General features: G+C 35.7%; 3 protein-coding genes and 1 long non-coding RNA gene across 7 annotated transcripts in view; 1 reads left to right on the top strand and 3 right to left on the bottom strand.

The window, feature by feature from the left end:
* Positions 1 to 26,812: 26,812 nt before the first annotated feature.
* On the bottom strand, positions 26,813 to 75,845 carry ltc4s (leukotriene C4 synthase). Its single transcript, XM_067456753.1, has 5 exons — positions 75,703 to 75,845; positions 74,606 to 74,705; positions 74,282 to 74,352; positions 27,897 to 27,978; positions 26,813 to 27,220 (listed from the first exon to the last, which is right to left on the bottom strand). Exons 1-5 carry the CDS (start codon positions 75,773 to 75,775, stop codon positions 27,070 to 27,072), a joined length of 477 nt encoding a protein of 158 aa, XP_067312854.1. The 5' UTR covers positions 75,776 to 75,845; the 3' UTR covers positions 26,813 to 27,069.
* On the top strand, positions 27,117 to 91,569 carry LOC137092494 (uncharacterized). 2 transcript variants are annotated; one of them, XR_010908301.1, is made up of 4 exons: positions 27,117 to 27,240; positions 75,713 to 75,778; positions 90,989 to 91,071; positions 91,244 to 91,569. It is a non-coding gene; the product is annotated as an uncharacterized lncRNA (long non-coding RNA). The 2 variants fall into 2 exon arrangements; XR_010908300.1 differs by lacking the exon at positions 91,244 to 91,569 and having other exon boundaries at positions 90,989 to 91,212.
* On the bottom strand, positions 80,645 to 118,820 carry maml1 (mastermind-like transcriptional coactivator 1). Of its 2 annotated transcripts, none has more exons than XM_067456752.1 (5): positions 117,499 to 118,820; positions 105,464 to 106,741; positions 97,509 to 97,670; positions 92,851 to 93,013; positions 80,645 to 82,946 (listed from the first exon to the last, which is right to left on the bottom strand). In XM_067456752.1, exons 1-5 carry the CDS (start codon positions 117,823 to 117,825, stop codon positions 82,051 to 82,053), a joined length of 2,826 nt encoding a protein of 941 aa, XP_067312853.1. In that variant the 5' UTR covers positions 117,826 to 118,820; the 3' UTR covers positions 80,645 to 82,050. The 2 variants fall into 2 exon arrangements, with proteins under 2 accessions (XP_067312853.1, XP_067312852.1); XM_067456751.1 differs by having other exon boundaries at positions 92,851 to 93,019; positions 117,499 to 118,819.
* A 13,562-nt stretch (positions 118,821 to 132,382) lies between these two features.
* The window catches only part of canx (calnexin), a 35,609-nt gene continuing 27,487 nt past the window's right edge, over positions 132,383 to 140,504 (bottom strand). For both annotated transcript variants that reach the window (XM_067456749.1, XM_067456750.1), the window contains exon 15: positions 132,383 to 132,593. In XM_067456749.1, coding sequence (XP_067312850.1) covers positions 132,534 to 132,593 — 60 coding nt within the window. In that variant the 3' untranslated portion in view covers positions 132,383 to 132,533. The remainder of the gene's footprint in view (positions 132,594 to 140,504) is intronic.

The raw sequence follows: 140,504 nt of genomic DNA, 5'->3' as shown, positions 1-140,504 counted from the left end.
AAAACACCTGGGGCCTGTACTATGAAGCTGGTTTAGCTGGCTAGCCAGATTTGTTTAAGCTTAGTTTGTGCCAATCCTGGGTTTTAGGTACCATTAAAGTGGTTTGGCTTTTAGCTGTGTTCATCGCTATAGTAACTTACTCTCCACAGCTAACCTGATCTGGGGCAGGTTATGTTCTGGATAAGAGATCTCAAACTGACACTGGGCCAATCAGCTGTGAGTAAAGGGACACACCTCTGATGCAATAAAGTCACTCCCCCTGTTTCTGCTCCAAATTAAAGGTCACTGCATAGCAAATGGTTTTAAAAGACTAAAGCGTCTGGCTTTTAACAATGCTTATTTATAAAAAAAATTATAATTTTGAATGATTTAGATATAATTTATGTAATTATTATACCTCTAATCAATTACACATTTATCATTTTAGTTGATCAATCATTAATACTTTGTTTAAATTAATACATAAGTCATATAAATAACATCACCTGCATAAAGTCATATGAATAAGCTTTAAAAAAAGAAGCTTACTGAGCTTAAATGTTCAATTTTCTCTATATCAACTAAACTAACTTCATAACTTTTACTTGCATTGACGTATACTATTTTTCTTAAAGTTGTCCTCTTTCATAGACAGCTTTTCTTCTTGCTGTGTATTTGTTTTATTTTAACTCTCAATATTTTTCAATCATGCAATATTCTGCAGAATAGAGAAATTAATCTCACTGATTGTCTCGCGAGAAGTTCATCTCAGTTCCACAGCGTGTGATTGGCTGTTCACTACTGATGTCACAGCTAAACTCCTGAACTCAGGATCAAAGCCTGAGTTGAGAAAGAAAGTGGATGATCAGCATCATGGGACCAACAAAGCCTTAATACAATGGTTTGGTTTTGTCAACTCAAAACTAATCCTTTAACCCTGAGTTTGTTAAACTACCATCATGGTACAGGCCCCTGATTCGCCTCGTTTACTGAAGTCACGTGACTTTGGCAGCGCTTCTTTGAGTCCGAACCACTGAGTCGAAACAAAAGATTCGATTCACTAGAGCGGATCATATGACACAGAACGACAGACTTGGTGGTAACTTTGACCTGATGTATAGAAAAGCGCAATTTATTCTTCAGAATTAACGGTGTATATCAAGTGATATTGCACAATACATCATCATCTGTACAAAGACATTTTTTTTTTATGTCGCTGTTGTGTAAACACACCCTCGGTCCTGGAGAGTTCAGCTGTAACCCGGATGATCAAACACACCTGACCCAGCTCATCAGGGCCCTGAGGATCAAGCAGGTGAGTCGAGCTGTGGCGCTCAAATAAACTTCATAATCAAACTATCATAAGTTAACAGTGTGATTTTCATGAGCTCATCTGTCGACATGAATCTCAGAGCTGGAGCAAACACATAAACATCACCGTGATCAGATGCTTTCTGAACTGCTGTTTGCTCCTACTCAGGGTTGGGAAGGCTACTTTTAAAATGTATTTCACTACAGATTACAAAACTCATGCTTTTAAAAGTAATTTGTATTGCATTTTGTTAGATTACACAAGTTTTGTCATTTAAAGGCACAACATGTAAGTTTTTAGGATTCAAATATCCAAAAGCCACTAGATCAGTGTGTTGGCTTGTGTACATTATCCCAAATGTTTCCAAGAATTTTTAACTCCAGAGAAATCAGTGGTTTTTACCAGGACACGGCTGTGTGTGTGTGTGTGTGTGTCTGTGTGTGTGTGTGTGTGTGTGTGTGTGTGTGTGTGTGTGTGTGTGTGTGTGTGTGTGTGTGTGTGTGTGTTAGGGGTGTTAGAAAATATCGACACACGTGAATATTGTGATATTATGTTTGGTGATACTGTAAAATACTGTATACTGATGTGAATAAGATAGTTGGCGATTCTCAAAAACACTGTATCGATATTTATATATTCATTTATTTAAATCTAAGATTCGTGGCTTTGTGTTGGGTTTAAACCACAGACTGTATAACACCCAACCGCTAGATGGCAGTGTTAGATCTCAGAACGTATCTGACGCGGAGCCGGAGAAGCGCAAAGTGAAGGTGTGTGCATTAGCAAACCCAGCTCCGCTCCTGTGGTGTACAGAGCTGAAGTGTGGACTCATTTTAGTTTCACCTACAAAGAAGCCACTAAGGAAATCGACAAGAGTCATTTTGTTTGCAAAATAGGCCAAGTTAAAATCTAATACTCTGGAAATATTGAATCTGAGAGCTCGCTTAATATCGTCGTCATCCGTACTGCTGAGAAGCGTTTCGATAGAATATAGCACATTTTCCTCAGTACTAAAATAAACACACACCAAAACTGACAGCGGTGGCAGCAGAACGAAAGCTTCTAAACATAGCGATGTGGATATGAAGGCCAGCTCTGCAGTTCAGTAGCCGACTTGAAATGGCACTTTATAAAGAAAACCGCTTTACAGTATTAAATATAAAACACTCAGTCATTCAGTCATGGAATGGACTGCACTTTCCGTGGCTAAAGTCACTGCTGTACTGTGAACCTTTAAAACATGGACACATGAAGAATCCTGCAGTCACTTTACTATTTCCCTTTACTTAGATTACACAAAATAGTGACTGGTGATATAAATTATACTGTATTAATTAAATAAAATACTTAATTAATAAAAAAAAGAGATATCGCAATATATTACAATATATCGTATCATAACGACTGTATCGTGAAACGTATTGTATCGCCATATTCTTGGCAATACACAGCCCTAGTGTGTGTGTGTGTGTGTGTGTCGCCGATCAGTGCCTCACAATTCTGACTTTATATCTCTCAATTCTGACTTTATATCACACAATTATGACTTTATATCTCACAATTCTGACTTTATATCACTCAATTATGACTTTATATCTCACAATTCTGACTTTATATCACACAATTCTGACTTTATATCTCTCAATTCTGACTTTATATCTCTCAATTCTGACTTTATATCACACAATTATGACTTTATATCTCACAATTCTGACTTTATATCTCTCAATTCTGACTTTATATCTCACAATTCTGACTTTATATCTCACAATTCTGACTTTATATCTCACAATCCTGACTTTATATCTCTCAATTCTGACTTTATATCACACAATTATGACTTTATATCTCACAATTCTGACTTTATATCTCTCAATTCTGACTTTATATCTCACAATTCTGACTTTATATCTCACAATTCTGACTTTATATCTCACAATTATGACTTTATATCTCACAATTCTGACTTTATATCACAGAATTCTGACTTTATATCACAGAATTCTGACTTTATATCTCACAATTCTGACTTTATATCTCACAATTCTGACTTTATATCACTCAATTCTGACTTTATATCTCACAATTCTGACTTTATATCCCACAATTCTGACTTTATATCTCTCAATTATGACTTTATATCACACAATTCTGACTTTATATCTCACAATTCTGACTTTATATCTCACAATTCTGACTTTATATCTCACAATTCTGACTTTATATCTCTCAATTCTGACTTTATATCACTCAATTCTGACTTTATATCTCACAATTCTGACTTTATATCACACAATTCTGACTTTATATCACTCAATTCTGACTTTATATCTCACAATTCTGACTTTATATCTCACAATTCTGACTTTATATCACTCAATTATGACTTTATATCTCACAATTCTGACTTTATATCTCACAATTCTGACTTTATATCTCACAATTCTGACTTTATATCTCTCAATTCTGACTTTATATCTCTCAATTCTGACTTTATATCTCACAATTCTGACTTTATATCTCACAATTCTGACTTTATATCACACAATTCTGACTTTATATCTCACAATTCTGACTTTATATCTCACAATTCTGACTTTATATCTCACAATTCTGACTTTATATCACACAATTCTGACTTTATATCACTCAATTATGACTTTATATCTCACAATTCTGACTTTATATCCCGCAATCCTGACTTTATATCACTCAATTCTGACTTTATATCTCACAATTCTGACTTTATATCCCACAATTCTGACTTTATATCTCTCAATTATGACTTTATATCACACAATTCTGACTTTATATCTCACAATTCTGACTTTATATCTCACAATTCTGACTTTATATCTCACAATTCTGACTTTATATCTCTCAATTCTGACTTTATATCACTCAATTCTGACTTTATATCTCACAATTCTGACTTTATATCACACAATTCTGACTTTATATCTCACAATTCTGACTTTATATCACACAATTCTGACTTTATATCACACAATTCTGACTTTATATCTCACAATTATGACTTTATATCTCACAATTCTGACTTTATATCACACAATTCTGACTTTATATCTCTCAATTATGACTTTATATCACAGAATTCTGACTTTATATCTCACAATTCTGACTTTATATCTCACAATTCTGACTTTATATCTCTCAATTCTGACTTTATATCTCACAATTCTGACTTTATATCTCACAATTCTGACTTTATATCTCTCAATTCTGACTTTATATCTCACAATTCTGACTTTATATCCCACAATTCTGACTTTATATCACAGAATTCTGACTTTATATCTCACAATTCTGACTTTATATCTCACAATCCTGACTTTATATCTCACAATTCTGACTTTATATCACTCAATTATGACTTTTTATCTCACAATTCTGACTTTATATCTCTCAATTCTGACTTTATATCTCACAATTCTGACTTTATATCACTCAATTCTGACTTTATATCTCACAATTCTGACTTTATATCTCACAATTCTGACTTTATATCTCTCAATTCTGACTTTATATCTCACAATTCTGACTTTATATCTCACAATCCTGACTTTATATCACACAATTCTGACTTTATATCTCTCAATTCTGACTTTATATCACACAATTATGACTTTATATCTCACAATTATGACTTTATATCTCACAATTCTGACTTTATATCTCTCAATTCTGACTTTATATCTCACAATTCTGACTTTATATCTCACAATTCTGACTTTATATCACTCAATTCTGACTTTATATCTCACAATTCTGACTTTATATCTCACAATTCTGACTTTATATCTCACAATCCTGACTTTATATCTCACAATTCTGACTTTATATCACACAATTCTGACTTTATATCTCACAATTCTGACTTTATATCTCACAATTCTGACTTTATATCATACAATTCTGACTTTATATCACACAATTCTCACTTTATATCTCACAATTATGACTTTATATCACAGAATTATGACTTTATATCACTCAATTCTGACTTTATATCTCACAATTATGACTTTATATCTCACAATTCTGACTTTATATCTCACAATTATGACTTTATATCACACAATTCTGACTTTATATCTCTCAATTATGACTTTATATCTCACAATTCTGACTTTATATCACTCAATTCTGACTTTATATCTCACAATTCTGACTTTATATCTCACAATTCTGACTTTATATCTCACAATTCTGACTTTATATCCCGCAATCCTGACTTTATATCTCGCAATTCTGACTTTATATCTCTCAATTCTGACTTTATATCTCACAATTCTGACTTTATATCTCACAATTCTGACTTTATATCACACAATTCTGACTTTATATCACACAATTCTGACTTTATATCTCACAATTCTGACTTTATATCTCTCAATTATGACTTTATATCTCACAATTATGACTTTATATCTAACAATTCTGACTTTATATCTCACAATTATGACTTTATATCTAACAATCCTGACTTTATATCTCTCAATTCTGACTTTATATCTCTCAATTATGACTTTATATCTCACAATTATGACTTTATATCTAACAATTCTGACTTTATATCTCACAATTATGACTTTATATCTAACAATCCTGACTTTATATCTCTCAATTCTGACTTTATATCTCACAATTCTGACTTTATATCTCTCAATTATGACTTTATATCTCACAATTATGACTTTATATCTAACAATCCTGACTTTATATCTCGCAATTCTGACTTTATATCTCTCAATTCTGACTTTATATCTCACAATTCTGACTTTATATCTCACAATTCTGACTTTATATCTCACAATTCTGACTTTATATCACACAATTCTGACTTTATATCACACAATTCTGACTTTATATCTCACAATTCTGACTTTATATCTCTCAATTATGACTTTATATCTCACAATTATGACTTTATATCTAACAATTCTGACTTTATATCTCACAATTATGACTTTATATCACAGAATTCTGACTTTATATCTCACAATTATGACTTTATATCTCACAATTATGACTTTATATCTCACAATTCTGACTTTATATCTCACAATCCTGACTTTATATCTCACAATTCTGACTTTATATCACACAATTCTGACTTTATATCTCACAATTCTGACTTTATATCTCACAATTCTGACTTTATATCTCACAATTATGACTTTATATCTCACAATCCTGACTTTATATCTCACAATTCTGACTTTATATCACACAATTCTGACTTTATATCTCACAATTCTGACTTTATATCTCACAATTCTGACTTTATATCTCACAATTCTGACTTTATATCTCACAATTATGACTTTATATCTCACAATTCTGACTTTATATCTCGCAATTCTGACTTTATATCCCGCAATCCTGACTTTATATCTCGCAATTCTGACTTTATATCTCTCAATTCTGACTTTATATCTCACAATTCTGACTTTATATCTCACAATTCTGACTTTATATCTCACAATTCTGACTTTATATCACTCAATTATGACTTTATATCTCACAATTCTGACTTTATATCACACAATTCTGACTTTATATCTCACAATTCTGACTTTATATCTCACAATTCTGACTTTATATCTCACAATTCTGACTTTATATCACTCAATTCTGACTTTATATCTCACAATTCTGACTTTATATCTCACAATTCTGACTTTATATCTCACAATTCTGACTTTATATCCCGCAATCCTGACTTTATATCTCACAATTCTGACTTTATATCTTACAATTCTGACTTTATATCTCACAATTCTGACTTTATATCTCACAATTCTGACTTTATATCTCACAATTCTGACTTTATATCTCACAATTCTGACTTTATATCTCACAATTCTGACTTTATATCTCACAATTCTGACTTTATATCTCACAATTCTGACTTTATATCTCACAATTATGACTTTATATCTCACAATTCTGACTTTATATCTCTCAATTCTGACTTTATATCTCACAATTCTGACTTTATATCACTCAATTCTGACTTTATATCTCACAATTCTGACTTTATATCTCACAATCCCGACTTTATATCTCACAATTCTGACTTTATATCTCACAATTCTGACTTTATATCACACAATTCTGACTTTATATCTCACAATTCTGACTTTATATCTCACAATTCTGACTTTATATCCCGCAATTCGGACTTTATATCTCACAATTCTGACTTTATATCTCTCAATTCTGACTTTATATCACACAATTCTGACTTTATATCTCACAATCCCGACTTTATATCTCACAATTCTGACTTTATATCTCACAATTCTGACTTTATATCACACAATTCTGACTTTATATCTCACAATTCTGACTTTATATCTCACAATTCTGACTTTATATCCCGCAATTCGGACTTTATATCTCACAATTCTGACTTTATATCTCTCAATTCTGACTTTATATCTCTCAATTCTGACTTTATATCACACAATTCTGACTTTATATCTCACAATTCTGACTTTATATCTCACAATTCTGACTTTATATCCCGCAATTCGGACTTTATATCTCACAATTCTGACTTTATATCACTCAATTATGACTTTATATCTCACAATTCTGACTTTATATCTCACAATTCTGACTTTATATCTCTCAATTCTGACTTTATATCTCACAATTCTGACTTTATATCACACAATTCTGACTTTATATCTCTCAATTCTGACTTTATATCTCTCAATTCCGACTTTATATCTCTCAATTCTGACTTTATATCACACAATTCTGACTTTATATCTCACAATTCTGACTTTATATCTCACAATTCTGACTTTATATCTCACAATTCTGACTTTATATCTCACAATTCTGACTTTATATCTCACAATTCTGACTTTATATCCCGCAATTCGGACTTTATATCTCGCAATTCTGACTTTATATCTCTCAATTCGGACTTTATATCTCACAATTCTGACTTTATATCTCTCAATTCTGACTTTATATCTCACAATTCTGACTTTATATCTCACAATTCTGACTTTATATCCCGCAATTCGGACTTTATATCTCACAATTCTGACTTTATATCACTCAATTATGACTTTATATCTCACAATTCTGACTTTATATCTCACAATTCTGACTTTATATCACACAATTCTGACTTTATATCTCACAATTCTGACTTTATATCACACAATTCTGACTTTATATCTCTCAATTCTGACTTTATATCTCTCAATTCCGACTTTATATCTCTCAATTCTGACTTTATATCTCACAATTCTGACTTTATATCACTCAATTCTGACTTTATATCACACAATCCTGACTTTATATCTCACAATTCTGACTTTATATCACACAATTCTGACTTTATATCTCACAATTCTGACTTTATATCTCACAATTCTGACTTTATATCTCTCAATTCTGACTTTATATCTCTCAATTCTGACTTTATATCTCACAATTCTGACTTTATATCACTCAATTCTGACTTTATATCTCACAATTCTGACTTTATATCTCACAATTCTGACTTTATATCTCACAATTCTGACTTTATATCTCACAATTCTGACTTTATATCACTCAATTCTGACTTTATATCACTCAATTCTGACTTTATATCACTCAATTCTGACTTTATATCACTCAATTCTGACTTTATATCTCACAATTCTGACTTTATATCTCACAATTCTGACTTTATATCTCACAATTCTGACTTTATATCTCTCAATTCTGACTTTATATCTCTCAATTCTGACTTTATATCACACAATTCTGACTTTATATCACTCAATTCTGACTTTATATCACTCAATTCTGACTTTATATCTCACAATTCTGACTTTATATCTCACAATTCTGACTTTATATCACACAATTCTGACTTTATATCTCACAATTCTGACTTTATATCTCGCAATTCTGACTTTATATCACACAATTCTGACTTTATATCTCACAATTATGTGTTATGTGTATATTAACCACTTTTCTGTCATCCAACCACTTTTCTGTCATCCAACCACTTTTCTGTCATCCAACCACTTTTCCGTCATTCAACCACTTTTCTATCGTTCAACCACTTTTCCGTCGTTCAACCACTTTTCCGTCATTCAACCACTTTTCCGTCATTCAACCACTTTTCCGTCATTCAACCACTTTTCCGTCATTCAAACACTTTTCTGTCATCCAACCACTTTTCCGTCATTCAACCACTTTTCCGTCATTCAACCACTTTTCCGTCATCCAACCACTTTTCTGTCATCCAACCACTTTTCCGTCATTCAACCACTTTTCCGTCATCCAACCACTTTTCTGTCATCCAACCACTTTTCCGTCATTCAACCACTTTTCCATCATTCAACCACTTTTCTGTCATCCAACCACTTTTCCGTCATTCAACCACTTTTCCGTCATTCAACCACTTTTCTGTCATCCAACCACTTTTCTGTCATCCAACCACTTTTCCGTCATTCAACCACTTTTCCGTCATTCAACCACTTTTCCGTCATCCAACCACTTTTCCGTCATTCAACCACTTTTCCGTCATTCAACCACTTTTCTGTCATTCAACCACTTTTCCGTCATTCAACCACTTTTCCGTCATTCAACCACTTTTCCGTCATTCAACCACTTTTCCGTCATCCAACCACTTTTCCGTCATTCAACCACTTTTCCGTCATTCAACCACTTTTCTGTCATTCAACCACTTTTCCGTCATCCAACCACTTTTCTGTCATTCAACCACTTTTCCATCATCCAACCACTTTTCCATCATCCAACCACTTTTCTGTCATTCAACCACTTTTCCGTCATTCAACCACTTTTCCGTCATTCAACCACTTTTCTGTCATTCAACCACTTTTCCGTCATTCAACCACTTTTCTGTCGTTCAACCACTTTTCCGTCGTTCAACCACTTTTCTATCATCCAACCACTTTTCCGTCATCCAACCACTTTTCCATCATCCAACCACTTTTCCATCATTCAACCACTTTTCCATCATTCAACCACTTTTCTATCGTTCAACCACTTTTCTATCATCCAACCACTTTTCCGTCATTCAACCACTTTTCTGTCATTCAACCACTTTTCCGTCATCCAACCACTTTTCTATCATCCAACCACTTTTCTATCATCCAACCACTTTTCTGTCATTCAACCACTTTTTTGTCATTCAACCACTTTTCCGTCATTCAACCACTTTTCTGTCATCCAACCACTTTTTTGTCATTCAACCACTTTTCCGTCATTCAACCACTTTTCTGTCGTTCAACCACTTTTCCGTCATTCAACCACTTTTCTATCGTTCAACCACTTTTCCGTCGTTCAACCACTTTTCTGTCATTCAACCACTTTTCCGTCATTCAACCACTTTTCTGTCATTCAACCACTTTTCTGTCATTCAACCACTTTTTTGTCATTCAAACACTTTTTTGTCATTCAACCACTTTTCCGTCATTCAACCACTTTTCTATCGTTCAACCACTTTTCCGTCATTCAACCACTTTTCTGTCATTCAACCACTTTTCCGTCATTCAACCACTTTTCCGTCATTCAACCACTTTTCTGTCATTCAACCACTTTTCCGTCATTCAACCACTTTTCTGTCATTCAACCACTTTTCTGTCATCCAACCACTTTTCCGTCATTCAACCACTTTTCTGTCATTCAACCACTTTTCTGTCATTCAACCACTTTTCTGTCATTCAACCACTTTTCCGTCATTCAACCACTTTTCCGTCATTCAACCACTTTTCCGTCATTCAACCACTTTTTTGTCATTCAACCACTTTTTTGTCATTCAACCACTTTTCCGTCATCCAACCACTTTTCTGTCATTCAACCACTTTTTTGTCATTCAACCACTTTTCCGTCATTCAACCACTTTTCCGTCATTCAACCACTTTTCCATCATTCAACCACTTTTCCATCATTCAACCACTTTTCCGTCATTCAACCACTTTTCCATCATTCAACCACTTTTCCGTCATTCAACCACTTTTCTATCGTTCAACCACTTTTCTATCATTCAACCACTTTTCCATCATTCAACCACTTTTCCATCATTCAACCACTTTTCCGTCATTCAACCACTTTTCTATCGTTCAACCACTTTTCCGTCATTCAACCACTTTTCTGTCATTCAACCACTTTTCCGTCATTCAACCACTTTTCTGTCATTCAACCACTTTTCTGTCATCCAACCACTTTTCCGTCATTCAACCACTTTTCTGTCATTCAACCACTTTTCTGTCATCCAACCACTTTTCCGTCATTCAACCACTTTTCTGTCATTCAACCACTTTTCTGTCATTCAACCACTTTTCCGTCATTCAACCACTTTTCCGTCATTCAACCACTTTTCCGTCATTCAACCACTTTTTTGTCATTCAACCACTTTTTTGTCATTCAACCACTTTTCCATCATCCAACCACTTTTCTGTCATTCAACCACTTTTTTGTCATTCAACCACTTTTCCGTCATTCAACCACTTTTCCGTCATTCAACCACTTTTCCATCATTCAACCACTTTTCCGTCATTCAACCACTTTTCCATCATTCAACCACTTTTCCGTCATTCAACCACTTTTCTATCGTTCAACCACTTTTCTATCATTCAACCACTTTTCCATCATTCAACCACTTTTCCATCATTCAACCACTTTTCCGTCATTCAACCACTTTTCCATCATTCAACCACTTTTCCGTCATTCAACCACTTTTCCGTCATTCAACCACTTTTCTGTCATTCAACCACTTTTCTGTCATTCAACCACTTTTCCGTCATTCAACCACTTTTCCGTCATTCAACCACTTTTCCGTCATTCAACCACTTTTTTGTCATTCAACCACTTTTTTGTCATTCAACCACTTTTCCATCATCCAACCACTTTTCTGTCATTCAACCACTTTTTTGTCATTCAACCACTTTTCCGTCATTCAACCACTTTTCCGTCATTCAACCACTTTTCCATCATTCAACCACTTTTCCGTCATTCAACCACTTTTCCATCATTCAACCACTTTTCCGTCATTCAACCACTTTTCTATCGTTCAACCACTTTTCTATCATTCAACCACTTTTCCATCATTCAACCACTTTTCCATCATTCAACCACTTTTCCGTCATTCAACCACTTTTCCATCATTCAACCACTTTTCCGTCATTCAACCACTTTTCTATCGTTCAACCACTTTTCTATCATTCAACCACTTTTCCATCATTCAGCCACTTTTCCATCATCCAACCACTTTTCTATCGTTCAACCACTTTTCCATCATTCAACCACTTTTCCATCATTCAACCACTTTTCCATCATCCAACCACTTTTCCATCATTCAACCACTTTTCCATCATCCAACCACTTTTCCATCATTCAACCACTTTTCCATCATTCAACCACTTTTCCATCATTCAACCACTTTTCCATCATTCAACCACTTTTCCATCATTCAACCACTTTTCCATCATTCAACCACTTTTCCATCATTCAACCACTTTTCCATCATCCAACCACTTTTCCATCATTCAACCACTTTTCCGTCATTCAACCACTTTTCCGTCATTCAACCACTTTTCCACCATTCAACCACTTTTCTGTCATCCAACCACTTTTCCGTCATCCAACCAATTTTCTATCATCCAACCACTTTTCCGTCATCCAACCACTTTTCCATCATCCAACCACTTTTCCGTCATCCAACCACTTTTCCATCATCCAACCACTTTTCCATCATTCAACCACTTTTCCATCATCCAACCACTTTTCCATCATTCAACCACTTTTCCGTCGTTCAACCACTTTTCTATCGTTCAACCACTTTTCTATCATCCAACCACTTTTCCGTCATTCAACCACTTTTCTGTCATTCAACCACTTTTCTATCATCCAACCACTTTTCTGTCATTCAACCACTTTTTTGTCATTCAACCACTTTTCCGTCATTCAACCACTTTTCCGTCATTCAACCACTTTTCTGTTATTCAACCACTTTTCTATCATCCAACCACTTTTCTGTCATTCAACCACTTTTCCGTCATTCAACCACTTTTCTGTCATTCAACCACTTTTCCGTCATTCAACCACTTTTCCGTCATTCAACCACTTTTCCGTCGTTCAACCACTTTTCCGTCGTTCAACCACTTTTCTATCGTTCAACCACTTTTCCGTCATTCAACCACTTTTCTGTCATTCAACCACTTTTCTATCATCCAACCACTTTTCTGTCATTCAACCACTTTTTTGTCATTCAACCACTTTTCCGTCATTCAACCACTTTTCCGTCATTCAACCACTTTTCCGTCATTCAACCACTTTTCCGTCGTTCAACCACTTTTCCGTCGTTCAACCACTTTTCTGTCGTTCAACCACTTTTCTGTCATTCAACCACTTTTCTATCATCCAACCACTTTTCTGTCATTCAACCACTTTTCTATCATCCAACCACTTTTCCGTCATTCAACCACTTTTCTGTCATTCAACCACTTTTCTATCATCCAACCACTTTTCTGTCATTCAACCACTTTTTTGTCATTCAACCACTTTTCCGTCATTCAAACACTTTTCCGTCATTCAACCACTTTTATGTCATTCAACCACTTTTCCGTCATTCAACCACTTTTCCGTCATTCAAACACTTTTCCGTCATTCAACCACTTTTCTGTCATTCAACCACTTTTCCGTCATTCAACCACTTTTCTGTCATTCAACTAGGGCTGGGCGATATGACGATATTATCATATATCGACGATGTCTCGCAAATATGTCGATATCGATAACAGTCAGTGTTATCAGACGATAATCGACATCATAAAAATGACGACTGATAAACTCACAGGACATTGCGTTGCCAAATACATTATAAATAGTAGTTACCATACACTCACCTTTTTAGTGTTTTTGATGCATAACTACAGTAGCCTATATGTGTTAAAGCAAAACATTGAATTATGGATAAGACGTTGGTTGTGTTTTCATTATACACGCGCAAAGAGAAGCACATTGGCTTGGCTAAATGTTTTAAAACGCTCTAAAAATATTATTGCCTATTAGGCTAAATTATAAATATAATAGCCTATTAATAATACAAACATTAATCAAACATGGAAACCTGGAAAACATTTAAAATAGTCTACTAACGCTAAAAATAAAACGAGAGAGAAACCTTTGGGGGGAAAAATAGCTCAACGGGGGAAAAAAATAGCTCAACCTTAAACGGTTGAAAATGTCTATAAAACCTAACCATAGGCCTGTATTTTAAATACTATAAAATAAAGGTGTCAGAATAAAATTATTATAATATAAAAAATGAAAGAAAAATATATTAAAGTGAAGTAAAAATGCGCGTTAAACTCACAGTTCGTGCAGTGATGGAGCGCAGTTCTGAACAGAAACGCATGAGCTGCTCGCGTCAACACTGCACTTTGCTTAATTACATATTTTCGTTTCGAATGCTTCGTTTAAAAGTGGACATTTTAAGCTTTCTATGCGCATATTTCTGTGAGGCAAGTAGCCTGCTGCGTTTCGGTTTATTTATGAGACACGCGCTCAAGTTCATTAGATATTAAAGCGATCACTCCCGCGACTTCAACACGATTCATGTCTTCCATTTCCATATTATTTATTAAACCCAAGCAATTGGCCAAAGAAACCTTTATTAAAATTAAGATACAATTTAAACAAAACGAAAGAATGCTTTCTACAAAACAAAACTTAATATTAAACTAAATATAACCACCAAAATAATTTCTGACTCACTCGCATCTTTGCACTTATCATAATCAGATGAAATGTAAAAATACTATTATAATAGGCCTATTCAAACATAATATGCAAAAAGAAAGAAGACAAACATTGTTTAATGGCTACAACAAAGTGAGCTACAGATAAATGTCTGAGCTGGATTTAATTATTTTACAGGTGAGCGGTTCACGAGCGCGCCTGCGGATTATTGAGCTAAGTCAAGCCAAGTCATCTTTATTTATTATATAGTTCTTTTACAATGACGATTGTTTCAAAGCAGCTTCACCGTGTTAAACAGGACAATATTGCAGCAAAATTTGATTTCCAGTCGTTCTGGGAAAACAGTGATGTTATCAGCTTATTTCGTTAATTTTAGTTTTAACATGAGTCACACCGGTCCGCTTCGCTCATTACAGGCTCGTTCTCATAATTACAGTTAATGTGCCGGGCCGGGCAAGGCTCGGACACAACGAGCACAAGCTCGGGCTTGATCTTTTAGGGTCGGGCTTGATTTTTTGAGCACGATCTAAGCTCCAATTGACATTTACGGTGTCATTGCTGCTCGACCACATATCCGTCGTCTTTGAGAAGCGGCTGCAGAGCGGGGCTCAAACGAGACCGCTAATGCTGGGTAGTGTACGTGGATATGGCTGCAGAGGTTAGTGGTTCACTTTCTTTCTTTTTTTTCTTCTTCTTTTTTTTGCAAAGCCTGCAGATAGCTTCTGTTGAATCCACTGGTTCACCATTTGCATTTGGTACTTTAAATCCATAATACTGCCAAATTACTGATGTACATCTTTTCTTGGATATTAAGCGTTGTCCTCCATTTTATGCCTGGAAAATTTTGTGGCGCGCAGGGGAGTGGGCGGGATCAGTGCGGAGTAGATGATATTATCGGATATCGCGATATTTTTCAAGGCGATTATCGCCCCCCAAAAATTAACATATCGCCCAGCCCTACATTCAACCACTTTTCCGTCATTCAACCACTTTTCCATCATTCAACCACTTTTCCGTCATTCAACCACTTTTCCGTCATTCAACCACTTTTCCATCATTCAACCACTTTTCCATCATTCAACCACTTTTCTGTCATTCAACCACTTTTTTGTCATTCAACCACTTTTCCGTCATTCAACCACTTTTCCGTCATTCAACCACTTTTCTGTCATTCAACCACTTTTCTATCATCCAACCACTTTTCTGTCATTCAACCACTTTTCCGTCATTCAACCACTTTTCCGTCATTCAACCACTTTTCCATCATTCAACCACTTTTCCATCATTCAACCACTTTTCTATCATTCAACCACTTTTCCGTCATTCAACCACTTTTCCGTCATTCAACCACTTTTCTGTCATTCAACCACTTTTCTGTCATTCAACCACTTTTCTGTCATTCAACCACTTTTCTGTCATTCAACCACTTTTCTATCATCCAACCACTTTTCTGTCATTCAACCACTTTTCCGTCATTCAACCACTTTTCTGTCATTCAACCACTTTTCCGTCATTCAACCACTTTTCTGTCATTCAACCACTTTTCCATCATTCAACCACTTTTCCATCATTCAACCACTTTTCCATCATTCAACCACTTTTCCGTCGTTCAACCACTTTTCTATCGTTGAACCACTTTTCCGTCGTTCAACCACTTTTCCGTCGTTCAACCACTTTTCTATCGTTGAACCTCTTTTCTGTCATTCAACCACTTTTCTTTCGTTGAACCTCTTTTCCGTCGTTCAACCACTTTTCTTTCGTTGAACCTCTTTTCCGTCGTTCAACCACTTTTCTTTCGTTGAACCTCTTCTGTCATTCAACCACTTTTCTATCGTTGAACCTCTTTTCCGTCGTTCAACCACTTTTCTATCGTTGAACCTCTTTTCTATCATTCAACCACTTTTCTATCATCCAACCACTTTTCTTTTGTTCAACCACTTTTCTATCATCCAACCACTTTTCCATCATTCAACCACTTTTCTGTCATTCAACCACTTTTCCATCATTCAACCACTTTTCCATCATTCAACCACTTTTCCGTCATTCAACCACTTTTCCATCATTCAACCACTTTTCCATCATTCAACCACTTTTCCGTCATCCAACCACTTTTCCGTCATTCAACCACTTTTCCGTCGTTCAACCACTTTACCGTCATTCAACCACTTTTCCATCATTCAACCACTTTTCCATCATCCAACCACTTTTCCATCATTCAACCACTTTTCCGTCGTTCAACCACTTTTCCATCATTCAACCACTTTTCTATCATTCAACCACTTTTCTATCGTTCAACCACTTTTCTATCGTTCAACCACTTTTCCATCATCCAACCACTTTTCCATCATTCAACCACTTTTCCGTCGTTCAACCACTTTTCCATCATTCAACCACTTTTCTATCATTCAACCACTTTTCTATCATTCAACCACTTTTCTATCGTTCAACCACTTTTCCGTCGTTCAACCACTTTTCCGTCGTTCAACCACTTTTCCATCATTCAACCACTTTTCTTTTGTTCAACCACTTTTCTATCGTTCAACCACTTTTCCATCATTCAACCACTTTTCCGTCGTTCAACCACTTTTCCATCATTCAACCACTTTTCTATCATTCAACCACTTTTCTATCGTTCAACCACTTTTCTATCGTTCAACCACTTTTCCATCATCCAACCACTTTTCCATCATTCAACCACTTTTCCGTCGTTCAACCACTTTTCCATCATTCAACCACTTTTCTATCATTCAACCACTTTTCTATCATTCAACCACTTTTCCATCATTCAACCACTTTTCCGTCATTCAACCACTTTTCCATCATCCAACCACTTTTCCATCATTCAACCACTTTTCTATCATCCAACCACTTTTCCATCATTCAACCACTTTTCTGTCATTCAACCACTTTTCCATCATTCAACCACTTTTCTATCATCCAACCACTTTTCCATCATTCAACCACTTTTCTATCATTCAACCACTTTTCCATCATCCAACCACTTTTCCATCATTCAACCACTTTTCTATCGTTCAACCACTTTTCTATCGTTCAACCACTTTTCCGTCGTTCAACCACTTTTCCGTCATTCAATCACTTTTCTATCGTTGAACCTCTTTTCTGTCATTCAACCTCTTTTCTGTCATTCAACCACTTTTCTATCGTTCAACCACTTTTCCATCATCCAACCACTTTTCTATCGTTCAACCTCTTTTCTATCATTCAACCACTTTTCCATCATTCAGCCACTTTTCTATCATTCAACCACTTTTCCATCATTCAACCACTTTTCCATCATTCAACCACTTTTCTATCGTTCAACCACTTTTCTGTCATTCAACCACTTTTCTTTCGTTCAACCACTTTTCTTTTGTTCAACCACTTTACCGTCATTCAACCACTTTTCCATCATTCAACCACTTTTCCATCATTCAACCACTTTTCTATCGTTCAACCACTTTTCCGTCGTTCAACCACTTTTCCGTCGTTCAATCACTTTTCTATCGTTGAACCTCTTTTCTGTCATTCAACCACTTTTCTTTCGTTCAACCACTTTTCTTTCGTTCAACCACTTTTCTATCGTTCAACCACTTTTCCATCATTCAACCACTTTTCCATCATTCAACCACTTTTCTATCATCCAACCACTTTTCCATCATTCAACCACTTTTCCATCTTTCAACCACTTTTCCGTCGTTCAACCACTTTTCCGTCGTTCAATCACTTTTCTATCGTTGAACCTCTTTTCTGTCATTCAACCACTTTTCTTTCGTTCAACCACTTTTCTTTCGTTCAACCACTTTTCTTTCGTTCAACCACTTTTCTATCATCCAACCACTTTTCCATCATTCAACCACTTTTCCGTCGTTCAATCACTTTTCTATCGTTGAACCTCTTTTCTGTCATTCAACCTCTTTTCTGTCATTCAACCACTTTTCTATCGTTCAACCACTTTTCCATCATCCAACCACTTTTCTATCGTTCAACCTCTTTTCTATCATTCAACCACTTTTCCATCATTCAGCCACTTTTCTATCATTCAACCACTTTTCCATCATTCAACCACTTTTCCATCATTCAACCACTTTTCTATCGTTCAACCACTTTTCTGTCATTCAACCACTTTTCTTTCGTTCAACCACTTTTCTTTTGTTCAACCACTTTACCGTCACTCAACCACTTTTCCATCATTCAACCACTTTTCCATCATTCAACCACTTTTCTATCGTTCAACCACTTTTCCGTCGTTCAACCACTTTTCCGTCGTTCAATCACTTTTCTATCGTTGAACCTCTTTTCTGTCATTCAACCACTTTTCTTTCGTTCAACCACTTTTCTTTCGTTCAACCACTTTTCTATCGTTCAACCACTTTTCCATCATTCAACCACTTTTCCATCATTCAACCACTTTTCTATCATCCAACCACTTTTCCATCATTCAACCACTTTTCCATCTTTCAACCACTTTTCCGTCGTTCAACCACTTTTCCGTCGTTCAATCACTTTTCTATCGTTGAACCTCTTTTCTGTCATTCAACCACTTTTCTTTCGTTCAACCACTTTTCTTTCGTTCAACCACTTTTCTTTCGTTCAACCACTTTTCTATCATCCAACCACTTTTCTATCATCCAACCACTTTTCCATCATTCAACCACTTTTCCGTCGTTCAACCACTTTTCCGTCGTTCAATCACTTTTCTATCGTTGAACCTCTTTTCTGTCATTCAACCTCTTTTCTGTCATTCAACCACTTTTCTTTCGTTCAACCACTTTTCTATCGTTCAACCACTTTTCCGTCGTTCAACCTCTTTTCTGTCATTCAACCACTTTTCTTTCGTTCAACCACTTTTCTTTCGTTCAACCACTTTTCTTTCGTTCAACCACTTTTCTATCATCCAACCACTTTTCCATCTTTCAACCACTTTTCCGTCGTTCAACCACTTTTCCGTCGTTCAATCACTTTTCTATCGTTGAACCTCTTTTCTGTCATTCAACCTCTTTTCTGTCATTCAACCACTTTTCTTTCGTTCAACCACTTTTCTATCGTTCAACCACTTTTCCGTCGTTCAACCACTTTTCCGTCGTTCAATCACTTTTCTATCGTTGAACCTCTTTTCTGTCATTCAACCACTTTTCTTTCGTTCAACCACTTTTCTTTCGTTCAACCACTTTTCTATCATCCAACCACTTTTCCATCATTCAACCACTTTTCTATCATCCAACCACTTTTCCATCATTCAACCACTTTTCCATCTTTCAACCTCTTTTCTGTCATTCAACCTCTTTTCTGTCATTCAACCACTTTTCTTTCGTTCAACCACTTTTCTATCGTTCAACCACTTTTCCGTCGTTCAACCTCTTTTCTGTCATTCAACCACTTTTCTTTCGTTCAACCACTTTTCTTTCGTTCAACCACTTTTCTTTCGTTCAACCACTTTTCTATCATCCAACCACTTTTCCATCTTTCAACCACTTTTCCGTCGTTCAACCACTTTTCCGTCGTTCAATCACTTTTCTATCGTTGAACCTCTTTTCTGTCATTCAACCTCTTTTCTGTCATTCAACCACTTTTCTTTCGTTCAACCACTTTTCTATCGTTCAACCACTTTTCCGTCGTTCAACCACTTTTCCGTCGTTCAATCACTTTTCTATCGTTGAACCTCTTTTCTGTCATTCAACCACTTTTCTTTCGTTCAACCACTTTTCTTTCGTTCAACCACTTTTCTATCATCCAACCACTTTTCCATCATCCAACCACTTTTCTATCATCCAACCACTTTTCCATCATTCAACCACTTTTCCATCTTTCAACCACTTTTCTATCGTTCAACCACTTTTCCGTCGTTCAACCACTTTTCCGTCGTTCAATCACTTTTCTATCGTTGAACCTCTTTTCTGTCATTCAACCTCTTTTCTGTCATTCAACCACTTTTCTTTCGTTCAACCACTTTTCTATCGTTCAACCACTTTTCCGTCGTTCAACCACTTTTCCGTCGTTCAACCACTTTTCTATCGTTGAACCTCTTTTCTGTCATTCAACCACTTTTCTTTCGTTCAACCACTTTTCTTTCGTTCAACCACTTTTCTATCATCCAACCACTTTTCCATCATTCAACCACTTTTCCATCTTTCAACCACTTTTCCATCATTCAACCACTTTTCCATCTTTCAACCACTTTTCTATCGTTCAACCACTTTTCCGTCGTTCAACCACTTTTCCGTCATTCAATCACTTTTCTATCGTTGAACCTCTTTTCTGTCATTCAACCACTTTTCTTTCGTTCAACCACTTTTCTTTCGTTCAACCACTTTTCTATCGTTCAAACACTTTTCCATCATTCAACCACTTTTCCATCATCCAACCACTTTTCCATCATTCAACCACTTTTCTATCATCCAACAGCTTTTCCATCATTCAACCACTTTTCCATCATTCAACCACTTTTCCATCATCCAACCACTTTTCTTTTGTTCAACCACTTTTCTATCATCCAACCACTTTTCCGTCATTCAACCACTTTTCCATCATTCAGCCACTTTTCCATCATTCAACCACTTTTCTATCATCCAACCACTTTTACATCATTCAGCCACTTTTCCATCATTCAACCACTTTTCCATCATTCAACCACTTTTCTTTTGTTCAACCACTTTTCTATCATCCAACCACTTTTCCGTCATTCAACCACTTTTCCGTCATTCAACCACTTTTCCATCATTCAGCCACTTTTCCGTCATTCAACCACTTTTCCATCATCCAACCACTTTTCTTTTGTTCAACCACTTTTCTATCATCCAACCACTTTTCCGTCATTCAACCACTTTTCCGTCATTCAACCACTTTTCTATCATTCAACCACTTTTCCATCATTCAACCACTTTTCTTTTGTTCAACCACTTTTCTATCATCCAACCACTTTTCCGTCATTCAACCACTTTTCCATCATTCAACCACTTTTCTATCATTCAACCACTTTTCCATCATTCAGCCACTTTTCTATCATTCAACCACTTTTCCATCATTCAACCACTTTTCCATCATCCAACCACTTTTCCATCATCCAACCACTTTTCCATCATCCAACCACTTTTCCGTCATTCAACCACTTTTCCGTCATTCAACCACTTTTCCGTCATTCAACCACTTTTCCGTCATTCAACCACTTTTCCGTCGTTCAACCACTTTTCCGTCATCCAGCCACTTTTCCATCATTCAACCACTTTTCCATCATTCAACCACTTTTCCATCGTTCAACCACTTTTCCATCGTTCAACCACTTTTCCATCATTCAACCACTTTTCCATCATTCAACCACTTTTCCATCATTCAACCACTTTTCCATCGTTCAACCACTTTTCCATCGTTCAACCACTTTTCCATCATTCAACCACTTTTCCATCGTTCAACCACTTTTCCATCGTTCAACCACTTTTCCATCGTTCAACCACTTTTCCATCGTTCAACCACTTTTCCGTCATCCAGCCACTTTTCCATCGTTCAACCACTTTTCCATCATTCAACCACTTTTCCATCATTCAACCACTTTTCCATCATCCAACCACTTTTCTATCATCCAACCACTTTTCCATCATTCAACCACTTTTCCATCGTTCAACCACTTTTCCATCGTTCAACCACTTTTCCATCGTTCAACCACTTTTCCATCATTCAACCACTTTTCCATCATTCAACCACTTTTCCATCATCCAACCACTTTTCTATCATCCAACCACTTTTCCATCATTCAACCACTTTTCCATCGTTCAACCACTTTTCCATCGTTCAACCACTTTTCCATCGTTCAACCACTTTTCCATCGTTCAACCACTTTTCCATCGTCCAACCACTTTTCTGTCATTCAACCACTTTTCCATCATCCAACCACTTTTCCATCGTTCAACCACTTTTCCATCATCCAGCCACTTTTCCATCGTTCAACCACTTTTCCATCGTCCAACCACTTTTCTGTCATTCAACCACTTTTCCATCATCCAACCACTTTTCTATCATTCAACCACTTTTCCATCATTCAACCACTTTTCCATCATCCAACCACTTTTCCGTCATTCAACCACTTTTCCATCATTCAACCACTTTTCTATCATTCAACCACTTTTCCATCATCCAACCACTTTTCCATCATTCAACCACTTTTCCATCATCCAACCACTTTTCCATCATCCAACCACTTTTCCATCTTTCAACCACTTTTCCATCATCCAACCACTTTTCCATCATCCAACCACTTTTCCATCATCCAACCACTTTTCCATCATTCAACCACTTTTCCATCATTCAACCACTTTTCCATCATCCAACCACTTTTCTTTTGTTCAAACACTTTTCTATCATCCAACCACTTTTCCGTCATTCAACCACTTTTCCGTCATTCAACCACTTTTCCATCATTCAACCACTTTACATCATTCAGCCACTTTTCCATCATCCAACCACTTTTCCGTCATTCAACCACTTTTCCATCATTCAACCACTTTTCTATCATCCAACCACTTTTCCATCATTCAACCACTTTTACATCATTCAGCCACTTTTCTATCATCCAACCACTTTTCCGTCATTCAACCACTTTTCCATCATTCAACCACTTTTCTATCATCCAACCACTTTTCCATCATTCAACCACTTTTACATCATTCAGCCACTTTTCCATCATTCAACCACTTTTCCATCATTCAACCACTTTTCTTTTGTTCAACCACTTTTCTATCATCCAACCACTTTTCCGTCATTCAACCACTTTTCCATCATCCAACCACTTTTCCATCATTCAACCACTTTTCTATCGTTCAACCACTTTTCCATCGTCCAACCACTTTTCCATCGTCCAACCACTTTTCCATCATCCAACCACTTTTCCATCATCCAACCACTTTTCTGTCATTCAACCACTTTTCTGTCATTCAACCACTTTTCCATCATCCAACCACTTTTCTGTCATTCAACCACTTTTCTGTCATTCAACCACTTTTCTGTCATTCAACCACTTTTCCATCATCCAACCACTTTTCTGTCATTCAACCACTTTTCTGTCATTCAACCACTTTTCCGTTATTCAACCACTTTTCTATCATCCAACCACTTTTCCATCGTCCAACCACTTTTCTATCATCCAACCACTTTTCCATCGTCCAACCACTTTTCCATCATCCAACCACTTTTCCATCATCCAACCACTTTTCTGTCATTCAACCACTTTTCCGTCATTCAACCACTTTTACATCATCCAACCACTTTTCTGTCATCCAACCACTTTTCCGTCATTCAACCACTTTTCCGTCGTTCAACCACTTTTCCATCGTTCAACCACTTTTCCATCGTTCAACCACTTTTCCATCATCCAACCACTTTTCCATCATCCAGCCACTTTTCCATCATCCAACCACTTTTCTGTCATCCAACCACTTTTCCGTCATTCAACCACTTTTCCATCGTTCAACCACTTTTCCATCATTCAACCACTTTTCCATCGTTCAACCACTTTTCCATCGTTCAACCACTTTTCCATCATCCAACCACTTTTCCATCATCCAGCCACTTTTCCATCATTCAACCACTTTTCCATCGTCCAACCACTTTTCTGTCATTCAACCACTTTTCCATCATCCAACCACTTTTCCATCATCCAACCACTTTTCTATCATTCAACCACTTTTCCATCATTCAACCACTTTTCAGTCATTCAACCACTTTTCTATCATCCAACCACTTTTCAGTCATTCAACCACTTTTCTATCATCCAACCACTTTTCCATCATTCAACCACTTTTCCATCATCCAACCACTTTTCCATCATTCAACCACTTTTCCATCATCCAACCACTTTTCCATCATTCAACCACTTTTCCATCATCCAACCACTTTTCCATCATTCAACCACTTTTCCATCGTTCAACCACTTTTCCATCATTCAACCACTTTTCCATCATCCAACCACTTTTCCATCATTCAACCACTTTTCCATCGTTCAACCACTTTTCCATCATTCAACCACTTTTCCATCATTCAACCACTTTTCCATCATTCAACCACTTTTCCATCATCCAGCCACTTTTCTGTCATTCAACCACTTTTACATCATCCAACCACTTTTCTGTCATTCAACCACTTTTCCGTCATTCAACCACTTTTCTGTCATTTAACCACTTTTCTGTCATTTAACCACTTTTCCATCATCCAGCCACTTTTCTGTCATTCAACCACTTTTACATCATCCAACCACTTTTCTGTCATTCAACCACTTTTCCGTCATTCAACCACTTTTCCGTCATTCAACCACTTTTCCGTCGTTCAACCACTTTTCCATCGTTCAACCACTTTTCCATCATTCAGCCACTTTTCCATCATTCAACCACTTTTCCATCATTCAACCACTTTTCCATCATTCAGCCACTTTTCTATCATTCAACCACTTTTCCATCATCCAACCACTTTTCCATCATTCAACCACTTTTCCATCATCCAACCACTTTTCCATCATCCAACCACTTTTCCATCATTCAACCACTTTTCTATCATTCAACCACTTTTCCATCATCCAACCACTTTTCCATCATTCAACCACTTTTCCATCATCCAACCACTTTTCCATCATCCAACCACTTTTCCATCATCCAACCACTTTTCCATCATCCAACCACTTTTCCATCATCCAACCACTTTTCCATCATCCAACCACTTTTCCATCATTCAGCCACTTTTCCATCATTCAGCCACTTTTCCATCATCCAACCACTTTTCCATCATTCAGCCACTTTTCCATCATTCAACCACTTTTCCATCATTCAGCCACTTTTCCATCATCCAGCCACTTTTCCATCATTCAACCACTTTTCCATCATTCAACCACTTTTCCATCATTCAGCCACTTTTCCATCATTCAACCACTTTTCCATCATTCAACCACTTTTCCATCATTCAGCCACTTTTCCATCATTCAACCACTTTTCCATCATTCAGCCACTTTTCCATCATTCAACCACTTTTCCATCATTCAACCACTTTTCCATCATTCAGCCACTTTTCCATCATTCAACCACTTTTCCATCATTCAACCACTTTTCCATCATTCAGCCACTTTTCCATCATTCAACCACTTTTCCATCATTCAGCCACTTTTCCATCATTCAACCACTTTTCCATCATCCAACCACTTTTCCATCATTCAACCACTTTTCCATCATCCAACCACTTTTCCATCATCCAACCACTTTTCCATCATCCAACCACTTTTCCATCATCCAACCACTTTTCCATCATCCAACCACTTTTCCATCATCCAACCACTTTTCCATCATCCAACCACTTTTCCATCATTCAGCCACTTTTCCATCATTCAGCCACTTTTCCATCATCCAACCACTTTTCCATCATTCAGCCACTTTTCCATCATTCAACCACTTTTCCATCATTCAGCCACTTTTCCATCATCCAGCCACTTTTCCATCATTCAACCACTTTTCCATCATTCAGCCACTTTTCCATCATTCAACCACTTTTCCATCATTCAACCACTTTTCCATCATTCAACCACTTTTCCATCATTCAACCACTTTTCCATCATTCAACCACTTTCATTCTATACCTTTAGAAATTAAATTAATAGGAGAAAATGATGTAATGTATTCATTTTTTATTAGATGGCATGTTAGTGAAAAACTTGAGTAAATAGACAAAAATATAGAGTAAATATGTAATAAGAAAACACAACATACCACTGATTATCACTTGAAAGCAAAATATTTTTATTGTGCATCATTTCTGTACAAGATGTAATTTTAGTAAAATCATACAAAATGATCATACAATCATAAAAAATGGGGAAAAAGAGAAAGAAATAGATACAAAAAAGAGACAGAATTCCCACTGTTGGACATTCTTAGTAGCAAAAACAGAATTGACCGTCCTATGTGCTCTGTGAATGTGCTGATGGTGAGGCTGTGTGTGTGTGTGCTCTGTGAATGCGCTGATTGTGAGGTTGTGTGTGTTCATGTGTTTTCGTTCAGGCCCAGGATGTGTGTGAAGGAGTGCAGCAGGTCCAGTCCCAGATACACCTGTGTGCCGACACACACCACGCCCAGTCCGGACAGACCAATCAGAGCCCAAAGCATCTTAGCACTGAAGTACAGCGGCTCCAGCCTGAGGGAGGACAGACACAGGTGAGCGTGCGCACACAGACACACACCTCTAAATTTGCCTCACCGGCACATCATCCTCAGTAAACCCGTCTCTAGTGCAATAACTCTGATCTTTCAAGTATACATACTCTTGTGTAATTGACGTGCCATCCTCAATAAATGCGTGATACCCAGAAATTTCGACTATTCCGATCTAATATGATTTCTGATCTGTGCGGTGTCCAGAATAATAATCCTCCTCTGTGTGTTAATAGGCCAGAGGAGAACTGAGTCGGGTTTCTCTAAGGTTTATTTTTCTCCATCATGCCCTGATGGAGTTTCGGTTCCTTTGGTCGCCTTTGGCTTGGCTTGCTCAGTTGGAGACACTAACATTATGATCAGAGTTATTCAACTAAATATACAAATAACATTATTAATTAGGTCTTATTTAATTCTATAAACTATAATACTGATCTGCCAACATTGTCTCTCTCTGATAAATTAAAATAAGCTGATAACATCACTGTTTACTCCAGAACGACTGTACAGCCAAATCTAATTCTGCTGCAGTATTGTCCTGTTTAACACTGAAGCTGCTCTGACACAATCGACACTGGAGAAGAGCGATATAAATAAACATGATTGATTGATTGACATCACTAACACACACACACACACACACACACACAGTGCCTTACCTGCCCTGAGCCGACTCCGCATAGCCATGGAAGTACAGGTACCGGCCATACAGGTACAGGATCCCGAAAAACACCGCCAACGCTACAGACAGAGAGAGAGAGACAGAGAGTGTGTGTGTGAGAGAATGTCAGGAATAAACTGAAGCACACAACAAGTGTATTACAAAGGTTTACAAAGAATGGTGTGAAAAGGGAAGAGCATCCAGTCTGCAGCAGTCCTGTGGGAGAAAATGCCTTGTTGATGCTCGAGGTCAGAGGAGAATGGGCCGACTGATTCAAGCTGATAGAAGAGCAACTTTGACTGAAATAACCACTCGTTACAACCGAGGTATGCAGCAAAGCATTTGTGAAGCCACAACACACAACCTTGCGGCGGATGGGCTACACCAGCAGAAGACCCCACCCCACGTTCTCCGTGGAGACGATCCCATCAGGAAGCTTCATTTTAAGAGTGTGACAGTAAACGTGATGCTTAATGTAACCTAACATTGATCCCCAGCTTCATTTAGGCCGTTTGACTGGCGTGTGAAATGTGTGTTTGTTAAAGAGCACAAAGCAACAGGACTGCACTGTTTTGCATGAAAAAGTATTTTTGTTTATATGCAAATCTGAGGCGTGAGGGCGGTTAGACCGACTTGATGTAGTAATATCTGTACACAAGCTCCTCTTTGTAGAGCAGAATAAGACACCTCCCCATGAAACAGAACACACCAAACGTCTCCGCACTCTCAAGCTTAGTAATGACACACGATTGGCTCTGTTTCGGAGTGAGATAAACCGACACACGCCAGGCTAACTACAGCTTAGTTCCCCACAGTAAAAAGCAGACTATCTGATATCTGTAAGCACGATGAGCTTATCTTATTATTAATACCACAACATATTACAGATCCATTTCATCACTATTAATTATGGAAGCTTGTTTCCGCCACGGGATAAAACATTTAAAAGGTAATACAACTCTGACTTTATAATTCGAATTATGACTTTATATTTTCCGAGTTATAGAGTTGATAAGATATAAACTCGTAATTCCGAGTTAATGACAGTGTATACTATTACGCAAAAGTGAATTCATTCAATTATCACACAAATTGAATTTGAAAAAAAAACTTAAAATACGACAGTGTATACTATTACGCAAAAGTGAATTCATTCAATTATCACAAAAATTAAAAATGGACAAAAAACTCAAAATACGACAGTGTATACTATTACGCAAAAGTGAATTCATTCAATTATCACAAAAATTCAAAATGGACAAAAAACTCAAAATACGACAGTGTATACTATTACGCAAAAGTGAATTTATTCAATTATCACAAAAATTCAAAATGGGTAAAAAACTCAAAATACGACAGTGTATACTATTACGCAAAAGTGAATTCATTCAATTATCACAAAAATTCAAAATGGATAAAAAAACTCAAAATACGACAGTGTATACTATTACGCAAAAGTTAATTTATTCAATTATCACAAATTCAAAATGGACAAAACTCAAAATACGACAGTGTATACTATTACGCAAAAGTGAATTTATTCAATTATCACAAATTCAAAATGGACAAAACTCAAAATACGACAGTGTATACTATTACGCAAAAGTGAATTTATTCAATTATCACAAAAATTGAATTTGAAAAAAAACTAAAAATACGACAGTGTATACTATTACGCAAAAGTGAATTTATTCAATTATCACAAAAATTGAATTTGAAAAAAAAACTCAAAATACGACAGTGTATACTATTACGCAAAAGTGAATTCATTCAATTATTACAAAAATTCAAAATGGACAAAACTCAATATACGACAGTGTATACTATTACGCAAAAGTGAATTCATTCAATTATCACACAAATTCAAAATGGACAAAAAACTCAAAATACGACAGTGTATACTATTACGCAAAAGTGAATTCATTCAATTATCACAAAAATTGAATTTGAAAAAAAAACTCAAAATACGACAGTGTATACTATTACGCAAAAGTGAATTCATTCAATTATTACAAAAATTCAAAATGGACAAAACTCAATATACGACAGTGTATACTATTACGCAAAAGTGAATTCATTCAATTAGCACACAAATTCAAAATGGACAAAAAACTCAAAATACGACAGTGTATACTATTACGCAAAAGTGAATTTATTCAGTTATCACAAAAATTCAAAATGGACAAAAAAACTCAAAATACGACAGTGTATACTATTACGCAAAAGTGAATTCATTCAATTATCACAAAAATTCAAAATGGGTAAAAAACTCAAAATACGACAGTGTATACTATTACGCAAAAGTGAATTCATTCAATTATCACAAAAATTCAAAATGGATAAAAAAACTCAAAATACGACAGTGTATACTATTACGCAAAAGTGAATTCATTCAATTATCACAAAAATTCAAAATGCGTAAAAAACTCAAAATACAACAGTGTATACTATTACGCAAAAGTGAATTCATTCAATTATCACAAAAATTGAATTTGAAAAAAAAACTCAAAATACGACAGTGTATACTATTACGCAAAAGTGAATTTATTCAATTATCACAAAAATTGAATTTGAAAAAAAAACTCAAAATACGACAGTGTATACTATTACGCAAAAGTGAATTCATTCAATTATCACACAAATTCAAAATGGACAAAAAACTCAAAATACGACAGTGTATACTATTACGCAAAAGTGAATTTATTCAATTATCACAAAAATTGAATTTGAAAAAAAAACTCAAAATACGACAGTGTATACTATTACGCAAAAGTGAATTCATTCAATTATTACAAAAATTCAAAATGGACAAAACTCAAAATACGACAGTGTATACTATTACGCAAAAGTGAATTTATTCAATTATCAAAAAAATTCAAAATGGACAAAAAACTCAATATACGACAGTGTATACTATTACGCAAAAGTGAATTTATTCAATTATCACAAAAATTAAAAATGGACAAAAAACTCAATATACGACAGTGTATACTATTACGCAAAAGTGAATTCATTCAATTATCACACAAATTCAAAATGGACAAAAAACTCAAAATACGACAGTGTATACTATTACGCAAAAGTGAATTCATTCAATTATCACAAATTCAAAATGGACAAAACTCAAAATACGACAGTGTATACTATTACGCAAAAGTGAATTCATTCAATTATCACAAAAATTCAAAATGGATAAAAAAACTCAAAATACGACAGTGTATACTATTACGCAAAAGTGAATTCATTCAATTATCACAAAAATTCAAAATGCGTAAAAAACTCAAAATACGACAGTGTATACTATTACGCAAAAGTGAATTCATTCAATTATCACAAAAATTCAAAATGCGTAAAAAACTCAAAATACGACAGTGTATACTATTACGCAAAAGTGAATTCATTCAATTATCACAAAAATTCAAAATGGGTAAAAAACTCAAAATACGACAGTGTATACTATTACGCAAAAGTGAATTCATTCAATTATCACACAAATTCAAAATGGACAAAAAACTCAAAATACGACAGTGTATACTATTACGCAAAAGTGAATTTATTCAATTATCACAAAAATTCAAAATGGACAAAAAACTCAATATACGACAGTGTATACTATTACGCAAAAGTGAATTCATTCAATTATCACACAAATTCAAAATGGACAAAAAACTCAAAATACGACAGTGTATACTATTACGCAAAAGTGAATTTATTCAATTATCACAAAAATTGAATTTGAAAAAAAAACTCAAAATACGACAGTGTATACTATTACGCAAAAGTGAATTCATTCAATTATCACACAAATTCAAAATGGGTAAAAAACTCAAAATACGACAGTGTATACTATTACGCAAAAGTGAATTCATTCAATTATCACAAAAATTCAAAATGGATAAAAAAACTCAAAATACGACAGTGTATACTATTACGCAAAAGTTAATTTATTCAATTATCACAAATTCAAAATGGACAAAACTCAAAATACGACAGTGTATACTATTACGCAAAAGTGAATTTATTCAATTATCACAAAAATTGAATTTGAAAAAAAACTAAAAATACGACAGTGTATACTATTACGCAAAAGTGAATTCATTCAATTATCACAAAAATTCAAAATGGATAAAAAAACTCAAAATACGACAGTGTATACTATTACGCAAAAGTGAATTTATTCAATTATCACAAAAATTGAATTTGAAAAAAAACTAAAAATACGACAGTGTATACTATTACGCAAAAGTGAATTTATTCAATTATCACAAAAATTGAATTTGAAAAAAAAACTCAAAATACGACAGTGTATACTATTACGCAAAAGTGAATTCATTCAATTATTACAAAAATTCAAAATGGACAAAACTCAATATACGACAGTGTATACTATTACGCAAAAGTGAATTCATTCAATTATCACACAAATTAAAATGGACAAAAAACTCAAAATACGACAGTGTATACTATTACGCAAAAGTGAATTTATTCAATTATCACAAAAATTGAATTTGAAAAAAAAACTCAAAATACGACAGTATACTATTACGCAAAAGTGAATACATTCAATTATTACAAAAATTCAAAATGGACAAAACTCAATATACGACAGTGTATACTATTACGCAAAAGTGAATTCATTCAATTAGCACACAAATTCAAAATGGACAAACTCAAAATACGACAGTGTATACTATTACGCAAAAGTGAATTTATTCAGTTATCACAAAAATTCAAAATGGACAAAAAAACTCAAAATACGACAGTGTATACTATTACGCAAAAGTGAATTCATTCAATTATTACAAAAATTCAAAATGGACAAAACTCAATATACGACAGTGTATACTATTACGCAAAAGTGAATTCATTCAATTATCACACAAATTCAAAATGGATAAAAAAACTCAAAATACGACAGTGTATACTATTACGCAAAAGTGAATTCATTCAATTATCACAAAAATTCAAAATGCGTAAAAAACTCAAAATACAACAGTGTATACTATTACGCAAAAGTGAATTTATTCAATTATCACAAAAATTGAATTTGAAAAAAAAACTCAAAATACGACAGTGTATACTATTACGCAAAAGTGAATTTATTCAATTATCACAAAAATTGAATTTGAAAAAAAAACTCAAAATACGACAGTGTATACTATTACGCAAAAGTGAATTCATTCAATTATCACAAAAATTCAAAATGGATAAAAAAACTCAAAATACGACAGTGTATACTATTACGCAAAAGTGAATTCATTCAATTATCACAAAAATTCAAAATGGATAAAAAAACTCAAAATACGACAGTGTGTACTATTACGTAAAAGTGAATTTATTCAATTATCACAAATTCAAAATGGACAAAACTCAAAATACGACAGTGTATACTATTACGCAAAAGTGAATTTATTCAATTATCACAAAAATTGAATTTGAAAAAAAAAACTCAAAATACGACAGTGTATACTATTACGCAAAAGTGAATTCATTCAATTATCACAAAAATTCAAAATGGGTAAAAAACTCAATACGACAGTGTATACTATTACGCAAAAGTGAATTCATTCAATTATCACAAAAATTCAAAATGGGTAAAAAACTCCAAATACGACAGTGTATACTATTACGCAAAAGTGAATTCATTCAATTATCACAAAAATTCAAAATGGATAAAAAAACTCAAAATACGACAGTGTATACTATTACGTAAAAGTGAATTTATTCAATTATCACAAATTCAAAATGGACAAAACTCAAAATACGACAGTGTATACTATTACGCAAAAGTGAATTTATTCAATTATCACAAAAATTGAATTTGAAAAAAAACTAAAAATACGACAGTGTATACTATTACGCAAAAGTGAATTTATTCAATTATCACAAAAATTGAATTTGAAAAAAAAACTCAAAATACGACAGTGTATACTATTACGCAAAAGTGAATTCATTCAATTATCACACAAATTCAAAATGGACAAAAAACTCAAAATACGACAGTGTATACTATTACGCAAAAGTGAATTTATTCAATTATCACAAAAATTCAAAATGGACAAAACTCAAAATACGACAGTGTATACTATTACGCAAAAGTGAATTCATTCAATTAGCACAAAAATTAAAAATGGACAAAAAACTCAAAATACGACAGTGTATACTATTACGCAAAAGTGAATTCATTCAATTAGCACAAAAATTCAAAATGGACAAAACTCAATATACGACAGTGTATACTATTACGCAAAAGTGAATTCATTCAATTAGCACAAAAATTCAAAATGGACAAAACTCAATATACGACAGTGTATACTATTACGCAAAAGTGAATTCATTCAATTAGCACAAAAATTAAAAATGGACAAAAAACTCAAAATACGACAGTGTATACTATTACGCAAAAGTGAATTCATTCAATTAGCACAAAAATTAAAAATGGACAAAAAACTCAAAATACGACAGTGTATACTATTACGCAAAAGTGAATTCATTCAATTAGCACAAAAATTAAAAATGGACAAAAAACTCAAAATACGACAGTGTATACTATTACGCAAAAGTGAATTCATTCAATTAGCACAAAAATTAAAAATGGACAAAAAACTTAAAATACGACAGTGTATACTATTACGCAAAAGTGAATTCATTCAATTATCACAAAAATTGAATTTGAAAAAAAATTTAAAATACGACAGTGTATACTATTACGCAAAAGTGAATTTATTCAATTATCACAAAAATTTTAAATGGACAAAAAACTCAAAATACGACAGTGTATACTATTACGCAAAAGTGAATTCATTCAATAATCACAAATTCAAAATGGACAAAAAACTCAAAATACGACAGTGTATACTATTACGCAAAAGTGAATTCATTCAATTAGCACAAAAATTAAAAATGGACAAAAAACTCAAAATACGACAGTGTATACTATTACGCAAAAGTGAATTCATTCAATTATCACAAAAATTGAATTTGAAAAAAAACTCAAAATACGACAGTGTATACTATTACGCAAAAGTGAATTCATTCAATTATCACAAAAATTGAATTTGAAAAAAAACTCAAAATACGACAGTGTATACTATTACGCAAAAGTGAATTCATTCAATTATCACAAAAATTCAAAATGGACAAAAAACTCAAAATACGACAGTGTATACTATTACGCAAAAAAGTGAATTCATTGAATTATCACAAATTCAAAATGAACAAAAACTCAATATACGACAGTGTATACTATTACGCAAAAGTGAATTCATTCAATAATCACAAAAATTTTAAATGGACAAAAAACTCAAAATACGACAGTGTATACTATTACGCAAAAGTGAATTTATTCAATTATCACAAAAATTTTAAATGGACAAAAAACTCAAAATACGACAGTGTATACTATTACGCAAAAGTGAATTCATTCAATTATCACAAAAATTCAAAATGGACAAAAAACTCAATATACGACAGTGTATACTATTACGCAAAAGTGAATTCATTCAATTATCACAAAAATTCAAAATGGACAAAAAACTCAAAATACGACAGTGTATACTATTACGCAAAAGTGAATTCATTCAATTATCACAAAAATTCAAAATGGACAAAAAACTCAAAATACGACAGTGTATACTATTACGCAAAAGTGAATTCATTCAATTAGCACAAAAATTCAAAATGAACAAAAAACTCAATATACGAAAGTGTATACTATTACGCAAAAAAGTGAATTCATTCAATTATCACACAAATTCAAAATGGACAAAAAACTCAAAATACGACAGTGTATACTATTACGCAAAAGTGAATTCATTAAATTATCACAAATTCAAAATGGACAAAAAACTCAAAATACGAAAGTGTATACTATTACGCAAAAGTGAATTCATTCAATTATCACAAAAATTCAAAATGGGTAAAAAACTCAAAATACGACAGTGTATACTATTACGCAAAAGTGAATTCATTCAATTATCACAAAAATTCAAAATGGACAAAAAACTCAATATACGACAGTGTATACTATAACGCAAAAGTGAATTTATTCAATTATCACAAATTCAAAATGGACAAAAAACTCAAAATACGAAAGTGTATACTATTACGCAAAAGTGAATTCATTCAATTATCACAAAATTTCAAAATGGGTAAAAAACTCAAAATACGACAGTGTATACTATTACGCAAAAGTGAATTTATTCAATTATCACAAAAATTCAAAATGGACAAAACTCAATATACGACAGTGTATACTATTACGCAAAAGTGAATTTATTCAATTATCACAAATTCAAAATGGACAAACTCAAAATACGACAGTGTATACTATTACGCAAAATTGAATTTATTCAATTATCACACAAATTAAAAATGGACAAAAAACTCAAAATACGACAGTGTATACTATTACACAAAAGTGAATTTATTCAATTATCACAAAAATTTAAAATGGACAAAAAACTCAATATACGACAGTGTATACTATTACGCAAAAGTGAATTCATTCAATTATCACAAAAATTCAAAATGGACAAAAAACTCAAAATACGACAGTGTATACTATTACGCAAAAGTGAATTTATTCAATTATCACAAAAATTCAAAATGGACAAAAAACTCAAAATACGACAGTGTATACTATTACGCAAAAGTGAATTCATTCAATTATCACAAAAATTCAAAATGGACAAAAAACTCAATACGACAGTGTATACTATTACGCAAAAGTGAATTCATTCAATTATCACAAAAATTTAAAATGGACAAAAAACTCAAAATACGACAATGTATACTATTACGCAAAAGTGAATTTATTCAATTATCACAAATTCAAAATGGACAAACTCAAAATACGACAGTGTATACTATTACGCAAAAGTGAATTTATTCAATTATCACAAAAATTCAAAATGGACAAAAAACTCAAAATACGACAGTGTATACTATTACGCAAAAGTGAATTTATTCAATTATCACAAAAATTCAAAATGGACAAAAAACTCAAAATACGACAGTGTATACTATTACGCAAAAGTGAATTCATTCAATTATCACAAAAATTCAAAATGGACAAAAAACTCAAAATACGACAGTGTATACTATTACGCAAAAGTGAATTCATTCAATTATCACAAAAATTCAAAATGGACAAAAAACTCAATACGACAGTGTATACTATTACGCAAAAGTGAATTCATTCAATTATCACAAAAATTTAAAATGGACAAAAAACTCAAAATACGACAATGTATACTATTACGCAAAAGTGAATTCATTCAATTATCACAAAAATTCAAAATGGACAAAAAACTCAAAATACGACAGTGTATACTATTACGCAAAAGTGAATTCATTCAATTATCACAAAAATTGAATTAGAAAAAAAAACTCAAAATACGACAGTGTATACTATTACGCAAAAGTGAATTCATTCAATTATCACAAAAATTCAAAATGGACAAAACTCAATATACGACAGTGTATACTATTACGCAAAAGTGAATTCATTCAATTATCACAAAAATTCAAAATGGACAACTCAATATACGACAGTGTATACTATTACGCAAAAGTGAATTCATTCAATTATCACAAAAATTCAAAATGGACAAAACTCAATATACGACAGTGTATACTATTACGCAAAAGTGAATTCATTCAATTATCACAAAAATTCAAAATGGACAAAAAACTCAAAATACGACAGTGTATACTATTACGCAAAAGTGAATTCATTCAATTATCACAAAAATTCAAAATGGACAAAACTCAAAATACGACAGTGTATACTATTACGCAAAAGTGAATTTATTCAATTATCACAAAAATTCAAAATGGACAAAAAACTCAATATACGACAGTGTATACTATTACGCAAAAGTGAATTCATTCAATTATCACAAAAATTCAAAATGGACAAAACTCAAAATACGACAGTGTATACTATTACGCAAAAGTGAATTTATTCAATTATCACAAAAATTCAAAATGGACAAAAAACTCAAAATACGACAGTGTATACTATTACGCAAAAGTGAATTCATTCAATTATCACAAAAATTCAAAATGGACAAAAAACTCAAAATACGACAGTGTATACTATTACGCAAAAGTGAATTCATTCAATTAGCACAAAAATTGAATTAGAAAAAAAAACTCAAAATACGACAGTGTATACTATTACGCAAAAGTGAATTCATTCAATTATCACAAAAATTCAAAATGGACAAAACTCAATATACGACAGTGTATACTATTACGCAAAAGTGAATTCATTCAATTATCACAAAAATTCAAAATGGACAAAAAACTCAAAATACGACAGTGTATACTATTACGCAAAAGTGAATTCATTCAATTAGCACAAAAATTAAAAATGGACAAAAAACTCAAAATACGACAGTGTATACTATTACGCAAAAGTGAATTCATTCAATTATCACAAAAATTCAAAATGGACAAAAAACTCAAAATACGACAGTGTATACTATTACGCAAAAGTGAATTCATTGAATTATCACAAATTCAAAATGAACAAAAACTCAATATACGAAAGTGTATACTATTACGCAAAAGTGAATTCATTCAATTATCACAAAAATTGAATTTGAAAAAAAATTTAAAATACGACAGTGTATACTATTACGCAAAAGTGAATTCATTCAATTATCACAAAAATTGAATTTGAAAAAAAAACTCAATATACGACAGTGTATACTATTACGCAAAAGTGAATTCATTCAATTATCACAAAAATTCAAAATGGACAAAAAACTCAAAATACGACAGTGTATACTATTACGCAAAAGTGAATTCATTCAATTATCACAAAAATTCAAAATGGACAAAAAACTCAATATACGAAAGTGTATACTATTACGCAAAAGTGAATTCATTCAATTATCACAAAAATTCAAAATGAACAAAAAACTCAATATACGAAAGTGTATACTATTACGCAAAAGTGAATTCATTAAATTATCACAAAAATTCAAAATGGACAAAAAACTCAAAATACGAAAGTGTATACTATAACGCAAAAGTGAATTTATTCAATTATCACAAAAATTAAAAATGGACAAAAAACTCAAAATACGACAGTGTATACTATTACGCAAAAGTGAATTCATTCAATTATCACAAAAATTCAAAATGGACAAAAAACTCAATATACGACAGTGTGTACTATTACGCAAAAGTGAATTCATTCAATTATCACAAAAATTCAAAATGGACAAAAAACTCAAAATACGAAAGTGTATACTATTACGCAAAAGTGAATTCATTCAATTATCACAAAAATTCAAAATGGACAAAAAACTCAAAATACGACAGTGTATACTATTACGCAAAAAAGTGAATTCATTGAATTATCACAAAAATTCAAAATGGACAAAAAACTCAATATACGACAGTGTATACTATTACGCAAAAGTGAATTCATTCAATTATCACAAAAATTCAAAATGGACAAAAAACTCAAAATACGACAGTGTATACTATTACGCAAAAGTGAATTCATTCAATTATCACAAAAATTCAAAATGGACAAAAAACTCAATACGACAGTGTATACTATTACGCAAAAGTGAATTCATTCAATTATCACAAAAATTCAAAATGGACAAAAAACTCAATACGACAGTGTATACTATTACGCAAAAGTGAATTCATTCAATTATCACAAAAATTTAAAATGGACAAAAAACTCAAAATACGAAAGTGTATACTATTACGCAAAAGTGAATTCATTCAATTATCACAAAAATTTAAAATGGACAAAAAACTCAAAATACGACAATGTATACTATTACGCAAAAGTGAATTCATTCAATTATCACAAAAATTCAAAATGGACAAAAAACTCAAAATACGACAGTGTATACTATTACGCAAAAGTGAATTCATTCAATTATCACAAAAATTTAAAATGGACAAAAAACTCAAAATACGAAAGTGTATACTATTACGCAAAAGTGAATTCATTCAATTATCACAAAAATTTAAAATGGACAAAAAACTCAAAATACGACAATGTATACTATTACGCAAAAGTGAATTCATTCAATTATCACAAAAATTCAAAATGGACAAAAAACTCAAAATACGACAGTGTATACTATTACGCAAAAGTGAATTCATTCAATTAGCACAAAAATTGAATTAGAAAAAAAAACTCAAAATACGACAGTGTATACTATTACGCAAAAGTGAATTCATTCAATTATCACAAAAATTCAAAATGGACAAAACTCAATATACGACAGTGTATACTATTACGCAAAAGTGAATTCATTCAATTATCACAAAAATTCAAAATGGACAACTCAATATACGACAGTGTATACTATTACGCAAAAGTGAATTCATTCAATTATCACAAAAATTCAAAATGGACAAAACTCAATATACGACAGTGTATACTATTACGCAAAAGTGAATTCATTCAATTATCACAAAAATTCAAAATGGACAAAACTCAATATACGACAGTGTATACTATTACGCAAAAGTGAATTTATTCAATTATCACAAAAATTCAAAATGGACAAAAAACTCAAAATACGACAGTGTATACTATTACGCAAAAGTGAATTCATTCAATTATCACAAAAATTCAAAATGGACAAAAAACTCAATACGACAGTGTATACTATTACGCAAAAGTGAATTCATTCAATTATCACAAAAATTTAAAATGGACAAAAAACTCAAAATACGACAATGTATACTATTACGCAAAAGTGAATTCATTCAATTATCACAAAAATTCAAAATGGACAAAAAACTCAAAATACGACAGTGTATACTATTACGCAAAAGTGAATTCATTCAATTAGCACAAAAATTGAATTAGAAAAAAAAACTCAAAATACGACAGTGTATACTATTACGCAAAAGTGAATTCATTCAATTATCACAAAAATTCAAAATGGACAAAACTCAATATACGACAGTGTATACTATTACGCAAAAGTGAATTCATTCAATTATCACAAAAATTCAAAATGGACAAAAAACTCAAAATACGACAGTGTATACTATTACGCAAAAGTGAATTCATTCAATTAGCACAAAAATTAAAAATGGACAAAAAACTCAAAATACGACAGTGTATACTATTACGCAAAAGTGAATTCATTCAATTATCACAAAAATTCAAAATGGACAAAAAACTCAAAATACGACAGTGTATACTATTACGCAAAAGTGAATTCATTGAATTATCACAAATTCAAAATGAACAAAAACTCAATATACGAAAGTGTATACTATTACGCAAAAGTGAATTCATTCAATTATCACAAAAATTGAATTTGAAAAAAAATTTAAAATACGACAGTGTATACTATTACGCAAAAGTGAATTCATTCAATTATCACAAAAATTGAATTTGAAAAAAAAACTCAATATACGACAGTGTATACTATTACGCAAAAGTGAATTCATTCAATTATCACAAAAATTCAAAATGGACAAAAAACTCAAAATACGACAGTGTATACTATTACGCAAAAGTGAATTCATTCAATTATCACAAAAATTCAAAATGGACAAAAAACTCAATATACGAAAGTGTATACTATTACGCAAAAGTGAATTCATTCAATTATCACAAAAATTCAAAATGAACAAAAAACTCAATATACGAAAGTGTATACTATTACGCAAAAGTGAATTCATTAAATTATCACAAAAATTCAAAATGGACAAAAAACTCAAAATACGAAAGTGTATACTATAACGCAAAAGTGAATTTATTCAATTATCACAAAAATTAAAAATGGACAAAAAACTCAAAATACAACAGTGTATACTATTACGCAAAAGTGAATTCATTCAATTATCACAAAAATTCAAAATGGACAAAAAACTCAATATACGACAGTGTGTACTATTACGCAAAAGTGAATTCATTCAATTATCACAAAAATTCAAAATGGACAAAAAACTCAAAATACGAAAGTGTATACTATTACGCAAAAGTGAATTCATTCAATTATCACAAAAATTCAAAATGGACAAAAAACTCAAAATACGACAGTGTATACTATTACGCAAAAAAGTGAATTCATTGAATTATCACAAAAATTCAAAATGGACAAAAAACTCAATATACGACAGTGTATACTATTACGCAAAAGTGAATTCATTCAATTATCACAAAAATTCAAAATGGACAAAAAACTCAAAATACGACAGTGTATACTATTACGCAAAAGTGAATTCATTCAATTATCACAAAAATTCAAAATGGACAAAAAACTCAATACGACAGTGTATACTATTACGCAAAAGTGAATTCATTCAATTATCACAAAAATTTAAAATGGACAAAAAACTCAAAATACGACAATGTATACTATTACGCAAAAGTGAATTCATTCAATTATCACAAAAATTCAAAATGGACAAAAAACTCAAAATACGACAGTGTATACTATTACGCAAAAGTGAATTCATTCAATTAGCACAAAAATTGAATTAGAAAAAAAAACTCAAAATACGACAGTGTATACTATTACGCAAAAGTGAATTCATTCAATTATCACAAAAATTCAAAATGGACAAAACTCAATATACGACAGTGTATACTATTACGCAAAAGTGAATTCATTCAATTATCACAAAAATTCAAAATGGACAACTCAATATACGACAGTGTATACTATTACGCAAAAGTGAATTCATTCAATTATCACAAAAATTCAAAATGGACAAAACTCAATATACGACAGTGTATACTATTACGCAAAAGTGAATTCATTCAATTATCACAAAAATTCAAAATGGACAAAACTCAATATACGACAGTGTATACTATTACGCAAAAGTGAATTTATTCAATTATCACAAAAATTCAAAATGGACAAAAAACTCAAAATACGACAGTGTATACTATTACGCAAAAGTGAATTCATTCAATTATCACAAAAATTCAAAATGGACAAAAAACTCAATACGACAGTGTATACTATTACGCAAAAGTGAATTCATTCAATTATCACAAAAATTTAAAATGGACAAAAAACTCAAAATACGACAATGTATACTATTACGCAAAAGTGAATTCATTCAATTATCACAAAAATTCAAAATGGACAAAAAACTCAAAATACGACAGTGTATACTATTACGCAAAAGTGAATTCATTCAATTAGCACAAAAATTGAATTAGAAAAAAAAACTCAAAATACGACAGTGTATACTATTACGCAAAAGTGAATTCATTCAATTATCACAAAAATTCAAAATGGACAAAACTCAATATACGACAGTGTATACTATTACGCAAAAGTGAATTCATTCAATTATCACAAAAATTCAAAATGGACAAAAAACTCAAAATACGACAGTGTATACTATTACGCAAAAGTGAATTCATTCAATTAGCACAAAAATTAAAAATGGACAAAAAACTCAAAATACGACAGTGTATACTATTACGCAAAAGTGAATTCATTCAATTATCACAAAAATTCAAAATGGACAAAAAACTCAAAATACGACAGTGTATACTATTACGCAAAAGTGAATTCATTCAATTATAACAAAAATTCAAAATGGACAAAACTCAATATACGACAGTGTATACTATTACGCAAAAGTGAATTCATTCAATTATCACAAAAATTCAAAATGGACAAAACTCAATATACGACAGTGTATACTATTACGCAAAAGTGAATTTATTCAATTATCACAAAAATTCAAAATGGACAAAAAACTCAAAATACGACAGTGTATACTATTACGCAAAAGTGAATTCATTCAATTATCACAAAAATTCAAAATGGACAAAAAACTCAATACGACAGTGTATACTATTACGCAAAAGTGAATTCATTCAATTATCACAAAAATTTAAAATGGACAAAAAACTCAAAATACGACAATGTATACTATTACGCAAAAGTGAATTCATTCAATTATCACAAAAATTCAAAATGGACAAAAAACTCAAAATACGACAGTGTATACTATTACGCAAAAGTGAATTCATTCAATTAGCACAAAAATTGAATTAGAAAAAAAAACTCAAAATACGACAGTGTATACTATTACGCAAAAGTGAATTCATTCAATTATCACAAAAATTCAAAATGGACAAAACTCAATATACGACAGTGTATACTATTACGCAAAAGTGAATTCATTCAATTATCACAAAAATTCAAAATGGACAAAAAACTCAAAATACGACAGTGTATACTATTACGCAAAAGTGAATTCATTCAATTAGCACAAAAATTAAAAATGGACAAAAAACTCAAAATACGACAGTGTATACTATTACGCAAAAGTGAATTCATTCAATTATCACAAAAATTCAAAATGGACAAAAAACTCAAAATACGACAGTGTATACTATTACGCAAAAGTGAATTCATTGAATTATCACAAATTCAAAATGAACAAAAACTCAATATACGAAAGTGTATACTATTACGCAAAAGTGAATTCATTCAATTATCACAAAAATTGAATTTGAAAAAAAATTTAAAATACGACAGTGTATACTATTACGCAAAAGTGAATTCATTCAATTATCACAAAAATTGAATTTGAAAAAAAAACTCAATATACGACAGTGTATACTATTACGCAAAAGTGAATTCATTCAATTATCACAAAAATTCAAAATGGACAAAAAACTCAAAATACGACAGTGTATACTATTACGCAAAAGTGAATTCATTCAATTATCACAAAAATTCAAAATGGACAAAAAACTCAAAATACGACAGTGTATACTATTACGCAAAAGTGAATTCATTCAATTATCACAAAAATTCAAAATGGACAAAAAACTCAATATACGAAAGTGTATACTATTACGCAAAAGTGAATTCATTCAATTATCACAAAAATTCAAAATGAACAAAAAACTCAATATACGAAAGTGTATACTATTACGCAAAAGTGAATTCATTAAATTATCACAAAAATTCAAAATGGACAAAAAACTCAAAATACGAAAGTGTATACTATAACGCAAAAGTGAATTCATTCAATTAGCACAAAAATTGAATTAGAAAAAAAAACTCAAAATACGACAGTGTATACTATTACGCAAAAGTGAATTCATTCAATTATCACAAAAATTCAAAATGGACAAAACTCAATATACGACAGTGTATACTATTACGCAAAAGTGAATTCATTCAATTATCACAAAAATTCAAAATGGACAAAAAACTCAAAATACGACAGTGTATACTATTACGCAAAAGTGAATTCATTCAATTAGCACAAAAATTAAAAATGGACAAAAAACTCAAAATACGACAGTGTATACTATTACGCAAAAGTGAATTCATTCAATTATCACAAAAATTCAAAATGGACAAAAAACTCAAAATACGACAGTGTATACTATTACGCAAAAGTGAATTCATTGAATTATCACAAATTCAAAATGAACAAAAACTCAATATACGAAAGTGTATACTATTACGCAAAAGTGAATTCATTCAATTATCACAAAAATTGAATTTGAAAAAAAATTTAAAATACGACAGTGTATACTATTACGCAAAAGTGAATTCATTCAATTATCACAAAAATTGAATTTGAAAAAAAAACTCAATATACGACAGTGTATACTATTACGCAAAAGTGAATTCATTCAATTATCACAAAAATTCAAAATGGACAAAAAACTCAAAATACGACAGTGTATACTATTACGCAAAAGTGAATTCATTCAATTATCACAAAAATTCAAAATGGACAAAAAACTCAATATACGAAAGTGTATACTATTACGCAAAAGTGAATTCATTCAATTATCACAAAAATTCAAAATGAACAAAAAACTCAATATACGAAAGTGTATACTATTACGCAAAATTGAATTCATTAAATTATCACAAAAATTCAAAATGGACAAAAAACTCAAAATACGAAAGTGTATACTATAACGCAAAAGTGAATTTATTCAATTATCACAAAAATTAAAAATGGACAAAAAACTCAAAATACAACAGTGTATACTATTACGCAAAAGTGAATTCATTCAATTATCACAAAAATTCAAAATGGACAAAAAACTCAATATACGACAGTGTGTACTATTACGCAAAAGTGAATTCATTCAATTATCACAAAAATTCAAAATGGACAAAAAACTCAAAATACGAAAGTGTATACTATTACGCAAAAGTGAATTCATTCAATTATCACAAAAATTCAAAATGGACAAAAAACTCAAAATACGACAGTGTATACTATTACGCAAAAAAGTGAATTCATTGAATTATCACAAAAATTCAAAATGGACAAAAAACTCAATATACGACAGTGTATACTATTACGCAAAAGTGAATTCATTCAATTATCACAAAAATTCAAAATGGACAAAAAACTCAAAATACGACAGTGTATACTATTACGCAAAAGTGAATTCATTCAATTATCACAAAAATTCAAAATGGACAAAAAACTCAATACGACAGTGTATACTATTACGCAAAAGTGAATTCATTCAATTATCACAAAAATTTAAAATGGACAAAAAACTCAAAATACGACAATGTATACTATTACGCAAAAGTGAATTCATTCAATTATCACAAAAATTCAAAATGGACAAAAAACTCAAAATACGACAGTGTATACTATTACGCAAAAGTGAATTCATTCAATTAGCACAAAAATTGAATTAGAAAAAAAAACTCAAAATACGACAGTGTATACTATTACGCAAAAGTGAATTCATTCAATTATCACAAAAATTCAAAATGGACAAAACTCAATATACGACAGTGTATACTATTACGCAAAAGTGAATTCATTCAATTATCACAAAAATTCAAAATGGACAACTCAATATACGACAGTGTATACTATTACGCAAAAGTGAATTCATTCAATTATCACAAAAATTCAAAATGGACAAAACTCAATATACGACAGTGTATACTATTACGCAAAAGTGAATTCATTCAATTATCACAAAAATTCAAAATGGACAAAACTCAATATACGACAGTGTATACTATTACGCAAAAGTGAATTTATTCAATTATCACAAAAATTCAAAATGGACAAAAAACTCAAAATACGACAGTGTATACTATTACGCAAAAGTGAATTCATTCAATTATCACAAAAATTCAAAATGGACAAAAAACTCAATACGACAGTGTATACTATTACGCAAAAGTGAATTCATTCAATTATCACAAAAATTTAAAATGGACAAAAAACTCAAAATACGACAATGTATACTATTACGCAAAAGTGAATTCATTCAATTATCACAAAAATTCAAAATGGACAAAAAACTCAAAATACGACAGTGTATACTATTACGCAAAAGTGAATTCATTCAATTAGCACAAAAATTGAATTAGAAAAAAAAACTCAAAATACGACAGTGTATACTATTACGCAAAAGTGAATTCATTCAATTATCACAAAAATTCAAAATGGACAAAACTCAATATACGACAGTGTATACTATTACGCAAAAGTGAATTCATTCAATTATCACAAAAATTCAAAATGGACAAAAAACTCAAAATACGACAGTGTATACTATTACGCAAAAGTGAATTCATTCAATTAGCACAAAAATTAAAAATGGACAAAAAACTCAAAATACGACAGTGTATACTATTACGCAAAAGTGAATTCATTCAATTATCACAAAAATTCAAAATGGACAAAAAACTCAAAATACGACAGTGTATACTATTACGCAAAAGTGAATTCATTGAATTATCACAAATTCAAAATGAACAAAAACTCAATATACGAAAGTGTATACTATTACGCAAAAGTGAATTCATTCAATTATCACAAAAATTGAATTTGAAAAAAAATTTAAAATACGACAGTGTATACTATTACGCAAAAGTGAATTCATTCAATTATCACAAAAATTGAATTTGAAAAAAAAACTCAATATACGACAGTGTATACTATTACGCAAAAGTGAATTCATTCAATTATCACAAAAATTCAAAATGGACAAAAAACTCAAAATACGACAGTGTATACTATTACGCAAAAGTGAATTCATTCAATTATCACAAAAATTCAAAATGGACAAAAAACTCAATATACGAAAGTGTATACTATTACGCAAAAGTGAATTCATTCAATTATCACAAAAATTCAAAATGAACAAAAAACTCAATATACGAAAGTGTATACTATTACGCAAAAGTGAATTCATTAAATTATCACAAAAATTCAAAATGGACAAAAAACTCAAAATACGAAAGTGTATACTATAACGCAAAAGTGAATTTATTCAATTATCACAAAAATTAAAAATGGACAAAAAACTCAAAATACAACAGTGTATACTATTACGCAAAAGTGAATTCATTCAATTATCACAAAAATTCAAAATGGACAAAAAACTCAATATACGACAGTGTGTACTATTACGCAAAAGTGAATTCATTCAATTATCACAAAAATTCAAAATGGACAAAAAACTCAAAATACGAAAGTGTATACTATTACGCAAAAGTGAATTCATTCAATTATCACAAAAATTCAAAATGGACAAAAAACTCAAAATACGACAGTGTATACTATTACGCAAAAAAGTGAATTCATTGAATTATCACAAAAATTCAAAATGGACAAAAAACTCAATATACGACAGTGTATACTATTACGCAAAAGTGAATTCATTCAATTATCACAAAAATTCAAAATGGACAAAAAACTCAAAATACGACAGTGTATACTATTACGCAAAAGTGAATTCATTCAATTATCACAAAAATTCAAAATGGACAAAAAACTCAATACGACAGTGTATACTATTACGCAAAAGTGAATTCATTCAATTATCACAAAAATTTAAAATGGACAAAAAACTCAAAATACGACAATGTATACTATTACGCAAAAGTGAATTCATTCAATTATCACAAAAATTCAAAATGGACAAAAAACTCAAAATACGACAGTGTATACTATTACGCAAAAGTGAATTCATTCAATTAGCACAAAAATTGAATTAGAAAAAAAAACTCAAAATACGACAGTGTATACTATTACGCAAAAGTGAATTCATTCAATTATCACAAAAATTCAAAATGGACAAAACTCAATATACGACAGTGTATACTATTACGCAAAAGTGAATTCATTCAATTATCACAAAAATTCAAAATGGACAACTCAATATACGACAGTGTATACTATTACGCAAAAGTGAATTCATTCAATTATCACAAAAATTCAAAATGGACAAAACTCAATATACGACAGTGTATACTATTACGCAAAAGTGAATTCATTCAATTATCACAAAAATTCAAAATGGACAAAACTCAATATACGACAGTGTATACTATTACGCAAAAGTGAATTTATTCAATTATCACAAAAATTCAAAATGGACAAAAAACTCAAAATACGACAGTGTATACTATTACGCAAAAGTGAATTCATTCAATTATCACAAAAATTCAAAATGGACAAAAAACTCAATACGACAGTGTATACTATTACGCAAAAGTGAATTCATTCAATTATCACAAAAATTTAAAATGGACAAAAAACTCAAAATACGACAATGTATACTATTACGCAAAAGTGAATTCATTCAATTATCACAAAAATTCAAAATGGACAAAAAACTCAAAATACGACAGTGTATACTATTACGCAAAAGTGAATTCATTCAATTAGCACAAAAATTGAATTAGAAAAAAAAACTCAAAATACGACAGTGTATACTATTACGCAAAAGTGAATTCATTCAATTATCACAAAAATTCAAAATGGACAAAACTCAATATACGACAGTGTATACTATTACGCAAAAGTGAATTCATTCAATTATCACAAAAATTCAAAATGGACAAAAAACTCAAAATACGACAGTGTATACTATTACGCAAAAGTGAATTCATTCAATTAGCACAAAAATTAAAAATGGACAAAAAACTCAAAATACGACAGTGTATACTATTACGCAAAAGTGAATTCATTCAATTATCACAAAAATTCAAAATGGACAAAAAATTCAAAATACGACAGTGTATACTATTACGCAAAAAAGTGAATTCATTGAATTATCACAAATTCAAAATGAACAAAAACTCAATATACGAAAGTGTATACTATTACGCAAAAGTGAATTCATTCAATTATCACAAAAATTGAATTTGAAAAAAAATTTAAAATACGACAGTGTATACTATTACGCAAAAGTGAATTCATTCAATTATCACAAAAATTGAATTTGAAAAAAAAACTCAATATACGACAGTGTATACTATTACGCAAAAGTGAATTCATTCAATTATCACAAAAATTCAAAATGGACAAAAAACTCAAAATACGACAGTGTATACTATTACGCAAAAGTGAATTCATTCAATTATCACAAAAATTCAAAATGGACAAAAAACTCAATATACGAAAGTGTATACTATTACGCAAAAGTGAATTCATTCAATTATCACAAAAATTCAAAATGGACAAAAAACTCAAAATACGACAGTGTATACTATTACGCAAAAAAGTGAATTCATTGAATTATCACAAATTCAAAATGAACAAAAACTCAATATACGAAAGTGTATACTATTACGCAAAAGTGAATTCATTCAATTATCACAAAAATTGAATTTGAAAAAAAATTTAAAATACGACAGTGTATACTATTACGCAAAAGTGAATTCATTCAATTATCACAAAAATTGAATTTGAAAAAAAAACTCAATATACGACAGTGTATACTATTACGCAAAAGTGAATTCATTCAATTATCACAAAAATTCAAAATGGACAAAAAACTCAAAATACGACAGTGTATACTATTACGCAAAAGTGAATTCATTCAATTATCACAAAAATTCAAAATGGACAAAAAACTCAATATACGAAAGTGTATACTATTACGCAAAAGTGAATTCATTCAATTATCACAAATTCAAAATGAACAAAAAACTCAATATACGAAAGTGTATACTATTACGCAAAAGTGAATTCATTAAATTATCACAAAAATTCAAAATGGACAAAAAACTCAAAATACGAAAGTGTATACTATAACGCAAAAGTGAATTTATTCAATTATCACAAAAATTAAAAATGGACAAAAAACTCAAAATACGACAGTGTATACTATTACGCAAAAAAGTGAATTCATTGAATTATCACAAAAATTCAAAATGGACAAAAAACTCAATATACGACAGTGTATACTATTACGCAAAAGTGAATTCATTCAATTATCACAATTTTAAATGGACAAAACTCAATATACGACAGTGTATACTATTACGCAAAAGTGAATTCATTCAATTATCACAAATTCAAAATGGACAAAACTCAAAATACGACAGTGTATACTATTACGCAAAAGTGAATTCATTCAATTATCACAAAAATTTTAAATGGACAAAAAACTCAATATACGACAGTGTATACTATTACGTAAAAGTGAATTCATTCAATTATTACAAAAATTCAAAATGGACAAAACTCAATATACGACAGTGTATACTATTACGCAAAAGTGAATTCATTCAATTATCACAAAAATTGAATTTGAAAAAAAAACTCAATATACGACAGTGTATACTATTACGCAAAAGTGAATTTATTCAATTATCACAAAAATTGAATTTGAAAAAAAAACTCCAAATACGACAGTGTATACTATTACGCAAAAGTGAATTCATTCAATTATCACAAAAATTAAAAATGGACAAAAAACTCAAAATACGAAAGTGTATACTATTACGCAAAAGTGAATTTATTCAATTATCAAAAAAATTCAAAATGGACAAAAAACTCAAAATACGACAGTGTATACTATTACGCAAAAGTGAATTCATTCAATTATCACAAAAATTCAAAATGGACAAAAAACTCAATATACGACAGTGTATACTATTACGCAAAAGTGAATTTATTCAATTATCACAAAAATTCAAAATGGACAAAAAACTCAAAATACGACAGTGTATACTATTACGCAAAATTGAATTCATTCAATTATCACAAAAATTGAATTTGAAAAAAAAACTCAATATACGACAGTGTATACTATTACGCAAAAGTGAATTTATTCAATTATCACAAAAATTGAATTTGAAAAAAAAACTCAATATACTACAGTGTATACTATTACGCAAAAGTGAATTCATTCAATTATCACAAAAATTAAAAATGGACAAAAAACTCAAAATACGACAGTGTATACTATTACGCAAAAGTGAATTTATTCAATTATCAAAAAAATTCAAAATGGACAAAAAACTCAAAATACGACAGTGTATACTATTACGCAAAAGTGAATTCATTCAATTATCACAAAAATTCAAAATGGACAAAAAACTCAAAATACGACAGTGTATACTATTACGCAAAATTGAATTTATTCAATTATCACACAAATTAAAAATGGACAAAAAACTCAAAATACGACAGTGTGTACTATTACGCAAAAGTGAATTTATTCAATTATCACAAAAATTTAAAATGGACAAAAAACTCAATATACGACAGTGTATACTATTACGCAAAAGTGAATTCATTCAATTATCACAAAAATTCAAAATGGACAAAAAACTCAAAATACGACAGTGTATACTATTACGCAAAAGTGAATTCATTCAATTATCACAAAAATTCAAAATGGACAAAAAACTCAAAATACGACAGTGTATACTATTACGCAAAATTGAATTTATTCAATTATCACACAAATTAAAAATGGACAAAAAACTCAAAATACGACAGTGTGTACTATTACGCAAAAGTGAATTTATTCAATTATCACAAAAATTTAAAATGGACAAAAAACTCAATATACGACAGTGTATACTATTACGCAAAAGTGAATTCATTCAATTATCACAAAAATTCAAAATGGACAAAAAACTCAAAATACGACAGTGTATACTATTACGAAAAATTGAATTTATTCAATTATCACACAAATTAAAAATGGACAAAAAACTCAAAATACGACAGTGTGTACTATTACGCAAAAGTGAATTTATTCAATTATCACAAAAATTTAAAATGGACAAAAAACTCAATATACGACAGTGTATACTATTACGCAAAAGTGAATTCATTCAATTATCACAAAAATTCAAAATGGACAAAAAACTCAAAATACGACAGTGTATACTATTACGCAAAAGTGAATTTATTCAATTATCACAAAAATTTAAAATGGACAAAAAACTCAATATACGACAGTGTATACTATTACGTAAAATTGAATTTATTCAATTATCACAAAAATTCAAAATGGACAAAAAACTCAAAATACGACAGTGTATACTATTACGTAAAATTGAATTTATTCAATTATCACAAAAATTCAAAATGGACAAAAAACTCAATATACGACAGTGTATACTATTACGCAAAAGTGAATTCATTCAATTATCACAAAAATTCAAAATGGGTAAAAAACTCAAAATACGACAGTGTATACTATTACGCAAAAGTGAATTCATCCAATTAGCACAAAAATTCAAAATGGACAAAAAACTCAAAATACGACAGTGTATACTATTACGCAAAAGTGAATTCATTCAATTATCACAAAAATTCAAAATGGACAAAAAACTCAAAATACGACAGTGTATACTATTACGTAAAATTGAATTTATTCAATTATCACAAAAATTCAAAATGGACAAAAAACTCAAAATACGACAGTGTATACTATTACGCAAAAGTGAATTCATTCAATTATCACAAAAATTCAAAATGGACAAAAAACTCTAAATACGACAGTGTATACTATTACGCAAAAGTGAATTCATTCAATTATCACAAAAATTGAATTTGAAAAAAACCTCAATATACGACAGTGTATACTATTACGCAAAAGTGAATTCATTCAATTATCACAAAAATTCAAAATGGACAAAAAACTCAAAATACGACAGTGTATACTATTACGTAAAATTGAATTTATTCAATTATCACAAAAATTCAAAATGGACAAAAAACTCAAAATACGACAGTGTATACTATTACGCAAAAGTGAATTCATTCAATTATCACAAAAATTCAAAATGGACAAAAAACTCTAAATACGACAGTGTATACTATTACGCAAAAGTGAATTCATTCAATTATCACAAAAATTCAAAATGGACAAAAAACTCAAAATACGACAGTGTATACTATTACGCAAAAAAGTGAATTCATTGAATTATCACAAATTCAAAATGAACAAAAACTCAATATACGAAAGTGTATACTATTACGCAAAAGTGAATTAATTCAATTATCACAAAAATTCAAAATGGACAAAAAACTCAAAATACGACAGTGTATACTATTACGCAAAAAAGTGAATTCATTGAATTATCACAAATTCAAAATGAACAAAAACTCAATATACGAAAGTGTATACTATTACGCAAAAGTGAATTCATTCAATTATCACAAAAATTCAAAATGGACAAAAAACTCTAAATACGACAGTGGTTACTATTACGCAAAAAAGTGAATTCATTGAATTATCACAAATTCAAAATGAACAAAAACTCAATATACGAAAGTGTATACTATTACGCAAAAGTGAATTCATTCAATTATCACAAAAATTCAAAATGGACAAAAAACTCAAAATACGACAGTGTATACTATTACGCAAAAGTGAATTCATTCAATTATCACAAAAATTCAAAATGGACAAAAAACTCTAAATACGACAGTGTATACTATTACGCAAAAAAGTGAATTCATTGAATTATCACAAATTCAAAATGAACAAAAACTCAATATACGAAAGTGTATACTATTACGCAAAAGTGAATTCATTCAATTATCACAAAAATTCAAAATGGACAAAAAACTCAGAATACGACAGTGTATACTATTACGCAAAAGTGAATTCATTCAATTAGCACAAAAATTGAATTTGAAAAAAAAACTCAAAATACGACAGTGTATACTATTACGCAAAAGTGAATTCATTCAATAATCACAAAAATTTTAAATGGACAAAAAACTCAAAATACGACAGTGTATACTATTACGCAAAAGTGAATTTATTCAATTATCACAAAAATTTTAAATGGACAAAAAACTCAAAATACGACAGTGTATACTATTACGCAAAAGTGAATTCATTCAATAATCACAAAAATTTTAAATGGACAAAAAACTCAAAATACGACAGTGTATACTATTACGCAAAAGTGAATTTATTCAATTATCACAAAAATTCAAAATGGACAAAAAACTCAAAATACGACAGTGTATACTATTACGCAAAAGTGAATTCATTCAATTATCACAAAAATTCAAAATGAACAAAAAACTCAAAATACGACAGTGTATACTATTACGCAAAAGTGAATTTATTCAATTAGCACAAAAATTCAAAATGAACAAAAAACTCAATATACGACAGTGTATACTATTACGCAAAAGTGAATTCATTCAATTAGCACAAAAATTGAATTTGAAAAAAAAACTCAAAATACGACAGTGTATACTATTACGCAAAAGTGAATTCATTCAATTATCACAAAAATTCAAAATGAACAAAAAACTCAATATACGACAGTGTATACTATTACGCAAAAGTGAATTCATTCAATTAGCACAAAAATTGAATTTGAAAAAAAAACTCAAAATACGACAGTGTATACTATTACGCAAAAGTGAATTCATTCAATAATCACAAAAATTTTAAATGGACAAAAAACTCAAAATACGACAGTGTATACTATTACGCAAAAGTGAATTTATTCAATTATCACAAAAATTTTAAATGGACAAAAAACTCAAAATACGACAGTGTATACTATTACGCAAAAGTGAATTCATTCAATAATCACAAAAATTTTAAATGGACAAAAAACTCAAAATACGACAGTGTATACTATTACGCAAAAGTGAATTTATTCAATTATCACAAAAATTCAAAATGGACAAAAAACTCAAAATACGACAGTGTATACTATTACGCAAAAGTGAATTCATTCAATTATCACAAAAATTCAAAATGGACAAAAAACTCAAAATACGACAGTGTATACTATTACGCAAAAGTGAATTTATTCAATTAGCACAAAAATTCAAAATGAACAAAAAACTCAATATACGAAAGTGTATACTATTACGCAAAAGTGAATTCATTAAATTATCACAAAAATTCAAAATGGACAAAAAACTCAAAATACGAAAGTGTATACTATAACGCAAAAGTGAATTTATTCAATTATCACAAATTCAAAATGGACAAAAAACTCAAAATACGAAAGTGTATACTATTACGCAAAAGTGAATTCATTCAATTATCACAAAAATTCAAAATGGGTAAAAAACTCAAAATACGACAGTGTATACTATTACGCAAAAGTGAATTCATTCAATTATCACAAAAATTCAAAATGGACAAAAAACTCAATATACGACAGTGTATACTATAACGCAAAAGTGAATTTATTCAATTATCACAAATTCAAAATGGACAAAAAACTCAAAATACGAAAGTGTATACTATTACGCAAAAGTGAATTCATTCAATTATCACAAAATTTCAAAATGGGTAAAAAACTCAAAATACGACAGTGTATACTATTACGCAAAATTGAATTCATTCAATTATCACAAAAATTCAAAATGGACAAAAAACTCAAAATACGACAGTGTATACTATTACGCAAAAAAGTGAATTCATTGAATTATCACAAAAATTCAAAATGGACAAAAAACTCAATATACGACAGTGTATACTATTACGCAAAAGTGAATTCATTCAATTATCACAAAAATTTTAAATGGACAAAACTCAATATACGACAGTGTATACTATTACGCAAAAGTGAATTCATTCAATTATCACAAAAATTTTAAATGGACAAAAAACTCAAAATACGACAGTGTATACTATTACGCAAAAGTGAATTCATTCAATTATTACAAAAATTCAAAATGGACAAAACTCAATATACGACAGTGTATACTATTACGCAAAAGTGAATTCATTCAATTATTACAAAAATTCAAAATGGACAAAACTCAATATACGACAGTGTATACTATTACGCAAAAGTGAATTCATTCAATTATCACAAAAATTGAATTTGAAAAAAAAACTCAATATACGACAGTGTATACTATTACGCAAAAGTGAATTTATTCAATTATCACAAAAATTGAATTTGAAAAAAAAACTCCAAATACGACAGTGTATACTATTACGCAAAAGTGAATTCATTCAATTATCACAAAAATTAAAAATGGACAAAAAACTCAAAATACGAAAGTGTATACTATTACGCAAAAGTGAATTTATTCAATTATCAAAAAAATTCAAAATGGACAAAAAACTCAAAATACGACAGTGTATACTATTACGCAAAAGTGAATTCATTCAATTATCACAAAAATTCAAAATGGACAAAAAACTCAATATACGACAGTGTATACTATTACGCAAAAGTGAATTTATTCAATTATCACAAATTCAAAATGGACAAAAAACTCAAAATACGACAGTGTATACTATTACGCAAAATTGAATTCATTCAATTATCACAAAAATTGAATTTGAAAAAAAAACTCAATATACGACAGTGTATACTATTACGCAAAAGTGAATTTATTCAATTATCACAAAAATTGAATTTGAAAAAAAAACTCAATATACTACAGTGTATACTATTACGCAAAAGTGAATTCATTCAATTATCACAAAAATTAAAAATGGACAAAAAACTCAAAATACGAAAGTGTATACTATTACGCAAAAGTGAATTTATTCAATTATCAAAAAAATTCAAAATGGACAAAAAACTCAAAATACGACAGTGTATACTATTACGCAAAAGTGAATTCATTCAATTATCACAAAAATTCAAAATGGACAAAAAACTCAAAATACGACAGTGTATACTATTACGCAAAATTGAATTTATTCAATTATCACACAAATTAAAAATGGACAAAAAACTCAAAATACGACAGTGTATACTATTACGCAAAAGTGAATTTATTCAATTATCACAAAAATTTAAAATGGACAAAAAACTCAATATACGACAGTGTATACTATTACGCAAAAGTGAATTCATTCAATTATCACAAAAATTCAAAATGGACAAAAAACTCAAAATACGACAGTGTATACTATTACGCAAAAGTGAATTCATTCAATTATCACAAAAATTCAAAATGGACAAAAAACTCAAAATACGACAGTGTATACTATTACGCAAAAGTGAATTCATTCAATTATCACAAAAATTTAAAATGGACAAAAAACTCAAAATACGACAGTGTATACTATTACGCAAAAGTGAATTTATTCAATTATCACAAAAATTTAAAATGGACAAAAAACTCAATATACGACAGTGTATACTATTACGCAAAAGTGAATTTATTCAATTATCACAAAAATTTAAAATGGACAAAAAACTCAATATACGACAGTGTATACTATTACGTAAAATTGAATTTATTCAATTATCACAAAAATTCAAAATGGACAAAAAACTCAATATACGACAGTGTATACTATTACGCAAAAGTGAATTCATTCAATTATCACAAAAATTCAAAATGGGTAAAAAACTCAAAATACGACAGTGTATACTATTACGCAAAAGTGAATTCATTCAATTAGCACAAAAATTCAAAATGGACAAAAAACTCAAAATACGACAGTGTATATACTATTACGCAAAAGTGAATTCATTCAATTATCACAAAAATTCAAAATGGACAAAAAACTCAAAATACGACAGTGTATACTATTACGCAAAAGTGAATTCATTCAATTATCACAAAAATTCAAAATGGACAAAAAACTCAAAATACGACAGTGTATACTATTACGCAAAAGTGAATTCATTCAATTATCACAAAAATTCAAAATGGACAAAAAACTCTAAATACGACAGTGTATACTATTACGCAAAAGTGAATTCATTCAATTATCACAAAAATTGAATTTGAAAAAAACCTCAATATACGACAGTGTATACTATTACGCAAAAGTGAATTCATTCAATTATCACAAAAATTCAAAATGGACAAAAAACTCAAAATACGACAGTGTATACTATTACGTAAAATTGAATTTATTCAATTATCACAAAAATTCAAAATGGACAAAAAACTCAAAATACGACAGTGTATACTATTACGCAAAAGTGAATTCATTCAATTATCACAAAAATTCAAAATGGACAAAAAACTCTAAATACGACAGTGTATACTATTACGCAAAAGTGAATTCATTCAATTATCACAAAAATTGAATTTGAAAAAAACCTCAATATACGACAGTGTATACTATTACGCAAAAGTGAATTCATTCAATTATCACAAAAATTTAAAATGGACAAAAAACTCAAAATACGACAGTGTATACTATTACGCAAAAGTGAATTCATTCAATTATCACAAAAATTCAAAATGGACAAAAAACTCTAAATACGACAGTGTATACTATTACGCAAAAGTGAATTCATTCAATTATCACAAAAATTGAATTTGAAAAAAACCTCAATATACGACAGTGTATACTATTACGCAAAAGTGAATTCATTCAATTATCACAAAAATTCAAAATGGACAAAAAACTCAATATACGACAGTGTATACTATTACGCAAAAGTGAATTCATTCAATTATCACAAAAATTGAATTTGAAAAAAACCTCAATATACGACAGTGTATACTATTACGCAAAAGTGAATTCATTCAATTATAACAAAAATTTAAAATGGACAAAAAACTCAAAATACGACAGTGTATACTATTACGCAAAAGTGAATTTATTCAATTATCACAAAAATTCAAAATGGACAAACTCAAAATACGACAGTGTATACTATTACGCAAAAGTGAATTCATTCAATTATCACAAAAATTCAAAATGGACAAAAAACTCAATATACGACAGTGTATACTATTACGCAAAAGTGAATTCATTCAATTATCACAAAAATTGAATTTGAAAAAAAAACTCAAAATACGACAGTGTATACTATTACGCAAAAGTGAATTCATTCAATTATCACAAAAATTCAAAATGGACAAAACTCAATATACGACAGTGTATACTATTACGCAAAAGTGAATTCATTCAATTATCACAAAAATTCAAAATGGACAAAAAACTCAAAATACGACAGTGTATACTATTACGCAAAAGTGAATTCATTCAATTAGCACAAAAATTAAAAATGGACAAAAAACTCAAAATACGACAGTGTATACTATTACGCAAAAGTGAATTCATTCAATTATCACAAAAATTCAAAATGGACAAAAAACTCAAAATACGACAGTGTATACTATTACGCAAAAGTGAATTCATTGAATTATCACAAATTCAAAATGAACAAAAACTCAATATACGAAAGTGTATACTATTACGCAAAAGTGAATTCATTCAATTATCACAAAAATTGAATTTGAAAAAAAATTTAAAATACGACAGTGTATACTATTACGCAAAAGTGAATTCATTCAATTATCACAAAAATTGAATTTGAAAAAAAAACTCAATATACGACAGTGTATACTATTACGCAAAAGTGAATTCATTCAATTATCACAAAAATTCAAAATGGACAAAAAACTCAAAATACGACAGTGTATACTATTACGCAAAAGTGAATTCATTCAATTATCACAAAAATTCAAAATGGACAAAAAACTCAATATACGAAAGTGTATACTATTACGCAAAAGTGAATTCATTCAATTATCACAAAAATTCAAAATGAACAAAAAACTCAATATACGAAAGTGTATACTATTACGCAAAAGTGAATTCATTAAATTATCACAAAAATTCAAAATGGACAAAAAACTCAAAATACGAAAGTGTATACTATAACGCAAAAGTGAATTTATTCAATTATCACAAAAATTAAAAATGGACAAAAAACTCAAAATACAACAGTGTATACTATTACGCAAAAGTGAATTCATTCAATTATCACAAAAATTCAAAATGGACAAAAAACTCAATATACGACAGTGTGTACTATTACGCAAAAGTGAATTCATTCAATTATCACAAAAATTCAAAATGGACAAAAAACTCAAAATACGAAAGTGTATACTATTACGCAAAAGTGAATTCATTCAATTATCACAAAAATTCAAAATGGACAAAAAACTCAAAATACGACAGTGTATACTATTACGCAAAAAAGTGAATTCATTGAATTATCACAAAAATTCAAAATGGACAAAAAACTCAATATACGACAGTGTATACTATTACGCAAAAGTGAATTCATTCAATTATCACAAAAATTCAAAATGGACAAAAAACTCAAAATACGACAGTGTATACTATTACGCAAAAGTGAATTCATTCAATTATCACAAAAATTCAAAATGGACAAAAAACTCAATACGACAGTGTATACTATTACGCAAAAGTGAATTCATTCAATTATCACAAAAATTTAAAATGGACAAAAAACTCAAAATACGACAATGTATACTATTACGCAAAAGTGAATTCATTCAATTATCACAAAAATTCAAAATGGACAAAAAACTCAAAATACGACAGTGTATACTATTACGCAAAAGTGAATTCATTCAATTAGCACAAAAATTGAATTAGAAAAAAAAACTCAAAATACGACAGTGTATACTATTACGCAAAAGTGAATTCATTCAATTATCACAAAAATTCAAAATGGACAAAACTCAATATACGACAGTGTATACTATTACGCAAAAGTGAATTCATTCAATTATCACAAAAATTCAAAATGGACAACTCAATATACGACAGTGTATACTATTACGCAAAAGTGAATTCATTCAATTATCACAAAAATTCAAAATGGACAAAACTCAATATACGACAGTGTATACTATTACGCAAAAGTGAATTCATTCAATTATCACAAAAATTCAAAATGGACAAAACTCAATATACGACAGTGTATACTATTACGCAAAAGTGAATTTATTCAATTATCACAAAAATTCAAAATGGACAAAAAACTCAAAATACGACAGTGTATACTATTACGCAAAAGTGAATTCATTCAATTATCACAAAAATTCAAAATGGACAAAAAACTCAATACGACAGTGTATACTATTACGCAAAAGTGAATTCATTCAATTATCACAAAAATTTAAAATGGACAAAAAACTCAAAATACGACAATGTATACTATTACGCAAAAGTGAATTCATTCAATTATCACAAAAATTCAAAATGGACAAAAAACTCAAAATACGACAGTGTATACTATTACGCAAAAGTGAATTCATTCAATTAGCACAAAAATTGAATTAGAAAAAAAAACTCAAAATACGACAGTGTATACTATTACGCAAAAGTGAATTCATTCAATTATCACAAAAATTCAAAATGGACAAAACTCAATATACGACAGTGTATACTATTACGCAAAAGTGAATTCATTCAATTATCACAAAAATTCAAAATGGACAAAAAACTCAAAATACGACAGTGTATACTATTACGCAAAAGTGAATTCATTCAATTAGCACAAAAATTAAAAATGGACAAAAAACTCAAAATACGACAGTGTATACTATTACGCAAAAGTGAATTCATTCAATTATCACAAAAATTCAAAATGGACAAAAAATTCAAAATACGACAGTGTATACTATTACGCAAAAAAGTGAATTCATTGAATTATCACAAATTCAAAATGAACAAAAACTCAATATACGAAAGTGTATACTATTACGCAAAAGTGAATTCATTCAATTATCACAAAAATTGAATTTGAAAAAAAATTTAAAATACGACAGTGTATACTATTACGCAAAAGTGAATTCATTCAATTATCACAAAAATTGAATTTGAAAAAAAAACTCAATATACGACAGTGTATACTATTACGCAAAAGTGAATTCATTCAATTATCACAAAAATTCAAAATGGACAAAAAACTCAAAATACGACAGTGTATACTATTACGCAAAAGTGAATTCATTCAATTATCACAAAAATTCAAAATGGACAAAAAACTCAATATACGAAAGTGTATACTATTACGCAAAAGTGAATTCATTCAATTATCACAAAAATTCAAAATGGACAAAAAACTCAAAATACGACAGTGTATACTATTACGCAAAAAAGTGAATTCATTGAATTATCACAAATTCAAAATGAACAAAAACTCAATATACGAAAGTGTATACTATTACGCAAAAGTGAATTCATTCAATTATCACAAAAATTGAATTTGAAAAAAAATTTAAAATACGACAGTGTATACTATTACGCAAAAGTGAATTCATTCAATTATCACAAAAATTGAATTTGAAAAAAAAACTCAATATACGACAGTGTATACTATTACGCAAAAGTGAATTCATTCAATTATCACAAAAATTCAAAATGGACAAAAAACTCAAAATACGACAGTGTATACTATTACGCAAAAGTGAATTCATTCAATTATCACAAAAATTCAAAATGGACAAAAAACTCAATATACGAAAGTGTATACTATTACGCAAAAGTGAATTCATTCAATTATCACAAAAATTCAAAATGAACAAAAAACTCAATATACGAAAGTGTATACTATTACGCAAAAGTGAATTCATTAAATTATCACAAAAATTCAAAATGGACAAAAAACTCAAAATACGAAAGTGTATACTATAACGCAAAAGTGAATTTATTCAATTATCACAAAAATTAAAAATGGACAAAAAACTCAAAATACGACAGTGTATACTATTACGCAAAAAAGTGAATTCATTGAATTATCACAAAAATTCAAAATGGACAAAAAACTCAATATACGACAGTGTATACTATTACGCAAAAGTGAATTCATTCAATTATCACAATTTTAAATGGACAAAACTCAATATACGACAGTGTATACTATTACGCAAAAGTGAATTCATTCAATTATCACAAATTCAAAATGGACAAAACTCAAAATACGACAGTGTATACTATTACGCAAAAGTGAATTCATTCAATTATCACAAAAATTTTAAATGGACAAAAAACTCAATATACGACAGTGTATACTATTACGTAAAAGTGAATTCATTCAATTATTACAAAAATTCAAAATGGACAAAACTCAATATACGACAGTGTATACTATTACGCAAAAGTGAATTCATTCAATTATCACAAAAATTGAATTTGAAAAAAAAACTCAATATACGACAGTGTATACTATTACGCAAAAGTGAATTTATTCAATTATCACAAAAATTGAATTTGAAAAAAAAACTCCAAATACGACAGTGTATACTATTACGCAAAAGTGAATTCATTCAATTATCACAAAAATTAAAAATGGACAAAAAACTCAAAATACGAAAGTGTATACTATTACGCAAAAGTGAATTTATTCAATTATCAAAAAAATTCAAAATGGACAAAAAACTCAAAATACGACAGTGTATACTATTACGCAAAAGTGAATTCATTCAATTATCACAAAAATTCAAAATGGACAAAAAACTCAATATACGACAGTGTATACTATTACGCAAAAGTGAATTTATTCAATTATCACAAATTCAAAATGGACAAAAAACTCAAAATACGACAGTGTATACTATTACGCAAAATTGAATTCATTCAATTATCACAAAAATTGAATTTGAAAAAAAAACTCAATATACGACAGTGTATACTATTACGCAAAAGTGAATTTATTCAATTATCACAAAAATTGAATTTGAAAAAAAAACTCAATATACTACAGTGTATACTATTACGCAAAAGTGAATTCATTCAATTATCACAAAAATTAAAAATGGACAAAAAACTCAAAATACGACAGTGTATACTATTACGCAAAAGTGAATTTATTCAATTATCAAAAAAATTCAAAATGGACAAAAAACTCAAAATACGACAGTGTATACTATTACGCAAAAGTGAATTCATTCAATTATCACAAAAATTCAAAATGGACAAAAAACTCAAAATACGACAGTGTATACTATTACGCAAAATTGAATTTATTCAATTATCACACAAATTAAAAATGGACAAAAAACTCAAAATACGACAGTGTGTACTATTACGCAAAAGTGAATTTATTCAATTATCACAAAAATTTAAAATGGACAAAAAACTCAATATACGACAGTGTATACTATTACGCAAAAGTGAATTCATTCAATTATCACAAAAATTCAAAATGGACAAAAAACTCAAAATACGACAGTGTATACTATTACGCAAAAGTGAATTCATTCAATTATCACAAAAATTCAAAATGGACAAAAAACTCAAAATACGACAGTGTATACTATTACGCAAAATTGAATTTATTCAATTATCACACAAATTAAAAATGGACAAAAAACTCAAAATACGACAGTGTGTACTATTACGCAAAAGTGAATTTATTCAATTATCACAAAAATTTAAAATGGACAAAAAACTCAATATACGACAGTGTATACTATTACGCAAAAGTGAATTCATTCAATTATCACAAAAATTCAAAATGGACAAAAAACTCAAAATACGACAGTGTATACTATTACGAAAAATTGAATTTATTCAATTATCACACAAATTAAAAATGGACAAAAAACTCAAAATACGACAGTGTGTACTATTACGCAAAAGTGAATTTATTCAATTATCACAAAAATTTAAAATGGACAAAAAACTCAATATACGACAGTGTATACTATTACGCAAAAGTGAATTCATTCAATTATCACAAAAATTCAAAATGGACAAAAAACTCAAAATACGACAGTGTATACTATTACGCAAAAGTGAATTTATTCAATTATCACAAAAATTTAAAATGGACAAAAAACTCAATATACGACAGTGTATACTATTACGTAAAATTGAATTTATTCAATTATCACAAAAATTCAAAATGGACAAAAAACTCAAAATACGACAGTGTATACTATTACGTAAAATTGAATTTATTCAATTATCACAAAAATTCAAAATGGACAAAAAACTCAATATACGACAGTGTATACTATTACGCAAAAGTGAATTCATTCAATTATCACAAAAATTCAAAATGGGTAAAAAACTCAAAATACGACAGTGTATACTATTACGCAAAAGTGAATTCATCCAATTAGCACAAAAATTCAAAATGGACAAAAAACTCAAAATACGACAGTGTATACTATTACGCAAAAGTGAATTCATTCAATTATCACAAAAATTCAAAATGGACAAAAAACTCAAAATACGACAGTGTATACTATTACGTAAAATTGAATTTATTCAATTATCACAAAAATTCAAAATGGACAAAAAACTCAAAATACGACAGTGTATACTATTACGCAAAAGTGAATTCATTCAATTATCACAAAAATTCAAAATGGACAAAAAACTCTAAATACGACAGTGTATACTATTACGCAAAAGTGAATTCATTCAATTATCACAAAAATTGAATTTGAAAAAAACCTCAATATACGACAGTGTATACTATTACGCAAAAGTGAATTCATTCAATTATCACAAAAATTCAAAATGGACAAAAAACTCAAAATACGACAGTGTATACTATTACGTAAAATTGAATTTATTCAATTATCACAAAAATTCAAAATGGACAAAAAACTCAAAATACGACAGTGTATACTATTACGCAAAAGTGAATTCATTCAATTATCACAAAAATTCAAAATGGACAAAAAACTCTAAATACGACAGTGTATACTATTACGCAAAAGTGAATTCATTCAATTATCACAAAAATTCAAAATGGACAAAAAACTCTAAATACGACAGTGTATACTATTACGCAAAAGTGAATTCATTCAATTATCACAAAAATTCAAAATGGACAAAAAACTCAAAATACGACAGTGTATACTATTACGCAAAAAAGTGAATTCATTGAATTATCACAAATTCAAAATGAACAAAAACTCAATATACGAAAGTGTATACTATTACGCAAAAGTGAATTAATTCAATTATCACAAAAATTCAAAATGGACAAAAAACTCAAAATACGACAGTGTATACTATTACGCAAAAAAGTGAATTCATTGAATTATCACAAATTCAAAATGAACAAAAACTCAATATACGAAAGTGTATACTATTACGCAAAAGTGAATTCATTCAATTATCACAAAAATTCAAAATGGACAAAAAACTCTAAATACGACAGTGGTTACTATTACGCAAAAAAGTGAATTCATTGAATTATCACAAATTCAAAATGAACAAAAACTCAATATACGAAAGTGTATACTATTACGCAAAAGTGAATTCATTCAATTATCACAAAAATTCAAAATGGACAAAAAACTCAAAATACGACAGTGTATACTATTACGCAAAAGTGAATTCATTCAATTATCACAAAAATTCAAAATGGACAAAAAACTCTAAATACGACAGTGTATACTATTACGCAAAAAAGTGAATTCATTGAATTATCACAAATTCAAAATGAACAAAAACTCAATATACGAAAGTGTATACTATTACGCAAAAGTGAATTCATTCAATTATCACAAAAATTCAAAATGGACAAAAAACTCAGAATACGACAGTGTATACTATTACGCAAAAGTGAATTCATTCAATTAGCACAAAAATTGAATTTGAAAAAAAAACTCAAAATACGACAGTGTATACTATTACGCAAAAGTGAATTCATTCAATAATCACAAAAATTTTAAATGGACAAAAAACTCAAAATACGACAGTGTATACTATTACGCAAAAGTGAATTTATTCAATTATCACAAAAATTTTAAATGGACAAAAAACTCAAAATACGACAGTGTATACTATTACGCAAAAGTGAATTCATTCAATAATCACAAAAATTTTAAATGGACAAAAAACTCAAAATACGACAGTGTATACTATTACGCAAAAGTGAATTTATTCAATTATCACAAAAATTCAAAATGGACAAAAAACTCAAAATACGACAGTGTATACTATTACGCAAAAGTGAATTCATTCAATTATCACAAAAATTCAAAATGAACAAAAAACTCAAAATACGACAGTGTATACTATTACGCAAAAGTGAATTTATTCAATTAGCACAAAAATTCAAAATGAACAAAAAACTCAATATACGACAGTGTATACTATTACGCAAAAGTGAATTCATTCAATTAGCACAAAAATTGAATTTGAAAAAAAAACTCAAAATACGACAGTGTATACTATTACGCAAAAGTGAATTCATTCAATTATCACAAAAATTCAAAATGAACAAAAAACTCAATATACGACAGTGTATACTATTACGCAAAAGTGAATTCATTCAATTAGCACAAAAATTGAATTTGAAAAAAAAACTCAAAATACGACAGTGTATACTATTACGCAAAAGTGAATTCATTCAATTATCACAAAAATTCAAAATGAACAAAAAACTCAATATACGACAGTGTATACTATTACGCAAAAGTGAATTCATTCAATTAGCACAAAAATTGAATTTGAAAAAAAAACTCAAAATACGACAGTGTATACTATTACGCAAAAGTGAATTTATTCAATTATCACAAAAATTTTAAATGGACAAAAAACTCAAAATACGACAGTGTATACTATTACGCAAAAGTGAATTCATTCAATAATCACAAAAATTTTAAATGGACAAAAAACTCAAAATACGACAGTGTATACTATTACGCAAAAGTGAATTTATTCAATTATCACAAAAATTCAAAATGGACAAAAAACTCAAAATACGACAGTGTATACTATTACGCAAAAGTGAATTCATTCAATTATCACAAAAATTCAAAATGGACAAAAAACTCAAAATACGACAGTGTATACTATTACGCAAAAGTGAATTTATTCAATTAGCACAAAAATTCAAAATGAACAAAAAACTCAATATACGAAAGTGTATACTATTACGCAAAAGTGAATTCATTAAATTATCACAAAAATTCAAAATGGACAAAAAACTCAAAATACGAAAGTGTATACTATAACGCAAAAGTGAATTTATTCAATTATCACAAATTCAAAATGGACAAAAAACTCAAAATACGAAAGTGTATACTATTACGCAAAAGTGAATTCATTCAATTATCACAAAAATTCAAAATGGGTAAAAAACTCAAAATACGACAGTGTATACTATTACGCAAAAGTGAATTCATTCAATTATCACAAAAATTCAAAATGGACAAAAAACTCAATATACGACAGTGTATACTATAACGCAAAAGTGAATTTATTCAATTATCACAAATTCAAAATGGACAAAAAACTCAAAATACGAAAGTGTATACTATTACGCAAAAGTGAATTCATTCAATTATCACAAAATTTCAAAATGGGTAAAAAACTCAAAATACGACAGTGTATACTATTACGCAAAATTGAATTCATTCAATTATCACAAAAATTCAAAATGGACAAAAAACTCAAAATACGACAGTGTATACTATTACGCAAAAAAGTGAATTCATTGAATTATCACAAAAATTCAAAATGGACAAAAAACTCAATATACGACAGTGTATACTATTACGCAAAAGTGAATTCATTCAATTATCACAAAAATTTTAAATGGACAAAACTCAATATACGACAGTGTATACTATTACGCAAAAGTGAATTCATTCAATTATCACAAAAATTTTAAATGGACAAAAAACTCAAAATACGACAGTGTATACTATTACGCAAAAGTGAATTCATTCAATTATTACAAAAATTCAAAATGGACAAAACTCAATATACGACAGTGTATACTATTACGCAAAAGTGAATTCATTCAATTATTACAAAAATTCAAAATGGACAAAACTCAATATACGACAGTGTATACTATTACGCAAAAGTGAATTCATTCAATTATCACAAAAATTGAATTTGAAAAAAAAACTCAATATACGACAGTGTATACTATTACGCAAAAGTGAATTTATTCAATTATCACAAAAATTGAATTTGAAAAAAAAACTCCAAATACGACAGTGTATACTATTACGCAAAAGTGAATTCATTCAATTATCACAAAAATTAAAAATGGACAAAAAACTCAAAATACGAAAGTGTATACTATTACGCAAAAGTGAATTTATTCAATTATCAAAAAAATTCAAAATGGACAAAAAACTCAAAATACGACAGTGTATACTATTACGCAAAAGTGAATTCATTCAATTATCACAAAAATTCAAAATGGACAAAAAACTCAATATACGACAGTGTATACTATTACGCAAAAGTGAATTTATTCAATTATCACAAATTCAAAATGGACAAAAAACTCAAAATACGACAGTGTATACTATTACGCAAAATTGAATTCATTCAATTATCACAAAAATTGAATTTGAAAAAAAAACTCAATATACGACAGTGTATACTATTACGCAAAAGTGAATTTATTCAATTATCACAAAAATTGAATTTGAAAAAAAAACTCAATATACTACAGTGTATACTATTACGCAAAAGTGAATTCATTCAATTATCACAAAAATTAAAAATGGACAAAAAACTCAAAATACGAAAGTGTATACTATTACGCAAAAGTGAATTTATTCAATTATCAAAAAAATTCAAAATGGACAAAAAACTCAAAATACGACAGTGTATACTATTACGCAAAAGTGAATTCATTCAATTATCACAAAAATTCAAAATGGACAAAAAACTCAAAATACGACAGTGTATACTATTACGCAAAATTGAATTTATTCAATTATCACACAAATTAAAAATGGACAAAAAACTCAAAATACGACAGTGTATACTATTACGCAAAAGTGAATTTATTCAATTATCACAAAAATTTAAAATGGACAAAAAACTCAATATACGACAGTGTATACTATTACGCAAAAGTGAATTCATTCAATTATCACAAAAATTCAAAATGGACAAAAAACTCAAAATACGACAGTGTATACTATTACGCAAAAGTGAATTCATTCAATTATCACAAAAATTCAAAATGGACAAAAAACTCAAAATACGACAGTGTATACTATTACGCAAAAGTGAATTCATTCAATTATCACAAAAATTTAAAATGGACAAAAAACTCAAAATACGACAGTGTATACTATTACGCAAAAGTGAATTTATTCAATTATCACAAAAATTTAAAATGGACAAAAAACTCAATATACGACAGTGTATACTATTACGCAAAAGTGAATTTATTCAATTATCACAAAAATTTAAAATGGACAAAAAACTCAATATACGACAGTGTATACTATTACGTAAAATTGAATTTATTCAATTATCACAAAAATTCAAAATGGACAAAAAACTCAATATACGACAGTGTATACTATTACGCAAAAGTGAATTCATTCAATTATCACAAAAATTCAAAATGGGTAAAAAACTCAAAATACGACAGTGTATACTATTACGCAAAAGTGAATTCATTCAATTAGCACAAAAATTCAAAATGGACAAAAAACTCAAAATACGACAGTGTATATACTATTACGCAAAAGTGAATTCATTCAATTATCACAAAAATTCAAAATGGACAAAAAACTCAAAATACGACAGTGTATACTATTACGCAAAAGTGAATTCATTCAATTATCACAAAAATTCAAAATGGACAAAAAACTCAAAATACGACAGTGTATACTATTACGCAAAAGTGAATTCATTCAATTATCACAAAAATTCAAAATGGACAAAAAACTCTAAATACGACAGTGTATACTATTACGCAAAAGTGAATTCATTCAATTATCACAAAAATTGAATTTGAAAAAAACCTCAATATACGACAGTGTATACTATTACGCAAAAGTGAATTCATTCAATTATCACAAAAATTCAAAATGGACAAAAAACTCAAAATACGACAGTGTATACTATTACGTAAAATTGAATTTATTCAATTATCACAAAAATTCAAAATGGACAAAAAACTCAAAATACGACAGTGTATACTATTACGCAAAAGTGAATTCATTCAATTATCACAAAAATTCAAAATGGACAAAAAACTCAAAATACGAAAGTGTATACTATTACGCAAAAGTGAATTCATTCAATTATCACAAAAATTGAATTTGAAAAAAACCTCAATATACGACAGTGTATACTATTACGCAAAAGTGAATTCATTCAATTATCACAAAAATTTAAAATGGACAAAAAACTCAAAATACGACAGTGTATACTATTACGCAAAAGTGAATTCATTCAATTATCACAAAAATTCAAAATGGACAAAAAACTCTAAATACGACAGTGTATACTATTACGCAAAAGTGAATTCATTCAATTATCACAAAAATTGAATTTGAAAAAAACCTCAATATACGACAGTGTATACTATTACGCAAAAGTGAATTCATTCAATTATCACAAAAATTCAAAATGGACAAAAAACTCAATATACGACAGTGTATACTATTACGCAAAAGTGAATTCATTCAATTATCACAAAAATTGAATTTGAAAAAAACCTCAATATACGACAGTGTATACTATTACGCAAAAGTGAATTCATTCAATTATAACAAAAATTTAAAATGGACAAAAAACTCAAAATACGACAGTGTATACTATTACGCAAAAGTGAATTTATTCAATTATCACAAAAATTCAAAATGGACAAACTCAAAATACGACAGTGTATACTATTACGCAAAAGTGAATTCATTCAATTATCACAAAAATTCAAAATGGACAAAAAACTCAATATACGACAGTGTATACTATTACGCAAAAGTGAATTCATTCAATTATCACAAAAATTGAATTTGAAAAAAAAACTCAAAATACGACAGTGTATACTATTACGCAAAAGTGAATTCATTCAATTATCACAAAAATTCAAAATGGACAAAAAACTCAAAATACGACAGTGTATACTATTACGCAAAAGTGAATTCATTCAATTATCACAAAAATTCAAAATGGACAAAAAACTCTAAATACGACAGTGTATACTATTACGCAAAAGTGAATTCATTCAATTATCACAAAAATTGAATTTGAAAAAAACCTCAATATACGACAGTGTATACTATTACGCAAAAGTGAATTCATTCAATTATCACAAAAATTCAAAATGGACAAAAAACTCAAAATACGACAGTGTATACTATTACGTAAAATTGAATTTATTCAATTATCACAAAAATTCAAAATGGACAAAAAACTCAAAATACGACAGTGTATACTATTACGCAAAAGTGAATTCATTCAATTATCACAAAAATTCAAAATGGACAAAAAACTCAAAATACGAAAGTGTATACTATTACGCAAAAGTGAATTCATTCAATTATCACAAAAATTGAATTTGAAAAAAACCTCAATATACGACAGTGTATACTATTACGCAAAAGTGAATTCATTCAATTATCACAAAAATTTAAAATGGACAAAAAACTCAAAATACGACAGTGTATACTATTACGCAAAAGTGAATTTATTCAATTATCACAAATTCAAAATGGACAAACTCAAAATACGACAGTGTATACTATTACGCAAAAGTGAATTCATTCAATTATCACAAAAATTCAAAATGGACAAAAAACTCTAAATACGACAGTGTATACTATTACGCAAAAGTGAATTCATTCAATTATCACAAAAATTGAATTTGAAAAAAACCTCAATATACGACAGTGTATACTATTACGCAAAAGTGAATTCATTCAATTATCACAAAAATTCAAAATGGACAAAAAACTCAATATACGACAGTGTATACTATTACGCAAAAGTGAATTCATTCAATTATCACAAAAATTGAATTTGAAAAAAACCTCAATATACGACAGTGTATACTATTACGCAAAAGTGAATTCATTCAATTATAACAAAAATTTAAAATGGACAAAAAACTCAAAATACGACAGTGTATACTATTACGCAAAAGTGAATTTATTCAATTATCACAAAAATTCAAAATGGACAAACTCAAAATACGACAGTGTATACTATTACGCAAAAGTGAATTCATTCAATTATCACAAAAATTCAAAATGGACAAAAAACTCAAAATACGACAGTGTATACTATTACGCAAAAGTGAATTCATTCAATTATCACAAAAATTGAATTTGAAAAAAAAACTCAAAATACGACAGTGTATACTATTACGCAAAAGTGAATTTATTCAATTATCACAAAAATCAGAGTTGTGAGATATAAAGTCGTAATTTCAGTCGTAAGACTTTATTTAATAAAGGTGGCTGACTCTTTTTTTTATTTATTTAAAGACTGACTTTATAATTTGGAATGATGGTTTTATAAATTCTGATTTTATAACTCACAATTGCGAATATCTGAATTTTGAGAAAAAACTGAGAATTCTGAATGAGATTGAATAAAATAGGGTTATTGCAAATGTGTAATATAGTGACGGAACCACACTTCCATAATTAATGAATTAATTTGAGATCAAAGCTGGCATTAGTCCACCTGATGATGATGATGGTCAGAGAGAAACTCACCTTGACTGAAGAAAACTCCCGCCAGCCAAAGCGAGAAGATGAACAGGGGGAAATACTCTGAACAATTGGCTCTAGAGAAGCAAGAATATAAGATGGATGAGACGAAGCCCATCAGGGAAGTCATCTCTCTCTGTGTGTGTGTGTGTGTGTGTGTGTGTGTGTGTGTGTGTGTGTGTGTGTGTGTGTGTGTGTGTGTGTGTGTGTGTGTGTGTGTGTGTGTGTGTGTGTGTGTGTGTGTGTGTGTGTGTGTGTGTGTGTGTGTGTGTGTGTGTGTGTACGTGTGTGTGTGTGTGTACTCAGATCAGGGATGTAAACGCGACTCACTGTGCCCGAAAAACTCGCTCAAACTCGGGCGCTCCTGCGGTGGCTGGCGGCGACACCGAGTACTTCCTGCGGGCGTAGATCACCTGCAGAGAGAAGTACGCTGAACACACACACACACACACACACACACACACACACACACACACACACACACACACACACACACACACGGGCTTTAACGCACATTTAACGCAGTTTGACGGTAAATCCATTCATGGCACACGTTGCGAAATATCCTTTCACAGCTCGGGTTGGCCTTTCATTTAAACACATCGTCATACATTCACATGAGAAGCAGAAGACTTGTTTGTTGAGAATATAGGATTAATTACAAATAATCTGTCCTGAGTGACTTTAGCCAGCTCTTACACGGATAGTTCATCACAGTACAAGTCGTGTTTGTCAAGACAACCTCATCTTTCGTGTTTGGACCGACATGAGGGTGAGTAAACTACACATTAATTACCCAAAAACACGTGATAAAATCAGTTTCTTCTAACGTGTAACCCTCGAGTATTGTTTTAGCAGCGTAGTATTCTGTGTGTTTACTCGTTTCACTTATTATTTAATCAGCCCATTTGAGTTCATGATTTAAAGTCACTCCAATCACTCATTTAAGTCCAGCCCATAATCAAACACTGCAAAACATGCTGTTCTTATGTAGTATTTTTGCGTTGTTTCCAGTCTAACAAATCTAAAATCAAGATGCATTTACTAATTAACTGATTGTATAAGATGTTTTTACTGGTTTTCTGGAAAATGAAGCGAGTTTGTCCTTTAAACAGGCAAAAGGATCTGTAATCTGTTTTCTGATTTAAATCTTCTTTCAGCCCCAAACATGAACCTGATTATTTCTCTCACCCCATCGGCAGATCATTTTGCCTGTTTTAAGCAAAAACTCTCTTCATTTAGATTTTATTTTCCACAAAAAAAAATCTTACATCATTGTGCTCATCTAGTAAAATCATCTTGATTTAAGAATTGTTTTGAACGCTCAACTTATTTAGCATTTGTCTTCTGTTGCTCATCTGTGTATTCTCTGAACACATTGATTTGATCGGACCGTGTCCAGTATGAAGTTATTGATTATTGATTACCTTGTTCCAGCAGTCCCAGTACAGTGACGGCCGCTAACAGCACGGCCTGATCCAGCATCATCTCTGAGGACATCAGGTACGTCTGTCTCTGGGAGTGTCCACACACACACACTCACACACTTCCTCGGTCACTTATACTATGTGACTGAATTGGGCGGGACACACACACTCACACACACACTTCCTCGGTCACTTATACTATGTGACTGGATTGGGCGGGTCACACACACACACACTATTGTGATGTAGAGTTGTCAGCAGGTACGCCTAGAGGCGTTTGTCCCTGACACATTAAAATTCCCCACTAAAGAATTATTAAACAGGTCTTTAACGCGAGACTTTGAAGGCGGGCCGATCAGGTCTCCTTTGTCTCGTACACAATGCGTCACAAAGATCTGGAGGAACAGTTCATTTAATCATCCAGTTAATCGGCCGTTTGGTTAATAATCTGTCATGTTTATTGTGACTGTAGCAGTGAAGCGCTGCGCTGGGATTGATATGCTGATTAATGAGCTTTTATGAACAGCATTAATGTGCATAAAGCTGATGTTCTGGGGTAATGTGACTCTTCTGCCGTTATTAAATGTGCCGTTGTTCTTCTGTAGTCTCAGACTGAACTGACCGACGGCTCCAGTGATTATTAAAGCAGCTCTGCTCTCGCTTTCTGGCTCATTCAGACTCGATCTGAACACCAGCTTCTGTTTCTCATCACACTTTCACACTTCCTGCTTCTGTCCATTTATTAAAGGGTTACTTCAGCGATTAGCATATGGCTTGTATCAGTAGAAACCCTGGAGAATATTCAAATTATTGTGCTTTCCCCCCTCATATCTCCCTGAGACAAGAGATTTATGCATTTTATTTCTGGAAAAATTCCTCCTATGATGCAAAATGACGATTTTTGCATCATAGGAGGAATGTTTGCCCAGAGGCTAAAGACTACAGCCAGCAGAGGGAGCCATTTCCGCATGTTTTGAATCTGCGCATGGGGGATGGAGATAACACTCAGTTTGCAGGGAGAGCTCAGCTTGCAGACAGGATCATTTAAACGGAGCTATGGTGTGCAATGTAAGTCTTTTAACTTCTCAAATTCATTTCTATGAAAGTTAAGCTTGCAAAGGCATGAACTGAAACGCGCCAGACTGAACTCCTGTGTGAATGTATGCCGCGAGTGTAGTCGGGATTACCTCAGCTCTCATCACTCGTGCAGTTAGTGCTCAGGGCTGTGATACTCGCGCGGTGACTCACTCATTATATTGAACAGACACGTTAAGTTTTTAATTATAGTGTCTTCTCTAACTCAGTCACAGTAATGAAGTTGGTGGTGTTGGGAATGGCCTCACAGGGCAGCGAAGTATTCTGGGAATTGTAGTCTTTCATCCCCATGGGACAAAAATACATTTTCTGTCTTTTCTCAGTCTAGAAGACACCAAATTCAAAAATAATTTCACATTTCTACTGCATTGATGACCCAGTTTAAATACAGATTCATCTTCCCAGCGCTGAAGTACCCCTTTAATGACTGGAAATGTCAATCCGTGCTCCTCTGCCGCCATCTACTGGTTATAGTGGACATTTCATGTGTTTTTAACATAAAACGTGGCCTGTACCTTTAAACGTTTCGTTTTACAAATCATCTCATGAAAGAGAACATTAAAATGGATCCTCTGTAGAGCTGTGAAGTGCTGGAGAAGTGCTGGAGTGTCACTCGCACAAGCTTAAAATATTTAAAAACACATTTGACGATTTCTCCCACAATGCCATGTGGTGTAACTACAGTAAACCAACCCTCTACAGTGCGAGTGAATCTTCACTCTGCGTGAAGAAATAATATCTACATCAGCCATTTGCTAATAGAGTGCCGAAGTCATGACGTCACTTTGTAGGCCAAACGCGGAAGTGAGTTCGCATTCTAGCCCTTCCGGTTCCCTCGCTCTAAAGTCTACGGGTTTTTTGAATGGGTTTCTGCTAAATCGCCTGAAATAAGGTCTGTGGTTAAAGCCTCTACATATTTTCACGTTTTGATCTGTGATATAAAACACACTAGTTCTAACCGGCTTGTGATTTTTTTTTTTTTTTTTTTGTTGAACTTTGTGTCTTAAAAACGGCGGTTGCTCACAAGTTGCTAAACGGGACTCCATCCTTTGGCCGGGACTTTAGACGTCATCGTGACAAACGGGAGATCTCACCGGCCCGTGCTTCAGTCACGGTTCAGTACGCGCTTGTGGATTGCTTTTTTTTTTTCAGTTTGTCATCAAACTTTTGAATCTAGTTATTTCTATTTCTCTTGGTTTGAAATCTTTCTCTCCGTTTATTTCTGCTCTGTTTGAGTGACCTGTGAGTCTATGAGCTGATATCCAATCATATGCACTGAAGTTAGGCGGTGTTCAGTCGCGTTTTAAAGCCTTGCTGGTTAAACATTTAATTTGCGTTTTAGATGCGCTGAGCGTGCACTAAAGCCTGTCAAACACGTGATTACTGCGCTAATACTTTCAGACCAAGCCTGCAGTCTCCCTCTCATTTACTGAAGCTTTCGCGCCTTGATCGCCCCCCGGTGGCCGCTCCCAGTATAGCCGCCCCTCTGTGTTTTCTAATGGACGCGAGGCAAACTAAATAATCAAATTACACTTCAAATATTTTCCCCCCAAAGTTAGTTTATGTCACTGAAGGCAGTTATCGTCACGATGATTTCATTTCAGGTGTTCGTTTTTAAAATAACTTTAGTTTTATTTAGTTATCTGATGCTATAAAAACGGGGGGTGTGACGTCATGATTGACAGCTGAGACTGACGGCTTCTCTGAGTGAAGTTGTCACTGAGGCACTAACACTTTTTTCGGGATTTTTGGGAGCAGATTGGAGCTTTAGCTTTAATTTCTTTAGTTTATTTCACACCAACATAATGAATTGTTCTGCATCTGTGAGAGTATGGGCGGGCTTTTGATATCGCAGCTGTACTATGTCAAGACATATCCTGTCCCCCTGTGAAATCGTGTCGGCTTATAGGACCCCCCGAGCGATTCTATTGGCTGAACGAACTTTTAATGGGTAATCTGTTCAGAGCCTGATTACAATTCTTACACAATTGCGTTCTGATTTTTGCTGTTTAAATTGTGTTAAAATAGTCTTTAATGTCTTACAAATCACAAGTTTCATATACTAGTAGTAAATAACTGTAGCTATAAGTGCTTAAATAAGATATATACAAGCATATCTCATATATAATCTATTTATTTTGTTCACCTGTTCTGTATATTGCTGTTGTTTTAATATTCTTTATTATTTACATTATAGGTACATTATATGTCATGATTTTGGATTGGTACTTAGTTTATCAGTTGAAATAATTCAGAACATGTTTTTCCTCCCATAGCAATCAATTCCATATTTCAGATAAATGTGTTGAGTGTGTGTGTGTACTTAGTATGGCAATGAACTCATAGTTTATTTTTAAACAATTGCTTGTCCAGAACCATGTCTAACAGCTCTTGATCCGGCCTTTAACACCGCCAGCAGCAGACAGGATTTGTCATGATCAGTCAGCTGATCTATCATGTCTATCATCAGTCAGCTGTTTATGATCATGTTAAATATGTACCCCAAACACCACATACTTTCATATTTTCTGTTCTTAAAAAACGGTTGCGTATGATTTACACAAATCATAAACAAGACCTTTGTCTCAAAATATATTCAATAATTTTAGTGACTCTCATTAACCCAGATCAACTTTTTGGAAGAATAATTAGAGCAACATCAATTGAATGAGCAGTAAAGCCTAACAGCTGTGTGTACAGTATGACTGTAAAGGTTTATTATTCATTCTCTATATTCAGATGATACTCAATCCCCCTATAGTGCCGCTGTGTTTGGTTTGGGCCACTGCCCCTTAAAATATCTGTGCATGACCCTGCCGACTGTGTTTATATATGTCTAAAGTGAAAGTAAAGTCGTGTGTGTATGAGATGAGCAGCTCTTAAAAGGACAGGTAACCTCGAAAATTATGTTAATAAAACAACAAAAGACAGAAAATCACTCAAATGAATAAATACTATAATACAGTAACTTTTAATCAGTGTATGTTGAAGACTAGTTTTAATTTTAGCCTACATTCATTTATTAAATTTCATACTTAAATGCTGCTGTACATCTGAGCTGCCACTGTAAATCTTTATATTTAGTCTAGATTATACAATACACTAGGAATGTGTACAAGTTTACTTTAAAAACCTTACTTAAACTTTTTTTTTTAAAGTTAAATAAAGAGTATTGCGATTAAAAATTGTTCCTGTCGCCTAAGAATAGAAGAGCAAAAAAACAAACCCAAGACTAACTGTATTGTTGCATCCCTAATATATACACACATACAAATGAATATTAAGGCTGTCAAATGATTCATCTTGATATATAATAAATAGATGTATGTTTGAATACCCACGCGCATATATATAAATGTTAAAACATTTCTTAAATAATATAAATACACAGTATATACATGCAAATATTTCTTAAAGATACACACGTGTGTATACAAAATATCAGTTTCTGCAGGTTCCATCTAATCTAATCCTTTTTAATGGCAATTTTATACATTTTAATACCATGTGTCACTAAATGGCGATATAATACTCCTCATGTCACTGTTGCGTTCACATTCAGCCGAGTGTCGGCCCTTACATCGGTCTGCTACTAAAGCATTCACTATCTGACCGGCGCTGTAGTGGCGAGGTGTGTGTAGAGGCTTGTGAATCTTTATGATTTGTGGACTGAAACTCCTGAACTTTGTTCATAGCTCAGCGGTTTCCGCTTAAGCATTGGCTTTGGTCCATTCGTTCAGCGTTTGAGCTCTCATGTGAAGCAGAAATGTTCCGGCGCTCTGACCTACAGTTATGAGTAAAGTCATCCCATCACGAATGCGCATCGATCCGAATAAAACACACCAAAGACCGTTTCTAGAGAACTATATTTACATAATACTCTTGTTTTACAGAGAACCATAATAAAAAGTATAAAATACTTACAAAAATTTGCAACAATGTACATATAAAAATAAGATCTATCTTCTCCTGAACAATGGAAACTGCATACATACACAAAAAAACTATAAATATACACGAGATCCTGTCAGAGAGTCTGGGCTGAAGCGAGAGCGCCCTCGGTGTGACGGAGGGAGGAACACAACGGAATGGTAAGAGGGTTAATATCACACACACACACACACGTCTCGAACTCTGGGTCAATCAGCAAACTCAAAATATTAAAGTGTAGTGTAACAAAGCGGAGAACTGTAGTTTCAGATCAATGTTCTTTCGCCATCGCGACTCCATTAAAGCATTAGTTCCTAAATTTAGTCGATGAGAAACATGATCCATGTTCTCGTTCATCTACAGTAGGCCACCATCTTCATCATCGTGTACATTAACAGCCAATGGTTCATTAATGAATCAACATGGTTATGAAACGGCTGGACGGTGGCCCTTTAGGATCAGAACCGGACACCGTCCGCCTCATGGCTTTGGGTTGGCATTAATGGCGAGTACGTGACACTTGGGTGAACTATTGCTTTACACCGGGGTTCCTCAAATCTCGGAGAGTTCAGCCTGGGGTCAAACTCACCTACCTGTGACCTAATGAGCATGAGGACGTCGATCAGCACGCTCAGGTGTGTTTGATTAGCATCCCGCTTTAGACTCTCTTACTGGCAATCACTGTGCATCTTCAAGAGTGCAAATGTAAAGGGATAGCTCACTCAATTACAATCGTCATTTAGTCACCATGATGTTCCAAACCTGTATGAGTTTCTTCTGCTGAACATATTTGGGAGAATGTTTGCACCAAAGCAACCATTCACGATCGTAGTATTTGTTCACTACTATGGTAGTCAATGGTTGCTCTTATCCTTGTTACAAACATTCTTCTAAATATCTTCTTTTGTGTTCTGCAGAAGAAAGAGACTCATGCAGGTTTGGACGACTAAATGACAATCTTCATTATTGGGTGAACTATCTCTTTAAAACCACTTTAGCTCTGCGGCCCACACGTGTCCAAATTTGCATATGGCATTATTATGTGAAATATGCTGCAGAGCTGAAGTGGTTAAGGCCTGTGGAACCGTCAAGGCGGCGAAGATGCCGAATGTGTGTGTGAGCACACACACACACTAACTCATATCATAAGCAAATTCAGTGGTTTTACTGAGCCACAGGTTCAGTAGTCGAGCGTCTCCCTCTTCTCCAAAGCTCCAGTCCGGAGAATACTTCAGGCTCTATTATTTACACACCATTTACATATTCAATAGAGAACAGCAGATCCGACCGTGACTTCAGCGCTCACGTTAGAGCAATAATCTCTCATTGGTGACTGGCTAACAGCTCGTCTATATCGTCCATCCATTCTTGGGTCGACTGATTCTTCAACAGAGAGTCTACCAGGTCGGTCTCCGCAGGAAACCCAGACAAGCTGGCTCCTGATTGGGCGTTGTAGCTGAACTGGAGCTGCTGATTGGCTGTCCGGTTGAGCTGATAGGCCTGATTGCACAGGCCTGCGGTGCGGTTTGGTGCAGCCTGTGGCTGGTTGAATGGCCCCAAATCAGGCAGGACTGGTTGGGGTTGTGGCGCCGCCTGCTGGCCTGGAGGAGCCATGTTTGTCCGTTGCTGGTTCATATTAGGCATCATTTGCCCAGGGTTCATGCCTGCGATCGCCCGGCCTGCCGCACTATTCCCCATCCCACCCTGAGGAAACGTGGTGTTGTTGGGAAGTTTGGCCAGTCTGGCCTGCATGTGGAAGGCGGAGTTAGGGAAGCCTCCATTAGCGGAGCCGGGCTGCTGCTGCTGCCACGACTGGGCTTGAGTGGGCAAGGACTGGATAGCGGAGCCCATGTTATTGGCCATGGCGTTGGGCATGCGAAGCTGCTGCTGCTTCATCATGGCGGGATTAGGCTGGCTCTTCAGGTGTGCTTGTTGCTGTGCCGCGAGAACGCTCTGCCGGTAACTGGGCATGCTGGGCCGCTGCTGGTTTTGGTGGTTCGGGTGCATGGGCATGTTTCCGTAGAGGACTTGCTGCACATCCAGACCGCCGGCACAGGACGCCAGGCTCAATTCTGCTTGACTGGCAGCCGGAGAGGGACCCGTGGTTGGGCCGGCGTTCTGGCCCATTCCCATCATGCCTTGCGTCTGAGGGAACATGCGCTGCGATCCGGGGGCGGCGCCACTCAGAGAGTTCACGCTTCCTATTGGTTGAGATGCACCTAAAACAGAAAATCACAATTAGAACAAGAAAGCAGGATTTAATCTGCCTGACATCATCCTCCGCTCTAGTCAGAATATGAGTCTGATGCTCATTGGGCTGAGATTATGGGGCGTGCTTCAACCCAACCAGGAAAGACCTCGATTGGACAAACTACAACTAGGCCTGTCACGATAACACATTTAGCTGGACGATAAATTGGCCAAGACATGATTTTGATTAACGATAATATTGTCGTTCTGAGACCATTTTCATCTAAAATAATGATAATGGCATAATAATGCAGGAACACCTTTTCAAAGATCAATAAACTTTAATTTGTAAAAGATATTAACACTAAAAACAGAAAACATTTAAAATAACCAGAATAAATGAACAAAACCAAAAGCAGTGGATGTAAACTGCAGCGGATGATCGTGTTTTAGGAGCGGCGGTTCACTAAACCCACGGGTCGGCTTGGGTCAGGGTTTTCCGTTCTGTACGGTTCTTGTTGTTTTTTTCTTTTAATCCAGAAATGTACTTCAGCATATATATTAATTAGCCACAATTTAGGATACAGTATTACATTTTTTTTGTTATATCATAGCCTAATCATGCCCAAACTGAGCTTGACCCTCTCTGAGGAGTGATATTTTGATCAGTGAGAGAGAAGACATCGATGACATGCTCTTCATTTATTTGGCAAAAGCAGAGTGTGTATCGCTGTCTCTACAGGAACTCATGAGCCTTTAGCACACACAGATTGAACTGAAGAATTAACTTGTGTTTATCAAAATTCAGTGTAGCTTTAAGCCTCGTTGCGCGGCATAAATGACATTGACGCGGAGTGTGCGAGACCCCGTTCCGCTTGCCGTTGTGCGCGTCAAATTCTGTAACTTTGCGTGTGGCTCCGCAACCGAAGAGCCGTGAGTTCCAGACGAATCTTCTGGCCGAGAATGACGTCTCATCACGCTGCAGCCGGTCTGCGCGTCGAGTATAAACACCTCCCCAAACGTACCAGGCGTTGCGTATACACACCTCCCCAAACGGACGAGGCGTCGAGTATGAACACCTCCCCAAACGGACGAGGCGTCGAGTACGAACACCTCCCCAAACGGACGAGGCGTCGAGTACGAACACCTCCCCAAACGGACGAGGCGTCGAGTACGAACACCTCCCCAAACGGACGAGGCGTCGAGTATGAACACCTCCCCAAACGGACGAGGCGTCGAGTACGAACACCTCCCCAAACAGACGAGGCGTCGAGTACGAACACCTCCCCAAACGGACGAGGCGTCGCGTATACACACCTCCCCAAACAGACGAGGCGTCGAGTATGAACACCTCCCCAAACAGACGAGGCGTCGAGTACGAACACCTCCCAAAACGGACGAGGCGTCGCGTATACACACCTCCCCAAACGGACGAGGCGTCGAGTACGAACACCTCCCCAAACGGACGAGGCGTCGAGTACGAACACCTCCCCAAACGGACGAGGCGTCGCGTATACACACCTCCCCAAACAGACGAGGCGTCGAGTATGAACACCTCCCCAAACAGACGAGGCGTCGAGTACGAACACCTCCCAAAACGGACGAGGCGTCGCGTATACACACCTCCCCAAACGGACGAGGCGTCGAGTACGAACACCTCCCCAAACGGACGAGGCGTCGCGTATACACACCTCCCCAAACGGACGAGGCGTCGAGTATGAACACCTCCCCAAACGGACGAGGCGTCGAGTATGAACACTTCCCCAAACGGACGAGGCGTCGAGTATGAACACCTCCCCAAACGGACGAGGCGTCGAGTATGAACACCTCCCCAAACGGACGAGGCGTCGAGTAGGAACACCTCCCCAAACGGACGAGGCGTCGCGTATACACACCTCCCCAAACGGACGAGGCGTCGAGTACGAACACCTCCCCAAACGGACGAGGCGTCGCGTATACACACCTCCCCAAACGGACGAGGCGTCGCGTATACACACCTCCCCAAACGGACGAGGCGTCGAGTACGAACACCTCCCCAAACAGACGAGGCGTCGAGTATGAACACCTCCCCAAACGGACGAGGCGTCGAGTATGAACACCTCCCCAAACGGACGAGGCGTCGAGTATGAACACCTCCCCAAACGGACGAGGCGTCGAGTACGAACACTTCCCCAAACGGACGAGGAGTCGAGTACGAACACTTCCCCAAACGGACGAGGCGTCGAGTATGAACACCTCCCCAAACGGACGAGGCGTCGAGTAGGAACACCTCCCCAAACGGACGAGGCGTCGAGTACGAACACCTCCCCAAACGGACGAGGCGTCGAGTATGAACACCTCCCCAAACGGACGAGGCGTCGAGTAGGAACACCTCCCCAAACGGACGAGGCGTCGCGTATACACACCTCCCCAAACGGACGAGGCGTCGCGTATACACACCTCCCCAAACGGACGAGGCGTCGAGTACGAACACCTCCCCAAACAGACGAGGCGTCGAGTACGAACACCTCCCCAAACGGACGAGGCGTCGCGTATACACACCTCCCCAAACAGACGAGGCGTCGAGTATGAACACCTCCCCAAACAGACGAGGCGTCGAGTACGAACACCTCCCCAAACGGACGAGGCGTCGCGTATACACACCTCCCCAAACGGACGAGGCGTCGAGTATGAACACCTCCCCAAACGGACGAGGCGTCGAGTATGAACACCTCCCCAAACGGACGAGGCGTCGAGTATACACACCTCCCCAAACGGACGAGGCGTCGAGTACGAACACCTCCCCAAACGGACGAGGCGTCGAGTATGAACACCTCCCCAAACGGACGAGGCGTCGAGTATGAACACCTCCCCAAACGGACGAGGCGTCGAGTAGGAACACTTCCCCAAACGGACGAGGCGTCGAGTACGAACACCTCCCCAAACGGACGAGGCGTCGGGTATGAACACCTCCCCAAACGGACGAGGCGTCGAGTACGAACACCTCCCCAAACGGACGAGGCGTCGCGTATACACACCTCCCCAAACGGACGAGGCGTCGAGTACGAACACTTCCCCAAACGGACGAGGCGTCGAGTATGAACACCTCCCCAAACGGACGAGGCGTCGAGTATGAACACCTCCCCAAACAGACGAGGCGTCGAGTACGAACACCTCCCAAAACGGACGAGGCGTCGCGTATACACACCTCCCCAAACGGACGAGGCGTCGAGTACGAACACCTCCCCAAACGGACGAGGCGTCGCGTATACACACCTCCCCAAACGGACGAGGCGTCGAGTATGAACACCTCCCCAAACGGACGAGGCGTCGAGTATGAACACTTCCCCAAACGGACGAGGCGTCGAGTATGAACACCTCCCCAAACGGACGAGGCGTCGAGTATGAACACCTCCCCAAACGGACGAGGCGTCGAGTAGGAACACCTCCCCAAACGGACGAGGCGTCGCGTATACACACCTCCCCAAACGGACGAGGCGTCGAGTACGAACACCTCCCCAAACGGACGAGGCGTCGCGTATACACACCTCCCCAAACGGACGAGGCGTCGCGTATACACACCTCCCCAAACGGACGAGGCGTCGAGTACGAACACCTCCCCAAACAGACGAGGCGTCGAGTATGAACACCTCCCCAAACGGACGAGGCGTCGAGTATGAACACCTCCCCAAACGGACGAGGCGTCGAGTATGAACACCTCCCCAAACGGACGAGGCGTCGAGTACGAACACTTCCCCAAACGGACGAGGAGTCGAGTACGAACACTTCCCCAAACGGACGAGGCGTCGAGTATGAACACCTCCCCAAACGGACGAGGCGTCGAGTAGGAACACCTCCCCAAACGGACGAGGCGTCGAGTACGAACACCTCCCCAAACGGACGAGGCGTCGAGTATGAACACCTCCCCAAACGGACGAGGCGTCGAGTAGGAACACCTCCCCAAACGGACGAGGCGTCGCGTATACACACCTCCCCAAACGGACGAGGCGTCGCGTATACACACCTCCCCAAACGGACGAGGCGTCGAGTACGAACACCTCCCCAAACAGACGAGGCGTCGAGTACGAACACCTCCCCAAACGGACGAGGCGTCGCGTATACACACCTCCCCAAACAGACGAGGCGTCGAGTATGAACACCTCCCCAAACAGACGAGGCGTCGAGTACGAACACCTCCCCAAACGGACGAGGCGTCGCGTATACACACCTCCCCAAACGGACGAGGCGTCGAGTATGAACACCTCCCCAAACGGACGAGGCGTCGAGTATGAACACCTCCCCAAACGGACGAGGCGTCGAGTATACACACCTCCCCAAACGGACGAGGCGTCGAGTACGAACACCTCCCCAAACGGACGAGGCGTCGAGTATGAACACCTCCCCAAACGGACGAGGCGTCGAGTATGAACACCTCCCCAAACGGACGAGGCGTCGAGTAGGAACACTTCCCCAAACGGACGAGGCGTCGAGTACGAACACCTCCCCAAACGGACGAGGCGTCGGGTATGAACACCTCCCCAAACGGACGAGGCGTCGAGTACGAACACCTCCCCAAACGGACGAGGCGTCGGGTACGAACACCTCCCCAAACGGACGAGGCGTCGAGTACGAACACTTCCCCAAACGGACGAGGCGTCGAGTATGAACACCTCCCCAAACGGACGAGGCGTCGAGTATGAACACCTCCCCAAACGGACGAGGCGTCGAGTAGGAACACCTCCCCAAACGGACGAGGCGTCGCGTATACACACCTCCCCAAACAGACGAGGCGTCGAGTACGAACACCTCCCCAAACGGACGAGGCGTCGAGTACAAACACTTCCCCAAACGGACGAGGCGTCGAGTATGAACACCTCCCCAAACGGACGAGGCGTCGCGTATACACACCTCCCCAAACAGACGAGGCGTCAAGTACGAACACCTCCCCAAACGGACGAGGCGTTGAGTATGAACACCTCCCCAACCGGACGAGGCGTCGAGTATGAACACCTCCCCAAACGGACGAGGCGTCGAGTATGAACACCTCCCCAAACGGACGAGGCGTCGAGTACGAACACCTCCCCAAACGGACGAGGCGTCGAGTACGAACACCTCCCCAAACGGACGAGGCGTCGAGTATGAACACCTCTCCAAACGGAGTATGAACACCTCCCCAAACGGACGAGGCGTCGAGTATGAACACCTCCCCAAACGGACGAGGCGTCGAGTAGGAACACCTCCCCAAACGGACGAGGCGTCGAGTACGAACACCTCCCCAAACGGACGAGGCGTCGGGTACGAACACCTCCCCAAACGGACGAGGCGTCGAGTACGAACACTTCCCCAAACGGACGAGGCGTCGAGTATGAACACCTCTCCAAACGGACGAGGCGTCGAGTATGAACACCTCCCCAAACGGACGAGGCGTCGAGTATGAACACCTCCCCAAACGGACGAGGCGTCGAGTATGAACACCTCCCCAAACGGACGAGGCGTCGAGTACGAACACCTCCCCAAACGGACGAGGCGTCGAGTATGAACACCTCCCCAAACGGACGAGGCGTCGAGTATGAACACCTCCCCAAACGGACGAGGCGTCGGGTACGAACACCTCCCCAAACGGACGAGGCGTCGAGTATGAACACCTCCCCAAACGGACGAGGCGTCGAGTATGAACACCTCCCCAAACGGACGAGGCGTCGAGTATGAACACCTCCCCAAACAGACGAGGCGTCGGGTACGAACACCTCCCCAAACGGACGAGGCGCGCGCAGTCAACGAGAGAGACGAGGAAAACAAAAAAGCATGTAAATGGCAATTATCACGGCCGGAAAAATGATCGAGCTCATTTTTTTTATCGTGCGATTAATTGATTTATCGACTATCGTGACAGGCCTACCTACAACCAATCAGAGCAACGGAGCGACGCATAACGTTAGTGCGGTTAAGTTCTGTTGACAACCTTGTTTTTTTTCCTGCAGGTTTTCCAAGTCCAAGGGTTGAAGCGACCTCGATTATACTGTAATGCTAATCTGTTTAAATTCATACCCATGTAATCATCACCATATATATTTATATAGATATTTAAAGATGGCCATCTGCAAGCATGACTGTTTGGGTTTATATGAAAATGTAACACTTTACAATAAGAGTCCATTAATAGCATTAAGGTAAAAAAAAAAAAAAAAGTATTTCACATTTACAGTTACATTTAATCATTTAGCAGACGCTTTTATCCAAAGCGACTTACAAAAAAGGGGAGAGTAATAGAAGCAACGAAACAGACAAGGCCAAAAACCTGTAAGAGCTGTAAGAAATCTCAATTAATTAGCACAGTACACAACTTTTTTTTTTTTTTTTATATAGCCAGCTCCAACAAATACTCACGTACGGAAAATACAGAACACTGGATTTTGATAGCTATGATAACAACCCATTAGGACTAAGGCTGATGCCCCAACTGTTGTCGTTAATGCAGATTCAGTGGCCCAATGGGTTGGTTTTGTATGGCATTCTAGCTAAACGCGCAGCAATAGTCATCGACAGCAAAAACTCACGTACGCAATATACAGAACACTGGATTTTGGTAGCTATGATAACTATGTAACATACCCGCCTGAAGGCACAAATCCGGATGAGAGACGTAGATATGATCCAGGAGTGTGCGCTTTTGGTCGTTGCTGTGGTGATCAGTAAGTGCTATTCTGTATTGGTCAAGTGCAAATGGAAAAGATGTGTCTTAAGATGTTTTTTAAAAATGGCTACAGACTCGGCAGCACGAATTGAGATCGGAAGGTCATTCCACCAGGTGGGAACGGTCCAGGAAAATGTCCGTGAGAGCGATTTCATGCCTCTTTGGGATGGAACCACGAGGCGCCGCTCGCTCGCAGAACGCAAGCTTCTGGAGGGTGTGTAAGTCTGAACAAGTGAGTTTAGGTATATTGGTGCAGAGCCAGTGGTTGTTTTGTAGGCGATAACTAGTGCCTTGAATTTGATGCGAGCAGCCATTGGCAACCAGTGCAGTTTGATGAAGAGAGGCGTAACATGCGCTCTCTTCGGCTCATTAAAGACCACTCTCGCCGCTGCATTCTGGATCAGCTGCAAGGGTTTGATAGTGCATGCTGGAAGCCCAGCCAGAAGAGCATTACAATAATCCAGTCTGGAGAGAACAAGAGCTTGAACCAGGAGTTGTGCAGCCTGTTCTGATAGGAAGGGTCTAATCTTTCTAATGTTGTATAAAGCAAATCTGCAGGACCGGGCTGTTGCAGTAATGTGGTCAGTGAAGTTTAACTGGTCATCAATCACAACTCCAAGGTTTCTTGCTGTCCTTGATGGAGTTATGGTCGATGAACCAAGCTGAATGGAGAAATTTTGATGAAGTGCTGGGTTGGTTGAGAAAACAAGTAATTCTGTCTTTGCAAGATTGAGTTTAAGATGATGCTCTTTCATCCAGTCAGAAATGTCTGTCAGACAGGCAGCGATACGAACACTGACTGTAGGATCATCTGGTTGAAATGAGAAGTAGAGTTGAGTGTCATCAGCATAGCAGTGATAGGAGAAGCCATGTTTCTGAATGACAGAACCTAATGATGACATGTAGATGGAGAAGAGAAGTGGTCCAAGGACTGAGCCCTGGGGAACCCCAGTAGCTAGAGGATGTGACTTAGACACTTCACCTCTCCATGACACCCTGTAGGACCTACCAGAGAGGTAAGACCTGAACCACTGGAGGGCAGTTCCTGAGATCCCCGTCCTCTTAAGTGTTGACAGGAGGATCTGGTGGTTAACTGTGTCAAAAGCAGCAGACAGATCCAGCAGAATGAGCACTGAGGATTTGGAAGCTGCTTTTCAACATTTACCAATAGATTTTTACATTTTAAAGTTGCAGTGTGTAGTATTTATGAGGATCTACTGAGAGAAAGGCACTATATACTCTACTGAAAACATAGTTGTGTGTTAAAGAGCATTAAGTGTTTATTGCCTTAGAAAGAGCCTTTCTATCTACACACACCACAGGTCTCTTACAGTGAAGCCGCCATTTTGTGCCGCCCATGTTTCTACAATGGCCCTAACGGGACAAACTTCTCTACAGTGTTAGCTGCTCTCTGCCGTCTCCGAGAAGCTACAGTGGCCCACACAGGACACGTGGTCGTCTATGTGCTCCGAACGGGAGAGGTGAGCCGCTAAAATTACACACTGCACTAAAATATAAACGATCACGTATACCTAGTGCATTAACTAATGTTAGAGCACTAGGTATACGTAATCGTTTATATCTAATTCTTCTTCCTCTATTTTTCTCTTATCCCTCCCTACTCTGAGTAATATCCAAATCTTTGTATTTAAGGACGGATCGCTTCCTGTACTCCTCAGTTGTAAGTCGCTTTGGATAAAATCGTCTGCTAAATGCACAAATGTATATATTTTAAAAGTACAGTACACTTTCCTGATTCAGTAATGTTTTTTAATTTCTGTAATAAAGTTCAGCACTGTTTTATGTGTTATGCTTGTTTTCACTCAGCATCCGGTTGATTAACCTGTTATTGGTCAAATCCACTATCATATGACATTCTGATGAAACATTACAAGGTCAAAAACATAAACACCGTTCACAATAAGGTCTATTACATGGATTGGGAAAATAGAGTGGATTTAATTTCATGATGAACAACATTTCTTGATAATTTAATAGCCAACAACCTACACTCAACCCAGAACACATCTCTTTAAAGCGCAGGTTTGGCTGCTTTCCAAACTCATTCCCCATGTCTCCATTTCACAAGCTTCCCTTTGCAGGAAAAAGACCAAAGACGACTGTGCGTGTGTGTGTGTGTGTGGTGAGGTTGTGTTGCCGTTACACAAACAATGCTGTGTTTCTGCCATTCAAATCTAGTCTATCAATAAACACACTTGCAAATCAGGTGGGCTTGTTTGTTGACTGGTAACAAAAGGCTACTTGTGTGGACAGGAGACAGGAAGCCCATGTCAGTGAACTTCCCTCGCGAGTACAGTCTAGTTTCACCCTTTCAAACAGGTCTCAGGTTCAAGCTACTCCATCACTCAAACTATATTTGAAGAGCTCTTTTCCAAAACGCAATAAATGCCATAAAAAAAAAAAGAGTGTCATATCCTCTCGTCTCGGGCCCTGATGTCATATCCTGCATGTGACTTGTTTTTTTTAAACAACATAAACCAACTACATATAAAAGGGATGGATTTGTAGCATTTTGAAACAAAAAACTTTGAATCAATAATCAGCAATACTGTCGTTTCATTTAACAATCATTGTTTAAAGGGTAAGTTCACCCAAGAATGACATTTGTCATTAGGGTGAGGAGTTAATGTCGTTCCACACCCGTAAGACCTCCGTTCATCTTCACACACAGTTTAAGATATTTTATACTTTAATTATGAATATATTTAGTTATGAGTCAGCGTATTGATTCATGATTCGGATCGCGTGTCAAACTGCTGAAATCACGAGACACTGGCGATCCGAATCATGAATCGATTCGCTGACTCATAACCGTTTGAATCTTTATTTGAGGATTGAACACAAACGCAGAAGAGAAGCCAATGCTGAATAAAGTCGTAGTTTTTGTTATTTTTGGACCCAAATGTATTTTGGATGCTTCAAGAGACTCTAATTAACCCACTGATGTCTCATATGGACTACTGTGATGATGTTTTTATTCCCTTTCTGGACATGGACAGTATAGTGTGCATACACTCGCATACGCTCTCGGACTAAATATAAAATATCTTAAACTGTGTGTGAAGATGAACGGAGGTCTTACTGGTGTGGAGCGACATTAACTCCTCCCCCTAATGACATCAATTCCATGAAAGCTATTAAAATGGATTTATAGCGTTTTGGAAATAAGCCTCTCGTTTGGAGGTGTCTAAATTGCTCTGACATGCGGTGTAAAGGGGGCATGATGAGGAAGTGTGTACCTGAGATGGTGTGTTCTGGGAAGCCAGGTGTGTGCTGTTGGGCCAGGCAGGGTGAGCTGAACTGGGACACCTGGGTCTGCGGCTGGAACTGGTTCTGCTGGTCCTGGTACTGAGGCGGAGGACGGGTCAGATGCCTCTGCAGCTGCTGCTCCTGCTGCTGCCGCTGCTCCTGACACACACACACACACACACACACACTCCAGTTATCACCTCAGTATGTGAGGCTGCTGCCCCCTACAGGCACATCTGGGAATCAGGCACTTTGGAAGTGTATTTAAACCCCAAACACATTTTTTCTTCACCTTCAACATTTCTCACATTATCAGTTTATTCACTATAGTTCAGAAAATGGTGATAAAATGTCAGATAAAGTATTAACAGATAGCAATCCACTAATCAGCTGTTAGATTTAAGAACACAATTAAATAATACCAGTTTAGCTCGACCAATGACCAAGCAATGCTCCATTCGGTTCAGTCTGTGGCGTTACGTTAGCAAACACTTCAGCATAACACACTTAGCTCAAAGTGTGTCAATCATGTTTACTGGTAGTCACTAAGAGCTTTTAGGTGTAATGTGTCAAATTTCAGGGCTCGACATTAAGCATGTTCATGTGCTTCTCCTTCGGTCATCCACTGGGCCGAGTGAAAAATGTGCATATCCGGAAAAAGGATATATCTGGAAAAAGTTGTGTGTGTTGTAAATATAATTTTATTCTAAAGCAATAAATCTGCATATTTGTGATAGTTCTACCTTTTATAAAGGGCATTTTTCTCCTAATCTTATTACATTTAGGCTAGGCTTCATGTTATATTCTTAAATTTGATCTATACATAAAATTAAAATAAAACACTATTGGGCTGTTACCAATCAAATCAGATAATTTACACAAAAAAATTACAACTGCATTAAATAATGTTATGAGATTCGTATTTTTGGATAAATAAGAAATATTGGAAAGAATGTTTAAACATGAAACTAAACCTCCAGTAGGTGGCAGCAGATGAGTCTTAATGAGTGAGTCATTGAGTCGATTCATCTAAACGATTCTTTCAAACGACTGATTCATTCAAGAATGAGGCAGTCGTTTATGAACAGGTAATTGAATCTTTGATTCAACTGATTTATTCAAACACTGAATCGTTCAGTAACTGAACTATTTTCGCTGCTGAAATAGATCCAAAACAGTCAATATTGCGTCTAAACTGTAAGTGACTAAATGTTCATTAATATTTTATGGAGCTGTCGTATGAAATCAGTGTCGTTTTCAGTCGTGATGGTGTTCAGGAAAACACACTCTTGGTTGTGTGATGTTGTTTAACTGTGTCATATGTTATAGATATATAAACTGCACATGTTGAATGTTAACCACAGTTTCTCAAACATCTTTTTGACTGAAGAAGGAAGCACATGAACATCTTGGGGGCGAGCAGTTCACTGATAACTTAACACTTTAAATGTTCTACCGCGTTTCTCCCTAATTCTGTGTTTTGTTTCTCTCTGTGGTCATACTTGAATATTCATGTGTCTGTATGAGGAGCGTGTTTGCAGGTTTGTGTTGTATCGGATGTCTCCCCTCTTAGCTTTACCGGCCCATTTTCAGAGCCGTTTCTCTACCCGAGTTGTAAACTAATATATCATGTACTGGTGTTAAATCAGTATATGTTAAAGTATTCTGATGACACTGCTTTTATATCGGTGTTGAATGACTTGGACAGTCCTGATTTTCATCAACAGGGTGTGACTAAACTGTGGTGCGAGAATAATGCTCGTCATTAATACGAGTAAAACGAGATTGTATTTTGTCCAACATCTGACACTCAATGCCTGTTTTTATTCATAATGAAGAAATTAGACAGGTTAAAGGATATAAGTATTTAAGTGTTATGACTGATATGTTATCCTGTGAAGATCATATTGATTCTCTCTGTAACAGAAAGCAGAATTTATTTCTTAGGTCATTTGGAGTAAGAAATCAGGTTCTTCTGCTGTTCTAGAGGTCTGTTATAATGAGTATATTGGACTATCTGGTATAGAGTCTGTCTGTTATGTCAAAAACAAAGTTGTTTAATCAACTAAACATCTGTTCAAAGATTGTAGGTCAACCCTTTGAGAAGCTTTATGAGTCAGCTTATTATAACAACTGGCTAAGGCTGGCTAATAACATGGTTTCTGACCCTAATCATGTCCTACACAATGAGTTTGCATTACGATCATCAAATCAGAGGCACAGAGTCCCGAGATTCAACAAAGTGAGGCTGAAACACTCTTTTGTGTATCAAGTTATCTTGGATTTGAATAAATCACTTAAAGGGGCGGTGAAACACTCAGTGTCAGTCAATCTCATGTCAATCTTGAGTACCTATAGAGTAGTATTGCATCATTCATATCTCCGAAAAGTCTTTAGTTTTATTATATTTGTAAAAGAAATATGGGCTGTACCGAGTCTTTCCGGAAAAAACGAGCGCCTGGAGGCGTATCGTGTGGGCGGAGCTAAAGAATGACGAGCGCAAAGCGGTGACGTCCTCAAGCGTGGAGAAACCCATCAAATTCGGAGGCTGAAATAGAAACAGCAACAGCAGGACGTCCGTCTCTGTGGTATGGACTGTATTTAGAGGCCTGTCAACATGACATGATTCGGTTTATGGACTATTGTATGCGACCAAACCTTAGTAGCAAGCAAAACGGTTTTGCACGTCAGAGTAGTGTAACGTTATAAGTTACATAGAACAGCAATGGAGTCCGTTAGCGCATTTGAATGAGGAAGCACGCGATCGTGTCGTTTACTGATGTTTACTCACGCGACGATAGCCGACAGCACAGACATCTGAAGCAGTTTAACTCACCGGCTGCTTCCAAAGCAGGACCGAACCTTTATCGCTGGGACCGCTCCGTCAAAAACACACTTCTTGGAGTGTGGAGGTCCACTTTGCGAAGCGACTGAAGCATTTCTGCGTTCAAATCGGTTCAAATGCAGCGCTGCCTTCCCGGAATGCTGTGCTGAAGCGTTGAAGTCGCCTTAATGTCAAAGTGGAGGAATGAAGTGGAGCGCGGCGCGGACTATAACGACAGAAGTGTTCATGGACGACTGGATCTGCAGCTGAGAGTGTGTATGGGTGTGCGTTTCCTCTCTCGCTCTAGTCACGCGCGCGCGCCCTACCGGGAGAAAAGCCTGTACGGCCCATACAAGGACCTTCCGCTCTACTAACGTCAAGCCGACCCATACTCGAAAAAAACTCGCCGAAACTTGTGAGAAACCGGAAGGAGTATTTTTGACACAGAAATACTCCATCAAACGTCCAACATTAGTTTTTGAAATTTTGTCTATGTTTAGGATGGGAATCCAAGGATGGGAAAAATTTCAAACTTGTCTGACAATAAAGTATTATATCATCATCAGGGGCGTAGTTTATGGGGGGGCAATATTCAAATCCATCAGTTACAACCACCCCAATATTTCAACATGAAAATCACAGTAGATCAAATGAAATATATGCAGAATTCATTTATTTTGTAATGGTAATTTTGTTCCTAATCAAATATGAGTCTCATCATAAATCGGACAAGAAATCCTCCCTCTCTACTGAACCGATTGGTAACGCCCAACTAGGGCTGAAGGATATGGACAAAACTTCATATCTCGATTTTCATGCCAGATATCTCGATAACAATACAATACGATATGACTACGTGTTCGGTGAAAACAAGCATTTCTCAGAAAAATAAAAAGATTAAGACTACATTTCAAAAATGTGTAGAAAATGTATTGTTCGATCACACGGGTGTAATCAGCCTAGGCTGGCCCCTGGAGCGAATGATCAAGTGCATAACGATCGACTGCTAATGCAAATGCTGACTTTAGCCAGAGACAGGCGCGCTCAGAGCTGGCATATACCACAACTTTTCAGTGTTTTCAACCACATACTGTTAATTTTAGGTTTCAAACGTATAAATTCACATAAGTACTAAAAAAATATATATACATTTAGAGTTTGTAAAATACACACTGATGTCTCTGGAAGAGGCAATAATTAGAGGTAAGATACTTGAATCTAGTATCTTTTTAAAAACTATCGGTCGATTAATCGGTTATCGGCAAGCGAGGTCCAACCTAGCTATCGGTCGACCTCTAGTATTAATAATCCTTTCCATTATAATTCGACACGTTTTATTCATATCAGATACACATTGTGTAACTTCAATGTTTGGTCTATTCTATTCCCAGTTCACCAGCCGCTTTAAGTATTTCGGGAGAAATGGATGAATTAACGTGTTGTAAACATAGAGGTTGTAAATCCAACAGATGCGATTCACACTAACCCGGCGGCGGCCATCGCATACAGCTCAACTAACGCCATCGTTATAAAGGGGTTTAAACAACAATATACTTCCACCTGCATGTATTTGACAATCGGGATATTTCATGCCATAGCTAACACATTCGTGAATATTCTGAATAAAAGAAGCACGGAGCGGGGGAATCTATATCGTCGATATCGTTGCTTTTTTCGATAGTAATATCTAGATATAGATACGATAACAATATATCGTTCAGGCCTACGCCCAACCAATGAGTCGCACTTTCAGCAAGCAAAAGTGTTTTCTTGAATGACGTTGCGATGGCTGGCAGTGTGTAAGAGAAAGAAAGAGAGAAGCACCTGCTCGGCCAGCATCTGTCTCTGGAGGAACTGCTTCTGCTGCTGGCTCATCATCTGCATCTGCTTCATATAGGCCGCATTACTGTGGGTACTGCCAGCCTGCGGCGTCATGGTGTTCCCCGGGCCAGAAACATGTGTGCCGGAGGGATAGGACCCCGAATCCTGCAGGGAGAGAGAGAGAGAGAGAGAGAGAGAGAGAGAGAGAGAGAGAGAGAGAGAGAGAGAGAGAGACAGAGAGAGAGACAGAGAGAGAGACAGAGAGAGAGAGAGAGAGAGAGAGAGAGAGAGAGAGAGAGAGAGAGAGAGAGAGAGAGAGAGAGAGAGAGAGAGAGAGAGAGATATTCAGCACTGCAAACTAGACACGTCAGTCTGTGGAGAACGAGGGGATTTATTTCAACATCCACCCATGCTTTCTTTTTGTATCCAACTGTACACAATGTTTATATGGATATGTCTTACCAAATGCGATCTTCACAAACCGTAATCAATATTTTCTTGATTAGATGATCATTCTCTGAGTGTGTTTATTGTGCTGGTGCTTCAGCACTGCTGTGGTCAGCTGACTCCTAAAGTTACTGATACTCTTCATATTCTGTGGTGGTCAGTTCACAGCACTGACACTAATCAGCTTTTACAATACGTTTACATTGATCTTTACCTTTATAAAGGATTATTTACCTCATTAAATGTGTTAATCCTAATTTTTGCCATTGAACCAATAACTTCCGTTATAATAATAAGACTCCATAGGGTTACGGTGTTACCAATTAAATTAAAACAGTCTCAGCTAAATTCATGTTTGCCGGTCAGAGGAAACCGAAGCTCATCTGAAGTGGATTTAGATCCTCAACACGGATGTTTAATGAGCTCAGAGCCACAGGAATGAGTTTAACCTGTGGTTACACGTGCACAAATAATGTGCGGATGTTTTAAACTCAAAACACTGAATTATTCAGAAACGAAGCATTTGACTATCTTAATGAGCGAGTCATTGAATCATTCACTCAACCGATTGAATAAAAACAGATGATTCATTCAGGAACGAACCATCTGCCTCTCAATGAGCGACGCATTGAATCACTCAGAGACTCGAAGCAGTCCTGTGGCTTTGATTAGAACGATTGTCGTTGATGAAAGAGCAAAAAAAGGCAATATTGTGTACATAATGCAAAACACTCAAATTAACTTATGATTTTATACAACAGCTCAATAAACAAGAGATTAATTTGTAATCGTGCTAATATCGGTTGAATAAACGGTGAACTGTGATATTGCTTAACTATATTAAATGATATAAATATAAAAACAGAGGTATTTCTGCCTCTTATCTTGAATAGTGAAATCAAGAGTAAATCACACAGTGAAAGTGTGCACTAGTGTAGCCTATCCGCTTGTTAAGTCGTGACGTAAGGAGCGCCATTTCTGGGTCCAAGCTAGGGGTGGGCGATATCTCGATATTTAAAATATATCGAGATATTTTTTAAACTCGATATGGATTTGGACATATCATATATATCGATATATTGTTTATATTTAATTCTGATTCCGGCACTTTGCTTGTTTTGCCTTCTCTGTGCTGTGCTCGCGCGCCTCCCGCCTCGTTTGTTCCCCCGCCCCTCGCGTGTCGTCTCATTGAACACGGCGGCGTCCGCAACCAGGTAAGGATTAGTTATCATGTTGACAAGCGCGCGCGTTATTCAATAGGCTACACAGTTTAGAGACCATGATTTTCCTTCTAACACAACTGCTTGCTAAAACTCATAAAGAAATATTAATGTTCATCATAGTTCAAATCGCACGTTTCACCCACAGTCAGGTGACTGACACTATTGTTGCGAGACGCACTCACAATCAGTTTATATGTTTCTAACTGATCGCACAGTTTTCGGTTTAAATGACAAAATGATCACATTTGATAACATTTAGAAATGATTGCAATATCGTTATTTTTATTTTGTCATCTTTATCACGGGATTATGCTCAATAGGTCTATTCATGAGGGAAAGACGCGACATCCCGGGTGTCCTGAGACAGTGCTCTTCTGTAAGTTGTACTGTATCATATAGCCTACCTTCTGATGTTCATATTTCGTTCTGTAGCTGGAAAAGAAGTGAATATCGGCTCATGTGTTCATCATCTGCATGATGAGGCGCATCAGTCATGCTTTAGTAAAGAGCGCCACATAGCCTACTGTTTGAATTTCGGTACAAATTTAACAGGAAGTGGTTATGACAAAATCAGTTTATTAATATCTCAGTCATTCCCCCATCTTTCTGCAAAATGCTTACTGTTTAGGTGTAAAAAAGGGTTTTGATTCGTCTTTTAAAAGCATGAAATAAATGAAAAGATGTAGGCCTATTATTTCTTTTATTTTACAGTTAAATATGTTATCAGGGAGTTTATGTCACAAAATCACTTTGTTCCTTCATGAACTGACCTCTTTGCACTTCAAAATAAAAAGTGTGGTATTTGGCATATTTGTATTTGCTGTAGTTTTTAGGGGGTTATTTTTCCTGTAAGGATATCGAGATATATTTTTTGCTCCATATCGCCCAGCCCTAGTCCAAGCCTCAACTCGTTTCACTTGAGCATGCCATCGACGTCCGACATCAACTAGATCTGAAATCCCAAATTTAAGACCAGCACACTGCAAAAAATACATTCTTACTCAGTATATTTGTCTTGTTTCTAGTCAAAATATCAAAACATTCTTACATTAAGAAACATTTACTAGACAAGTACAAATTATTGTCTTGTTTTAGGAAAAAATAACAAGATGAAGAGAGTTTTTGCTTAAAATAAGATAAATAATCTGCCAATGGGGTGAGAAAAATAATCTTGTTTTCTGTTTGAATTAAGATTATTTTTCTCACCCCATTGGCAGATTATTTATCTTATTTTAAGCAAAAACTCTCTTCATTTAGAGTTATTTTCCCCTAAAACAAGACAATTACTTTTGCGTGTCTAGTAAATACTTCTTGTTTTAAGATGTTTTAGATGTTTGGACGAGAAACAAGACAAAAATACTGAGTAAGAAGAGCATTTTTTGCAGTGTGTGGGTCAGGTTTGGGTCCAAGACTTGTCGAACACTACTAAACACAAATCGTGCTGACTTTACAGGAAAAGCTTCTTTCCTTTTACAACCCAGAGAGAATGAAAACATAATGCCCACTAGGGGGCACACTAAGGAAATTCACTGAAACTGAAAAAACTGCATGCATGGAGGAAAAAACAACAACTAGTTTCAGTGAATATTCTTAGTGTGCCCTCTAGTATTTATATAAAATATATCTCATAGTTGATGGGCATTGCAGAAATAAGAATGAGGATTTGGGTGGGAAATAATAATGTCTTCCAGGTCACAGAATCAGAAGGAAGATAACGGACACATTGTTGGCAGGTTTGGTGAGCCTGTATTCCCCCTAATGCACACCAGCTTCAGATCTGACCCAACTCACTCCTGAACTCATCTCAGCGCCGGACTACAGACGGTGGCCACGGAGGGTTAAAAATAAACCAGCCGCCCTTTCACAACACACACACACACTCACAGCAGAGGTATTTCGAGGTCAGTGACGACATCAGTGTTATCTGAAAAGTGAGATGAGGACAGATTTTACAGAAGAGAGTTTGATAAATCGCTGAACCGTGATATCTGGAGAGCGAGTGAAAGCCAAACAGTTGAACTGCTATATTTAAACAGAAGCGCTTGAGGAGGGGCTGGGCTGAAAATACAGCACGGGGTGTGTGTGTGTGTGTGTTTGTGCGTGTGTGTGTGTGTATTTGCGTGTATGAAAGACGGCTTTGTCGTCCTCTCGCTCTGGCTGTTCTTTTCTCTGTTGACTCGTCTCAGCCCCCACCGCTGTGTGTGTGTGTGTGTGTGTGTGTGTGTGTGTGTGTCTGCTCCTTAGCAACCAGCTGCCTGACCCAGACAAACTGATCAACCCCAGGGCACATGAGGCCCACTGCCAGACCGACACACACAATATTATTTTACTGAGGATAGTGAATATTGCTATGAATCAGTTTCTCCAAGTAACTATAAAAATAAAAAAAATCACATTGTGATCAGATTAAAATATCTGGATTAAGTTATCTGAGATTACTGAGCGTTCATGAGTGCAGATGATCGATACTCGAAACCACGATCAGCAGCGATTGGCTGGCGTCAAGACGACGTGATGACATCATAAATCAAATAGACACCTGGCAAAAAACTTGACAAATTAAAGGGTTAGTTGACCCAGAAATGAAATGTCTGTCATTAACTCCTCTCCCTAATGTCGCTCCACACCCGTCAGACCTCCGCTCATCTTCACACACAGTTTAAGATATTTTATATTTAGTCCGAGAGCGTATGCAAGTGTATGCACACTATACTGTCCATGTCCAGAAAGGGAATAAAAACATCATCACAGTAGTCCATATGAGACATCAGTGGGTTAATTAGAGTCTCTTGAAGCATCCAAAATACATTTGGGTCCAAAAATAACAAAAACTACGACTTTATTCAGCATTGGCTTCTCTTCCGGGTTTGTGTTCAATCCTCAAATAAAGATTCAAACGGTTATGAGTCAGCGAATCAATCAACTTTATATCGCTCTTCTCCAGCGCCGATTGTGTCAGAGCAGCTTCAGTGTTAAACAGGACAATACTGCAGCAGAATTAGATTTGGCTGTACAGTCGTTCTGGAGTAAACAGTGATGTTATCAGCTTATTTTAATTTATCATAGAGAGACAATGTTGGCAGATCAGTATTATAGTTTATAGAATTAAATAAGACCTAATTATTAATGTTATCTGTATATTTAGTTGAATAACTCTGATCATAATGTTAGTGTCCCCAACTGAGCAAGCCAAGCCAAAGGCGACCAAAGGAACCGAAACTCCATCAGGGCATGATGGAGAAAAATAACCCTTAGAGAAACCAGACTCAGTTCTCCTCTGGCCTATTAACACACAGAGGAGGATTATTATTCTGGACACCGCACAGATCAGAAATCATATTAGAGCGGAATATTCAACATTTCTGGGTATCACGGAAAAGACGAGTTTATTGAGGATGGGGCGATGATTACACAAGAGGATGAATATTTGAAAGATCGGCGTTATTGCGTCGGAGACGGGTTTACTGAGGATGACGTGCCGGTGAGGCAAATTCAGAAGAGACAGTGAATCAATGATTCGGATCACCAATGGCGGGTGTGGAGCGACATTAGGGAGAGGATTTAATGACAGACATTTAAGTTGTGGGTGAACTAACCCTTTAAAGGTCCCGTTCTTCGTGTTTTCGAAGCTTTGATTATGTTTACAGTGTGCAAAATAACATGAGTTCATGTTTCGCGTGTATAAACCCAGTATTTTTCACACAGTTGCCTTATCTGTACAGCTCTGTTTCCTCTGTCCTATAAACGGCCTGATGATTTCCTTGTTCTGTGAAGTCCCTCCTTCAGAAACACGTAACGAGTTCTGATTGGGCCAGCGCTTCCCGCGCTGTGATTGGACAGCAGCTTAGCGCACTTTGCCCGGAAAGGTCCCGCCTCTTACCATAACGGGGCGATGCAAGTGCTGAACGCGCGCTCTTCTCCAGGTGTCTTCTTTATTAATTATATGATGTCATCACGTCGTCTTGACGCCAGCCAATCGCTGCTGATCGTGGTTTCGAGTATCGATCATGTGTTCACTGTAGAGTAGAATACTCGAAACCACGATCAGCAGCGATTGGCTGGCGTCAAGACGACGTGATGACATCATATAATTAAAGTACATGCGCAGTAATCTCAGATAACAATCCAGATATTTTAATCCAATCCACAAATTCGTTTGAAGAGCCAAATTTTCCAGAGATCAGTGATCAGGATCAGAGATGTATGAAGAACAGAGCCCTGTTGCTACGACAGCAAGTCCAGGATGAGCGAGGAAGAACCAAAAATATCAGAGATCACGCCAAATCATCAACAATCAAATCCGGCTAACTGAGTTAGTGACGTGCGGAGAACAGACCACGGAAGAAACACTGAGCCATGAGCGAAGATCAGGGGTTTCAGTCACAAATCAACATCCACCAAGATTTACTGCATTTCGTTTTTAAATGTTGTCGTTCTTCACCTCAAAGCTTCTGCGAGTGACACTCGAGCACTTCTCCAGCACTTCACAGCTCTAAAGAGGATCCATGTTAATGTTCTCTTTAATGAGATGATTTGTAAAACGAAACGTTTAAAGGTACAGGCCACGTTTTATGTCAAAAACACATGAAATGTCCACTATAACCAGTAGATGGCGGCAGAGGAGCACGGATTGACATTTCTAGTCATTAATAAATGGACAGAAGCAGGAAGTGTGAAAGTGTGATGAGAAACAGAAGCTGGTGTTCAGATCGAGTCTGAATGAGCCAGAAAGCGAGAGCAGAGCTGCTTTAATAATCACTGGAGCCGTCGGTCAGTTCAGTCTGAGACTACAGAAGAACAACGGCACATTTAATAACGGCAGAAGAGTCACATTACCCCAGAACATCAGCTTTATGCACATTAATGCTGTTCATAAAAGCTCATTAATCAGCATATCAATCCCAGCTCAGCGCTTCACTGCTACAGTCACAATAAACATGACAGATTATTAACCAAACGGCCGATTAACTGGATGATAACCTTTCCTCCACTGCTCTGATGTTAGTCTGGAGATCTGGTATTGCAAAGACGTTCAGACATTCACGTGTTCAAATGCTTTGTAAGCTAAAACACCAAAAGCATTGACTCTGAATACTCTCAATCCTCCCCAAGCTTTGCGTCGATAACACACGGACAGAACAATAGCATCTGACCGGCTCTGCGTGAACACGTGAGTGCCAGTGGTTAGTAACCACTCATTATCACTAATCGTGATGAAGCGTCTCTAACACACAGACATTCAGCAAAAGGCAAAAACAAGTTCTGACATGGTGTCATGTGTGACACACAAAAGAGCCTTCTGTGAAGGACTGCAGTCATGAAACACACGCCACGCGCCCTGTATGCGTACGCATAACTAGTGTCACTAACTCTCTCCTGCCGTGAAGAAAAAGAAGAAGAAGAATAGCATTTTTTTTAAGTTAGGGACATTTGGATCGTATTCTTCTCACTAAATCATTGTGAAAAGTTGATAAAGTCTGTGTACGCATTTTTTGAAAGATTACAATTAACTAACAAATAAATAAAAGTAAACCATTTAAAAAATTAATAAAAGTAGAAAATAGATTAAGAGAAAGATAAATATTATGAATTTGATCAAGTTCTGTTCTCATTTATCTATCTATTTATTCGTTTACATATTTGTATATTTATTCATTCATTCATTTATTTTTAATTTCTGCAGATTTGGTCCTCCATAGTTGGCTCCTTTACTTTCCCTGATGACATTCCTCGAAACCAACACAGATATTTTTTAGGAAATCTTTCCAGATAAGCAAAGATTCAAACGGTTATGAATCAGTGAATCGATCCATGATTCGAATCGCCAATGTCTCGTGATTTCAGTTTGACACGCGATCCGAATCATGAATCGATTCGCTGATTCATAACCGTTTGAATCTTTATTTGGGGATTGAACACAAACGCGGAAGAGAAGCCAATGCTGAATAAAGTCGTAGTTTTTGTTATTTTTGGACCCAAATGTATTTTGGATGCTTCAAGAGACTCTAATTAACCCACTGATGTCTCATATGGACTACTGTGATGATGTTTTTATTCCCTTTCTGGACATGGACAGTATAGTGTGCATACACTTGCATACGCTCTCGGACTAAATATAAAATATCTTAAACTGTGTGTGAAGATGAACGGAGGTCTTACGGGTGTGGAGCGACATTAGGGAGACGAGTTAATGACAGACATTTCATTTTTGGGTGGACTAACCCTTTAATGTGCGTTTGGTTTTGTAAACGCGGGGAGTGTAAGTTTTTCCTGATGAGGCGTTCTTACCGGAGCGTGCTGGAGGTGTGCTGGTCTGAAGCTCAGGTTTGACCTCTGCTTCTGCATCTGCTGCTGTCTCATCAGGTTTAGGATGGCCTGGTTCTGCTTGTTCTGAGTGTTCGGCGGACCCCTGGGTGCCCCCGCCGCCACCGCCTCATAATGGGACAGGGGTTTAGTGTTACTGTAGTCCAACATGGCCGCCTGGGAGGCTGGGTTTGGGTGGCTGAGCATGTTGGCATGCCCAGCGGGCTGCATGTACCCGGCTGGAGTGCCCGCTTTAGGAGAGCCTTTGTTTGGCATGAGCAAAGTCTTGGGGTTGGGGAAGTCTTGCGGGTATAAAGAAGGGCTTGTTGGCTTCTCCAGCCCAAACGTCCCACCCATTTGACTTTGACTGGGAGCATTTTGAGGCCAAGATGTAGAGTGGTTGGGTTGCTGGTGGAATTTTGGAGCTTGTGGCTGTGGAGGTTTAGGTTGTGGCGGAGGTTTCTGGACCACATGTTGGCTTTGTAAAATCGCCCGTTGTTGCTCGCGCGCCGCTAATTGTTTAAGCTGCTGCGCCGGAGAAAGGTCTTTAGGTGGGACAGGCAGCATGTGATTTGGGAGTTGTCTGCCAGGCTGCTGTGAATGCTGTGGTAAATTAGGCGATGTAGCCGAGACGGGGGAGTTGGTGTGAAGCGGAGGCCCAGATGAGGTGGGCCGAACTTGGGGAGAACCATTGCAGGAGTCCTGGTCAAAGGAAGGCGTGGCTGGGGAAAACGCGGCCTTCACCAAATCTGGCGGGCTCTTATTTGGAGCTGCACTGGCGGCTGTGAGATCCGGGTCTTTGCGATCACCAAGACCTGAAACGTTTAAGAGCTCCTGGAAGTCCATGTAAGGGACAGAGCGATTAAACTCCTCCATGATCTCACACCAGTCCTGATCGTCCAGATTGAGGTCTTGGAAAACGCTGTTGCTTTCAGACACGCTTCCTGATGGCGCATCATCCACCGGCTCCTTCTTCATTTCTTTCAGCCGGAAATCTATCTCTGAGCCCCGCGCCGCAGCGCTATCGGTTAAACCGGCTTTGCTGTGCTCGGCGACTGCTCTGTGGTTCCCATTGGCCAGCACATTATGCTTCGTGTCCATTGGGGAAAGAGGAGGCACTGTGCCGTTCGAGACCCCATTACACATCGAGTCCTCGACACAGGCCTTTTTATTGGGCAGGTAACCGTCGGCGTAACCGTTGACCTGCTCACGGCCAATAGGTGAGCAGGCATTCTCCAACTTCCTCTTCACCGTCTCCTGTAACTGCACACAGAAGACAAAACCAAATTAATGCATTATACCATGCAATATGATTTTTCACAGCAATGATACTTTTTACAAGATGTTAAAGTCCCCAGTGTGTGTGTGTGTGTGTGTGTGTGTGTGTGTGTGTGTGTGTGTGTGTGTGTGTGTGTGTGTGATGGGTTTAGGGGCAGTGTGAGGGGATAGAAAATACGGTTTGTACAGTATAAAAACCATTACGCCTATGGAATGTCCCCACATGTCAAAAACAAACGTGTGTGTGGTTTTAGTTCAAAATAACCCATAGATAATTTTTATAGCTTGTTAAAATTGTAATTGTCATTATGTGTGTGTCCCTTTAAATGCAAATGAGCTGCTGCTCTCCACCCCCTTTCAGGAAGAGGGTGGGGCTTCAAGAGCTCATGTTAGCTGCTCAGATTACCTCTCTCTCACACACACACACACACACACTTCAGCCTTTATAATCAAACCAGAGTCGGACAAAGATGGAGAGACTCCAGAAGAGAAGACGACTAATAAAATGTGAAAGCCGGACGACAGCTTGAGCGACTCCCAAATGTGCTCGACTACAGCAACTCTTCCTCTCCTCACCATGGCCTCTGTTGAGTCTACTTCATAAATAACATGTCAATGGACAATAAGTCTTGAGCAATGAAGAACTTGACTTGACATATCCGTCATGAACAAAGCATATGTAACTGATACAAAGCAACGTCCTGTTTTTAATAGATGTGCAATATTTGTTACTGAAAGGTCAAGTGTCACGTAGCCCAAGAATGCTGCTGTTCCACGTACACTAATGGTAATTAAGGACTGGTTCTACAACTATAGGCTTAAACCAGCAGATTTAGGAGTGAATCATGGGCTGAAACGCACCTTCAGCTGTATGCCGTTATGGTTGTGTTTACTGTCATATCTTGAACACAAGAACTTCAAGTTTTTACTATGGATGTCATGTGCAGTTTATATATTTATAACATATGATACCGTTAAACAACCAAGAGTGTGTTTTCCTGAACACCATCACGACTGAAAACGACACTGATTTCATACGACAGCTCCATAAACTATTAATGAACATTTAGTCACTTACATTTTAGACGCAATATTGACTGTTTTTGTTCTGTTTCAGCAGTGAAAATATCACAGCAGAACCGTAACGCGTCTCACAGCAACAGTGTGTGTTACTGAACGATTCAGTGTTTGAATCGGTTGAATCAAAGATTCTATTACCTGTTCATAGATGTCTCATTCTTAAGTGAATCGGCCGTTTGAAAGAATCATTTGGGTGAATCGACTCAATGACTCACTCATTATGACTCACCTGCTGCCACCTACTGGTGGTTTAGTTTCATGTTTAAACACTTTCCAACATTTATTTGTTTATTCAAAAATACAAATCTCATAACATCATTTAATGCAGTTGTAATTTTTCAGTGTAAATTATTTAATTTGATTGCTAACAGCCCTATAGTGTCTTATTTTAATTTAATGTATAGATCAAATTTAAGAATATAATATGAAACCTGAAGCAGAGCCAATATTTAATAAGATTAGGGGGAAAAATGCCCTTTATAAAAGGTAGAAATGTCACAAATATGCAGATTTAAACATGCCAAAGCTGAGAATATTGCCTCAAAATAAATGATATCTACAACACAAATTTAAATAAATTAATAAAACAACTTTCCGAACAAGTGAGTGACCGATTTACTTGTCCAAAGGATAAGCACATGAACATGCTTGATGTCGAGCCCTGCATGTATATAAAAATAAACATAATATTATAAATTACATCTGTACAAAATGGACTCTCCTCTGGCTTAAATTTGAGATCGCAAAATCTAAATTTGACGAAATGTTCATGGTTTCAGGCTATTTTAAAAATACATTAATTTGAATGAAAATTTCAGCACAGAAATGATCCATCACGGCAACCCGTCAAAATAAAAGTAGTTGTATTATTGTAAAGAATAATGTCTTAATTGTGGTGTTATTTTTAATTAAATAACTTTTTTTTTTGTTTTTATTTTAACAGTAACATCTGGACTTTGTTTGCCCAAAAATGATTTTTTTTTTTAAAGTGCATCTATCTAGAATTTCTTTTATACAAAACTGTGTTTATTTCATATCTCTCTGTAAATTGGTTTCTTTGTTCTTATTTTATTAATCATTTTACTTATTTTATAAAAATAATTTTACATTGCAGAAAAGTATATTCTCATTTGTATATGCTGTCGATACCTCTTTGAAGGAAAACTGGAAGGACTCTCCAGTAATTACACCACACAAAGTAAAAACACAATGTAAATCACTAACAATGTACGGGTAATGCCAGATCAGCTAAAGCTCCCCTTGGCTGATGCTCACAGACCCGTTTTGGAGAGCTGGTGCATGATGGGAAGCAACAATATAATGGAGTTCATTCAAAAGTGTGCAGTGTTCAATAGGAAAGCATTCAGCAGCCGTGAGCAGTGCTGATCCGATGTCAGCTCCACCTGCAGAGCTCCTGAACCGGATAAACTGGTCTCGGATACACTCGCTATTAGACGACCTCGCTGGCCGGCACACCCAGGAAAACATTAAAAAATATTCTCAAATTTTTTTTTGCCAACATGCGCCTCTTAGGCCCCATTTACACCAGAGCTGGACTAATATACAACTTCATAACTGGAGTAAAAATAAAAGTACTGTTGGTCAAATATTACTCCATTACAAGTGAAAGTTGTAAAAACAGATTTGTTTTCTGAAGTACTTAAGTATCAAAAGTAAATGTCCTTCTTTATGTCGCCGCATTATTGTATTATAGTTGTATAAATGCACATTATGCCATCATGGTTTAAGCCAGTCAGTGACGCTCCATCTGACACACTAGCAGACGACTAACTTAAACTCATTTAAATACTAAAGTTACAAAGCTCTTTATAAAGCTGCTGTCACTTTAAGGCCGAATGCACGGATCCAATACACTGATACACATCTGATATTCTCACACTGTTCACCTTCACTGAAGACAGAATCAACTTTGTTTATGTGAATCCTCTACTAAATGAGCATTTGGACATCCGTCTTCTTCCATTTTGTAGAAGTTACATCTTGTGACTTCCGCGTTTGTTTTCAATCCTCAAATACAGAATCAAACGGTCGTGAGTCAGCAGATTCATTCGTATCGCCAATGTCACGTGATTTCAGCAGTTTGACACGTGACCCGATTCATGACCGTTTGATTCTTTATTTGAGGAACGCGGAAGAGAAGCCAATGCTGAATAAAGTCGTAGTTTTTGTTATTTTTGGACCCAAATGTATTTTGGATGCTTCAAGAGACTCTAATTAACCCACTGATGTCTCATATGGACTACTGTGATGATGTTTTTATTCCCTTTCTGGACATGGACAGTATGGTGTGCATACACTTGCATACGCTCTCAGACTAAATATAAAGTATCTTAAACTGTGTGTGAAGATGAACGGAGGTCTTACGGGTGTGGAGCGACATTAGGGGGAGGAGTTAATGACAGACATTTCATGTTTGGCTGAACTAACCCTTTAATCGCTCTAAAGCACTTCGACTCGGCGCAGTAAAGTCACGCCTGAAAAATCCTCTCCCCCTATTGACAGAAATGAGAGCGTTAGGCAGAGATGTGAGGGAGGATTTTTTTTAGATGTTACTTTTTACTGCGTTAAACAAAAAGAACTCTCAGAAGTGCTATTGCGCCACACATTATAGTTCTCCTTTTAACCCGCTTAGAAAAGTGCCACGTATTATTTTGTGTCACCATACTTGATCGTTCATCTATTGGTGTAACTGTATTTAAATAGGGAACACGTGGAGGTGTTTGGGGGCTTCTAACTTGATCTCTGTTTGGTACCGTAGTGAATGAACTGGGCTTAGTGGGCTAAGCTAAATGCTATCAGATCATCACCGCAGGTCAGAGACAAGAGAGGTGTGTGTCAACTCGTCTTTGTTAAGGGAATAACAGTTTAATATTTAAAAAAAGCGGTGAAGTATCCCTTTAAAGATGTGTGGAAAAGTGCACACAGCAAAACACTGAATAATAATTTTGTCTGCATCCATTGAATATCACGGCGTTTTCCAGATTAAGAACTTGGGCTGCCAGTGTAAATGCAAATATCGGATTCGGGTCGCTTTTAAAAGATGATCGTCAAAAAGAAAATCAGATATAGTCACCAAATCGGAATGGTGTAAATGAGACCTTAATCTGCTTTCCGTCCTCCCCCTTCTGAAGCACTCCATCACGAGTCTAATTAGCATGAGTATGAACGCGTCTCCCACAACAAAAGAGCCCACGGAGGGGTGCGGGAGTGCCGGATCCCTGCCCATTCACGGCTCCAGCGGCCTTTGATGCAATGGGAAAACCCTCCCGACTGCACAACTTCAGCCCAAGGGCAGAGCGCTGCGATCAATACTGGAGCAAAGACTGGAGTGGGTCAGCTGCGGACACACACACACACACACACACACACACACACAGGGCAAAGTCCAACAAGAGTTTAACGCCCTTTAGAAAGAGGGAGTAATTAGTCCTTTAATGGTTGAGAGCAGCTAAAACCTGCAAGAGCAACTCAAACCAGCTGTTCATTTATTAGTCATTTACTAGAACTTGAGTCCTGACTTCAGTCAAGAGCTTCGCTTCCCCTTTAGAAGTTAGTGTGCACTACGGTGAGCAAATGTGTGTGAGCATTTTGTTCATTTAGATTTTCTTCCTGACCGAAAACCGAAGCTCAAATCGATCATTAAAGGTGGGGTCAGTGCTATCTGGTAACCGTTGTTGATATTTCAAATCACCAAAACAGACACGCCCCCACCCCCAAAAGGGTCCGCCCCTATATTGATAGCTCCGCCCCACACATACGTTACCCAGGCAACAAATATGGCAGAATCTGTGTGTAACTAATACAGGTCGAATATTCAATCAAAAAGTCACCCCTTACCATCACAAACCGTTCTCATGATCAACTCGATAGAACACGAGCCGACAGTCCCGCTAACGACATATCACAATTATGACCAGATTAGGGTCTATATATATATATAGATCATGAAGAGGAAACAAACATATATTAGGAGTATAGTATCTTACTTGTCGGACATTTTGTGAGCTGCCGCTTGAAACACTGAGGGGATTTAGATGCTCCATATGGTGTGGAAATGAACGGGTCTTTATCATCGCTGAAGTGAGACACAATACGATCGCAGATGGACTAACAAGCGAACATGACAAGAGCATAGTCAAGCAAAAGCAGCATATATTAGGCTATTTCTCGTCTAATGTCCGTCATGTGCGACTCGTGTGTTTTAAATAATGACATGCACTGAGCGAGCGCTCTTCACCATCATTAGTAGACACGCCCCCTACCTGCTGATTGGCCACGAGACCTTTTTTTGAAATAACACTTACCCCACCTTTAACCTTTAAAGGGATGAACTAATGCCATTTCATGCATTCTGAATTTTTTACACTGCTCAAGAGTTGACTCTCATGATAAACACAGACCACAAAAAAACAAAAAACACTTCTCCCGGATGAACACACACACATTAACGGGCTTAATTGGGGTTACGGGAGCCGTCGGCGGCGTTGGCGTTGTGTGTTTAGCCACGAGATCAACAATATCACTAAAGAAGTGTGCGTGTGTGTGTGTGAGAAAGATCAGCTCGTTCAGCTTCCCAGATAACCAGTGTTAAGGGAACAGGGGATGCAGTTTGTGTTTCAGGAGTTCTGCCAGGAATGTTTGGCCCGTTGACCCCAGTCGTGCAATGATTCCTGCGCTCTGCACTACGGTTCACCACAACACCTCACTTTAATAACACTTCTGACTATAAAACTTCCACTAAAGGAAAGAGTTATGTTGAGTAATGTTGAGTAATATCAATGTTGGGCAAACTATTCCTTAGTGGCCCAAATAAACAGCTCATGCCGAGGGTCAGGCGTGCTGAAGAAGCAGGACGCGTCAGACACACACAGCTGTCCAGAGGGAACAATAGTGAGTCAGTGGTGTGGGTGAGCAGCCCTGAGTCACCTTAAACGTCAGCACGGCCGTCCCAACACACACACACAGCTGAAACTGCAGCCTTCATGCCAAACTAGTCTGACCGCTCCACACGAGTCCAGATCCACACACACACACACACAGAGCACAAAACATCTCTGCACTTTTATGACGGACGGATGCACTTATGACGGACGGATGCACTTTTATGACGGACAGATGCACTTATGACGGACAGATGCACTTATGACGGACAGATGCACTTATGACGGACGGATGCACTTATGACGGACAGATGCACTTATGACGGACGGATGCACTTATGACGGACAGATGCACTTATGACGGACAGATGCACTTATGACGGACGGATGCACTTTTATGATGGACAGATGCACTTATGACGGACGGATGCACTTTTATGATGGACAGATGCACTTTTATGACGGACAGATGCACTTTTATGACGGACGGATGCACTTATGACGGACGGATGCACTTATGACGGACGGATGCACTTATGACGGACGGATGCACTTATGACGGACGGATGCACTTATGACGGACAGATGCACTTATGACGGACGGATGCACTTATGACGGACGGATGCACTTATGACGGACAGATGCACTTATGACGGACAGATGCACTTATGACGGACGGATGCACTTTTATGACGGACGGATGCACTTTTATGACGGACAGATGCACTTTTATGACGGACGGATGCACTTATGACGGACGGATGCACTTATGACGGACGGATGCACTTTTATGACGGACGGATGCACTTATGACGGACGGATGCACTTATGACGGACGGATGCACTTATGACGGACGGATGCACTTATGACGGACGGATGCACTTATGACGGACGGATGCACTTATGACGGACGGATGCACTTATGACGGACGGATGCACTTATGACGGACGGATGCACTTATGACGGACGGATGCACTTTTATGACGGACAAATGCACTTTTATGACAGACAGATGCACTTTTATGACGGACGGATGCACTTATGACGGACAGATGCTCTTTTATGAAGGACAGATGCACTTTTATGATGGACAGATGCACTTTTATGATGGACAGATGCACTTTTATGATGGACAGATGCACTTTTATGAAGGACAGATGCACTTTTATGATGGACAGATGCACTTTTATGAAGGACAGATGCACTATTATGATGGACAGATGCACTTTTATGACGGACAGATGCTCTTTTATGAAGGACAGATGCACTTTTATGATGGACAGATGCACTTTTATGATGGACAGATGCACTTTTATGACGGACAGATGCACTTTTATGACGGACAGATGCACTTTTATGATGGACAGATGCACTTTTATGATGGACAGATGCACTTTTATGATGGACAGATGCACTTTTATGACGGACAGATGCACTTTTATGACGGACAGATGCACTTTTATGATGGACAGATGCACTTTTATGACGGACAGATGCACTTTTATGACGGACAGATGCACTTTTATGAAGGACAGATGCACTTTTATGACGGACAAATGCTCTTTTATGACGGATAGATGCACTTTTATGACGGACAGATGCACTTTTATGATGGACAGATGCACTTTTATGATGGACAGATGCTCTTTTATGACGGACGGATGCACTTTTATGACGGACAAATGCTCTTTTATGATGGACAGATGCTCTTTTATGATGGACAGATGCTCTTTTATGAAGGACAGATGCTCTTTTATGACGGACGGATGCACTTTTATGACGGACAGATGCTCTTTTATGACGGACGGATGCACTTTTATGACGGACAAATGCTCTTTTATGACGGACAGATGCACTTTTATGATGGACAGATGCACTTTTATGACGGACAGATGCACTTTTATGATGGACAGATGCACTTTTATGATGGACAGATGCTCTTTTATGATGGATAGATGCACTTTTATGATGGACAAATGCTCTTTTATGATGGACAGATGCACTTTTATGATGGACAAATGCTCTTTTATGATGGACAGATGCACTTTTATGATGGACAGATGCACTTTTATGATGGACAGATGCACTTTTATGATGGACAGATGCACTTTTATGATGGACAGATGCACTTTTATGATGGACAGATGCACTTTTATGATGGACAGATGCACTTTTATGATGGACAGATGCACTTTTATGATGGACAGATGCACTTTTATGATGGACAGATGCACTTTTATGATGGACAGATGCACTTTTATGAAGGACAGATGCACTTTTATGATGGACAGATGCACTTTTATGAAGGACAGATGCACTTTTATGATGGACAGATGCACTTTTATGATGGACAGATGCACTTTTATGATGGACAGATGCACTTTTATGACAGACAGATGCACTTATGACGGACGGATGCAATTATGACGGACGGATGCACTATTATGATGGACAGATGCACAGACAATCTGTGAGCGCAGTGCTGAATTTTTTTTAATGCACAGAAACAGTTAGTAACTTTTGCATTTCTTATTTTGATCTCATTATATGAATGATCTCTTACCTTGAGGTTTTTTTTGTTCCTCATGTTTACAGATAATTGTTTTGGTATACAAATCACATCAATATTAAAAAGTAGCTTTAGTAGCAATTTGTTAAAAATTAACAAATAGGCATATTTTCAGCCATATACAATTGAATAAAAAGATCTGCTGCTAATAAACTGTCCCTTTAATGATCTATAAGAGTCATATTTACTTCTCTAGAAAATATAGTTTAAAGAAACCCAAGCGAGTTCCACTCTTGAGTCACGGGGCAGTTCCTGCTACATGTGCTCATGTGAGCAAGAAACAGACGAATGAGGTTTGGCAAGATAGCCACAGCCTCTAAATGACTAAATCTGAGCACATCACAACATTCACACCCGCTAGCGAGAGCGATGAACGCTGGACAGACACGCGGCACTGCTTATTATTAAATTAGGTCAGATGTAGAACTAGCATTAATAAGTGTTGTTTTAATTGGTTCATTCTTAGTTTATCATCATTACTGACCCCAATCAAACGAGTGCTCAACTCAGCCTAGGCTTGACCCCTGCTGAGATTTGAAAGCCTCAAAAGCATAATACAAACCTTTCTACTTACAGCCATATAAACTATTTAACATCTTTGTTATTGTGCTAAAATATGCAAGCACATTTTGTATTCTTAACACCGTCACAAGGAGTGCTATAACAGCAAATGGAAATGCCATTCGTCTATACATGTAGTCGATCTAGAGTTTAAATTAGAATAAAACACTATAGGGCTGTTACAAATCAAATTAAATAATTTACACTGCATTAAATAATGAGATTTGTATTTTTGAATAAATAAAATGTTGAAAAGTATGTTCAAACATGAAACTAAACCAGCAGCAGCAGGTGAGTCTTAATGAGTGAGTCATTGAGTCGATTCATCCAAACGATTCATTCAAACGGCTGATTCATTCAAGGAGATGTGCTCATATCACCACATAAGGACTAAAGCTAAAGTTAGGGGGTGTTTAGCAGCGCTTGAAATGCTGGAGTCAGAGAGATATACACACAACACTATAGTTATTCACAAAGTTCATTATTTGCATGCGTTTTAAAAGCTTGCCTGTTAAACGTTTCATTGGTTTTACATGCTCTGAGCGCGCACTAAAGCCTGTCACACACACACGATTACTGGACTAAGTCATCTTACTGCGCTAATACAGTCTCACACACACAGGGCTAAAGTGAAAGTCGTGTGTGTGGGTATTAGATGAGCAGCTCTTAAAGTGACAGTAGCGCAGCCTATAGTGAACACTTGTCCTGAAAGGGACAGTTCACTTCTAAAATTGTTAATAAAACAACAAAAAGAAAAATCACTCACAGCTCTTGAATAAAAAAATACTATAATACAGTATCTTTTAAATCAATGTATTTTGTATATTGAAGACTATGTAGTTTTAATTTTAGCCTACATTCAATTTCATATCTAAATGCTGCTGTACATCTCGGAGCCGCCACTGTAGATCTTTATATATTTATTAGTCTATATTATACAATACACTAGGGATGTGTACACATTTTTTTAAAGTAAAGTTAAGTGTAAGTAAGGGTTTAAAGTAAAATAAAGAAAGAGTATTGCAATAAAACATTTTTTTCTTAACCACTTTCTGTTCCTAAGAATAGAAAAGCTAAAAACCGTGGTCCGAGGAGTGTATTGAACCGTGGACTGACTGTGTTGTTGTATCCCTGGGAAATACAGGGATAGAAAATATATATAGTATGTTTATAAAAAGTTATAAATAAGGATATTTTTCATCGCTTCAGGGCTTTATTAACCCCTGGAGCCCTTTTATAATGGATAGATGCATTTTTTTAGCTTCAAATCTCATCTTCCATTACAAAGCTTGGATTAGCCAGAATGTTTTATAATATTACTCCGATTGTGTTCATCTGAAAGTTGAGAGAGTGGGTATTTTCATTTTTGCGTAAACTGTCCCTTTAAGAAAATTAAAAAATGGGATGCTTTTAAAGCGGGTTTGCAAAGTGTAGCCAGTCGAAAACACAAACACAGCCATGAGGTTATCATCATCATCATCATCATCACTCACGGAGCTCCCCTCGCGCTGCTGATGCTGCACACACACACATACACACACACCTGCCGATGCTCAGCAGGTGCACTCAAGAGCAGAAGTTTAATCCAAAAGTACACACACACAAACACAAAAGGTTTATAGACTCACCGCGATGAGCGTGTTGTTCCTGCTCTGCTCCCCGGTGATCCCGCTCCCTCCGTCCGCTAGCTCCCCGCCTCCGGTCGCTCTCTGCCCCGCGGGGTCTGCGGGAGGAGCCGCGGGGGGCTGGCGGTGCTTATTCGTTCGTTTGGCCTTGGTTTGCTGGAGTCGCTGGTGCAATGCTAACGATTGCTGCCTGTCTATCTCCACTCGCTCCATCACCGTGTTATTATACCGACTCTCGGAGACGGTGTGATGCCGCCGAAAGAGCTCGATCCGCCGCCGCAGCCGCTCCATCACCGTGGTGTGCCGTTGCACCACATAATCCGCCATCATCCGCGTCTATAAACTCTCTGGATACGAGCTCGACTCACACACTAATCGTGCCGTTTGTGTTCGCGACCGTTTCCTTACAAAACACACTCGACCGACTCCATTTTCAGCACTATCTGCCTCCTCACACAACAAAAGAAACGGCACATCGTTCAGACGCGAGCGACTCAGAAACAAATCCGTTCCCTTTTAATTACCGCTAAACCACCCACAAAAATCCCAATAAAATCACACCCGGAGTCCCAACACAAGCCGAAGTGAAGTTAAAACGACGGTTTTATGAATGAAAGAGCCGACGGACACTGATAAATCATTCAACTCAGGGAGTCACATTTGTCTAGGAGATAATTTAGAGGAAAACTTTTGAAACTTTTACTTGAGGAATCTCAGTTTGACCCTTTTAGATAATATTTACCTCAAGTTTAGTCCGATTTATTCACAGGTCGTCGTAAAATCGACTTTAAATCGGTGTTATCGCGAAAACTAGCAACAACTTAACGTTACTTAAAAAAAAAAAAAAAAAACGTTTTTTGTCAGTGAGTGTGTTCGCCTCACAGTTGAAGTTCTGACAAAAGACGCACTTGAGATACAAACCCATCGACGAACGGGTATAAAAACGCTGGGATAAACCGTACACATTCGCACTAAAACACTAACTTTACGAGTTACGAGTGAGTTTTAGTTGTAAAAGTAACTTTTTAAGTAGCAGAGCGGCTAACAGCTGATCCTAACAGTTGCATTACAGCTACGGATGTAGCTTAGCCTGAATGCTAACAAGCCCTCAAACAAAGCATTACAAACTCAATCTCTCCCAAAAGCGCTTTAAAAGTCTTGAAGTACACACAACCGACTCCAGTGCCCCGGTTTATCTCGACACGAACACGATAAAGCGACCGGTGGAGGAATAAACTCTGCCGTGCTGCGCTGTCTCTATTGTTTTCCAGTGTTCGGGCAGTTGTTGGTCGCCATCTTGAAACTATGTATTTTTTCTTTTTTCCTCTGTTTTTTATCCGCGCGCCGTGAGTGACAGATCACTCGCGCAATCACAAACTACTCAAACATTCCTCAGCAGATGCTCTGTGCCTTATTATTCTCACACCTTATTACATTTGTCTTATCCTTATTGTCTTATCTCACACCTTATTTTTTAAATTGTGTGAAAGAATGCGCACTTTTTGAAAGATAAAAATAGATGCAATGGTGTTTATCAGCCATCAGTATGACAGAAGCAACAATAACTATCAACTAATGCGTTTTGGCAGAAAATACGTCTCTTTAATCAAATATCTATTCATCATTTATGACTTTTTAGCTGATTTTTTTGCATATGACATTCTAGTAGTATCTGTTGACTATAGGGTGATTTAGATTTTGTTCATATTGTTTCTATAGAAAGATAAACATAAACAGTGATTAAAGCAGAGATATGAACCGTCACAGATGAGTTTTAGAGGAGGGTCAATGGCAGTGTCCACCTGAGATCAGGAGCCGAATTACAGGCGTGTAAAGATGACTTTATAAAGATGGCAGCTTCATTATTTTATTCTCACACAGAGATTGGCAGATCTATTAGTGAAATCTGTTGACTTTATCAATCTGTGTGTCATTATATGCCAACGGTGAGCGCTCAAACATGGCCAATAAGCACTTCTGCTGTGTTTTTAGCCTGAGTTTGAGTGCCGGTAACTCCAGAAGTGTTAAAGATATCTCAATATCCTTTTAGATTCTGGCTCTTCACTAACTTTTCTTTTGGTTTCTCCATTTTAAAGGCCCTCGATGGTTCAGTCCCAGAGATATGGAGAGCTCAATGTGGCTCCATCATGAGTAAACTGGTCAATTGGTACGCATTATCAGTGGCCAAAAACAGCTGGGTCACTTTGCACACAGCACATACTTTTTTTTTTAAAGAGGAATATCTTAAGAACAAATAATATTGAAACTAGAAATGTATACGTTTTTTTCTATCAGCTCGTTTACATATATACCTGTTTGAGTGCCATAAATATATTTTTTTGAGGTTGTCAAGCCTGTGACTCTTATATCTTAATATAGACTCTCATTCTTAATAAACATTTCTTTTGAAATCTTCATGTTCAAGGTCCTATCCCATGGGATTCCCAAAGCAGCTTCATTTTCAGATTTCAGATTTTCAGTGGTCAAGAACCAATATAGGTATTTTTTTAAACAGCTGATAGTTATTGTGTTTAAAGAAGAATGTCTGAATAAATCACCCTGATGTATCATGTTTCCTTCTATCAAAACAGCTGAATACAACACCTCTCTGACTGCCAAAGACAACAAATGAAGTTTACATGCCTTTAATTCAAGAAGTGGTAGATATCTTAAGGTCATATTAGATTCTTCATTTTTTGGCACTATGGTTAAATCTCATAGTTGGATGTCAGAGTGGTAACATGTACTGCGTATATGAAATGTTGTTTCAGGAACTGTAAAAATTAACAAAATCCCATCTTATATATTCATGATATAACTGATTCAAATGTAGATTCTTATAAATGCACTTTTGAGAGCAAGTTAATGTGCCTCAACTTGAGTGGATATTTGGCACTCAAGTTTGTTTTATGCGATTCTTTTGATAGAGGGAAACAAGATACATTTCTGGTTTCAACATCATTTATTCTTCAGATATTCACCATTAAACACAATAAGTGTGAGCTGTTTACAGAGTGAACCACATTTGGTTTTCAATCACTGAAAACGGGTAATATTCAATACATTTACTCATGGAGCCACATTGAGCTCTCCATATCTCTGGGACTGAAGCATCGAGGGCCTTTAAAATGGAGAAACCAAAAGAAAAGTTAGTGAAGAGCCAGAATCTAAAAGGATATTGAGATATCTTTAACACTTCTGGAGTTACCGGCACTCAAACTCAGGCTAAAAACACAGCAGAAGTGCTTATTGGCCATGTTTGAGCGCTCACCGTTGGCATATAATGACACACAGATTGATAAAGTCAACAGATTTCACTAATAGATCTGCCAATCTCTGTGTGAGAATAAAATAATGAAGCTGCCATCTTTATAAAGTCATCTTTACACGCCTGTAATCCGGCTCCTGATCTCAAATATGAACCAAATCGAAAATTTGAGCTGGGGAAGTTTCTGAAAAGTGCTTTGACACAGAATGGCCCCCACAGTGTGTGAAGAGTTTGTGATAATAACATGTCTTTCAGACTTCATGTGACCGATGGTTCTCCGTCTGGGGTATTTCCCTTTCATAATGCACCAGCGTCGCCTCTTTTGGGAGATGAAAACATTGATGATTGGAAAGAAACCGGAAGCTGTGCAGAACCTCAGTGGATGAGCACCCAGAGCTGCTCTGATTGTGTAAAACTGAATTATGTAACTCACACTGCTATCACTTCCAGAAATAGCTCTTCCTTTAAATCTCATCACTGCTGAGATCAGCGTTTTGCATCTCAAAGAGCTATTTTTAAAAGAGTCCAGGACATTTTTGGACACGATACTCCAGCGTGCAGCCATTTTCCACAGATAACGCTCCGGAAGATAGAGTTTGACCTGGTTTCCATTGCTTTTAATAAACTATATTGAGTGTGTGGCCTACACAACTGAACACCTAAAGGAGCCGTGTGTAAGAAATGTATTTCAATGAATCATAAAATGGCCCTGATATGTCTCTAGACATTAATAAATCATGTTCATTTCAAACACTTCTATCACTGCCAGCAGTAGTCCGGCAGGATATTGTCATTATAAAGCTGTTGTTGCCCTCAGCTGATGTTGATGATGTCATGTTGTGTTTGGCCTGAAGCTCCGCCCTCCACTGATCGACCAATCAGGAGTCAGTAGTGTTTGGGGTTGCCAGATCTGCTCTAGTTACCACAGCTGCAGATCTACAAACGTTCTGCTGATCCTGCAGCCAATCTGGCAACCTCGAGTCAGGGGGAGGGGGAGGGGCATACACCGCTCTACAGTTCTTTAAAGGGATTGCAGGACCAGTTTAGGCCACAATCTCACACACACTTCCTTTAAAACAATGTATAAACCTCAAAATATCTTTCAAGCAATGTTTCTCTCTCTCTCTCAGCGCTAACTGCACATTTCATTTGTGAATAGTGATGTATGATGGGATGGCCTCTGGTGTTATTTGGAGCCGTTTATCATGATGTTATTCTGTGACGCGGCGTCTCCAGTGAGCTGATATCTGTGGCCTCTCGCCTGCTCATCCTGTCCTGATTTCTGCACGCCTCTGGTCATAATTCCCATAGATATCTCTCTATGATAACTGCACTGGGATGGGGAAGCTGCTTTAAGAGGCGGCTGTGCAGGTGTGCTGTTATCATTAACACACTTTAGCTTTATGACATTTACTTTCATTTGCCACATCAGTGTGAGTGTGTGTGTGAGAGTGACTGTATGCGAGTGTGAACCCTGTGACGCCGCTGGTCTGGATGAAACACTCTCTCCTTCACTCGTTCTGGACTGATCTGATGTTCATCAGCACTCGCGTCTCACACAGGTCTGATTATAACGCTTAAGGTCCAGGTCACGTGTTATCAATGAAAAGGAACAAAACATTACATTAGGGATAAAGAGAATGAAGCTTTGGAAACACTTTATTCTAGTGTCCAGCATGATGAAGGAACTACAGTAATAACTATAAATCCAGCATAATTATATAAACCGCAGTCAGCGCCGCAGAGGGATGAAGATCGTCTTAATGACCTCGAGCTTCACTCCATTAGAAAATGATATATGAGCGGACATTATATGGCAAAAAAACGCAAACTACAGCTACAGGATTTATTTTACGGTGCAATAAAATGCATAGAAACAAGAAGTTATTAATTTTTAGCATTTTAACTTTAGTTAGTGTGTAATGTCGCTGCTTGAGCATTAACAGTCTCTGCAAAGTTACAGCGCTGAAAGTTCACTGCAAACGGAGATATTGTCTTTTAAAGTTACGGCAGTTTATTGCCTACAAAAATGGCCGGTTTGGACTACAACGAGCTTCTTCCTGGGTTGGTGACATCATAAACCCTTGCTAGTCTCCGCAGATGTGACTTCTGCCCGTAATGGGAAGGGGCGTGGCCTTAACTTGTGCTTCAGCCAATAAAAATACAGGAAACTACATTTGGCCATCTGACCAATCTAAGACCATTGCGTTTATCAGAGGGAGGGGCTTCAGAGAAGCAGGAAGCAGACGAGCCGTTCAAAGCACAGACAGCGGTGTGGAATAAAGGGAGGATAGAAGAAAAATACAGGGTTAGAAAGAGAAAGAAGTATTAAGACATGTTATACTGCGCCCCATAAACACAACCAAGCCTAGAATAACACACGGAACCGCCGCTTTAAGAGTTTTGTGTATCCCGCTCTTGTAATTCACTTTTTCTGTAGCACGGTCTTTGAGTTAGATGAGATTAGTGTTAATTTCCTCAGACGAGACGAAATATGTTCGTCAATGACCTTTTCCCCCTGACTGATGAGACGCTGACGAGACTGCATCAATGTCCAAAAACAGTCAAATTAAAAAGGACGAGACTAAAATGTTTTGCATAAAATAAAAACTAAGATAAATACTCTTCATGTTCGTCTACAATCGTCTCTACTTTTTCATCACGAGAGCAGAGCCGTTATCTCTTCAGAATACTCCGCCAGAGTTAGCGCTGTTGGTCAAGATCAGGTCTCGTCTCAGTGTCCTCTCGCTGCCCTCCTGTGGAGAACAAACGACACTACACACAGCAGAAAACACACGACACTACACACAGCAGAAAACACACGACACTACACACGGCAGAAAACACACGACACTACACACGGCAGAAAACACACGACACTACACACGGCAGAAAACACACGACACTACACACGGCAGAAAACACACGACACTACACACGGCAGAAAACACACGACACTACACACGGCAGAAAACACACGACACTACACACGGCAGAAAACACACAGCAGAAAACACACGACACTACACACAGCAGAAAACACACGACACTACACACAGCAGAAAACACACGACACTACACACAGCAGAAAACACAAGACACTACACACAGCAGAAAACACACGGCACTACACACAGCAGAAAACACACGACACTACACACGGCAGAAAACACACGACACTACACACGGCAGAAAACACACGACACTACACACGGCAGAAAACACACGACACTACACACGGCAGAAAACACACGACACTACACACGGCAGAAAACACACGACACTACACACAGCAGAAAACACACGACACTACACACGGCAGAAAACACACGACACTACACACGGCAGAAAACACACGACACTACACACGGCAGAAAACACACGACACTACACACGGCAGAAAACACACGACACTACACACGGCAGAAAACACACGACACTACACACGGCAGAAAACACACGACACTACACACGGCAGAAAACACACGACACTACACACGGCAGAAAACACACGACACTACACACGGCAGAAAACACACGACACTACACACGGCAGAAAACACACGACACTACACACGGCAGAAAACACACGACACTACACACGGCAGAAAACACACGACACTACACACGGCAGAAAACACACGACACTACACACGGCAGAAAACACACGACACTACACACGGCAGAAAACACACGACACTACACACGGCAGAAAACACACGACACTACACACGGCAGAAAACACACGACACTACACACGGCAGAAAACACACGACACTACACACAGCAGAAAACACACGACACTACACACAGCAGAAAACACACGACACTACACACGGCAGAAAACACACGACACTACACACAGCAGAAAACACACGACACTACACACGGCAGAAAACACACGACACTACACACGGCAGAAAACACACGACACTACACACGGCAGAAAACACACGACACTACACACGGCAGAAAACACACGACACTACACACGGCAGAAAACACACGACACTACACACGGCAGAAAACACACGACACTACACACGGCAGAAAACACACGACACTACACACGGCAGAAAACACACGACACTACACACGGCAGAAAACACACGACACTACACACGGCAGAAAACACACGACACTACACACGGCAGAAAACACACGACACTACACACGGCAGAAAACACACGACACTACACACGGCAGAAAACACACGACACTACACACGGCAGAAAACACACGACACTACACACAGCAGAAAACACACGACACTACACACAGCAGAAAACACACGACACTACACACAGCAGAAAACACACGACACTACACACAGCAGAAAACACACGACACTACACACAGCAGAAAACACAAGACACTACACACAGCAGAAAACACACGGCACTACACACAGCAGAAAACACACGACACTACACACAGCAGAAAACACACGACACTACACACGGCAGAAAACACACGACACTACACACGGCAGAAAACACACGACACTACACACAGCAGAAAACACACGACACTACACACGGCAGAAAACACACGACACTACACACGGCAGAAAACACACGACACTACACACGGCAGAAAACACACGACACTACACACGGCAGAAAACACACGACACTACACACAGCAGAAAACACACGACACTACACACAGCAGAAAACACACGACACTACACACGGCAGAAAACACACGACACTACACACGGCAGAAAACACACGACACTACACACGGCAGAAAACACACGACACTACACACGGCAGAAAACACACGACACTACACACGGCAGAAAACACACGACACTACACACGGCAGAAAACACACGACACTACACACGGCAGAAAACACACGACACTACACACGGCAGAAAACACACGACACTACACACAGCAGAAAACACACGACACTACACACGGCAGAAAACACACGACACTACACACGGCAGAAAACACACGACACTACACACGGCAGAAAACACACGACACTACACACGGCAGAAAACACACGACACTACACACAGCAGAAAACACACGACACTACACACAGCAGAAAACACACGACACTACACACGGCAGAAAACACACGACACTACACACGGCAGAAAACACACGACACTACACACGGCAGAAAACACACGACACTACACACGGCAGAAAACACACGACACTACACACGGCAGAAAACACACGACACTACACACGGCAGAAAACACACGACACTACACACGGCAGAAAACACACGACACTACACACGGCAGAAAACACACGACACTACACACGGCAGAAAACACACGACACTACACACGGCAGAAAACACACGACACTACACACGGCAGAAAACACACGACACTACACACGGCAGAAAACACACGACACTACACACAGCAGAAAACACACGACACTACACACAGCAGAAAACACACGACACTACACACAGCAGAAAACACACGACACTACACACAGCAGAAAACACAAGACACTACACACAGCAGAAAACACACGGCACTACACACAGCAGAAAACACACGACACTACACACGGCAGAAAACACACGACACTACACACGGCAGAAAACACACGACACTACACACGGCAGAAAACACACGACACTACACACGGCAGAAAACACACGACACTACACACGGCAGAAAACACACGACACTACACACGGCAGAAAACACACGACACTACACACGGCAGAAAACACACGACACTACACACGGCAGAAAACACACGACACTACACACGGCAGAAAACACACGACACTACACACGGCAGAAAACACACGACACTACACACGGCAGAAAACACACGACACTACACACGGCAGAAAACACACGACACTACACACGGCAGAAAACACACGACACTACACACGGCAGAAAACACACGACACTACACACGGCAGAAAACACACGACACTACACACGGCAGAAAACACACGACACTACACACGGCAGAAAACACACGACACTACACACGGCAGAAAACACACGACACTACACACAGCAGAAAACACACGACACTACACACAGCAGAAAACACACGACACTACACACAGCAGAAAACACACGACACTACACACAGCAGAAAACACAAGACACTACACACAGCAGAAAACACACGGCACTACACACAGCAGAAAACACACGACACTACACACGGCAGAAAACACACGACACTACACACGGCAGAAAACACACGACACTACACACGGCAGAAAACACACGACACTACACACAGCAGAAAACACACGACACTACACACGGCAGAAAACACACGACACTACACACGGCAGAAAACACACGACACTACACACGGCAGAAAACACACGACACTACACACGGCAGAAAACACACGACACTACACACGGCAGAAAACACACGACACTACACACGGCAGAAAACACACGACACTACACACGGCAGAAAACACACGACACTACACACGGCAGAAAACACACGACACTACACACGGCAGAAAACACACGACACTACACACGGCAGAAAACACACGACACTACACACGGCAGAAAACACACGACACTACACACGGCAGAAAACACACGACACTACACACAGCAGAAAACACACGACACTACACACAGCAGAAAACACACGACACTACACACAGCAGAAAACACACGACACTACACACAGCAGAAAACACAAGACACTACACACAGCAGAAAACACACGGCACTACACACGGCAGAAAACACACGACACTACACACGGCAGAAAACACACGACACTACACACGGCAGAAAACACACGACACTACACACGGCAGAAAACACACGACACTACACACAGCAGAAAACACACGACACTACACACAGCAGAAAACACACGGCACTACACACAGCAGAAAACACACGACACTACACACAGCAGAAAACACACGACACTACACACGGCAGAAAACACACGACACTACACACGGCAGAAAACACACGACACTACACACGGCAGAAAACACACGACACTACACACGGCAGAAAACACACGACACTACACACGGCAGAAAACACACGACACTACACACGGCAGAAAACACACGACACTACACACGGCAGAAAACACACGACACTACACACGGCAGAAAACACACGACACTACACACGGCAGAAAACACACGACACTACACACGGCAGAAAACACACGACACTACACACGGCAGAAAACACACGACACTACACACGGCAGAAAACACACGACACTACACACGGCAGAAAACACACGACACTACACACGGCAGAAAACACACGACACTACACACAGCAGAAAACACACGACACTACACACAGCAGAAAACACACGACACTACACACAGCAGAAAACACACGACACTACACACAGCAGAAAACACACGACACTACACACAGCAGAAAACACAAGACACTACACACAGCAGAAAACACACGGCACTACACACAGCAGAAAACACACGACACTACACACGGCAGAAAACACACGACACTACACACGGCAGAAAACACACGACACTACACACAGCAGAAAACACACTACACACACACAGCAGAAAACACACGACACTACACACGGCAGAAAACACACGACACTACACACGGCAGAAAACACACGACACTACACACGGCAGAAAACACACGACACTACACACGGCAGAAAACACACGACACTACACACGGCAGAAAACACACGACACTACACACGGCAGAAAACACACGACACTACACACGGCAGAAAACACACGACACTACACACAGCAGAAAACACACGACACTACACACGGCAGAAAACACACGACACTACACACGGCAGAAAACACACGACACTACACACGGCAGAAAACACACGACACTACACACGGCAGAAAACACACGACACTACACACAGCAGAAAACACACGACACTACACACGGCAGAAAACACACGACACTACACACGGCAGAAAACACACGACACTACACACGGCAGAAAACACACGACACTACACACAGCAGAAAACACACGACACTACACACGGCAGAAAACACACGACACTACACACGGCAGAAAACACACGACACTACACACAGCAGAAAACACACGACACTACACACGGCAGAAAACACACGACACTACACACAGCAGAAAACACACGACACTACACACAGCAGAAAACACACGACACTACACACGGCAGAAAACACACGACACTACACACAGCAGAAAACACACGACACTACACACAGCAGAAAACACACGACACTACACACGGCAGAAAACACACGACACTACACACAGCAGAAAACACACGACACTACACACAGCAGAAAACACACGACACTACACACAGCAGAAAACACACGACACTACACACGGCAGAAAACACACGACACTACACACAGCAGAAAACACACGACACTACACACGGCAGAAAACACACAACACTACACACGGCAGAAAACACACTACACACACACAGCAGAAAACACACTACACACACACAGCAGAAAACACACGACACTACACACGGCAGAAAACACACGACACTACACACGGCAGAAAACACACGACACTACACACGGCAGAAAACACACGACACTACACACGGCAGAAAACACACGACACTACACACGGCAGAAAACACACGACACTACACACGGCAGAAAACACACGACACTACACACAGCAGAAAACACACTACACACACACAGCAGAAAACACACGACACTACACACAGCAGAAAACACACGACACTACACACAGCAGAAAACACACGACACTACACACGGCAGAAAACACACGACACTACACACGGCAGAAAACACACGACACTACACACGGCAGAAAACACACGACACTACACACAGCAGAAAACACACAACACTACACACGGCAGAAAACACACGACACTACACACAGCAGAAAACACACGACACTACACACAGCAGAAAACACACGACACTACACACAGCAGAAAACACACTACACACACACAGCAGAAAACACACGACACTACACACAGCAGAAAACACACAACACTACACACGGCAGAAAACACACGACACTACACACGGCAGAAAACACACGACACTACACACGGCAGAAAACACACGACACTACACACAGCAGAAAACACACGACACTACACACGGCAGAAAACACACGACACTACACACGGCAGAAAACACACGACACTACACACAGCAGAAAACACACGACACTACACACAGCAGAAAACACACGACACTACACACAGCAGAAAACACACGACACTACACACAGCAGAAAACACAAGACACTACACACAGCAGAAAACACACGGCACTACACACAGCAGAAAACACACGACACTACACACAGCAGAAAACACACGACACTACACACAGCAGAAAACACACGGCACTACACACAGCAGAAAACACACGACACTACACACAGCAGAAAACACACGGCACTACACACAGCAGAAAACACACGACACTACACACAGCAGAAAACACACGGCACTACACACAGCAGAAAACACACGACACTACACACAGCAGAAAACACAAGACACTACACACAGCAGAAAACACACGACACTACACACAGCAGAAAACACACGACACTACACACAGCAGAAAACACACGACACTACACACAGCAGAAAACACACGACACTACACACAGCAGAAAACACACGACACTACACACAGCAGAAAACACACGACACTACACACAGCAGAAAACACACTACACACACACAGCAGAAAACACACATTCAGCTCGAGTCACGCGTTGAGGATAAAAGGAGAAACTTGACCAAGATATATTGAGTTAAGTCGACTAAAAGTCTCGTCATCTGGTGTAGTTTTAGTCAAAAGAAAAACTTGACTAAGATATATTGAGTTCTCTTTTGACTAAAATTAGACTTTTAGTCGACTTAACTCAATATATCTTAGTCAAATTTCAGTAAAACTACACTGAGTTTTCTTTTGACTTAAGCTAGACTCAAATGACTTTTAGTCGATTTAAATCTGACTAAGATATATTCAGATGACGAGACTTTGTCGCCTAAAACTCGACTAAGATTTTTATGAAAAGCAACTTACAAAAAGGGGAGAGCAATAGAAGCAACGAAACAGACAAGGCCAACAACCTGCACGAGCTGAGAGAAGACTCAGTTAATCGAGCACAGAACACAAACAATGTTTATTTTAAAATTAAGACAAACAGACAGAAAATATAGTTGGATAGTTAAGTGCTAGTCTTTATTTATTGGTCAGATGTCTTGAGATGTTTTTTGAAAATGGCTACAGACTCGACTGCACGAATCGAGATACCTCGAGTTGACTTTTGACTAAAATGTAAAGACTTTTAGTCGACTAAAACTTGACTGAGTAAAAAAGATGCGAATGACTAAAACTAACACGGGCATTGAGCACAAGACTAAGACTAAATTAAAAACAGGTGAAAAAATGAACACTAAATGAGATTGATGTTGACAGTCCCCCCCCCACACACACACACACACACGTCTCTCGTTCATTAAATCAGTTTATTTTAGTTTGTGAGTAACATGATGGATTTTCCCAAAGCGTCCCAGCAAGACCAGAGTCATCATCATCAGACTCATGATCGTCACTGCCGGTAAATCACACACTCCGATCCATACACACTATCCTCACCTACATCTGGGAAACAACGCTAGTCCAACACACAGACAAAGAAGAAGCCCAAGCACAGGACGCTTATGGGTCGGAGATGATGAGCAGCAGCGCAGCGAGTGTGTGTGTGTGTGTGTGATCTCATGATCGTTACAACAAGACCGGAACAGTTTGCCTTATTGAGAATATAAACAAGTAGGTTTAAGAGTGCTGCAGATCCAGGAAGTGTCTCTTTTCTCTTTAAGATGAGCAATGAAATGGTTGAGGAAGTGATTCAACGGCTCACTTTACACACACACACACCTACATCTGGGACGGCCTGCAGATAAACATCACAGGCTCATTTATGGGCGAACTATCCCTTTAAATGGGAAGTTGCTGCTGCTGCTGGACAGGATATGACATCACCGTTACGACCTGTGATTGGGCGGACAGGTTAGAATCAGTTCGAGAGCAGAAAACACATCTGTACAGCAATGCATGATTTAGTAAAAAGTCCATTCGAATAGCAAAAACAAACGTATTAGACAAAACTCACAGTACATTCACAGAAAAATAATATTAGCGAATCTTTGTGTCCTACAAGTAAGGCAGTACAACCTACGAATCTATCAGACGAGCCCCATCACGCTTCGGCCGCCATGACACGATGATGGGATAGAAAACATCTGCGCTGTGTGTGTTAAATGCTAGCGGTGTGTGTGTGTGTGTGTGTGTGTGGCCAGTGTTACAGTTCATGATGAACGGCGTCTCGTCCTTCTATGGCTTCAGAGATTCTAGAGCAAAAGAGTAAAGCTGCTGGCCATAGTGTTAGGGTTCAGGAACACTGTCCGGAAGAGTGTGTGTGTGTGTGTGTGTGTGTGTCGGGATCTTTACATGAGCGTCAGATGATCAGTTCAGGAATGGTAATAAAGATTGCGTTTCCTTTTTTTTTTAGTTATGGAGAAAGTTTCTATGCTATTGAACGGTCATGTGACCGCGAGAGCCGTCCCCAAAAGCGCTCGAGGAGACTTCGTTTGGCCGCGCGGTTTCTCTCGGACCATCGGAGGAAGAGGAGGATGAGGAAGAAGAGGAGGATGAGGAGGAGAGAGAGGGATGTTGGCGTATGCTTGAGGAGCTGCATTCAGGGAGTCCATCAGTCCTTTCTGGCTTTCCTGTTTCTGGGAGACCTTCTGAGAATATCGTCCTCTGATTTCTACACAACACAAAATCAACACACAGGGCTCACACACACTTTTCTAACAATGCGTTTCCATGTTTTGACAAATATTCATGGGCTAAGCTTGCATGAAACGTCTGTATAGATGTCAAATAAGACAATCCATGTTCAAATGTCAAATCACAGAACATCTTTAACTCATTCATTCACGATAAGCTGTGTGTTCAATACTAAAGATGGTTAGAAAGTAGAGATGCCCCGATTGATCGGCCAGGGATCAGAATCGGCCGGTTTTCTGCATGATCAGTCACACGTGTCGCGATCCCTCTACATGCGGCTGTCTCTGAGGACGGTTTTTACTGTGAGCGAAGACGACGATAGTTATGCCATTTGTGAATCTAATTATTGACTTAACCCCATCAGCAGGTGGAACACGCCCAGTCTGAAGAAGGTGAAACTGCTGAAGATAGCCAGAGCTCAGAGCAGCCACAGCTCATCCTCTCCTATCTTTGGTGTAAGCAGAGAAAAGACCGAAGCATGAATGCATTTATGAAGAATATGATGGAGAACCCATCTAAACCGTCACTGAGAGAGAATTTACCGTTTGAGAAAACTGTCCTCATATGAACACAGACACTCTTCACGGCAACCCGCCAAAATAAAAGTTTGTTTATAAAAATGTTTTTAATTAACTGAATATATTAGGATAGAAATAATAATTATGCCTAGATGGTTGATTATTTTTCTTTTTTTATAAACAATGTTTATTTTTATACAGCCTTTAAATGTGTAATTATTATGTACTTATAATGATTATCATAAATCATAAACGTGATGCATTTAAAAAAAATGATTAAATAAAAAAAGATATTAAAAAACATTTATCTGTGGTATTGGTACCGACTACTGGAATTCTGGTACCATGACATCCCCATCTGGTAACGATTATTTGGAGGAGTATTGTACACTTCTTCACTGGATCGTTTGACTTTTGTAATACAAGTAAAAAAAGGGAATAAAGGTCCATTTATAATGTTTTGTTTCATAAAGCGACTGATTTTCACTGATTAGCTGATTATCCTGGCACAGAAGACGTATTTTTTGAGAGTTGCTTAAGTGAGAGAAGATCCTATTGTAATGCTTACTAATTTATTTTATAACAAAAATAAAACTTAGCTTTGAAGGAAAAGTGGATTTTTGTTTGTACGCATGTCAATTATAGTTCTTAGAAAGAAAATCAGAATCGGAAAAAAAAAAAAAAAAAAAAAAAAAAAAAAAAAAAAATCGATATCGGCCAATATTACTAACATTAAAAAAAATCGGAATCGGCAAAAATCGATATCGGTCAATATTACTAACATTAAAAAAAATCATAATCGGCAAAAAACAATATCGGTCAATATTACTAACATTAAAAAAAACCGTAATCGGCAAAAATCGATATCGGTCAATAATACTAACATTAAAAAAAATCGTAATCGGCAAAAATCGATATCGGTCAATATTACTAACATTAAAAAAAAATCGTAATCGGCAAAAATCGATATCGGTCAATATTACTAACATTAAAAAAAAATCGTAATTGGCAAAAATCGATATCGGTCAATATTACTAACATTAAAAAAAAATCGTAATCGGCAAAAATCGATATCGGTCAATATTACTAACATTAAAAAAAATCGGAATCGGCAAAAATCGATATCGGTCAATATTACTAACATTAAAAAAAATCATAATCAGCAAAAAACAATATCGGTCAATATTACTAACATTAAAAAAAATCGTAATCGGCAAAAATCGATATCGGTCAATATTACTAACATTAAAAAAAAAACGTAATCGGCAAAATCGATATCGGTCAATATTACTAACATTAAAAAAAATCATAATCAGCAAAAAACAATATCGGTCAATATTACTAACATTAAAAAAAAAATCGTAATCGGCAAAAATCGATATCGGTCAATATTACTAACATTAAAAAAAATCGGAATCGGCAAAAATCGATATCGGTCAATATTACTAACATTAAAAAAAATCATAATCGGCAAAAAACAATATCGGTCAATATTACTAACATTAAAAAAAATCGTAATCGGCAAAAATCGATATCGGTCAATATTACTAACATTAAAAAAAATCGTAATCGGCAAAAATCGATATCGGTCAATATTACTAACATAAAAAAAAAAACGTAATCGGCAAAAATCGATATCGGTCAATATTACTAACATTAAAAAAAAAACGTAATCTGCAAAAATCGTAATCGGCCAATATTACTAACATTAAAAAAAAATCGTAATTGGCAAAAATCGATATCGGTCAATATTACTAACATTAAAAAAAAAATCGTAATCGGCAAAAATCGATATCGGTCAATATTACTAACATTAAAAAAAATCATAATCGGCAAAAAACAATATCGGTCAATATTACCAACATTAAAAAAAATCGTAATCGGCAAAAATCGATATCGGTCAATATTACTAACATTAAAAAAAAAACGTAATCGGCAAAAATCGATATCGGTCAATATTACTAACATTAAAAAAAATCCGAATCGGCAAAAATCGATATCGGTCAATATTACTAACATAAAAAAAAAAACGTAATCGGCAAAAATCGATATCGGTCAATATTACTAACATTAAAAAAAATCCGAATCGGCAAATATCGATATCGGTCAATATTACTAACATTAAAAAAAAAACGTAATCTGCAAAAATCGTAATCGGCCAATATTACTAACATTAAAAAAAAATCGTAATTGGCAAAAATCGATATCGGTCAATATTACTAACATTAAAAAAAAAATCGTAATCGGCAAAAATCGATATCGGTCAATATTACTAACATTAAAAAAAATCATAATCGGCAAAAAACAATATCGGTCAATATTACCAACATTAAAAAAAATCGTAATCGGCAAAAATCGATATCGGTCAATATTACTAACATTAAAAAAAAAACGTAATCGGCAAAAATCGATATCGGTCAATATTACTAACATTAAAAAAAATCCGAATCGGCAAATATCGATATCGGTCAATATTACTAACATTAAAAAAAAAACGTAATCTGCAAAAATCGTAATCGGCCAATATTACTAACATTAAAAAAAAATCAGAATCGGCCAATATTACTAACATAAAAAAAAATCGTAATTGGCAAAAATCGATATCGGTCAATATTACTAACATTAAAAAAAAATCGTAATCGGCAAAAATCGATATCGGTCAATATTACTAACATTAAAAAAAAATCGTAATCGGCAAAAATCGATATCGGTCAATATTACTAACATTAAAAAAAACGTAATCTGCAAAAATCGTAATCGGTCAATATTACTAACATTAAAAAAAATCATAATCGGCAAAAAACAATATCGGTCAATATTACTAACATTAAAAAAAACCGTAATCGGCAAAAATCGATATCGGCCAATATTACTAACATAAAAAAAAATCGTAATTGGCAAAAATCGATATCGGTCAATATTACTAACATTAAAAAAAAATCGTAATCGGCAAAAATCGATATCGGTCAATATTACTAACATTAAAAAAAACGTAATCTGCAAAAATCGTAATCGGTCAATATTACTAACATTAAAAAAAATCATAATCGGCAAAAAACAATATCGGTCAATATTACTAACATTAAAAAAAATCGTAATCGGCAAAAATCGATATCGGTCAATATTACTAACATTAAAAAAAAATCGTAATCGACAAAAATCGATATCGGTCAATATTACTAACATTAAAAAAAATCGGAATCGGCAAAAATCGATATCGGTCAATATTACTAACATTAAAAAAAATCATAATCAGCAAAAAACAATATCGGTCAATATTACTAACATTAAAAAAAATCGTAATCGGCAAAAATCGATATCGGTCAATATTACTAACATAAAAAAAAAACGTAATCGGCAAAAATTGATATCGGTCAATATTACTAACATTAAAAAAAAAACGTAATCGGCAAAAATTGATATCGGTCAATATTACTAACATTAAAAAAAATCAGAATCGGCAAAAAACAATATCGGTCAATATTACTAACATTAAAAAAAATCGTAATCGGCAAAAATCGATATCGGTCAATATTACTAACATTAAAAAAAAATCGTAATTGGCAAAAATCGATATCGGTCAATATTACTAACATTAAAAAAAAATCGTAATCGGCAAAAATCGATATCGGTCAATATTACTAACATAAAAAAAAAATCGTAATTGGCAAAAATCGATATCGGTCAATATTACTAACATTAAAAAAAATCGTAATCGGCAAAAATCGATATCGGTCAATATTACTAACATTAAAAAAAATCGGAATCGGCAAAAATCGATATCGGTCAATATTACTAACATAAAAAAAAAACGTAATCGGCAAAAATTGATATCGGTCAATATTACTAACATTAAAAAAAAACGTAATCGGCAAAAATTGATATCGGTCAATATTACTAACATTAAAAAAAATCAGAATCGGCAAAAAACAATATCGGTCAATATTACTAACATTAAAAAAAATCGTAATCGGCAAAAATCGATATCGGTCAATATTACTAACATAAAAAAAAAATCGTAATTGGCAAAAATCGATATCGGTCAATATTACTAACATTAAAAAAAATCGTAATCGGCAAAAATCGATATCGGTCAATATTACTAACATAAAAAAAAATCGTAATCGGCAAAAATCGATATCGGTCAATATTACTAACATAAAAAAAAAACGTAATCGGCAAAAATTGATATCGGTCAATATTACTAACATTAAAAAAAAACGTAATCGGCAAAAATTGATATCGGTCAATATTACTAACATTAAAAAAAATCAGAATCGGCAAAAAACAATATCGGTCAATATTACTAACATTAAAAAAAATCGTAATCGGCAAAAATCGATATCGGTCAATATTACTAACATTAAAAAAAAATCGTAATTGGCAAAAATCGATATCGGTCAATATTACTAACATTAAAAAAAAATCGTAATCGGCAAAAATCGATATCGGTCAATATTACTAACATAAAAAAAAAATCGTAATTGGCAAAAATCGATATCGGTCAATATTACTAACATTAAAAAAAATCGTAATCGGCAAAAATCGATATCGGTCAATATTACTAACATTAAAAAAAATCGTAATCGGCAAAAATCGATATCGGTCAATATTACTAACATAAAAAAAAAACGTAATCGGCAAAAATTGATATCGGTCAATATTACTAACATTAAAAAAAAACGTAATCGGCAAATATCGATATCGGTCAATATTACTAACATTAAAAAAAAAACGTAATCTGCAAAAATCGTAATCGGCCAATATTACTAACATAAAAAAAAAATCGTAATCGGCAAAAATCGATATCGGTCAATATTACTAACATAAAAAAAATCGTAATCGGCAAAAATCGATATCGGTCAATATTACTAACATAAAAAAAAAACGTAATCGGCAAAAATTGATATCGGTCAATATTACTAACATTAAAAAAAAACGTAATCGGCAAAAATTGATATCGGTCAATATTACTAACATTAAAAAAAATCAGAATCGGCAAAAAACAATATCGGTCAATATTACTAACATTAAAAAAATCGTAATCGGCAAAAATCGATATCGGTCAATATTACTAACATTAAAAAAAAATCGTAATTGGCAAAAATCGATATCGGTCAATATTACTAACATTAAAAAAAAATCGTAATCGGCAAAAATCGATATCGGTCAATATTACTAACATAAAAAAAAAATCGTAATTGGCAAAAATCGATATCGGTCAATATTACTAACATTAAAAAAAATCGTAATCGGCAAAAATCGATATCGGTCAATATTACTAACATTAAAAAAAATCGTAATCGGCAAAAATCGATATCGGTCAATATTACTAACATAAAAAAAAAACGTAATCGGCAAAAATTGATATCGGTCAATATTACTAACATTAAAAAAAAACGTAATCGGCAAATATCGATATCGGTCAATATTACTAACATTAAAAAAAAAACGTAATCTGCAAAAATCGTAATCGGCCAATATTACTAACATTAAAAAAAAAACCTAATCGGCAAAAATCGATATCGGTCAATATTACTAACATTAAAAAAAATCAGAATCGGCAAATATCGATATCGGTCAATATTACTAACATTAAAAAAAAAACGTAATCTGCAAAAATCGTAATCGGCCAATATTACTAACATAAAAAAAAAATCAGAATCGGCCAATATTACTAACATAAAAAAAAATCGTAATCGGCAAAAATTGATATCGGTCAATATTACTAACATTAAAAAAAATCAGAATCGGCAAATATCGTAATCGGCCAATATTACTAACAAAAATAAATAAATTGGAAACGTCCAAGAAATACAAGAACACAAAACTGGGGAACCAAGAAGACTTTAAAACATTAGAACTCTCTCATCTGAAAAACATCTCATCGTTGTCGCCGGATGAACTTTTTTAACTTCTGTAATTTACACCGAAATCACCTTTAAAAAGCCAGACGTCTGTTCCCCCGTGGAAAGGCTCAGACGTGACGCTCTTCATTAATGAGCTCCTTTCATTTGATTCCCAGGAGCACTTATTTTCAGTGTAATGTTGACCTGAGTTGGCATTTGTCAAATATTAAAACTAAACCAATTACTAATAATAATAAATCAATCAGAACACTATAGAGACGGTTATGAATAAGGGTTCTCATGAACAGAAGCCATCTTTACTGCAGCATTAATATTCCCATACACCGACAGTTTAATGTTCCTCAGATGATCAAACTAATCATCATCATCATCATCATCATCATCATCAGGTGATGCTCTTGATATTATAAAGATTATTAATCTCGTCCATTAATAGATATTAAACGTTTGGGGAAACTACACGTCATATTCGGACTACTCGGATAAAGGAATCTTACAATCATTTACGAGTGATATTAACGCTTTATACAGATTAGACCATTCATATGATCTTACCGGCATGATGAATAAATGATATTAACCGGAATAAACTGACGTTATAGAGAAACGTGACGTGGGTCTAACGCGAGATTAAACGCTCACACACACACACTCTCGTTAACATCACAGAAGCTGACGATACTTCCACATTAATCTCGGACGTCCAGTCTGGACTTTACTGTTCATGATGACGGGATAATTCACGAGTTTCAGTCAGAATTCAGACGACGCTTCTGATTGGCCATCATGCTCGACAGAAGCGTGTGATTGGTCGTAATGCTCAACGCTCTGACCGAATGAAGTATATTCAATCTATATTATCACGTAAACATATCTTCTATCACATAATTATTCTGAAATAAACCTCGATGACTTCTCCAGTTCTCCATAAACGTGGGAACCCTGAACACCTCTTCTAGATCAGATGCTTCCGGATGAACGTGTGGCGGCCCAGAGCTCCTCTGCAGACCGTGTTCAAACGTGAGGAATCAGAGCACGCCTCAATGCGGTTATAATGAGATTCAGGTCAAATGATGAGATTAAGCTCATAATCAGTCAAATATGCAGCGTATGCGGACGCTAAGCCCATAAACGTGTGTGTGTGAAGACTCTAATGGCATCAGAGTGTGTGTGTGTGTGTGTGTGTGTGTGTGTGTGTGTGTGTGTGTGTGTGTGTGTGTTCGCAAATATAGAGCAAATGTCACAGGAGCTGAACATGTGCGACATGAATAGAGTGCCTGAATAATGGTCAAAAACGTTCAAATTAAGACCAATCCAATACAAAGATCAGGCATAACATTATGACCGGTGAATAACACTGATGATCTCTTCCTCACGGCTCCTGTTAGTGGGTGGGATATATTAGGCAGCAAGCGAACATTTAGTCCTCAGAGTTGATGTGTGTGAAGCAGGAGAAATGGGCAAGCGTAAGGATTTGAGCGAGTTTGGCCAGATTGTGAC

This window comes from Pseudorasbora parva, chromosome 11 (genome assembly GCF_024679245.1).
Source record: "Pseudorasbora parva isolate DD20220531a chromosome 11, ASM2467924v1, whole genome shotgun sequence".
Taxonomy (NCBI): Eukaryota; Metazoa; Chordata; class Actinopteri; order Cypriniformes; family Gobionidae; genus Pseudorasbora; species Pseudorasbora parva.
This window is presented reverse-complemented; position numbering and strand designations above follow the sequence as displayed.

Coding starts and splice junctions, on each gene's coding strand:
- ltc4s (XM_067456753.1), bottom strand. CDS start 75,775: ATGTCCTCAGAGATGATGCTGGATCAGGCCGTGCTGTTAGCGGCCGTC. Junction 27,979..74,281: donor GGGAGTTTTCTTCAGTCAAG/GTGAGTTTCTCT, acceptor CTCTGTCTGTAG/CGTTGGCGGTGTTTTTCGGG. Junction 27,221..27,896: donor GCGGAGTCGGCTCAGGGCAG/GTAAGGCACTGT, acceptor GTCCTCCCTCAG/GCTGGAGCCGCTGTACTTCA.
- maml1 (XM_067456751.1), bottom strand. CDS start 117,825: ATGATGGCGGATTATGTGGTGCAACGGCACACCACGGTGATGGAGCGG. Junction 106,742..117,498: donor GGAACAACACGCTCATCGCG/GTGAGTCTATAA, acceptor TTCTGTGTGCAG/TTACAGGAGACGGTGAAGAG. Junction 82,947..92,850: donor CCCAGAACACACCATCTCAG/GTACACACTTCC, acceptor TTTCTGTTTTAG/GTGCATCTCAACCAATAGGA.